Consider the following 144,179-nt stretch of genomic DNA (forward strand, 5'->3'; position numbering starts at 1 on the left):
CGTGGGTGTACACTATAATACGTTAGATCTCTGCGATTTGGGCGGAATAAATGGTAATTAGTTGCCGTCCGTGGCTTCTCGATTCGTGGTTCGGGAGGGGGAGGGTTCGGGTTCACTGGCTCCACGTGGAGCGGTCATTCACAACGCTCGGTTGTCCATCCCACCTCCTGAGCGAGTTCTCATGAGTTACGGTCTCCGCCTACAGTGGGCGGAATCTGGCTGACGGTGGTGATGCAGAGGAACAACTTTGACTTCACATTGAGGTGGTTGAGCCAGACAATTGCGAGATAATAATCTGGCGGTACAGTCAGAAACATGCGTTTAGATTATTTAGATTAATCTTGATTTGAAGCTTTCGTGACTGCAGGAATCCATACTTTTTGGTTCTTTCGGTAAAGTCACGTATAGGTAGAAACTTAAAATTAAATAAAATATATCACGACGTTTCGATCGCAACACAAGCGGTCGTCCTCAGACGGAAAAAAGTATTATTTAGATTACTTTGCTGATGTGAATGTCCACAGGATAGGCCACTTCGTTGAGCTGCCATTTGTGGCCAGGCCGCTTCTGAAAAAGAAGCTAATAACTCCGTGTGTTTTACCGCGTAAGATAAAACTAATAATTTAGATTTACTTGAATATTTACGTGATTTGTTTACCTTTCCGATACTTTGCACCCCTGTCGTGTTTTGGTATTCTGTGTTGCTGTAACGTTTTCACTTGTCCCTATTGGATACCTGTGAAAATGAGCTTTATAGCTCATCGGATTCCTCCAGCACAGTAAAAATATTGATTCTGAAAAAGCCGCCATGCACGTGAATCGCGGCCCCCGTTGCCAACCTCTGTCCCTTCGTTATCTATGTCTGCGTCTCTCTCCTACCCTAACCCCGTGCCACAACCACCCATCCTGTCCCTCGTCATCCACACCCACCCTCAAACTCCCCTATCCACCACCCCTCTGCCCGCCCGCAAACTCACCAAACACCACGATTCCTCACCCCAGCCGCCGCGTGAGCAAACAAGACCAAGGACTCCGCCCTTCCACCGCGGAGAAACTGGGAAGCAACCACCGTAACCACTACAATTACTACCACAACCATTGATAGACCGAGCGATAAGGAAGGTAAAGGGAGGGGGGGTTGAAAGGTTACGGAGTCTGCCTTGAGTGAAATACTGCAGGGGAAAGAGTGAGTGAGTCGGTTAGTGAATTTGTGAGGTTTAGATTTAGTAGGGGGGGAGGAGAAGGTGTAGCAGGTCGTAGGATAGAGTGAGTGAGTTGGTTAGTGAATTTGTGAGGTTTAGGTTTAGTAGGGAGAGGAGGAGGAGGTGTAACAGGTTGTGGGAGAGAGTGAGTGAGTTGGTTAGTGAATTTGTGAGGTTTAGGTTTAGTAGGGAGAGGAGGAGGAGGTGTAACAGGTTGTGGGAGAGAGTGAGTGAGTTGGTTAGTGAATTTGTGAGGTTTAGGTTTAGTAGGGGGAGGAGGAGGAGGTGTAACAGGTCGTGGGAGAGAGAGAGTGAGTTGGTTAGTGAATTTGTGAGGTTTAGGTTTAGTAGGGGGAGGTGTAACAGGTCGTGGGAGAGACTGCCGGAGTGCGTAACGAAGCCCTCGTCTCCGCCGTCGCTGCTGCTGCTGCCGCCGTCGTCGTGATGAGGTGGTCAGTCGTCGTGGTGAGGTGGTCAGTCGTCGCTGTTGTTTTCCTGTGTCCCTTGGGGAATAGCGCCGAGGCAAAAAAGAAGGTAACCGTGCACACGTCAGCACAATCAACACACTGCACATGATTTGAAGCTTTCGTGACTGCAAGGATTCATATTCTTAGGTTTTTTCCGGTAAAGTCACCTACGTGTCACCTACGTGACTTTACCGAAAGTCACCTACGTGACTTTACCGAAAAAACCTAAGAACACACTGCACATGGATGTATGGACTTTGTTGAACATCTTTCGCACCGGACGTGGCCAACCGTGCTAATCGGAGGTGCGGGGGAAGGACAACAAACTAAACACACAAAAAGCAATTTTAAAGAAATTATTTTCAATATAGATGATTTAAAAGTGCATAGCTCCAGTGGCATCCTAATATTGGAAGGAAGAGCGTTCCAGACGCCCGCAGAAGGGCATCACCATCATCAGCAGCGACAGAAGCAATACTGCGAACAACAGCATCGTCAGAACTATAATCATTATCTCGACTATCCATAACAATAATCATCTAGAATAACCATTATCAATCAGAAGAAACCGCATCATGAATTACAGAAACGTAATTTTTTTCGTGAGTTTCAGAAGCAACAGCAGCACTGCATCATCGTCAGTGGCATGACCCATTATTGGCCGTAGCAGCACCCCGTCAATAACATCAGGAACATCGCAATGGTCATCGCAATATTTATCCAGGAAAGCTTAACCGAGACTTGTTTTTTTCCGGATGGCGATGCTGCATCGTCGGGTATTTTTTGCCTGTTCCGTTCATAAAGTGGTGCGTAGCTTCATGTGAGAGGAAACGGGGGGAAACGTGGAGAAAACCCCGCCACGTTGCGTACTCGGCACTGCCAACCACGGGGCCACCTCCAGCCCCATGCCGACAACACCTGGCAAACCCTGGTGGTAGTCACCCATCAAATTACTCACCAGGCACAATACTGTTTGGCTTTCACAATCAGACAATGTCGCGCTCATTAGAGATCGAGTCATGTAGCCGTAGCCAATCCATTTAAAATGTGATCGTATTTAATACTACTGGAGTTGATTAGAGTACTGTTATGAGATGTCAGCATTTAAATAATATCTTGGTGGAGTGGTGGGGAGTGGAGCGGTGGCGCTGCGGTTAGCGCATTGTACTATGAACATAGCGACCTGAGTTCGCTTCCTGGCAATGGCTGGCATCGGTCGCGAGCAATATCTAAACCGGTTCTTTGTCCATCCACTTCAGCAACTCGCACTGAGCGGCGTGGTGAAGTATGGTCAAACGCCCACCATGACTGACAGGGCGTGATGGTTTGACAAAAGAGCCCAGATGAACAAAATCATGAATAAAAAACAAATAAGTAGGCTGGGAGATAATATAGTCTCATCATGGAGTTGGTTTGATATGCTATCATCAATTCAGCCAAAACGAACGGGAACATGTTCGCGCATTTGTAATGCACCTCTGGTACCAGTGGCCAGCCGAGCTATATACTGTTTTGGCATTGGCCATCATGTGTAGTCCCCGTTGCTGATCATGCGGATTGGTGGTAATAATGATGATACTTTTTCTACTTGTGATTTTTTAACTTCACTCAAACTGCAAATCGTAAATAATCATTGCAGAAGCATCATGAACACAATAGGTGCTCGCCAACTGCGGCAGCGAGCCAGTGCCCGGAGTCTAACTGGGATGGGTGTGTGTGTGTGAACAGGACAAGGAGAACAAGAATGAAGGAAGGAGACGGCAAAGACAAAGGGGTGAGACCCGTGCCATGGGGTCATGAAGTCATTGGGGCAGGGGTCATCTGTGAGACTCTGGGGTCACTGGATTCATTTGAGCACCTGCAGACACCTAGGGTCAGAGTTACTGTTGCTTCTGCATCTTCATCAGCCATACAACAGAAGAAGTAGTGTGCATGTGTCAGTGTGTGTATGTGTAAATGTGTGTGTAATTGTGCAAGTGTGTGCGCGTGTAAGTGCGTGCATGTGTGTCAGGGTGTGTCTTTGTCTTCGTGTGCCAGTCTGTGTGGGGGACAGTAGTGCAGCAGTGAGTGCGCTGCACTCTTGAACCAGGTGGTCCGAGTTCGATTCACGGCCACCAACAACAGTGACTTATCTGAATTTGTCCTGGGCCTTCCCTAGGTCGACTCAGCCTCAAATGAGAACCTGATGCGGTGTGTAGACATCACCACTTGGGAGACAAAAGCGGGTGGGTGTGGTGCTGGCTACCCACCCCCTCATGTGACCGTGCCAGGCTTCATGGGTGCTCGCTAACCTCATTTTCCCCAAAAGTCTGTGAAGGCTATACGGGGGATCTCTGTCTTGTTGTGTCAGTCTGTGAGCGAGTGTGCCGGCGTGTGTCCCCGCAGTGTTCGTGTCGGGTGGAACGGCTCGCCATGGCGCTCGTTGCCACTTTCCATTCTCGCACAAAGGAGTCGACTACCAGGAGTGCGTGCCAGACGGGCAGGGAAAAACCTGGTGTGAACTCACACAGACGCACTCAGAGACACTCCACACGCACACCCCGACACACTCACACCCCGACACGCTCACACACTCTGTGATACACTCGCACCCTTCCACGCTCACAGCGGCTTTAATAGATGCTCGCTAACACTTTAATAGATGCTCGCTAACAACAACAACCGCCATTCGCCACTAAGTGGCTAACGCACACAGACGCACTCACAAACACTCCACACGCATACCTCGAAGCACGCACACCCCAACACGCTCACTCATACACTCCGTGACACACTCACACCCTCCCATGCTCACAGCGGCTTTAATAGATGCTCGCTAACAGCGGTCGCCTTAAACATTCTGTGTGATCTACATGAGGGATTTTTGTCATTTTCCGTGTGCGTGTATAGGTGTGCAACGACACATGAACTGGACAAAGATGGGAAATGGGGTTACTGCCCGACAGAAGAGTGTAACGCACATGCGCACAATCACGCACACAGTGAAACATCATCATGGTCACACACAAACACAGTTGTATGGAAGTACAACAAAATCCATGTGCTGCTATGTGGCGATGACGCTACTGGAACCCTCGTGCCAGGCTAGGTTTTGTGGTCGGTCACAGGAGAGACATCTGTGGTATAGGTCAACTGACTGAGAGAACTGGCAGATGCACCACCGATGCTACCCACTGTGCCACCTTGCTGTGTTTTAGCCTCCCAGCGCCCTGCTCATTGTTTTGAGCGTCGCTCCTCTGCCCTCTCTCCACTGTTATTAAAGGGCGACTACCTTCAACTGCCCAGTAGCATCCATCACAAGCCTCCTCCGTAGATGCTGATCTTGACACTGCTGGTACCGATCATTATAGATCCACTCAGCTGCAAATCCTCACCGAATAGATCAGTGCATCAGCCAATCTCTTATCTAGCCTGTCATAAACCTGTTTAGCCTCCTCTATTTGGCCAAACAGAAGCTGCTTGGGCATTCGGTGGCTGGCCATGCAGGCCACATGAACCAATCGACACAATTTCACCTGTTGCTGGAGTTCATTGATGGTACTGTTTTGAGGTGTCGTGGTGTGGTTTTTGGTGTAGTGCTAGCGCAGTGGTCCTCAACCGGGGGAACGCGGATCCCTATGGGTATGTGGCAATGTCCCAGGGGGTACGTGAGATGATTTATAAACGTGTGAAATTATATCATGCAGAGGAGTCATTGGTGAATAATCGAGTATGAATCTACCACTAAAATGTAAATCCGGATGGTAAATTAAAACGATGTAAAATACCTAAACTCATTGATCTTAAACAATGTGGTTTCCAAGATTATCCAGCCATTGCGAACAAATGACATCATGCATGCAGAGCGTCCGTTGATTTTATTTTAATTCGCTTGCAGTTATGGACAATTGGTTCAAATATCGATGTTCATTATTCCTACATTCATTTCTCAGAACCACGTTGGGCCAGGCAAAGGGGTGCTCGGTGGAAACAAAATTCAACAAGGGGTACAGTCGCCAAAAAAAGGGTTGAGAAACCCCTGTGCTAGAGGACTGTATTTGTTGTGGCAGCGGTGGTCACAGTGTAATGATTGTTGTTGATGTGGTCATAGAGGACCAACTCGTGGGCTTCGAGCATCGTGCCCAACAAACGCACGCCCACTGCCAAACTGCCCGTCTTCCGCAGAAGCAATGGCCAGCGCTTAACCGGATCTGCACAAACCACGAAAAAAAATGCGGATACCTAATGGACAAGTGGAAATCAAAGGCTCTGTCTACTGTGTGCAACTGTGACTAAAACTGCAACCGTGGACTGTAGAACTTCGCACTGCCCCAAATATAAGTTGAAGGCGGTGTATCTGCGGTTCACTGACTTTCAGACAAAGCAATTGATTGGCTACATCACTTACAACCTCGAATGGTTGTTATTCATAGGCCATACGAGAGAAGAATAAAGACCTGTGATCATTCTGGTGGTGGAGTTGTTATGGATGAGTCACTGTGGTTGTGTAGAGGTCTGTCATTTTTTTGTCGTGTAGTTGTAGAGGATTGTTGTTATTGTGTTTTTGTTGCAAGCAGTGATCGAGTACAATTTGGATGAAGAGGAGCCTGTGTCCAATGAATCCGATGCCAACTCCGAGCAAAACTACGACTACTGGAACATCAATGACCGAATCGGTGAGGTCATAGGGCCAGGGGATCACGAGGAAAAGGGTCACAGAACGATGGGTCATGGGAAAACAAGATCACATAGGGTTACACTCCTATTAAAACGTAATAATTTCAACTTGTAATGCACACAGAGATAAAGACTAAGAGGTGCGAGTAACCACAGATAAGCACCAACAGTGTTATTGGTCAATTAATGAGTGTTTACATGTGGATAAAATCCAGAGCGCTTAAGGAATATCCATGTGTGCGATGGGGAAACACTATATCCCATACAGACGATAACAGGTGGAGTTCACATTTTTGCTGTATTATATGTTCGTGGCAAGCCAGTGTATGGCACTTCGACGCAACATATGTATGATTGACCAACCCTCGCCTCCACAGCATTGAATAATGGGCGTACGCCACCATCGTCCAACTACCAATGTAAAGGAAATGTGTGCCCTCGAAATAATGTGAGTGGACATTCCATGTTCCGTGTATGTGTGTGTGCAGACCCATGCAACATGAACCCATGCCAAAACGGTGCCAAGTGCAATGCCGTGGGCTCTCGGTTCACGTGCAAATGTCACCCACCGTTCCATGGGACTTTTTGCGAGAAAGGTGACACGCACACCCACAGAGCGCACTGCTCACCACGACACTACCACATAGCGCAGCACAACAACCCCAACACACCACCCCACACACCGCGACACATCCACAAAAACGCCGCAACAGCGTAACACGCACACACCGCCCCACACAGCACCCTAACATGCCCAGGCCACGCACCACAACACACCCACATAGCATAACACAAAACACACCACACAACTTACACGACCATAACACACGCGTACACATCTGTAACACACAAAGCGCACTCCACACCACTCCACAAAAAAGCCAGGAGGAGCCTTTTTGGCCGAGGTGTCAAGGGCAGAAAAACCCTTTCCCGTTCTGATTTACGAACGGAATCAGAATATAAAAGGCCACGTGGGAGGGCATGTAGCATAGTTTAGCGCCAGATATCAGTGTGGTTATGTCCCTACAGTTATCTGCGGCGAGTACAGAACAACTTCTTTAAAAACAGCAGCGCTACGCCTCTCTAAATCAAATTAATGCGATTCGTTCTCGGAACGGGAAAGGGTAAAGAGAGACCGGATCCTCTCGGCTGAGGCCAGTCAAGACACGTGCTTCTAACACGTGTACAATCGCTGAAAGGCATATCATATTTTATTAATTACTCCACAGCCAAACAAGCGGCTTTGACGACTGTATTTTTGAAATGCATACCGGTCAAACCATACGGTTTACCTGCATTCTTGTACAGGGAAATTGAGTTTTCAGGTCCATACGGCAGTACAGCCGTTTTAATACGGGCATAAAAAAGTGTCAGTGTTTCTCCCTTGTGATGGGACTTTGTAGGATGAACGTTGAGATTTACAACGGCACAGGATGACCGATAAGGCCTGAACTGGTCTGTAATAAGGTAGAGGACACAGACAAGGGGTTGACAGTTGTATGAAAATGCAATACGGATAGAAAAAAAGCGCGCGCCAATCGACACACGCTGCAAATGCTGCCAGAGCTCGGGCTCCCACCGTTCACTCACCGACTGGCTGGCCGCGGCACGTGCGCCTGATTGGGGAAACACAGGGGGGGGACAAAGGGTGGTGGTCTTCAGGACAATTGGCGGAGAGGATTTTGAGTGAAAGGACCGCCAAAACTCAAAAGAGGGAAAAGTGGTGTCGTTCCGAGGGCGGTTCGGGTCACTGGGATAGAATTGGTGGTTAACGTGGGAACGGTTAGGAAGGGTCGAGGAGGACCCTGAAGGGGATACGAGGGATGGGTGCCTCAGTGCACGCTCCCTACGACTGCATGTGTCTTCTGCGTTGGCGAACAAATCAGGCCACGGTGAACGTACGCATCGTACTTGACTCCTCTGCGCACGTAAGCCGAGTTCAATCACAACACGGTGATACAAGAGACAAGGCCGCGGGTCCCACGTGTGTGTCGGTGCACGTCCTACGCCTGGAACACGCTCTGGCAGTAAAGGAGCCTCCCATGTCCCTGCCCTCCCTGCGTTTCTCCCGCGTGCCTCTCAGTGTGGGACCCTTGCCGTAACGTACGGTGCCGGAATGGTGGAGTGTGTCTCGTGTCTCCCTCGTCCCTGAACACCTTCACCTGCGACTGCATCCACCCCTTCTCCGGGCGTCGCTGTGAGACAGGTGAGGGTGACACGTGGCATCGACGAGGCGTGCGCGCACGTGTGCGTCAGAGATGTGGTTGGGGGGGATGTAGCGGTTAGCGCGCTGCGCTACGAAACCCGATGACCCGAGTTCAATTCCTGCTCACGACCAACACACCGGTGGCGGTTATCTGAACTGGTCCTGGGCCTCCCCCCTAGGTCAAATGAGTACTTGGCGTGGTCGGATGTGGGTGATGGCCAACCACCCGCTCGTGTACCGTGCCGGCCTTTGTAGGTGCTCGCTAACAGTACTTACCCGAAGTCTGATAAAGCTTTGTCTTTCTAGGGATGGCACCCATTTTTAGGTGAATCTTACAAAATGTGAAAACTGGCATAGCTACGAAAATTTCAGACAATCCAGGAAAGAAAAACTATCTTGGATTGATCCAAAACTGCGATGCCACGGGAAGTGAAACTTGCTTCTGTGACGACTTGCCTCCATCGTGGGGCGGCAGGGTCGCGCAGTGGTAACACTCGTGCCTCGCAGCAAAGAGGGCCTCGAGTTCGACGCACAACTCGGATGCCTTTCTGTGTGGACTGTGTTCTCACCCTGTTCTGCATGGGTTTCCTCCGGTTTCTCGCATAGCTATCAATACAACTGGTATTTGGGCAAACATCCCAATGCCGACTTAATTACCTGAGAAATTGCTCAATTGCGATTACACGTAGCAACATCGCCCCCGACTGCAAACACATGGCAGGACCCTCCTGAAAAGGGCATTGAGACTCGGTGAGGAATTTCCTGGCCAAACGATAAACGATCAGAATAATAATAACCTGACGTCTTTTAGATGACCGGTGATGTACGTATAAAAATGGCTTAGAGTAAAAATATCGTTTTTTAACATTTCGTAAAAAATTCTAATTCGTTATATATAAACATTTAAACAATACCATTTAAATGCCAATGAAAGTCGTTGTGTATGCACTAAACTCAATGTTTCCCATGATATTACGGTAATTCCAAAACCATCCCAATTAATATTTGTGTGAAAACTGTTTTCAGTCTGCGAATGAATAACTTTTAAGGTAAATGATCGCCCTGTTTTCCTCACCTAGGAGTCGTCAAATCTAGATTTGAAGCAGCCAATATTTTGTTATGTATATTGAACTTTCGCACCGTATGTAGCCAATCGTGCTCATCGGAGGTGCGAGGGAAAGACAACAAACTAAAGACAAAGCAGGAAAGAAATTCGTTTTCAATCTCGATTCAGTGCATAGCCCCAGTGCCTGCCTAATATCGGAAGGGTGTCCTAGACGGCCGCAGAAGCGCATCTGAAAGCGTGCGGCGATGCAGTGATCGTCTTTGTTCGATCGCTAGCCAAAAGCCGCTGCTGTGAGGATGACCGGAGTTTGCATAATGATTTATGCTCCTTGACGAGATCAGCAAGGTATTGTGGTTCATTTGTGGCAAGCACTTTGTGATGTAATGAATGTGATTTTATAATGTATTCGTTCAGCAACCGAAATACTGAATGTATGATATTATATACTAATTAATATGCCACGTTCGACAGTGGGGCCAGTGTGCGCCGTGAACCCGTGCGAGAACGGGGGGCAGTGCTCGGCAGAGGTGGACAGCGACCAGAAGTTCACCTGCAGCTGCCCCCCAGGGTTCACCGGACCCTGGTGCCAGATCAGTACGCTCACCCCAAACGCCGACTCGCCACGACCACTCACTACAACTCACCTGTCCAGTCACCCCAACACACAAAATTCGCTCGCACCCAAAACACAACACTCGCTTAGCCCAACACTCACTCACGTATACGCTCAGAACCACAACACAACCCTCGCCTGCAACAATTCACCTCGAATCTCTTCTGTCCCGCCACAGACGAGCGCGCGAGTGTGTATGTGTGTGTGGAGGGAGGAGCGGTAACTCCCCACGTGTTGTGGGGGCAGATGACAGGGACTGCGTGGAGGGAGCCGGCGCGTCTTACCGGGGCCCCGCGTCGCTCACATTGTCCGGCCGCCGCTGCCTGCGCTGGGACACGGCGGAGCTGCTCAAGGAGCCGTATAGTGCCCACCGCCCAGAGGCCGAGCAGTGGGGGGTCGGCGAGCACAACTACTGCAGGTGTCGCAAAACCGCGGCGACGAACCCGCGCGCGCACTTCCCAACTTAACACGCGATACGGAAAAGTCCCACGCGGAGAGCCCGAGCAGACTTTTGGGGGCGAGCGGGTGGTCAATACCACGCTCGGCCGCCTTTGTCTCCCAAGTGACGATGTTTACACATCGCACCAGGTACTAATTTGAGACTGAGTTGACCTAGGGGAGGCCCTGGACTGGTTCAGACAATAGTGAGCAGGAATCTAACTCGGGTCACTGGGTTCCGAGCACAGCGCACTAACCACTACCACCTACACAACCACTGCCGGTGCATGAACGCGACCACTATCACACCACCTTCTACGATTACAACCGCTCTACAACCGCACCATCACATGCACATCCGCTGTCGGTGAGGCAAATACACTACTAGTAACGAATTTGCATGTTCTGTTCACATGACAAACCTTACTCATTCGCTGTGTCGGGTGGCGGCGGGTTTAACAATATATTTTATATGTACGCGATATAATCCAAAAAGAACCTAGACTATTGATTATACGAATCGTTGGTAGTGACAAAACTATGTCCCTGTGGCACACCACAGCCACCACCATCACAAAAATGGGTGTAGAGTCAAGTAAATGAATGTATGGGGAGAGACAAAGGAATGGGAATGGAAAGTGATGCCGGGACGGAAGTCGCCAAGGTGGACAAAGACGAGCAGCGGGAAGGAGCACCGGCGAACAGGAATTGGAAGGAGAGGAAGAATGACCAGTTCAAGATGTCAGGGAGGGGAGGTAAAGTAAGGAGAGGGACAGAGAGGAGCAGAAAATAAAATGCAGTTGCACATTGCAGTGTGCGCTTCCACAGAGGGGTTGGGGAGAGGGCAGGGATTTCAGAGATGGGGTGGCCACACAAATCACATGATTTTTTGGGGCTTGAGCTGATATATAGATGTTGGTAGTGATGATGATAATAACGCCTGCTGACGATTACGACATTTAAAGTGACGTTGGCAGTCATGAGTCAGGATTACAGTGACGTCGGGAGTGATGTTGGCATTGTTTTAAAATGGTGATTGTGCAGGAACCCAGATGGAGACACGAAGCCTTGGTGCTACACCTTCAATGACCGTGGAGTCAAGGCCTGGGAATACTGTCAGCTGCCTGTGTGTGCTGATAAAGGTGTGAACACGACCCCAACCATAGCATTCTCAATGTCCTAAACGGCCACATCTCAAATGCTTCGATCGTTCGGATCGTTTCTTCTTTTCCAGCCTCACATGACGACGGTCCCACCCACCACATGGGGGATTGTCGGTGCAGTTTTGAAAAATGTTTTTACTCCAACTCAATGCGAGCCCGGGACACAGCACTGATCACAAAAAAAATGGGGGGGGGGGGGGGGGGCTACGGCAGAGTTTGATGAAGAGGGGTGGATTGGGCTCGTGCGAGCCGTGAGCCGCTCACGTTTGTCGCGTCTCTCCCTGTATATTGCCGCTCTCTCCTTCCAGTCCAGGAAAAGCCACAGCAACAGAGACCCAGGCCTAAACCACAGCCTCAACCACAACCACCTCAACCACAACCTCAACCACAGCCTCAGCCTGGAACAGAGTTCAGCACATGTGGATTGCCTGAAGTTCAGGTGTGGACATTGATCGTGCACCCAGAAACACGAGGGTACGTTTAAAAAAGAAAAAATTGGTGTTTTTATCCTCAAATCCATCCCGATGGTGCTTTCGGCGTTTGTCACAAGATGTAATATCCATTCGGATCTCTATGGCGGAGCAGTGCAACTGTTTGTTGCGATAATCGCAAGCAGAAGCACATATCACAGAGCTACCTCCGAAATAACTGTGCTTAACCCCATCCACACGGAACAAGACTCGACACATTTGTAAATAACACTGCCCTAAAAATATATATACAATTGGCGACGCTTTGGGCAATGCCCCTTCTTCATAGCACATAGGTCAGAGAGATGTTATTAAAGAGCGGCACTTTCTCACCTTCTCGACCAGAGTAATGTTCACCGCATGAGTGTCAAAACATCTAAGCCATGGCAGCTCGGCATTCTTACTCCTGGGGCGTCCAACCACCTCAACAAGTACACATGTACCAAGTGTACCCAGAGGCACAAGTCCAGTACACGATCACGTATCAGACTCGTTGGGGACCGAGGTATGGGCAGATGTGTGATGAGGTCGGTTAATCTGCGAAGTCTGGTGTCCTCATTATTCCAAAGACCAGATATTGTTCTATAAGAGACAAGAGATGTTTGCAGACAGGCTCCGCGATTGTGGAATTCCCTTCTTCAGTCCATTATGGAATCTGAATCTATTACACTTTTTAAATAACGTCTTAAAACTCAACTGTTTTCACAGGCTTTCTCCACAACTCAAGCTTTAACGTAAAGCGCTGAGGCCTTGCGCGAATTCCTCTCTAGAAAACTGTTTATTTTCAATATACAATTCCAGTTACACCAATGATTGTGCACCAATACTGCTGAACGTGGACGGTTAATGGGTCAGGGCAGCTTCGCGACAGGTCGGACGTGCGACGTTCCACTGCACACGTTTCACCACGCTGCCCCCCCCCCATCAACTCAAACCCCCAACAGTCGTTCATGGGCCGGATCGTGGGGGGGCAAAACGCGCGGCTCGGCTCGCACCCCTGGCAGGCGTCGCTGCAGATACGGCAGCGATTCTTCCTGAGCAACGCCGTCTCCACCGTGCACATGTGCGGAGGGACGCTCGTCGCACCGTGCTGGGTGGCCACCGCCGCCCACTGCATCGGCACCACGTGCGTAACTCGCGAAGCACAGATCCACGAGCACACACGCACGGATCCACAAATGTATCGTGTTGACGATGGTGGCGGTGGTGTTGTTGTGCTCGTATTTATGTTGTGGTGGTGGAGCAGCAAGACAGAGAATTTCCGGGTGAAGCTGGGTGTGGGGCGCTTGGATCGAGAAGCGGCTGGCTCCGAGCAGGGCTTCGATGTGGAGCAAATCATTGTGCACGAAGGGTGGGGGAAGGGACAGTACGAGCATGACAACGACTTGGGTAATCTCTATGACCATCACATCATCTCTTCGTCATTATTATCACATCACCATCACCATGACCATCATCACATCACCACATTACCGTTATTATATCACCATAACCATCACCATAAAATCACCATCATACACCCATCCCGACACCTACTCTCACCATCATCACCACAAGAATACTGCAACACGACTGCCACGGTTAGCAACATAGTCAATTATATCAAGACAGCTATGGATGCATTCAACCTCCATCAACTTCTGTATTAACAGCACCTCTGATAAGCACGGTTTGCTACGTACAGTGCGATAGAAGTTCAACACACATACATAAATACCACCTCCATGACCATCACATTCATCAACATCGCTACCTCCATCAGCCACTCCATAAGTATTTCCAACATCACCAAGTCCATCAGCATCATGCATCTTCTCACGTCTCACTGCATTGTAATACATCTCTCTTTGCCCCCCCCTCTCCCCATAACCCCTCTCGAATCTTCCTGTGCACCCCCCCCCCCCCCGTCTCCTCATATCCACCTGAGTTTCCCCACGCCCCTGTACCGTACCTCCCCCACCACCCCCAACGTCTCCCCCCCACTCCCCGTGTCCCCAGCGCTGATGAAGCTACGAAAGGTCGGGGGTCACTGCGCGCAGGAGTCGCGCTACGTGCGCACCGCGTGCCTCCCTCAACAGGGGGAGGCGCTGCCCGCCGACTACAACTGCGACATCTCGGGCTGGGGGGCCACGAGCTTCAAGGGAGGTGCGTGCGCACGACGGGAACAAACGCAGCTCTGGGCCAGCGGGCCTTCGACACTTCGCGTGGCCCCAACGTGCACCTGGCCCCAACGTGCACCTGGCTAGCCTTGGCGCATGTTTTGTTGGTTTTCGTATGTAGCGGGCTCGCAGGAGCTGCTGGAGGCGCAGGTGAAGGTGATCGCCACCCCGCGCTGTAACGCGCGCCAGGCCTACAACGGCGGCATCACCGCCAACATGCTGTGCGCCGGCAACTTCGAGCGGGGCGGCGTTGACACGTGCCAGGTGAGATGTGAGCCGACGGGTGGCGTGCGGTGCGTGATGCGTGCGATGTGCGAACCCGTGGGGTGCATTGCGTTGGTGTGAGATGCGTAACACGCGATGAGTTCGATGGATGAACCCGCAGTGGTGTGTGGCGGGAGGTAAGCAATGCAACGCATTGATGTGCATGCGATGTAGCAACCCGTAGTGCATGTGGCACATATGAAACATGCTGTGCATGCAATGTGCGGTATATGTATGTTGAGCTTTTTCGCACCGTACGTAGCCAAACGTTCTAATGGGGGGGGGGGGGGGGGAAGGACAACAACCTAAACACTAAATGCAGTGATGTGAGACGTACGAGTGATTAACCTATGGTGCGATGTGTGGACTCGTGGCGTGCGTGCGTGCAGGGCGATTCGGGGGGCCCACTGGTATGTGCGCGCCCTGGGGGTGCCGAGGGGGCGCCGCCCATTCACGTGCTGCACGGCGTGGTGAGCTTCGGCGAGGGGTGTGCCCAGCAGTACAAACCCGGGGTGTACACACGTGTGTCGCGCTACGTGACTTGGATTCAAAGCAAAATCCGCTAGGCGCACACGCACCGTTATACACAAAGCACACACACATGCTCACGCATACAACACAGCGGTCACAACGGCCACTATTCACCACTATATAACGGTGATGTCGCAACAGCGCTTGTGCCAGGCTCCGTGCACTTTGAGGTATGTAGCCTGGCAGCTGTACACACCAACGCTCACAACACACATCCATCCATGCACATTCCACTCTGGCATATACAGGCGCGCGCGCACACACACACACGTCGGTGCACAAACCGGTACAAACCAGTCCAGAACACATGCTGACACACACACCAACAATGCTCACACAGCAATCTAGAAAATGACGCGAAAACATAAATTAATCTGTTACAAGACTCGTCTCTATTGGTGCAGCGGTGACGTCTTGCTGACAGGTCACATGCTGTATCCAACTTGCAAATTATACGGATTTTAATTCAAGTGATGTTCCATAGGGGCTAGAAAGCTACAATTTGGCACACATAATCAAGTCTATGCTTATAGATATATAAATATGAAGCCAAAATACGTGGAAGTTCACTGCACGAACTCATCGGCCAGGGTCAGCCTAAAATTCTACGTTGTTTTAATGAATCTCAACTAAATATTTACAAATATATTATTGCGAGTATATACGTTGAAGCGTAGTGCAGAACAATGGATTTGTATGCACTACCGGCTGCTGACATAATCCTGCAGCATCCGACAGCACCTGTCTGATGCTTGGCGATCACTCATCCAACCACTATCCAGGTTCAATCCTACTAAGCATCTGAGATCTGACAAGACAGAGCGCATTGCACGTGCGTTTGATCATAGGTCACACACAGCTATATCTGAACGCAAACACACCTTAATGCGTCAACAGACATACACCTGAGAATACACACACGCGCACCAAACGCTTATATATGTGGTTCGTTACAAAAATCCTGAACTAAAAATAACATGATCTTGCCAATGTCTAATTTTACATTTACCATTTGTGACACAGTATAAACCGTACAATTATCGCAGACTGATTTTTAACTTTTAATTAAAAAACATTAACATTTCTTCCGCCGACCGTCCCCTTTTGTTTAACCAAATGTGTGCTTTGTCATTGTGTATAGACTGAAGCCACTGAACAAACCCACCCCATAACACGACCCTGTTGAGTCCACACACACACACGCGCGCGCATAACAGCTGCACACAGTAAGGCAGCCCGTTTTCTACGCCACCAGCTGCATGGCTAGTCCCCTCATTAGAGCTCATTGAGTAAGGTAGCTCGGCTATTCTCCATGGCAATTATTTAGAGCTTTGATCATTAATAGGGTCCATCAGTGGTGGTTATAGTTCTCACTCAATATGGCAGCCGTTTAGATTATTTTAGAGATCAGCGATTCATGTAACTCATATTTTGCAACTGTTCAGCGTTTTCACCATTATTAGATATGAGTGACAGTATAATGTTTATACTCATGGCAACTATTCAAAAGTGTAACGTTATTAAGAGATAATCAGTGATTAATACAACTCTCATACTCTGCGATGTAGTACTATGAATATTTGAAGACAACTGCTCAGTAAGTTTCACAATTATTCTGAATCACTTCTAAAAGTAGAGCCCTTACGCTAAACACATCGCAAATGTTTTGCTATATTTCTCTTACTATGGCTCATCAGTGCAGTGCAGCTCTGCTATCCTATTTCCATGAGGCTTATTTTGGCTGTTAGGCAGACACCCTTTGTTCCCGAGTGGCCTATACACAGAGAATGGCACAGACTCTTTTAAGACTTGAAATAAATCCAACTGACAACCTTCAGGTGAATAACAATGCCCATCAGCAGCAAACAAAATAAATAACAAGTGCAGGCTAAGCCAATCATCTCGCAAATTACATCTTAGCCCTGTGGCATTATTGGGGGGTGGGCAGGGAATCCCACAATGCCATTCCTTGCAAACGAAGTAACGTGAGCACATGTGCAAGTCTACCCTGGCATGGCAAAGCTCAGCGGGGTGGGGTAACAATGGTGCGATGGGGCAAGACACGCCAGCATGATGACATCATTGCACCGGTACGATTACCGATGGGGACATCGTGATTTTACCCAGAGCCCCCCCCCCCCCCAGCAGTCAACAGCGACACGGTCCATGGAGAGAGAGACATCTCGCAAGTCCCGTCTAGTTGCGGCGTGAGCTCCGACGGCGAGGAGAAGCCGTATACGTAGTGCTCATTGTATAGTCCACCAGAAGAGAGGATTGTAAAGTTTGGTTTAGCAGCAATTACCCCGACTCCCATGATCGTTTGCAACAATTTGGCTCACGCTTCGCGCAGCCTCAATACAAAAATAAAAATGCAGCATTAAAATCCTGGCCATAGGGACCGGATAATTATAAAATAAAAATATAAGACTATAAATTACTTTGGCCTTCATCGGTGTAAAAATAAACGTCTTCACAAGTCGGTTTTTTTCTTTACACAAATTAGGCTTCCTGGTGAGACGAGATCAGGTGTGTGCCCAAGACGTCGAGACGGAGGGAGCACGCGGGTTCCGTCTCCACGCGGACGCCTTCGCGGATCGTCGTTGCGTCACTCACACACACTCGGGACTCCCGTGTGAACTTTTGCCCCTTGCACCACTCTAAAAGTGGCAAACCGTTAAGAGATAATTCTGCTTGAGGGGTCCTTACCCTTTGCCTATGACCCAATCATCCGGTCCCACAAGGTCACAGAAGCTAAGCAGGCTTCTGTGAAGATGGCGCTTGGATGAGTCACTGTGATGTGCACACGGTGTTGTCACGGGGCTTGTCAGGCTACGAGGGGGAATGCAGCAACATCCATTGTTGCACTGCACTGACAAACTCGCGTATCTATGCTCCTCATCTTCACCAATCTATACTGACCAGTGTTGTTAAGTATGGTCAAATAATCTCCACAACTTGCCCGGTATGGAGAGGCCCTTATCCAGCACATAAGAGTTATGAATGTACAAAGTGTTCAATGCAACCAGCTCCTGCGATATCGCCCTGATCCCTGACCCACATCCTCCCTTCAATTAAAACACACCCTAGATCGTTTACCCAGACCCTCTCTTTTTCAAAAGATCCCTTTTGTTCAGATCCCTTTTTGCAGGTTTCCTGACGCTCGTACTCTGGTTACTCAAACTTACAAGAACTCAGTACTTCCCAAGTTTAAAGCCAAACACTCCTGGGACCCCACAGTCCCGATCCCTCACCCAAGTCACCCCACAGGGACTCAGTCCTGATCCCCGTACCAGTCCCAGCTTGGTACAGACCTTGAGGAATTAACTTCCAGCTCACACTATAGGTATTTACCACTGCCTGGCCACAGGCTCTCAAACACTGTCTACAGGTGCTGCCTGTATTGAGGCTGTGTCCCGATTAATATATTGCTCAGATGTGTGTACTGCACAGTGTAAATGGACAAGTACGAAGTGCTGTGGGAGAGGCAGACATACACGTAAGAGAAATGTTCAGATAGCTAAGAGGCATGTGCGCATACATACACACATATGCAGACATGTGCTCCCTCACATCATAAACAAATATATCCCGTACAGTCTTATAGACTGTACGGGCAAGTGCTGTTATAGCAAGCACCTAGCAAGGCCAACATGAGAATGTGGTGTGGCCAAGACCACACCTGGCCGGACAGTAAGACGCACACATGGGGGTGGGGACAGGCAGACAGACGCATGTCCTGGTAGACGGACAGACAGAGTAACACCAGTCACACACACACACACAAAGGAGACGGTCACAAACGCATCCTCAACAGCGCCGCCGGTCACGGCGCTTTCTTCGTAAACTTGGGATTTCTGTCGAGCGTCATGCGGCCCGGGCTGACCGGGTCCCGCGTGCTCCGTGCTTCTACGTCGTCATCCTCATCATCCTCCTCGTTGTTCAGAAGTGCGTGGCGAGATGTGCTGTGCTGCGACAGGTCCAGGTTCATCACACCACCACCGCCGCCACTGGCATCGCTGTTCACATTCAGCAGGAAGATCCCGATGACGACCGTGCCGAAACCGCTCAGCATGGCCAGCACGTCCACGGCCCCAACGCCGCGCCACTCTGCATACAACATGCGTGTCACACATGCGCGTCACAAATGTGCAAGACGCACGCGGTACAGGCAGTGTCGCACGTGTGGTACCATGCAAGGTACAGGAGTCGCACGCTCACATTGCACGAGACTCGTGCGGGAGATGCGATGCGGGCGTCATTCACGCGGTACGTGTGGGGCACGCGTGAATTAGGTGCCGCACACGTGGCAGGCAGTCATTCATACGACACACACGTGGCACACTCACGGTGCACCGCAATATATACACACGGTACACGTGCCGCACGGCATACATGAAATATGCGTGGTACACACACCACCCCGTGGCACACACACCACACACACGGCACATGTGCCTGGGTGTCGCACCCTGGAAGAGGATGGCGGAGCAGATGACGACACAGGAGGTGAAGGCGACATAGTAGACGGGGGTCACGACGTGCGTGCTGAATGTGTCCAGCGCCTGCACACCAACAAACAACATCAACAGCATTATCTAGCAACTTAATATCATCTACAATAGTGCTTCCAAACTGTGGTTGGTGGACCAGTGGGGGATAACTGCAAGGCTGTGGGAAGTCATTCGCCAAACTGTTGCAAGTGAGATTTCTTTCGCAAAATACCTTTTTACTATATGTAGTTGTGGGCCCAGAAAGATCGGGAACCATTGATTCACACCAACATTACAACTATCTGCATTAGCATCACCATAATCAACATCATCATCATCTCTACGTCAACACCATCATAACATGCATGCAGTACCTGCACAAACATCTTAATCTTCATCACCATCATTACCAACATTAAATTAATTTAAATTAAAAGATCACTCCAACATATGTGCTAATTAAATATGTCCAGCACCTAGCACCTACACCGTCACCAATACCATCGCCGCCACCATAAAAATCATCTCTTTACCAAAATCAAAACCATTGTCGATCTGGGTGCAGTGATGGTTGGGATTGTGTTGATGGTGGTAATGGCAGCGATGATCGTGGTGATGCTGTCACCTTGTTGAGGTAGTTGATCTGGGTGGTGATGCAGGCGATCAGAGAGATGAGGAGGCACCACGTGAGGGGCTGTGTGAACACGGACTTCCCCATGAAGAGCTCTATAGACAGCAGCACATGCCCATACACAATCATACATACACACATTACACACAGACACACACATATATATATAAAAACGGGGTGGAGCAGTGGGACAATGGTTAGTGCCTTGCGGTATTAACCCAAAGACTCAAGGTTTTATTCACGGGTGATATATGCACCAGTCCCGGATGCCCCTCCTCACCCACCCCACCCACCCCACCCACCCCACCCACCCCCCGTCTCACCAAACCGACAAGGTGTGGGCAGGCCTTAACCTAGCAGCGGATCGACAAAAGGGCCGTTTATTATACCGCTGTACATAACCCAATGTTACTTCACTACTACGCAGTGTCTGTGTGTTCTACCAACGTGTTATACCACTATGTGATTACACAACTCTACAGCTGTGTGTTTTTCTAATGTGGGGGCCACGGTGGCAAGATGTGAACTACCTCGCCAAGTAATATAGGAAGTTGTGGGTTCGATTCCGACCAGAACATCTGTTTGCATGTTCTCCCCATGGTCGCATGGATATTTTTCCGGGTCCTCCGGTTTTTCCCTCCACATTCAGAAACATGCGTTTAGAGTAATTGCCTGCTACAAATTTCCACATAAGCCAGTTCGTTAAACTATCATTTGTGGCCAGGTCGCTTTTGAAAAAGAGCTAGTGGGCCTTAGCTGGTTTAGTAAAAATAGTTTAATAGTTCAAACAAATATATAGTGTTATGCCCCTATTATATATACGACTGTGTTATTGCACTACGCTGTGGCTGTGTAGTACAACGCTACGTTGGTGCGCTACACTTGCGCCTCCGCGTTTGCGCCCCACGATGTGGTGCCGCCCTCACCCTTGAGCACGAGCGAGAGCCCCTTGACGGAGGCGACGGACAGCGAGCCCACGGTGGAACAGATGAGGACGTAGACGAGGACGCTGCTGTTGCCGAAGCGGGGCACGGCGATGACGGCGAGGGCCACGGCGATGCACACCACCAGCACCGCGTACGTGATGAACGCTAATCACGGCAGCATCAACCACAGCATCATCATTAATATCAAACAGCATCGAAATCGGTGTTCCTCGTTATATGTACCGCAGGCTTAAAGTGTCCCTCGGAGACCCAAGGAGTGGCTGCCTCGCACATACACCATGCCTTTCGTATTTATTTAACATTTATACAGTATCCCCTTTTATATTCCTCTTTTCACTAGCTCAACTGTCAACTTCAAGTGGTTATTGTCGGCAATTTTTTGTACTTAATGCAACCGATCAAATGAAACTAAACTACAACCCTACTCTTCTTATTGATAAGCAGAAGTGCTTACAAATAAGAAGTACGTCACAACCCAGATGACGCTGTCGAGCGTTTATGCAGTACAGCAAGTCCTTAAGGCGTGATGTTCACACAACGCATTCTTTCATTCGGAACACTTTTAGCATAATACAGAACACGCTTGTTATAACGCGGGATGCACCCTGTTATAACGTGGAATGCGCGGTTTCTGAGCAGTTAACGACAAACCACTTTCTTGAGCTGCACGGCTGAGCAATATGGTACAGTACGCGGAATGATACAGTATGCGGTGACATAAACTCAGCGATTTGTTCCGCCATTATGCTGTGTGCATACATAATATCTCACCAAACTTAATCGTTTCATCATTTGTGGGGAAACTGTTTTCGCTTAATGCAGTACTTTTCAGGAACACATATACCACATTAAATGAGGAATTACTATTTCTTAATTGGAACGACTGCAGTTCTGATTAAGCAGGAGACTGCTTAAACATTTTTACATGGAACGTTTCTTAATTCGTAAAAAAACCCAACAATAGTTCAAACTGAGGAGGATGCACACCCTTCAACTGAAGTTATCGAGATTGATCCCTGCCAACATATAAGTGAGTCTCCAATGCTTTCAGAAGGCAGTTTGAGGCAGACCGCAGGCCTTCAACCTACACAAGACCGAAAAAATGTGTGATGACAAAAAAATATCAGTCCCTTGCAACTATCGGACTCAACAGCTACAAGGCGATGTAAGGCTCTTGGTACGGATGTTTCCGAGGCTCTAATTACTAAGGGTACGTTTAAAAAAAAATGGATGGGGTAGCTATATGTGGTCCGATAAAATCGAGTTTCTGATGTGGTGGCCCTCCACAATATTTGTGGGGAACACCGACCTAAATCTTCACTGGCAACAGCAACAACGCACACCATCGCCCCCTATCGTGAAAAATTGGCAGGACCCTCGGTGAAGCTTTCCTGGTTAAATGAAAGCATCATAACGATGGTGTTGACGTGGGAGCCGGGTACCTGGGTCCTGCAAGTGAATCAACATCTCATTGAGCGAGGCCACCTCGACGTCCTGTGGCGCGTGGACGACCATCACCACTGCCCCGAGCACACTCAGCAGGCAGCCCAGCCGACCCAGGTGCTCCAGCCTCTCCCCCAGCACACACCAAGCCAGCACCGCCCTGCATGCCATACCATTTCAGCCACACCACTATACAACCAACTACTTAACAGTAGCACACAACACACCAGCACCGCCCTGCATGCCACACCATTTCAGCCACACCACTATACAACCAACTACTTAACAGTAGCACACAACACACCAGCACCGCCCTGTATATTACACCATTTCAGCCACACCACTATACAACCAACTACTTAACAGTAGCACACAACACACCAGCACCGCCCTGCATGCCACACCATTTCAGCCACACCACTATACAACCAACTACTTAACAGTAGCACACAACACACCAGCACCGCCCTGCATGCCACACCATTTCAGCCACACCACTATACAACCAACTACTTAACAGTAGCACACAACACACCAGCACCGCCCTGCATGCCACACCATTTCAGCCACACCACTATACAACCAACTACTTAACAGTAGCACACAACACACCAGCACCGCCCTGTATATTACACCATTTCAGCCACACTGCTATACAACCAACTACTTAACAGTAGCACACACCAAGCCAGCACCGCCCTGCATGCCACACCATTTCAGCCACACCGCTATACAACCAACTACTTAACAGTAGCACACAACACACCAGCACCGCCCTGTATATTACACCATTTCAGCCACACTGCTATACAACCAACTACTTAACAGTAGCACACAACACACCAGCAACGCCCTGTATATTACATCATTTCAACCACACCGCTATACAACCAACTACTTAACAGTAGCACACAACACACCAGCAACGCCCTGTATATTACATCATTTCAACTACACCGCTATACAACCAACTGCTTACAGTAGCACACAACACACCAGCAACGCCCTGTATATTACACCATTCCTGCCACACACGCTATACAACCAACTACTTAACAGTAGCACACACCAAGCCAGCACCGCCCTGCATGCCACACCATTTCAACCACCCCGCTATACAACCAACTACTTAACAGTAGCACACAACACACCAGCAACGCCCTGCATGACACACCAATTCAGCCACACCAATTCAGCCACACCACTATACAACCAACTACTTAACAGTAGCACACAACACACCAGCACCACCCTGCATGACACACCATTTCAGCAACACCACTATACAACCAACCACTTAACAGTAGCACACAACACACCAGCACCGCCCTGTATATTACACCATTTCAGCCACACTGCTATACAACCAACTACTTAACAGTAGCACACAACACACCAGCAACGCCCTGTATATTACATCATTTCAACCACACCGCTATACAACCAACTACTTAACAGTAGCACACAACACACCAGCAACGCCCTGTATATTACATCATTTCAACTACACCGCTATACAACCAACTGCTTAACAGTAGCACACAACACACCAGCAACGCCCTGTATATTACACCATTACTGCCACACCGCTATACAACCAACAGCTGCGAAAGAAGTTCAACATAATACAACCTAACGCCAGCACACACGACACTAGCACCGCCCTGCAGCCACACCATTTCTGCCAGACCGCTATACAAACAACAACCTAACACCAGCACACATCAAACAATCATCTCCCTGCACGCCACTCCATGCCACCACCACAATCGCCACCATTATATGTAAGAGCACAACACACCAACACTAGACTCCATACTGCAGCACACCTGCCACGACACCACCACACCACCTCATGGAGGAGGAATGCAAGGGGGGGGGGGGGTGGAGAGAGATGCTAGATCAAGCAGTGTAGGGAGGAGTGGGTGAAGATATGGGAGAATGCGTTGGAGGTTGAGGAGAAGCGGACAAAGTGGAAGAAATGGAGGGATGTGTGTGTGTTGCCTCGCACCTCCGATTAACACTGTTGGATACGTACGGTGCGAAAGAAGTTCTACATACATACAAGTGGATGAGGTAGTGGAAGGTTGAGACGAATAGAAATTAGGAATTGGATGAGGTGGCAGGCAGGTGTGCCGGGAGGTGACGAGGTGTGGTTCTCACGTGACGAGGATGCTCAGGGCGCCCAGCGGAGTGACGAGCGAAGCCGGTGCAAACGCGTAGGCGGCGAAGTTGGCCGCCTCACCCACCGCCACTGCAGCCAGACACAGGACGTGCGGCCGTTACACTCCGCTGGGGAAAGTGCGGCTAGCGAGTGGCTTCTAAGGCCAGCATGACGCACAATGGGGTGGGTGGTCTGCCCGGTAAAAACATGCCCCACCGCCTTCGTGTCCCCAACGCTAATATTTAACCCACACCATGTACTAATTTAAGGCCGAGTCGACTTAGGGGAGGGCCTAGGAGTGGTTCAGATATTTCGCCACCGATGTCGGCCTTGGTTGGGAGTCAAATTCGGGAGACGGGGATCATGGCGCAGCTCATCAACCACTGCGCCATCGCTCCCCCAACATGCAGGGGCACCCGGGGACACCCATAGAGATAAATACAAGGATACGCGAAGGCACGGAGATACGGAAACACATGTAGGGTCAAAGAGACACGCGGGGAGATGCGCTTAGGAACACACACAAAACTACACATGGGACGTTCACGGAGACACAGGCACACATGCGACATACAAGAGAGAACCGCTAGACGCTCACAAAGCTAAACACACGTACACCTGAACACACCACGCATATATAAACCAGAAAACACAAACACATATACCATACTCAAGAGACAAGCACGGACCACACACATCAGAACTCTCACATACACACAAACGATGCACACAGAATACGCGAGAACACACACGATGCTAAAGATAGAAACACAAAGACATCCACAGGAGATGAACGTGGACAGACAGAGGCCCAACATCGGACACGCGTGATATTACAATGATACACACAAGACACACAAAACACATGCATCAAAACATGGGTACATGGAGACAGACACACACACATGATGTATCCAGAGATTCATACAGGCACACAGACATTATAAAGTACAGAGGCACAGAGACACACACACACGCACGCATGTACAGGCTTGTTCGTGTAAACACCAACACTAGCCGGCGACTTCATATTTGTGTTATTATTATTTGCAGATTTTATTCCTATTAGTGGGTGGAAAATGCACATTCTTATGGAGATGTGGCCTCACTTGTTATAAGCCCTGCCCACCAGAGCCACTCCTTTAGGTAGGCATGACCTCCGTCACCTAGGAGACAGAATGCGTCAATTGCAACACACACAAAAACTCAAGATCTCTATCTTAAATCAATTCTGTGCGTTGTATATCACATGGAACACGTTTACCGACCATGACACGTGTGCAGCGTGTTTAACAACTTAATTTTCATGCCAACAGAGAGATTGGTAAACACGGAAAGAATGGCCCATCGCGAGGACTGGAGTTTAGGAAGCCCTGCGATGAGGAAGATGCCGTAAGTTACACATAAGATGAATAGGAATGAAAAGAAGAGCAATATGCCCAAGTGGCCAGATGGCTCAAGGGTCAGAGTGTTGAGCCGGCACCTGTGTTTGAACATGGGCAGCTGCCACTGATTAAACAGAGCTGTGAACGTCTATCAAACACATGAGGGCCAACAATCTTGGTGTACTTGTACATCAAACTTAACCCTTAAGTCCCATGTCAAACGAACTGTGAGAACCTCTTTTTTCCACCTGAGAATCATATCCTGGCTCCGTCACATCCTAAACACCGCAGACACTGAAAGACAGATCCACGCATTTGTTTTTTCCCGCTTTGACTGCGATGCCCTGCCTTTTGGAACCCCAAGAAATCTCCTAAACAGGCTGCAGCAAGTTCAAAATGCGGCCACCAGGGTGCCAACTGATACACCCTTGAAGGAGCACATCACATCTGTGCTCCTGTCCCTTCACTGGCTGCCTGTCCATACCGGTATTGATTTTAAGATTCTCTTACTGGTATTCAAGGCGTTAAATGGACTTTCTCCTCCCTACATTCATGACCTCCTTTAGCCATATATTCCATCAAGACTATTAAGATCCTCGGATTGTGCATTGCTCACTGTCCCACGGCTTCACACTTGGGGGTGGCGGTGCCTTTTGTAATTGCGGCACCAAAACTCTGCAACTCGTTGCCCTTCGAGGTCAGGACTTCCAAGACACTGCAAATCTCGACTAAAAACAGATCTGTTTAAAATCGCTTTCTCTCTTTAGTTATTTTCAAACGTCTTTGTTACATCACCTTTCCTTGGTTGATGTTAACTATTTCCGCCTTTTCATGCATAGCACCCTGAGAACGAGTGTTTAAATGCACTTTATATATTTAAATAATTATTATTACTGTGAAGTATCATGAGTTGATTAGTCTCAGCCCAGCCACCAATGACTACAAAAATGAATGATCACATTCAATTTGGCTCAATTCATCTTTGAGAATCTAAAAATATGAGTTTGGCTGTGATGTATTGAATATTAGTCGATGTGCCAAGTCAGGTGGTGGAGTGCTGCCCACTCATGTGAGTGGACTAGTGTCAATTGGAAGGATCTCTGAGATAGCTCTGCTAGATCTGCTTCTGGGGGCCAATAAATAATACAAAGAGTTTCACAGCTCTGACAGTTCCAGATGGATTTGTCACCTTACGACACAACGCCGATACAACAATGGGAAAAAAAAAGTTGTAAAGAGACGAAACATTCGGCGAAGAATAAGATACAAAACTATATAAAAAAAATTTGAATACAAGTTAAAACGAATAGGCAAGAGAACAAGAAACGTAAGAGAGGAAGGGAAAAAGGAGAGGACAGTAACCTTGATAAAAATGGAGAGCACTATCCAACATTCACAACCACGTCACAGTCTGACAATCTCTCACGTGGCAGCCAATGGCAAAGCGCCTTACTGACCGGCGCGTGTAGAGCCAGCACGAGCCAATCGCATGAGGCCTTTCTTCTTGAGGATGAAGCTGACACCGATGAAGATGGTGGAGGCGAGTGCCAGGCCCAAGCCCAGGAACGCGGAGTTGTGGGGCCTCATGTGGCCGGGGGTCATGGCCATGGTAGGGATAGCAGTTGAGCTCCAGTTGCTGGTTCCATTGTTGGCGGAGCAGATGAACTGGAGACCTGATGACGAGCATAGTACAGCCAAAGGAGGCCCTAGAGACACATGGTGAGGATGGGGGGTGGGGGGGAAATTAAGATACAAATGAGATACACATGGGAATGCATTAGCCGAGCATAGGCAAGCACATACACTTTTCTACCTCTTCCTTATCATCTCACTCTATACACCACTACAAGCAATCTCCCACCGCTCCAATCTTCTCACCAACACCTCTTCGCATGCTCTCCTACCTCTCCGTCTCATTTCACACTACTCCCAGCAACCAAGGCCTTCTTTTTAAGGCCTCAGCCAACCTTCGCTTAGTGAGAGGTCACTCATTCTCCTCTGCTGCCCGAAAGGTCTGGAACTCCCTTCCCCCAGCACCCGTACCATCAACCCCCTGCCCCTGTTCAAGTCCAGGCTCAAGACCCTCCTTTATTGTCTTCTGCCTGTGACTCACCGAGCCGCTTCGATAAAACAAATACGCCCACCAATTTCTGTGCGGCATTTTTGAGATGCTGTTGGATTAGAAAGCAGATTGTATTATGTTGTATTGAGGTGGATGCCTTGTGACTCGTCGGTCCTGCCCTGGCTGCTCCAACACAGCGAGGCACATTGCAGTCGAGTACAGGTTCACAGGGAGAAGCAATAGCATTCAAAAAGTGCACAGAAAATCGCAACGACACACCTGATCTAAAATGAGATTTATATATAGTGCCTTATTACAAAATTCTTGACAACAATTATAAAATTGTACGTAAGATGACAGTGGTTGAATTAAAGAGTGGGGTTATTAAAAGTGGTGGTGTAGTCATGATGACAGTTAGGAGGACAGGTGGGAGTGGTTAAGGAGGGGTTCTGGGTAGGCCTGGTCATAGCTGGGGGGGGGGGGGGTGTGGAACATTCTCAATAAAGCAATTTGTACGATGCGCGAGGGAGAAGAGATGGATTTTATGGGAGGAACGGAAGCCGGTCAGTTAAAACGACATTTACCCAGGAAAGCATCTGAAGACCTTGTGGGATGTTTGACCAATTAAGCGGCAGTGGAAAGCTGGATTCAACGGTAATAGATAGCCAGGCTCCATCAACCCACCCCCGCCAGCTTCCTCCACTCCTGCACACCTCTACCAAAGGGCACATGCCCATCCATTGTATAGCATTTAAATGTGTTTAGCCATCGAGGACAGAGCCGTCCTGAGTGTACGGCAAATCTGGGCGAACCGCCCCGGACTCCGCGCTTTGGAGGGGGTCCCCACAGCAGGCGTTGCCCGTGCCCTCCATCGAAGGGTTTTCTAGACCTGCATCGAGGGGTTTTATAGACACATATATACATAAGACGTGTAGAGCAGCCGCTTATTACGTTGATTCTGCGTGTGGGAGGAAACTGGAATGAGCATAAAAGCCAATGTAAGGAAGAAGATTCGAAAAAGAAGATTACCCTACAACATTTTCCTCCAAATTATGTCAGCAGCCTTTTTGGTGACGGTTCAGATATCGTGTGTACACAGGCAACCCAGGTTGTAAGCCTCATAGAACAGAGCACATCGTTTGAACACTGACAAATAAACACATTCAATGAGACATGAAGAAAGCCAACGTGACAATACATTGATACACAGGCAATGACGCAAAGACGGGCCCCACATGTACACACAATGAAACTCATACACAGAATGACATACACCGACACACACGCAACACATTAATATACACACACAATTACATACTTGATATACACTTGACACCCACTAACACGTACCCTACCATAACAAACACACACAAAGAATAACAAAGAAAAACAAAGACAAAGATAAATATCCCCCATATAGCCTTAACAGACTGTAGGGGCAAGTGCTGTTAGCAAGCACCTATGAAGGCCGGAATGGTACACAAGGGGGTGGGAGGCCAGCACCACGCCCGACCGCCTTTGTCTCCCCAGTGGCGATGTTTACACACCACACCAAGTACTCATTTTAGGCTGAGTCAACCTAGGGGAGGCCCGGGACTGGTACAAATAATCGTCACTGGTCTTGGCCATGAGCGGGAATCGAACCCGTTCCGCCGGGTTTATAGCGCGCTACACTATCGCCCCCCACAAAGAACAACACGCACAATAACATACACAAGCGCACAAAGACACACACACACATTTACACGTGACATTATGACGTGACAACGGACTTTGGACTCCGTGCCTCCCAGAGATATCACATGGGCCAAATGCAAATACCAAAGTACGCCCCCCCCCCCCGCTCTTCCCAACACCTGCACGACGTCACTTTGTCACACCACGCTCACCCTGAGTCACCACGCTCACCTGAGTCACCAAACTCATCCGCAATGTGTACTGTGCAGCTCTGTGTCAATCGAATGCTAGGTAAGGGCCCCCACACGCAGCGTGGGGTCATGGGATGTTTCCAACTATACTTCACCGTTCTGGTCAGTGCAGGTTGGTGAGAGCAGGGAACGTAAATGTGACCGCTTAAATGTACGATACAACAATGGATCTTCCTTCGCTACCTTCTGCTGCCCAGTACATACCCCACCACAACATGCCCCATCAGCCTATAAAACACCTATCATGCATGTTAACATAAAAATGCACATTTTCTTTTGGGACCGTGTTATTTCTGACTGTGATGAGTTTCTTTGTTCATTGTGCTTGTACACAACTGCCAACGCAGCACCACCAAATAATTTGTCATGCACTGTCCAGGCTCAATTCTGCTTAGCGATTGAGATCTGACAAGATCGGGTGCATTCTGGGCGATATGCTCATGGGGAATCGCTGCAGTCATCACTACAAGGCCATGCACCACATCGAGCCAAACTTATCGCAACACCGAATCCCACACACCACATTACCACTCTCACAAGAACACGGCGCACGCACACGGCAATCGCAATGGACACCACCCGATTGGACACCTGCGAAAAAGAGCGTCATAGCTCATTGGATTCCATCAGTCTGAATAAAAATAAAGATTCTGACCATTCAACACAATCACTATAGAACCACACACACACACGTTAACGAACCCACCACACTCGCCGCCATATCACACCACAAAATCTTAAGAGGGACTTTTTTTATGCTGTGTTAACCTATGTTATGACCCAGGCCAGGTTAAGTGGCTGGGATGATAGAAGTGCAGTCAATACGCACTACACACCAGCACAGATCACTCGCAACGTCTCAATGAGTCAAGACCGCAGAGACATTTTTAGGAGGTGCTGCCTTGGATGTTTGGCCAATTCTATGATTATGAATGTCCTGTGTAGAAAGAAACCTGAGTACCCAGGAACAAAACAACGACACGTGTGAGTAGATAACACAAAAAATGCATCCTACGCATGTCAATATACTGTACTGTGTATACGTGCAGGTGTTGTGATGTACACAGATGTTTAAAGGGATTGAGTGCGCATGTTAAACACATAAATTGCACAAATAGAGAAAGGGCACAAAGGCACACTACCGACATCAACTCAAACGCACCGCACATTCACACCAACATCCCCCATACAGCCTTAGCAGACGTTAGAGACAAGTGACGTTACCTATGAAGGCAGGCACCGCACACGAACGGGTGGTGTGGCCAGCACCATGCCCGGCCACCTTGTTCTCCCCAGTGCTGATGTTTACACACCGCACCAGGTACTCATTTAAGGTTGAGTCGACCTTGGGGAAGCCCAGGACTGGTTCAGAAAATCGTCACTGGTGTCTGTCGTGAGCGGGAATGGAATTCGGGTTGCTGGGTTAGGATGGCAGTCTATCCCTAGGACAGCCACTGCCGACTTCTCCACAAAATGGTACTCGTGTGTTTAGTCCCCAGAAGGATCATCGGCTGAGTCTACCAGCAACCAGGATTTGAACTTGCAACTTTCCGATTGTAAGCGACTTGGTCGACCATTTACGGTACAAAGAGGTGGTGGCTATGGACGCCTGTAACCTAGCATTGTGGAGGTGAGGGTTGGTGGGTCACACAATTGTTGTGAAACTCCCTTATTCTGGCTCGCCAGGAGAAGGCAGTACAGCAAGTGGACAAGTCGCCATCTGTTTCCATCTGTACGGGGATTGAGTGTTGCCCCCTCGCACGCGTGGGGTTTCTCCGACACGTATAAACACATATTCATTGGCTGAAAACATCTTAAAATAAAAACCCAGTGTGCCTCTCCTGGCTAAACAGGTCAATTATTACTTAACTGATCATTATTATAAAGAACACGTTAATTAATTACTTTCCAATTATGTTATTGTATGTATGGATAACTTATTTCGCACAGTGCTAGCCAATGGTGCTAATCGGAGGTGCGGGGGAAGGAAAACAAACGAAACACAAAAAGCAGTTCTAATTATTACGGCTGAACCACCGGACCGGCTTGACACGCACACACTTGCACGCAATCTTATCTACGCATGCACAGGCTCGCACTTGCACACACGCTACAGCCACGCATGCGCCCACAAAAGCACGCACATGTATGTACAGAACACACATGTGGGTTGATACACAATCCTAATACACTCCTACAATCTCCACAAGGGGTGAGGAACCTTTTTTTTTGCCACGAGCTATTTGGATATTTATAACAACATTCGCGGGCCATACAAAATTATCAACTTAAAAATTCGCCTTTTATATTTGGTCAAACATTTAATTAACTCGCCACTAATGCGATGGCTGGAACTGCTTCTCTTTGGTGAGGCGTGGTGATGTTAGCTGGTATTGATGATGTTGCTACTCGCAACTGCTTTTCCAGGTTTGCTCCTAGATTTATTGAATTTCGAGTCCCGCCTGCGGTTGCCTTGGCAGGTCCAGACCAAATGATTTCACGGGCCTCATACGGCCCACAGGCCGGACGTTCCCCACCCCTGATCTACACTTACACAGTCAATCAGACGATCACTTATGTGCACACATTCACACTTACACTCACACGTATAGGCACACACAGGATTGTACTCGCATAACATTCATACAGACTCAGATTGATCACCGACTTTCACACATTTAGGCACACATACACACAGTATGACGAGATGAGATAGATGGTTGGAGCAAGTGCTGCTAATGAACACCCATTACGGTCGGCATGGTACGCGAGAGCGCGGTGTCGTCATCACCACGCCTGACCACAATTCTCTCCCCATTGTCTGATGTTTCCACATCGCACCCATTACTCATTTAAGGTTGAGTCGACTGAGGGGAGTGCCAGGACTGGTTTATATCACATGCCACTGACGTTAGCTGTGTCTGCGGGTCAAACTAAGGTCGTTTGTAGTGCAGTGGACTAATCACTGCACCACCACTTCCACAAAGACAAAAATCCTACATATAGCCTTTAACAGACTGTTGGGGCAAGTGCTGTTAGCGAGCACCTATTAAGGCTGGCCACGGCACATAAGGGAGCGGATGGGTGGCTAGCACCACGTCCGGTCGTCTTTGTCTCCCGAGTGGCGATGTCTGCACACCGCACCAGGTAGTAATTTGAGGCTGAGTCGACCTGGGGGATGCCCAGAACTGGTTGAGTTAACAGTCACTGGTGTTGGTCGTGTGCGGGAACCGAACTCGGGTTGCCGGATGCAGGACAGCACGCTAACCAGTGAACCATCGCCCCCCACACATAGCCAAACCTTGAATCTGACAACCAAATTAGCCCTTTACCCATCCACTGCTGAATGGCAATCTTCCCACGCCTTTTGATCATGGGGTATTGTGGCCACACTTCACCGTGCTGGTCAGATACTCTTCAGATTTCGCTCACCAATGTTCGCCATGACCAGGAATACAGCTCAGGTTTACCAGCTTTAAAGACAAACGCCAATTATTAAAATGATATGAATACAAAAAAGTATGGCTTTTAATCAGCATGTTCTCGACGCCAACTGCTCTCATCAGTGGCAAGTGATATCTTAACTAGTTCAAGCCCCCTACCATGACAAACTCGCACTGACCAGAGTGGTGAAGTATGGTCAACAGCCCTCAAGAACAACGCTGTATGAGGATTAAACTTGTCAACCGAGCCAATGTCCTACATAAGAATGTGAAATTTCCACCAACATTTCAGGGCCAACAAAAATGATCTGCACTCAAGGCCCATAAACTTAGGTCACATTCCTCTGTCCATCCTTAGGGCATTTAGGCTCCAATAACACTACACTTATCAATACTGGCTCATTACTGCAGCAATATAGTCTTACAAAGACAAAGCTCCTCTGTATACCCTTAACAGACTGTTTGAGCAAGTGTTGTTCGCGAGAACCTATGAAGGCTGGCACAGCACATGAGGGGGTGGCTGGCCCCATGCCCAGCCACCTTTGTCTCCCCAGTGCCGATGTTTACACACTGCACGAGGTAACTCATTTAAGGCTGAGGCGACCTAGGGGAGGCCCACTAGCTCGTAGCGAAGTGCACCAACCACTACACTGCCACTCTCCATCTTACAAACAGACAATAATAAAAAGATAAAAATAAATCGGACCACCAAAAATCAAGCAGAATGCACCTGATCTCATCATATCAAGGAAGCGAAGCAGCATTTAAGCCTGGAAAGTGATTGGATGGGTGACCGTGTATTAAACAGGTTCTTATAGTCTGCGAGGAGATGTTGCCGACAGCATAAGGCGGTGAAGCTAAATATGTGATGTGTACTTCTATGCTCCCCGCTTTCACTATCGCCATCTCGCGCTGACCAGTGTGAAGAAGTATGGTGATATAACTCCCATGACCCACAGCTAATGGGGAGGCCCTCATCCAGCAATGGATTAACATATACATAATTGGACCCCCAAAAATGCCATCCAGAGGGTTGATTGGTTTCACTCATAGGGCCGGATCAGGTTCACTTAAGTCCCATGGTAAATACTTTGAAATACACAATCCCCAACATCTGAGAACCAAGTACTGTACTGTAATTTGCCTCCACAGTGAAGTACAACGCGAAAGCTGACAGACAAATTCCAGCTACCTGGTGGCTGAAATTTGGCTTCTATCAGCTTGGATGATTGTAGTTGTGACAGTGATGCTTGTGATGATAGGTGGTGGTAGTGATGATGGTGGTAATGGTGATGATGGTGGTAATGGTGATGATATGTATAGGTCATGGTGATGACGGTGGTCGTAGCCCCACGCCGGTAATCTAGTGCACAGGAGGTGGGGTTTGTGTCGAGCTCATCTTGAGGCTGTGAGACTCCCACCTTCAACGACTGCCAAAGTGGTTAGTTTGGGATAGTTCTACACAGCAAGCACACAAATTACCCACAAGTACAGATTTAAGTTGTGCAGTTTTTTTTCTGGCACACAAAAAGTTGAACAAATAACTGAACAAGTATCCAAAGTAGGACCAATCTGACAAAGTCTGAGAATTCTGCGAGAGTTCGATATTAATATAAAGTATCTCCAAGCTCAATTGATGTTATGTTTGTGACCACACGTCTGTCTTGGTGACGCTGAACCACTGGTGGTGGACATTCCATATTCCTTTGGTGGCACAAGTCTACCCAAATACCAACCACTCTATATTTAGATACTTCCACCAATTTTCCGAGCTTGGCAAGTGACTAACTAAATGAGGGCGTGGGTGTGTGTGCATGTGTCAAGGGGCAGTATTATCACCCAAACACAGTGTGTTTAGCTGTTTATACCACACACACAAGGCAACGGGGGCGATTCAATTATTTACTATTGTGCAACCCTAAGCACAAAGAATGCCACGCGACAAAGACGTACGGAGAGCCTTCACAGACTGTAGGAGCAAGTGATGTAAGCGAGCACCTATGAAGGTCGGCTAGGCACAGCAGGGAGAGGGTGAGTAGCACCACGCCCAGCCACCTTTGTATCCCCGTTTACACATCACACCAGGTATTCATTTGATTCAACTTAGGGGAGGCCCAGGACTGGTTCCGATAATCGTCACTGGTGTTGACCGTGAGTGGGAATCGAACTCGGGTCACCCAGTTCGTCGTGCAGCATGCTAACCACTGCGCCACCGCTCCCCACGTGTCTGTCTACAATCATGCACACACTCTCATACGCACACCTACACACTCAGATTTACAGGAATTACACTCATCTACATTCATACAAATACGTATTAACACTCATCTAGGCCGATAAACTCAAACACTCATGTGCACACACCTATACACAAACGCCTATGCTAGCACTCACCTACATTCACAGTCACATCTACATCAAAACTTTGCTCTCACCGACACTCAAACACGATATAATAAAGCACGTATACTTACCAATACACATGTATATTGTTGCACAACAGGCGAACACACGCACACCTATACCTTAGCACATGTAGACAAACTTACGCAATTATTAACTTTAACCGATACGCCTACATACAAACACTATCTATATACATCCCTATACAATATCACGAAGACACACCGATACAATACTGTATTACCAAGACACACCTGCATACAACGATTTATCAATACACATATATAGCTATACAATAATTAATTATATAGCAAGATACACCTCGTTACACACACCAATGTATTAAAACACACCTATATACACACCGACACAATATTACTAAGATACAGCTGTGCTCTCCTACGCCAGGACAATTACAAACACACCTGTATAAATATGGACCTTTCTATTACCTTACTTGTATATACATACACACACACACATCCGTTTGTAACTCGCACACTCATTATAGGGCCTCCCCTAAATACACCGCTCATCCATTCTAGATTTGAAGCTTTCGTGACTGCAAGGATTCATACACTCTTAGGTTATTTCGGTAAAGTCACGTAGGTAAAAATGAAAAATAAATGATAATAAAAATGAAAATAAATAATAAAATACAGCTCATCCATACCATCAATAAACACACAATACTGTTTTTTTCAGGAAAATCAAGGAGGTAAAAAATTTAAATAAATTAATTCACGACGTTTCGGGCGCAACACAAGCGTCCTTAATTTTAAATGTTTTACCAACGTGACTTTACCGAAAAACCAAAGAGTATGAATCCTTGCAGTCACGAAAACTTCAAATCTAGAATTAAACACGCAATCTTTGCCTACACACTAACCACACACACAACACATAAAGCTCTCATACATTATGCACTCACCTAGGAAACGCGCCTGTTCACACACCCGTCATACACTCCTTACACACACGTAGATTTACACTTACACACACGTAGATTTACACTTACGCACACACTCTCAGTGTACACATTAACTCGCATATACCTTACTGCCGCAAACGTTATACATTATCCCCCTCCTGTGACCTTTAACATACTCTTGGGGCAAGTGCTGTTAGCGAGCACCTCGGAAGGAACGGGACAGCTTAACGCACATCCTACACCAAGACAAACTCACACGCCCCATACAAACTCATTGTACCAGCTCAACCACACACTATTATACACTCACACACCAACCTGCTCACTTGCAAACTCAGCAAACACTCACAATCTCACCTGTGCCGCACACCAAAGTCGCCGCTCCGCATGTCTCATCCATCCCAACTCGGGCACAGCAGAAAAATTACCAAACACACGAAATTATATCTGAACCAAAACTCTTTGACGAAAATTAATCGGAGCAGTTTTCACGACACCAAAAAAATAAATATGTAAACCGAAGCAAATGCACGACCTATCCACACCACGGCACGGAACGCGGAATCCGACGCGAGCCTTGGACAACCACGGAATGATCAACAAACAAGATCAATGCGAGCAAAATACACGTGGCCTGTGGCCCCACCTGGGCGTGACGTCACCGCACTCATGACGGAGCTCCGCCCCCCCCAATCCCCCCCACCCAACCCGTTCCCCCCCGCATCCCCCCACCCAACCCTTCCCCCACCCAACCCTTCCCCCTCCCCCGCATCCCTCCACCCAACCCCCCCCCCGCATCCCCCACCTAACCCCCCCGCCCCCCCCACCCAACCCGTCCCCCCCCGCATCCCCCCCCCGGCCCCCCACCCAACCCCCCCGCATCCCCCCACCCAACCCTTCCCCCACCCAACCCTTCCCCCTCCCCCGCATCCCTCCACCCAACCCCCCCCCGCCCCCCCCCGCATCCCCCACCTAACCCCCCCGCCCCCCCCACCCAACCCGTCCCCCCCCGCATCCCCCCCCCGGCCCCCCACCCAACCCCCCCGCATCCCCCCACCCAACCCTTCCCCCACCCAACCCTTCCCCCTCCCCCGCATCCCTCCACCCAACCCCCCCCCGCCCCCCCCCGCATCCCCCACCTAACCCCCCCGCCCCCCCCACCCAACCCGTCCCCCCCCGCATCCCCCCCCCGGCCCCCCACCCAACCCCCCCGCATCCCCCCACCCAACCCGTCCCCCCCCGCCCCCCCACCGCATCCCTCCACCCAACCCCCCCCCGTCCCCCCGGGCTCAACCCCCCAACCTCAACCCGCCCCGCCCCCCAAGCAGCGCTGACGTCTTCCGGAAGGGGAAGAAGTTTCCGGTAGAAGTCGAACAAACAAACAACAGCCCCCACTCCACACCCCCCACCGACTTTGTTGTTGTTGTTGACAGCTCGCGCGCCACTTCCGGAAGATGATCGGTCGAGGTTGATCCAGGAGACGTGCCCACGTTTATAGAGTTAAGTGTTCTGGGTGCATAACAAGCTGTCGATTTAATTAATTCCCTCGGCAGAGAATTCGCCTTAAGCTTCGAGAGTCACCTATTTCCACGTTATTTACAAAATTAATCCGCAAAACATCATTTAAACGCAACGCAATCTCTGCAGCAATTTAACGAATGCCTCTTCATACCCACCGATTTAACATACCGCAGTTCATGACTATCCAAAGAGTCAATATTTATAAATACTCACATGCTGTGCAAAGCTACCATAATGCACAGCCGACGATGCGGCAATGTGCCTCGTCCCTCGTTGAATGCCCCTCATTTGGGTCACGATCTTCACCGCAAAGGACACTTCAGAACGCGTCGCGATTGAATTCGTCAAAGTAACAACATTGAGACGGCCTCTCTAAAATGTACCAGCCTCTCAGGGCCACTCGATCTTCATCATTGACTTGCTCATTTATCTGCCCCAGCAGCTGCCCCAGCAGACCCACACCTCTCTATTCTAGGCCTCGACACAGAGGCATTGGGTCTCTGTGTGTCTATGTTGTGTGTCTCTCTCTGTGTGTCTGTGTCTCTGTGTCTTGTGTTGTCTCTGTGTGTGTGTCTCTCTCTGTGTGTCTGTGTCTTGTGTTGTCTCTCTGTGTTTATGTTGTGTGTCTCTCTCTGTGTCTCTGTGTTATCTCTCTGTGTGTCTGTGTCTCTCTCTGTGTTATCTCTTTCTGTGTGTCTATGTTGTCTCTCTTTCTGTGCGTCTCTGTGTCGTGTTGTCTCTCTCTGTGTCGATGTGTGTTGTCTCTCTGTGTCTCTCTCTCTCTGTGTTATCTCTCTCTGTCTATGTTGTGTCTATCTCTGTATCTCTGTGTTATCTCTCTCTGTGTGTGTCTCTCTCTCTGTGTCTCTGTGTGTCTCTCTCTGCTTGTGTGTCTGTCTGTGTGTCTCTCTCTGTGTCTGTGTTGTCTCTCTGTGTGTCTACGTTGTGTGTCTCTCTGTGAGTGTTTGTGTTATCTCTCTCTGTCTTATCTCTCTCTGTGTCTCTCTCTGTGTGTCTGTGTTGTGTGACTCTCTCTGTGTGAATCTCTGTGTGTGTCTCTCTCTGCTTGTGTGTCTGTCTGTGTGTCTCTCTGTGTCTGTGTTGTCTCTATGTGTGTCTACGTTGTGTGTCTCTCTGTGTGTGTTTGTGTTATCTCTCTCTGTCTTATCTCTCTCTGTGTCTCTCTTGTGTCTCTCTCTGTGTCTCTCTGTGTGTCTGTGTTGTGACTCTCTCTGTGTGAATCTCTCTGTGTGTCTGTCTGTGTGAGTCTCTCTCTGCTTGTGTGTCTGTCTGTGTGTGTCTCCGTGTCCGTGTTTTGTCTCTCTCTCAAATTGAGTTGTACCTGATGACGGTTGCTTGTGTTGCAATCGAAACGTCGTACTCCATTATTTAATGTATTTTTTTTTGCCTCCGAAACGTCGTGATTTTTTATTTTTATGTTTTACTTACGTGACTTAACCGAAAAAACCTAAGAATATTAATGTATTTTCTTTCTACTTTCTCCGCCACTTTACCCTTCGCTTCAAGTGGCCCCAAGTCTTCCTCTTCCGGAAGAGGCCTTCTTCTGGAAGGGCGACTCCGTTTTGTTGGTAGCGTCTTCCTCTTCCGGTAGAGATCTTCTTCTGGAAGGGACGAGTGTGTTTTGTTGGTAGCGTCTTCCTCTTCCGGTAGAGAACTTCTTCTGGAAGGGAACGAGTGTGTTTTGTTGGTAGCGTCTTCCTCTTCCGGAAGAGCAGAGACGATTGCTCGCTCAAAGAGCTGAGCAACTGATTATTTGGTTCTTTCGGTTAAGTCACGTCTAAAGATAAAATAATAAATTAAATTAAATAATAGCATACGACGTTTCTATTGCAACACAAGCAATCATCATCAGGTATAATGAAATAGCGACATAAAATCTAACCAGAAAACTATAGACAGACATTAGCAGACAGATATCAGCTGAGCAACTCACAAAACACGCAGCAGATTCTTCTTACAAAGGGATATGAATGCTAAAAAAAATGAAGCCTCATCAAACACCCACCGTCATATGTGCACAAATATCACTGCAGTAATAGGAACTTACAACACATCTTCCCCTACCGGCAAACGTTTGTTGTTAAAAAAAAAATCACCACTGCATCTTCCGGTAGGCGTCTTTCTCCTCACACGCTGCGATTCTCTCCGCCGTCTCCTCCTCGTGCATCACTTCTCAGCCCGCGATTGAATGCCTCGCAGTTGGGATAGCGAACGGGCTGAGAGAGCAGAGGGAGATGGTGGGTCGTTGTGTTTATATGCACCTCGGCGCACGGGGATCTCCGTGTAGCTGCGATGGCCGAGTGGTTAAGGCGTTGGACTTGAAATCCAATGGGGTCTCCCCGCGCAGGTTCGAGCCCTGCTCGCAGCGAATATTTTTATTTGTGAAAATTCAACTGCAGTACCAACAAACCGTCCATTTAATTCGTCCTCTGTCATATGTCGTGTATAAATTGAGAAGCAATATGTGCGTAAATTCATACCGCTGTGGCGAGATCTTAACTACCTCGCCTGGGCTATCAGATGGTGTTCGGTTTCGGTCCAGACCCTGACTCATGTAATTTTGGAGTTTGAGTGTCTCTCTCTGGATTTTTCTCCGTTCCTCCGGTTCTGCCTTCCACATGATCAGCCACTTTGTTGAGCTATTATTTGTGGCCCTGCCGTTTCTGAAAAAGATATATATCTCAGTGGGCCTCACCAGATAAAATAAAACATAGTTTTAAAGCCAGGATTGACTGGGCAACAGTTTTTGGATGTATCAAAAGGGAAGGTGTGGTTTGGACAATGTTAATTGATGCCTCCGCCCAAAGACATTTAACCGTCTCATACAATGGCACAGCGAAGTTGGCATGAGCCCTGTGGGTGAAGGGAATGAAATGAGACCCTGTCCTGTTCGTAGCCCGGCGCTTGGGTCCCAAGGGCCACTGTGCAGTTCCACCGCTTGCACAATCGATAGTGGCACTTAATGTTTGGTCTTTGTACTTAGATGCAGTAACTGCTGTCACGAGATCCTCTTATCTCAGGAATACGATCTTTTGCACACGTCAGTGCCATTCACACACGGTCACAAACACACACGGTCACACACACACGCATGTTAACGTGTTTGTGCAAATGAAGTGGCAGCAAGGATGTCTCGATTTAAAGCTTTCGTGACTGCAGGGATTCGTCTTCTTGGTTCTTTCGGTAAAGTCACGTAAAGGGAAATAATAAAATAAATAAATAATGTTGCCCCTTTTGTTATGTTTTATTTCCATTACTTTATTATTTCCCTTCTACGTGACTTTACCGAAAGAACCAAGAAGAGCAAACATGTCCTTATGGGGAGAAAACAGGGTAATTGTGCCACTGAGCCTCTTGGAACCTCTGGCAGTCCTGGCTGCAAGGGGTGTGATCGTCAGGGCTTTAAGATGGTGTTTGGGTAATTTAAGGTATGTTACTGACATAATTATACAGGTCTCCATTATGTATTCTGGGTATTGTTTATTTATGGGTTTCATACAATTCACGTTATGGCAGTAATCAATGGTGATGCGACTTGGTATTTTTATGGAAACAAGTCGCCCTCACCAGTGTTCACGCTGGGTGCGGGATTGGTGAATCATAATCTTTATTCATCCTGCAGAAATCCGATGAGCTATGAAGCTCTTTTTCACAGATTTCCAGTCGGAGCGGGTCAGAAAGTTACAACAGGAAACAATACCAAACAAACGAATGGAGTGCAACGTTTTGAAAAGGTAAGTGGGTGGGTGGTCACGTTGTTTGCTCTGTGCAATGTTTGAGGATTGCGCTATGGCGATTGGCAATGTTTGAGAGAACAAACTTTGTTGAGAGGTTTCCTGTTAAGGCGGGCTTGTTATAGACACATGATAACTTTAGAGGTCGGTGCCGCCTCCTTGACACATCTCGTCAAACACTGCCTTCAACATTGTACCGACCCCCTCTGCAGTCGAAGGGGTGAGTCTCACTGCACTCCTAATGCTGTTTGTACTGCCATTCACTATTCTGTACAAATTGTACTTCCCAACTATGCAAGCTGGGAACCTGTCTTAAATGAGTCATCATATTCCACCAACCCCATCTCCAAAGAGATGGAGCATTGTGCCACCACATGGTGGCAATAGAAAAGAACAATATTTCTAGTTATGAAACTTTTTTGTGGTATTTTTCAAAAAATTGCAAATACTGACACATATGATATCAATGGAGCCAGAATGATTTTTAGTTCATGGGACAATGATTAGCATGATTATGTCTCTGTGTGTTCTCTCTCTGCTTGTGTGTCTGTGTTTTGTCCTCTCAAATTTAGCAATCTTTGGAAGAACGTGATAAACCAGGTGGGATGTTGGCTGTTGTGTTGGCCGACTGTTTGGTTGTGTTGCATTGTATTTCTGAATTTACTATGCTTTTTTAATTAATTCGTGCCTGATGGTGGTTGCTTGTGTTGCAGTCTAAACGTCGTATTCTATTATTATTCAATTTATTTTCTTTCTACGTGACTTTACCAAAAGATCCAGAGTAATTCCTGCAGTCACGAAAGCTTCGAATCTAAATTTAAAAGAATAAATAAAATAAAATTTATTTTGTAAATGTTATTTTACTATTTTAAAATGTTAAACTTGTTCTTGTGGGTTTTTTGCTTATATAATTTCCAATTTCTATTTCTATTATTTAAAAATGTTATTGTATTATATTTTCTTTTTTGTTTTCTATATACGTGACTTTACCGAAAGAACCAAGAATATGAATTCCTGCAGTCACGAAAATTTTCAGTCTAAATTTTATTTGTCACTACTACAGCACACCACTGTTGGAGAGAAAATCCACAACATTTACATTCTGAGTACGACGTTTCACTAGTAATTCCAACTAGCATCATCAGGCGGGCAGGCATTTTGTGGAGAAATTCTCCTGCTTCGTTCCTTAGAGGGATAGATGTGATAACGACACTTGAGAGGCTTTCACGTGCAAAAAGGGGGAATTAATGACTGCGTATAAATTACCGCTTGGATTGCACATTATGCATGCACATTGTTCTTGGACCTCCTACCATTGACGTATAGGCATGCATTTAAACAATGTATTATTTGATTATTCGCTTACAAGAAGCACTAAGCCTGTAGCTATCCGAAAGGTTAAACAAAATTTATTTATCTCAATTTCAATAGAATCTCTAATTATTCTTGGCCAGTAGTTTGCACAGAACTTCAATATTATCAAAATCACGCGTGTTCTGCCACTGCCAACAGTATTCGGGAGTATTTAATATTCATTTGGTGTTCCTTTAGTCTCATACTGATCATTCGTCCTGTCTGCCCAACATAGCATTTGCCACAAAAGCAATTAATCTGGTACACACCTATTGATAGCTTCGGTAATACATCTTTGGTACCAGATATAAAATCTTGACTCAAAGCTTTCGTGACTGCAGGAGTTCATATTCTTTAGTAGTTATTTCGGTAAAGTCACGCAGAACAACAAAAAAATTTGTTCTAAGTAATTTTACCGAAAGACCCAGAGAATACCAGGTATTTGCCAAATCTGACTCGGATGTTTTGTTTTTCCAAAAATCGGGCTAGTTTATCAGTTACTCCCCCAATGTATGGTATTTTAATAGTTTGAATTACTTGGTCAGTTTCAACACTCGTGTCATTTGATTTGGCTTCGGCATTAAGTGCCCTGTTGATTTGTGTATCATTGCAACCGTTCAATTGCAGCGCTTCTTTAACATGTTTAATTTCACTTCTTAGACTATCACCATCTGACACTTTCGTAGCACGATGATCATTTTGATGAAATGATTCCTGTGCGGGGCGATGGTGTGACTGCATTCAGATAGGCGTCAGTGTGCGTTTTTTTTTTTCGGTAAACACTGTGTTATTTTACCAGATTTAATTGAAGCCAACTTTTCCGAATGATGGGAGTCTTTCTACTTCTATACCTTTGAAAAAAACCGTGAACATTTATTACACATACATTAATTTTAAATGTCAACATTTTATTCTTACCATCCTTACAATAATCACCAAAAATCAATTCTTCCAGTGTAAGAGTAAGAAAACTCAAAACACAACTGCATGCTAATTTCGTGAAGCTTGTTTTAAGTTAAATTCCTACCACGGTCCTGGTCGGACAGAATTGCATTAAATGCTCGCTACCTTAGGTTTTTCAACCTCCTCAACCAAACCGAGGAGACTTTCCAAAGATTAAAATTGTCTTCCTGCTCAAATGAGTGTTGGCCTATGCTCATCGCCATTGACAGTCTCGAGCCAGCTGGTGGAAATTCCACATTCCTCTGACAGGGACCAGTATCTGCATAGGGAAACCAGAGCTGACTTCAATTCAAGAGCAACTCACTCATTGTTTCGACCCTACAGAGGTGTTAATATATGGGTCCAATTGACCACGGAAGGGAATTCGCTACCTTTGGGTTTTGAGGTGTCGCTCGGTCACGCGATCAGACAGCCACAATCAAAACTGCATTGTAGTGAGCAATTTGTATAGTCATACAGTACTGTATAGCAAAAACAAAACGTATTTAAGACTAACACCAATGAATTAAATTGTAGAGGGGAGAGGGGGAACACATGAATCAGGCACAGAGCTTGTTTTTTCTTCATGAAACCCTTAGCATTTCACAAACCCATAACCCTCTTTACAGATCCCCGGATGCTTGTTCTCCCACAGCGGTCCATAAACCGTCAAACTGAGAACCCCTGAGTTACCCAACCGCCCATCATCTGTAACATTGCGCAAGCAGCCTTTAAAATCCGCTTCCCCTCACCAACCCTGTCTTAAGAGAGTGGTCCAAAGGCGCACGCTTATCACAGCTATTCGGCCTCGATAAAGAATGCATGGACAATGCCGGTGATGCCACCACACCACCACACCTTACCATTACTTCCTTCCGTCTGCCAGATTGTGGGAACACATGGGCCTGGGGATACCTCTGTATGATTTTAATGTCAAGGAAAATAGGCTTCGGCATTTTAGAGGCCACACTTTGAAAGTGATGGACACACACGTGGGCCTGTGTACAGCAATATCAAGGGAAGGGTCCAGCCCACGTAAAACTTTAACCTCGATGGCTACACCGGCAGTGATTCAGCGGGCTGCTGCAGAAAAGCATGGGCACGAATACACACGCGTCTGTGAATGTGCACGCTGGAAAGACACACGTGTATTTGTGAATGCACGAACACAAACGAACGTGCATTAGTGAACTAATAAGCACAAAGACACATGCGTTTGTGAACACACAAGTACAGACACACGTACACATCTTGGGGTACACGTGCAGGAACACTGACGGATCGCACGTGCACATACAAGTGTGTGCAGCATGCACACACACACACAAAATAGCTTAGTGTGTTCGTAGCAGTGACTTAAATAGCTGGGAATGGGGTTTGGTCCTGGGTGATTAATCAGAAGGCAGGGTCTGGAGCTAGGGTGCATGAGGTTCAAGGGATGCAGGGGGTGATGACTGGACTTCTGTGCGGGATGAGCATCTTGGTGTCTATGTGCAAGGTGTGAGCAATAGAGAGTTGCTGCTGCAAGGTGTGTTGCTGCGGCCAAGAGGCCTTCTGTGAGCGATGTGTGGGTTTAGGCATTTGGGTGTACGTAGTGTATGGGGGGGATGTAGGGATATTGACTGTGGTGTGGAGCATCTAAGTGCATCTAGCTATGTGTTGTGTGAGTGTGCTTATACTGGTAGTCTTTGCATGTCTCTGGGTATATGGTTTTAAGTGTCATGGCGCATGGTATGTGAGGAGCTGGGTTTACGAGTGTGTATATGGGTTGTATGTGTATCCATGTGTGCATGATTGTGTATGGGTTTATACGTGTAGCGATGTGTATGTGTATATATGGTGTGTAAATGCATGTGTAAGGAACATTTTGGGGGGAGCAGGCGAGGCAACTGCCTTTTGCACCCTCCCCCCCCCCCCCAGGTGAACCTCTGGTATATAGTTTGTGCAGCGGTGTATGGTCTGTGCGGTATACTAGTGTATATGATGTGTCCATGTTTGTGCACCGAATTCTTACATGGTACATGTGAATGTGGTTTGTGCATATATATGTATGTCTATATGAAATTTTGATCGTGTGCTTCTGGATGCTATACAGAAGCAGACAATGCCGAGCCTTGAACTTGCTTATTCCGATTGAGGAAGGTAGTATCGTGTAGTAAGGTGTTACAACCCACTGGCAAAACTAGATAAGCACAACCGAGACCAGCAGTTCATGCTTCTGTAGCACATCGCACGCTGTATAATTTATCTAATTCCGCATCTACATCGACTTTCATGTATAGTACAAATACACACATACGACGTATGATGTAACAATGTGAATAGTTGCATGGTGCATGTGTGTATGCATTTGTGCATTTATCTGCACGCAGGATATGGATATAATTAGGCATTTTGAAAATGCAATTATTCATATATTAAGATTTTTCAACTCACGCTGCATGTATCGAACCGTGCATATAAGAATCTATTATTTACGATTTGGACAAATTATGTGCTAGGCTAATGGAGTGTGCAAGACTGTACAGACAAGATGGAATAAATGAGAAAAAATGAAAATAAGATGGTAAAAATTACATAGAATCGATTCTTGAATCGAATCCCACCCCGAATGGTGACAATTATGAATTACTGGAGGATGTATCTTTGTATATGGCGTCTGTCTGTTGTGTGTATCTACGTGTATACAGTGTCTATTTATGTAATTATATTATATGGTGTGTACATGATTTATCTACGTGTACATGTGTGTGAACGTGTGAATTTGGTGTATGTGCATATGTGTATCTCATACGTGTCAACCCATACGGTTTACCTGAATTCTTGTACAGGGGGAGTTTTCAGGCCCATATGGCGTGCAGCCGTTTCAATATGGGCAAACATGTTTTTGTCTATTTGTTTGTGTTTCTCCCTTGTGATGGGACTTTGTAGAATGAACATTGATACTTATAAGGGCACGGGGTGACCAATCAAGTCTGAATTGGTCTGAAATAAGGCAGGTACTCATAAGGGGTTGACAGGTATGGACTATCTACAGCATATGTACATATAAAGTGTGTGTGGATATGTTTGTATATGTATGTGTATTAATGCATGAACCGATATTTGTATGTATGTCGGGAGCGGTAGTGTAGTGATTAGCGCACTGCGCTACGAGTTCGATTCCCGCTCGTGGCCAACACCAGTGATGATGATCTGAACAGGTCCTGGGCCTCTCCTAGGTGGACTCACTCAAATGAGTACCTGGTGCGGTGTGTAAAAACATTGCCACTGGGGAGACAAAAGCGGTCAGGCGTGGTGTTAGCCACGCACCCCCTCGTGTACTGTGCTGGCCTTCATAGGTGCTGTTAAGGTTACACAGGGGATCTTTGTCTGTGTATGTCTTTGTATGTATGTGTGTATATTGTCTGTATTACGTGTGTATCATGTATGTGGATATGGTGTGTGTGTGTATATGTTGCACGTATATGGTGTATGCATGTGTGTGTATAAAGTGTATGTGTGTGTATATCGTGTGTGTGTGTTTGTGTGCGCAGAGCGGGGGCTGCTCTAGGGCTGCTCTAGGGCTGCACGGGCGGAGCGAGGCGGCTGACGAAGCCGATGATTCTCTGAGATGCCGAGCGTAGCACCGCCGGGCACGACGGGTTCGCTGTTGCAGACTCCACTGCCATTCGCAGCTCAGAAAACAACACGCTGCATACACACACACACAACACACACGCGCGCGCGGAAACATGGCACACACAGTCACGCCACGGCGTTTGGTACACACGCATGGTAACACGACACACTTAGTAACGCTGCACGCTGGGTAAGCACACAGTACACACGAAATACAATACATGCGGTAACACAATACATGTGAAGGGTTCCAAGACTGGTTGATATTTCATTCGTCTTTTGACGTTAGCCGTGGCCAGAAATTAAAATAAGATCGACGGGCTCATTGCGCAGCGCACTAACCACTGTGCCACCAGATGTTGACACCAGTGGTCCCACAGCATGACAGTACCATATGATGAGACAACACAAAATAACAAAACACATCGCTACATGTAAAAAACAACAGAACATCCATGTTAACACCAAATATTTGATCAAGTGATAAAAACCAGTTTAACACGTAGGCTTTCGCGACCAATGTTATTCATAATCAACGTTTTTTGGGTTTAGATCGCGTTTATTTATAAATGTGTCATAACCCTCCACCACCCGACACGGCCAATCAGTAAAAATGTGTCACGTTGACAAAGACAAATAGTTCACTGCTTTAGCCCACCGGTGTGTTGCTATAGCAAATTTGTACATGGAAAACTTTGAAACCAGAGCACTTGCCTCGAGCACATTAAAACCATCCTTTTGGTTTAGATATGTGGATGACACTTTGGTTGTCTGGCCACATGGTAAAGATACACTTAACGATTTTCTAAATCATCTCAATGCACAAAACCCGGCCATTCAGTTCACCATGGAAATGGAGGTGAATAACACACTCCCGTTCTGTATATTTTACTTGGGCATGGCCCAAACGGTAAAATAACACACAGCGTTTACAGAAAGCCAACGCACACTGATGCCTATCTGAATGCAGATTCGCATCATCATCCAGCTCAGAAATCCTCTCTTATCAAGACGCTCATACATCGGGCTAAAACAGTGTCAGATGGTGAAAGTCTAGTGAGAGAGATTAAACATGTTAAAGAAGCACTAAGACAGAATGGCTACAATAATGCTCAAATTAACAGAGCACTAAAAGCCAAATCACGATCGCAAAGCAACACTGCTGAAAGCGATCAGATTATTAAAACAATAAAAATACCATTTATCTCAGGAGTAACTGATAAATTAGCCCGTGTTTTGCAAAAGCAAAACATTAGAGTAAGATTTGGTACAGTACACAAAATTCAACAACTAGTAACGTGCACTAAAGACGAATTACCTAAATTATCAACAGAAGGTGTATATCGGATTAATTGTGTATGTGGCAGATGCTATATTGGACAGACAGGGCGTAACGTTAGTGTAAGACTAAAAGAACACCAGAGAAATATGAAACTATCACAAACACAACTGTCGGCAGTAGCAGAACATGCATGCCAACAGGGACACTCAATTGATTTTGACAACGTGGAAGTGTTGTGTAAAACTAGTTACTACTGGCAAAGACTAATTAGAGAATCGATTGAAATTGAGAGAAACAGAAATAACTTTAATCGCTCAGACAGCTACAGGCTTAGTGCGGCCTGGAAGCGTATTATTAAATAAGATACATTACAATTACTTATAAGGGAAACAACCACTAACTGATTACTAATGTAGCATAATCACAAAACAAAAAAAAACATTCCAAATGATTACTAATCTACAACTCGCATCGTAACAATAGCCTGATTACTAATCTAGTATATAATTACAATCACTCCCCCCTTGAATCTTTGCACCTGATGAGTTGATGAGTTAATGATGACGTCACCCTGCTGCTGCTCTATATAAGAACGGGAGACAGCAGAGCCTCACCATTCTGGCGAATTGCCCGATGATGCTGGTTGCAATTACCAGCGAAACGTCGTACTCAAATTGTAAATGTTGTGGCTTCAACACACCGGTGGGCTAAAGCAGTGAACTATTTGTCTTTGTCAACGTGACACATTTTTACTGATTGGCCGTGTCGGGTGGTGGAGGGTTACGACACATTTATAAATAAACGCGATCTAAACCCAAAAACGTTGATTATGATAAAAACCATTATGCACAATATTCAAACACAAAATAAAAACAACACCATTACGCACGTGGTAATGCATCACACAAGACAATACACAACAACACACACTGCTTAACGCACATAACTTGGGGCACAAGGCCTGGGGAAAACAACCACGCACACTGCAAAACAATGCACAATGTAACTTCATACTCTGCACACACACAACCCCTCTCTCTTCACTGCTGCTGCCACCCTCCCCCCACACCGTCACACTTTCTCTCACGTTCCCCCTCTCATACCGGCAGTACGGGTTGCGCCGGGATGCGTATCGCAGGGTCAGGAAGCGGTAGTAGAAGAAGGGCAGGAACAGGCTGCAGTGGCCGCTGCACCCGGAAACACAAAGATGCGGCTCCATTAGAATGTGCGCAGCACCATTATAAAGCACACAGCGCCGGAAGAGCTGCATAGATGTTTTTTTTATGTTGGTAAAGTGCCAAAAGGTATGCACAGGTCAGCCCAAAATCGCCACCCCCATTCGTCAGAACTCCTCTCTAAATTCTCTTGTCAGTCATTACGTGGTGGCCGACGATGAGGATGAGCGAACTTCTAAGTCCTCTTTTATGACGTCAATGAGTTATTTCAATAAGGAGCACAAATGTTTTACGAGTCGTTTTTCTGAACGATATTTCAGCTTTAAATAATACCACCAAACTTCTGCAGAAAATCACCCAGCATAGCACGCCAGGGCACCGGTATTAGGCCCCCACAGCAGTTTTATGTAGTGTTATGATTTCGAGTCACAATTAAATTCAATAATTTATATTTTTAGATTGTGAATGTAGTGCCATGAGTGCTGGAGGGGTAACACGCATTAATTCATCATCAGCCATGATCTAGCAAATGATGGATTTATGGCCCATTCCCTCATGACCTTGTGATTCCATTATTCATCTCGCTCTTGTGCATGAGCTGATCTCGCCATTCTATTTCCGCTGCCACTCTCTCATTAGCCTTGACTCACAGCCACCGTTCCTTCTAGAGACGTATCCCGTCCAAGCACACTATATTTTCAAGAGTGAATATTTTTAACTTTAAAATCGATTCCTACGCTTACAATACATGCAACAAATCGTGAAGATTTGGATTCACATATGGACATTACCAACATTTCGGACATAAATTTTATTGTACATTAGTATAATTACAGTGGATTATTATTGGGCAGGATTTGTTAACTAATTACAACAATAATTCACGCAAATATTTTTCCACCTTTCTTGATATGGGAGAAATTGTTATAAAGTACCACATTGTCAGATGTACTCCGATGAACTGACTTTTTCATTCATGGTGGAATGGTAATGGTGCATTCAGTTTTGTGTTTTGGTCAAACCACTACTTTACTCCACAAATAATCCATATTTTCTAAAACTATAGATAACTACCTGAAGAATTACACCACCATATGTATAATTATGATGATTCTGAAATTTTGGAATATGAATTTGCCCAATTTGTGGAACTGCCCATATGTAACATTTAATTTGTTCATGAAGACACTGCACCTACTGAGAAACCTAAACGGACTGCAATGGTAAAAACAATTGAATAAAATCGTGACCCCCAAATCATAATTAATCAAATTGCAGGGGTGGGAAGAGCAGTGAATTGTTCGATACTTCATCATGGGACCTCCTTTACCAGTACCAAAATATGAGAATAGGTTTTCCTTTTTTTTCTGGCAACAAACAGGTGTTAAGATGTTAAAACACCAAACTGAAACCTTTTACAAGGAATCATGTCTACATTAATCTTAATTTGAAGCTTTCGTGACTGCAGGAATCCATACTCTTGTGTTGCGCCCGAAACGTCGTGATTTATTTTATTTTATACCTACGTGACTTTACCGAAAGAACCAAAGAGTATGTCTGCATTAACCACAATACTTGTGTCAGAATGTTTGCATTCTCCCATATCAAGAAAGGTGTGGTCAGAATGTTTGCATTCTAACCACAAGTATTGTGGTTAATGCAGACATGATTCCTTGTAAAAGGTTTCAGTTTGGTGTTTTAACACCTGTTTGTTGCCAGAACAAAGGGGAAAACCTATTCTCATTGTTCGATGCTCTTTTACAATAATAACCGCAGCCCCCCTCCCCACTACCTGAAGAGCATAAGTAGCGTGGCAGGCATGAGGAAGATCTCATTGCACGCCACCAGCTTCAGGATGTTCTGCTGCTGCGCAGACACCCGTGTCAGGAAGGAGCGAACAAGTGGCATCGAGCCAGGGCCCAGGATCTGCGATGGGACACAGAAAGACACGTGGGGACCCGCGGACACACGGGAATAAGCGAGGTCATTAGAGGACACGTATGCAAGGATATGTGTGGACATACAGGTGGGATACACAGGATTTACGGTCAATCACAGACTCAAGGGATGACAAAACACCGGAACACAGGGAAATGGAGACAAGGACACAAACACTGATGGGAGATGTGTTATCATAAAGGTGTGATCAGATTCAGGTGCATGTAGAGGCGTATACACATATTCACCAGTTTAGACATGAACAGATGTATGTGGATGTTTGTAGGTGTGTGTGTACGAGTGTTCAGGTGTGTGCATGTGTGTAGGTATTCATGCGTGTGCGTAGGTGCGTGTGGTGTGTGCGCAGGCATGTGCATCCGTGTCCAGGTTTAGGCGAATGCTCACGTTAAGCACTTTGAAGCTGTGCGCCGTTGCATGCAGCAGCGAAAACAGGAACACGGGAAGCAAACTCACTGCAGCGCCGTCAAGGAATATCGTCAACAACACGACCAACATTATCAGCACTATTGTCAAGATAGTCACAATTACTACCACCAGGTCTATCACCATCGCCGACATCACCAGCACCACATGCCGACATCCCTTCAGTGTATGCATGGCCACCGCTAGACCTAGGGTTGGACTAGATTTATTGTAAGGGTGAAGCTGAGGTTATGGTTTGTGCAAGATCAAGGTCAAGGAAAAGATTTGGGTTGATAGGTGCAGTGTTAAGAGTGCTAAGGTAGACCATGTCAGTGTTAAGGTTTGCCTATGTGTTGGCATTAGGGTATGGACTATGGCCGATTCGTGAAAACCTTTAATAGATTTTGGTGGATGTTGATGTTAAAGTGAGTGTTAATGAGTCAAGACTTGGCTTCAGGATATTTGTGATGCGACACAATAATATTCACATAAGGATATGATATAGTGCCCTATAGGGCGCGGCTTATAGGGCGCTATATGAAAAACATATCATCAGTTTAAGAGGTCGTGTTATCATTGGAGGTAGCGTTAAGAGTTGGGGCCAGTGATGGGTTGAGAATACTGGCGATAGGTTGAGTTAGTGGTCATGTTCGGGTTACTGTTAGGATTAGATATTTGGGACTAGGTCAAGGATACTTGTCATGGGCCATGTTAGTGTACGGGTTACGATTGAGATTAGGCGCTATGACTGGCTCAAGGATACTGGTGATGGGCTGGGCGTTGACAAAGATGAGCGAGTATAGCAGGTAGTGGCACGAATCCTCAAGCAGCGCCTGGCTTAGAAAGACGCGGCTCAGTGACGGGTGTGGCAGCCGCTGATGTAGGCGCAGTGCGCTTGTGAGCGCCGAGAAGAGCAGCGCTCGCTGGAACCATGCACTCGCCTGGCCCGTCCTAGAGAACGCACGCATTCAGGTACGCACACGTGAGTACACATAAAGGAAACATAGGCAAGTACATGGATGCATTGACACATGTCGGTATACGCACAGATATGAACATTTGAGTTCACACACGAGTATGCACATGCGGATGCCTAAACCGGTCCCAGCCACCCGGGGATGGCTGAGATTCGTTGGCTCTGCTCTGGCTTTCCCGGCTGTCCTAAGGTTTTTTTTTTATTGCTGCTGTGCCCCTGATGCTTCTTACGAGGCTGTGCCGTGGGGTGTTAATCTCTTCTAGCTGTTAAGTTTCTATGTTGAGCTCCCTATCTACCTAATGTATCAATATTTTTACTGATGTAAAGCGTCTTGAGATGCAATTTCATTTAGAAGCTACGAACATTTAATTTGTCGATGTTGTTGAACATAGACATACTGGACACATGGGCTCGCACACTCGGGTACACTTGTGGGAACACACACTGGTGTGCATTTATGAGTTCCCCCAACGGTATGCACATGTGAGTAGACACTAGAAAACATGGAAATTCAGAGGCAAGTACATATTTGAGTAAACACAAAGATATGCCTAGTGTGAATACACAAACCTGAATATATATACACACACGAGTACACTTCCCCCAAACTACAAGTTTACAGGCTTCCCATACTCACCCCAGCAGAGGGATGAAGAAGAGGATGGACGACACGACGGTGGACAACCTGGATACCCACATGGCTGACTCTACCTTGTTTGACAGTAGGAATTGCTGGGAAGGCAGAGATGGGCAGGGAGGAACATAGACAAGTAGGAGAGGACGATAATTTAATTACAATCTCAATTACACACCACTATCATTATCATCAACACCACCATTACCAATATCTAAAATGCAAGCACTGCCATCAGGAACACCATGAGTTACATTGCCATCATCACCACCACAGTCATCGTTACCGCAATCATCACTACCACTGCAACCACTTACATCAGTAGCATCATTTTGAATTGTATTGCGATCATTATCACCAGAATCAATACCAATATCAGTAGCAACATTGTCCTAACAAGCACCAGCATTGTGGAACGGTGTATTGCAAGTGAGGCATTATTATTAAGGAAGGTCCTAGTAATTACCATTGTAAGTGTGATGCGTGTAGCTGTCATTGAAAATAGATCTTGGCACATAGCTCATCAATGGCTGCAACTGGGAACCAAGACAGTCCTGCATACACCTTGTACTGTCGAGTAGGGATGGTTGACATTGGGGTCCCCTAGGCTTGACTGTTGTCGGGTAATGTAATGGTTGAGTTTCAATGTGATGTAAGATGCTTTAAGGTCCTGAGCATTTAAGAATCATAATCAGAATATGTATTTATACTGGAGGAATCTGATGAGCTATAAATAGCTTTTTCACGGATGTCCAATAGGCCAGTAGGGGCATGTCAGAACGTTACAACAGCAAACAATACAAAAAACACGATAGGAGTGCAAAGTATAGGTAAAGTAAACAATTCACAAAAAAGTATACAAATAAAACAACAATTTTTAAAAATCTAACCAGGTAAAGCCCACTGAGCAATTAACTTATTTTTCTAGAAGCGACCCAGCCACAAATGATATCTCTATAAATACAAATCATTCTCCATTACCCCCTAGTTGTCCATCGCCGTGTGGATGACACAGACACGTGGAGGGGGAGACACTCACAGCCACGGTTGGTGCCGCTGCTGCTGCTGCTCCTCCTCCACCTGCTTCTGCTCCTCCTCCACCTGCTCCTGCTCCACCAGGGGGGCCCTCAGTGTGATCGCCCCCGGCGTTCCTGGTGTCTTCTGTCTCCGCCATGTTAATTTGGTTCACCTGCACACAAAAGACAAAGAACCCCCCCCCTATAGCCTTAACAGACTGTTTGGGCACGAGGCGGTGGGTGGCCAGCACCACGCCGGCCGCCTTCCTCTCCCCAGTGGTGATGTTTACCACACACTGCTACCAGGTATTATTTGAGTTTGAGTCGACCTAGGGGAGGCCCAGGACCGGTTCAGATAATCGTCACTGGGTGTTGGTTCGCTGGGTTCGGAGCGCAGCGCGCTACTCAACCGCTCACCTGCACACACAACACACGAAGACAAATTTAAATATTCTGCATGCAACCTTGGGGCAAGCGTTGTTCATGAGCACACCGTACTAGGCATTAAAGGCCGAGTTGACCTTTGGGAGGTCTAGGACGAGTTCAGATCATCACCACTGATGATGGTCGTGGCCGGGAATCAAACTCAGCTGGCAAGTTTGCAGTGCAGTGCACTAACCACAACACTACCGCACACAGGCGTTAAACCAAATTTACCACACTACTGTACGCTGGACCGTGTCTTATCTCAGATCAGAAGGGTTGAGCTGAGACAATAGGCTGCAGGGTTTCGTGGTGGGAAGCATGTGGCAGTGCAGAATACTCAATTGTTTCACTGTACTTAGCCCTAATTTCTATGCTTCCTGCCTTCAACTCGCACTGACCAGCGGCCCCAATCCACAACAAAAAAGGTTGTGGGTGTGACATTGAATTAAACGTGCGTAATATTTTTAACAGTCTTCTGTTAAGTCACAGAACCAGAGCTTTCACAATATTAAAGATTAGAGATCGAAACATGACCGACCAGATGGCTCGATCTCGAGTGAGCGGCTCGCAATCATCGCAAGGCTGAGAAGTTCAAATCCTGGCTGGAGGATGGCTCAGTCCATCATCTCTCCCGGGGTCGATACAATGAGTACCACTGTTTTCGGTAAGTAAGCAGTGGTTGTCCTATTAAAGAATATAAACTCGCCCCGGCCATAGCAATCTAGAACTTTCACGACGGCTCAGGGCTGTAAACCGTCTCAATTTTACACGAAAATCATTGCGATTGACCGCATCCATAGACCTCTACATGTCAATAATACTGCCTAAAAAAAAGAAAAGTATAACAGACGACGTTTCGGACAATGTCCCTTCATCTGTGCTTGGCTCGGTCTGGATATTTAAATCCCCGACGTGGGCTCTGGTTCTCCCGAGGCCTTCACATTCAATGGATTTCAAAAGGATAAAGCCCCAAAAAAGAAAAACATCGCATCACCAGCCAGCACTGGCAATTAAACACATCCAAAACAGAAACCACGCGACTATGCGAATTACATATAAACCCATTCTGCGGTGTCTGTAACGATGTTTTGTTTATAAGCCAACACAGAGAGACGGGGGGGGGGGGGGGGTCTTTCCTAGAAACCGCAACCGGAGGCCTGCCGCAGGCCTCGGGCCGAGTGGACGGGGGTGGCCGTGGGGAAGGATGACCGAGCAACTTGCAAACCCTCACTTCAAACCACACAATCACAATTATTATTAATAAAACAAACTCTCTCTCACCAGACGGAGGCGATTACCGACCAAATAAATCTCTCTCACGCACAAAGCAACGCTACACAGCTTAAATAACCATGCAGTGTTCTTGGTTATTTCGGTAAAGTCACGTAGAAGGGAAATAATAAAATAGATATTTTAATTGTTTAATATTTTTATTATTTTATTACTTCCCTTCTACGTGACTTTACCGAAAGAACCAAGAAGATGAATGCGTGCAGTCACGAAAGCTTTAAATCAAAATGTAATCTCGCAGTGTTCGTATGTTCGTCTCGTGGGGGCAAGGCGTCAAAGAGGGCCCACGAGGGCCTCATGGGGCCACTGCCACCGCCACCGCCGCATTGAAGTCGCCCGCTAGGAACGGGCTCGAAACGTCGGACACGAACGGCACCGATAGAGAGAGAAGAATCTCACCGGCCTCCTCGGAGTTTCTCCCCAAGAGCTGCTGCTGCGGACGAGGAGTAGGAGGGTGGCGATGTGGATGTGTGGAGGGGGAGGAGGAGGGCCACGCTTTGACCGACGTCAGGGGGCGCTCGTGGGGCGGCCTCCAACCCACCGGGCGAATCGATTAAAGAACTCAGAGATCGATCACGAACTCACTCGTTCAGTCGTTTCTTCATTGAAGCGATTTGTATCCCGATGATCTGTTTATTGGCGATCGATATACGCCGATTGTGTTCGACGCGTGCACTCGTTTGTTTGTACACAGGACAAAAAACACATTTCAGAATTTCAGATTTTTTTACGTCCAGTGGGAATGGGGACTGCAGGAAACACGAGATGGGGATGGTTTCGTTTTATTTTGTATTTGTTTGGGTGATTTGTTGACCTATCCTGTACTTTGCACTCCTATCTTATTTTTGTAATTTGTTGTAACGTTCTTACCCGCTCCTACTGGACATCGGTGACAAAACAATTGCTTTATAGCTCATCGGATTCCCCCAGTATGAATACCTGCGCCGAGTCTGATTCTGAACTTATAATAACACAGATGGCTTGCAAACTAAAATTGGGCTCAGAATTGTTTCGGGGACGTCGATTCTGCGTCATCACGCGATTACGTAACCACGCATGAAGACAGGGACGTCGCTCCGTGCGTGATGACGTCGCCCCGTGCGTGATGACGTTAACGCGTGCGTGATGCCGTCACCGCGTGCGCGATGACGTCGTCGCGTGCGCAATGACGTCGCGGCGTGCGCGATGACGTGCCGCGTGCGTGATGACATCACGGCCCGTTTATCCTCCCCCTCCCGCCTTCAGACCGGACCGCGCTCCGCCACCCGGACTCGCTTCGTTTTTCCTTCTTTCCTAAATTTGTTGTTGTTGCTTGTTTGTTTGTCACCTGCGAGCAATGGTGAGCTTTCTTTTGGGGAGGCGAAGGGAAGGGCGCGATGACAGAGGGGTCGATAATAGTAGGGGAGGCATAAGATGGACAGAAGCGCCGATTCATTGGCGCTCAGTCGAGAGCCTGCGGGAGCAGGCCGCAGATGGCGTGGTGGTTGCTGCGCTGGTGGCGGTGTTGTTATTGTTGGTCGTCGTGGAGGCGATTGTGATGGCTGTGACTTGAGGTGGCGATGACAGTAGTGGTGATGTTAATATGGTGGTACCGATGTTGATTGTTGCAGTGAAACGTCTTCGTAATTGTGTCACTCACGACGACGCGTTGTGAACGTTGGAGCGCATTGGCAAGACAAGTGGTGTTGGTTTCGGCCGAGTGATGATGATGACGAGGGTGGTGGTGGTGATGTCGCCCAACAGAACGTCGCGGGCCTTCGTGCTTTGTCCCGGGATACTGAGGCGTTGGAGGCGCACGTGGAGGCGGGGATCTACGGTGCTCACGACACCCTGCGCGAGGGGTACGTTTCCAGCGCGAGGGGGGGGGGGCTGTCATGAGAACAGTAGGGATGATGAACGGTGACTGGGAATAATGGTTAATGATGGTTGACGGTGGGAAGTGATCAACGTCTCACGAGGTACGAGGGCGTCGTGGGCTGTAGCGTTGCTATAAATCACTTGAGTGGCAAATACATGTTCAGACTTTTAAGTATTACATGGAACATCTGCTGGTTTCCAATATAACGTTGCCTTGGCCCCTGATACTGAGAGATATACAAGTTTATTGATGGAAACTTTGTTTGCACCGTTATTGAATACACATTTCCCAAATTGACCGAATGCAAAACCAATGCCACGAGTGTTGCAGAACTATCACCGTGCACGCAACCGTACTGCCTGTCGCACAATCACATCTCTACCATTGTATACAAATACAATAGTGTGTGATGCCTGTGTGGGTTATGGATGTATTGCTTGTGCAGTGGCTGTAGCGTGTGAAGTTTCGTACACCTGTTTACTGGCTGTGATTACGAGTGTTTAATAACAGCAGTGGCTTTCATTGGGTGGGTGGTGGTTTGATCGAATGGTAGGTATGCCTTGGTTGTGTTAACTACTTGTTGGAAGCGAGATTGAGTGGTGGCCACACGATTATATAATTGCTGACCTATATACTTGAATAGCAGCTGTGTCATTGTTGATATAGTGGCTATGCTTTTGTTCGTTCAGATTTACGAGCGTGCGAAACAACATTACTGCTGCGCATCCCTTAGAAGCCTCCGAAAAGCAAGTACGTAACCTTCCTACTCACCCTGCCTTGGTGGCGTAGCTATTGAGTGAGCGGGCAATGCAATTTAACTGAATCCCATAAGCTGGAAGGGCCGAGGCACCAGCACGGTTGGCTACATACGGTGCGAAGAAAGCTCAATATACGCAGTGGTTTTTTAATGAGCTAAAGATTCACGAATCACAGTATCCCGGAATGGAGCTACAGGGTTAGTGCTTATTGTAATGCAAACTTGCTACATTTTTATTGACTTGACAAGAACACATTTTAACGTAAGTAGCGATCACTCAAAATAATCAATTATCTTAAAGTGAAATAATGCTTTAAGAATGCATTTGAAATACATTAAATGACGAGTACTCTGGAATTCAATGCCATTTGCTCTTGCAACTAATTTGTAAAATTCGCTGCGGATTTTTGTAAGGTCTCAATTGAATGTAAAGATTGATTTTGGAGGACAAGGGGGATGTCAAGATTTAGTTATTTTTTTTCGCCAATCGCAGCGCTTGTGTCAATGCCCCTAAATACCCCCCACGACCCCTGTCCTCTCACCCCAGTATGACCTGCAAGAGCAGCAGCTGTCACTGCAGACGCTACGACGGATTCAGGGTCTGCATGCACCACTGCGTCTGCAAATGGAAATGAGAGCTACCTCACAGGTGGGTTATGGGTGAGAACGGCTACGTGAGGAACACAAGAGAGGGACGTCTCGGCAATGACGCCTCCATTCTTCCAATCTAGAGGTGGAGTTTGTGGATCATGCACACATGACCCTGCCTACTAGAAGGGCAGTGCGGTGTTTCCTTAAGGTGGCAGTACAGCAAGTATGTTTTGGAAGATTATATATACAGTCTTGATTTGAAGCTTTCGTGACTGCAGGAATCCATACTCTTTGGTTCTTTCGGTAAAGTCACGTAGGTAGAAATAAAATTAATCATGACGTTTCGATCGCAACACAAGCGGTCGTCATCAGGCAAAGGAGTCAGCCTCTAAAGGCAACCCGTTTATAAAGGTTTGGGGATGGTCATAGCCCAAGTGTATCAACAGCACCAGGAGCATGGGCAGTGCACGAGTGCCAATGCAGCAACAATGCCAATGCAGTGGGCGAGAGAGCTGCCGTGGCAAGAGGTTATATAGGTAAGAAAGAGGGGGGGAGGAGCAAGGGGGGAGAGGGAGAGGTGTGGGGTAGGGGGGCGCTGCATGAGCGCTAGGGGGAGAGAGGACGTGAAGCTGGGGGGGGGGGGAGTGGGTGGGGCTGGAAGTGGGAGGCTGGGAACGCTGGAGATGCGGAAATTAACTTTACAGAAAGAACCAAAGAGTATATATACAGTATAGCATTTTAGTGTGCTCCACTTATCTATGCGTGGTTTTATTATGAATGCAAAATCACGCAACATTGCTCAAACATCTCAATACGGTACCCTTCCAGAAAGTCTTAACCCATTGGCATTTTCCTGCATGAATTACAAGACGTGTAAATATGAGCATGGGGTGATGGAATGGAAGAAGTGTGTGCCTGTGTCAGATGTGGGTGTTCGAGTTGCAAAATCAGATGGGATGCATTGACAGGGAGGAAACTTGCTTTGTTCTGAGTGGATTAGCCCATGCATATGCTTTGTTACCAGGTAATCTGGTTAGTTATATTTTTAATCGGAGTCACTCAGTTGTACAGTTCAGTGGTATGATGACTTAACTATTTTTAATGGGATGACCAACTTGAGTTACATGGGCTGGCACATGGACACTCGGTATTTGTATAATAGCGCTTTAAAAATGAATTTAACTTGTGTGAATGCAGGTGCAAAGATTGCCCTGCCTTCAGAGCTCTCGGGTTGCCTTGGACACCATCAGGGGTTTCGATGACTATTTGGGCTTCGAGCATGTTCTGAATGGTACGTATATTAACCCATGCTGCAGTGTGTGCAAACACAATTATTGCATGCAGGAAACCCTGAGTGTCTACTTGGTACTAAATTGTGTTTGGTTTCTCCTTTGTACCTAAACTCAAATGTGTACGTCTGATTTGTGCAGTAATTTCGATTTTTTTTATGTTAGCTATCATGTGTATGTGGGAAAAATATATATGCGCATGGTGCTGTATGTGATGCCGGACTTTTCACCCGCACCCAAAGATCGAATATCACAAATAATGCAATCCTTAACAATAGCGCTCATCTTATTGAGATTCTCCATCTGAATACCTGACCCCTTCCCTCCACACTGCCCACTCAGCAACTAAGGAAGGCATTCAATTTAAGCTCCCAAGTCGGCCTCATTTTCCTTAGCCGTCCCATCTGGAAATTCCTTACTCCTGCTATCTGTGCTGTTGACTGCCTGCAGAATTCCAGGCTTAAAACCTGTTTAAAATCTCTACGTACGTTGAACTTCTTTCACACCGTACATAGGCAACCATGCTAATCGGAGGTGTGATTGCCTTTATCAAAAATATTATTCTCACTTCCTGTTATTCATCAAGATGTAGTTGCATTTAGATGCTATATATATAGCCGAATTATATTGTGATGGTGGTTTAACTGTGCTTGTGCGCTTATGATGGTGTTTGTACTTGTGTACATGCAGACCCAGAATATGCGGAGGCAATGGGGGAGCCGCATGTGATGATGGAGAAGCAGCTGGGCCTGCTGTAGGAGTCATCGTGGGGAAGCGAAAACATCCAATTGTGCACACCCACTTGTACGTACACAAGTGTACACATCTCCTCAAGAGCACACATCCACCCATACCTATGCTCACAGATCAATTTGTTTTCACGTGTGCACATGCGATTAAAAGTGTTGTACACATGTGCATCTTGCTTGACCAAAGCTTTTCTTGTGATCTCTCCGTTCTGCGCCCCACCATGCCGTAGTTCGATTCAGAGCTTCTAATGTAAGCAAAAACCTAAGTGTATTAAACTGGAGTTAATGGAGAGATGAAGTGGCGTAACCACGTGTAAAGATGTCGCCACAAGAATTGCCTTGCAAAGTTTGTCTGCCACTAAAGCAAATTATTGCAACAAATGCAAGCGGCTTCATTGTAGAGCTAAAATATTTCATACTTTTTTACATACGGATGAGATAAGTGTTTCAAAACAGATCTTACCCCCCACCTCGATGTAAGTGTGATTCCCAACCATCAAACTTTAGTGTGCAGTGAATTGGTTTCAAAAGTGGGAGTAGTGAAAAGGTGGACCATGAGGATCAGTTGAAACACTGGAAGATGATAATTTCCTTCATGCATTTATTAGACTGGTTTCAGGTTCAAAGTTGGAGTCTCAAACGGCAGTGATGTATTCGTTTCACATGAAAAGCACGCGTTTCTAATGTCTACTCTTTCGTGTTAAATAAATGTCAACAAACCACCAGAAATGCCTGATCTCGAAGCAAAGCAGGTTTAAGTTACTGTACTTGTGTAAGAGTGGCTATTGTACATGGCCACATGAGGCCTACCAGAGCACTGCATATTAGCCACACTATTTTGGTAAAGTATTTCAACCTACAAAACACTTGAATTATACTCAGGCCTCTTGCAATGACAAGTGACAGGTTTGTGTTAATGTGTGGCCTGCCAAAGGTATTTTAAAATACTAAATGGGCCTCGTACAAGACAATGTTTCCCACCCTAACATATAGTGTCTTGTTTTAACGCACCTCAGACTCGCGTCAGCTAAAACAGTGCACGGAGTTGCAAACCAGTAAGTTGGAAGCAAAAGTTCGTAAATTCTTAAAATGTGACATCCCACCGAGCAGAGAACGATAAAACAGGTTAACGGACATTACAGAATTAGGAGCATTACCTCCTTAGGCGTAGGAATTTAGCTCGCATGCGTTTGTTCCCACCCAAAAAAATGGCAAAACATCTCCATGGAGAACCCCCTGAAAACGTCTTGTGACTCTGTGAAGCATTCCTACACAAATGACATGTTTATTCCTAAAACAGCATGTTAAAAGTCTTAATATCCCAGAAGCAGCAAATAGTGACCTGACTCTACCACAACAATAAATAAATGTGCAGCTTAAAACAAGACTGCCACTAAAGCATGCCCTTGTCACTACATCTGATTACACAGCATATTGCAAGTGCCAGTTGAGGCCGGGACAGTGCGTGCATGGCAGCAGGAAGGCCAGCACCACACATGCCCATCTTTGTCCCCCACCCCAAATCCTGGCGATTAACAGCAGCACCACATCCACATAAGGTGCTCATATCTAAACTCGCAAATACACGGTTGCATGCACAGGAACAGTGGATGATGCCACTCTCGCCTTGCTCTACAAATCATGGGGGTGACCCTTGCTACGAGATGTTGTTAATCCCCCCAGGCGAGTTGATCACGTCAAAGTCAATCTCGATTTTCTTCATCTTGGGGGACAGCTGCCTGCGAGGGAGACATGGGTTTGTGTGAGAACATTTATGCGCGACACACTGCTCATTTGAAGGATGAGGGTTTTTTTTAAGCCACATGGATCATTGGGGTTATTTGATCATATTTCAATCTTGACTTGAAGCATTAGTGATTGCAGGAATCCATACTCTGGTTCTTTCGGTAAAGTCACGTAGATATAAAATTAATAGATCACGACGTTTCGATCGCAACACAAGGGACCATCTTCAGGTGAGAGAAAGCTACTGAAACAAAGTCTTATATAGGCCTGATCATATCATTTCACCATGGTGGTCAGTGCGAGCTGGTGAAGGTGGGGAGCATGGACATTGGCATAGTGCAGTACAACAAAGGATATTGCAGTACTACCCTCCGCTGACAACGTAGCCCCACAGCATCCTAAAACACCCGCATGGAGGTCACCAATAAAAGCATTATCTCGGCTCATCCTTGCTTATATTCCAAGATATGACGAGATGGGGGTGTATTCCAAGTAATTTTCTTATCACAGGCAGGGCTTGTTCGAAACGTTACCCTTCTGTATTTTACACTACAAAATTAAATTTTCCATGTTTAAATGAAAATGGGGCTGTGTTATTTTTGAGAATCCCTCATTCCTATGCCGGGGACAATTTAACAAGGAGACGATTCATACTGATTTCGCACACATTGGTGATACTGATGTTCATGAAACAATGAGGCATGGAGATGATTAAGGCCTGCATTGATCTCCATCCTTGATCTGAATGTGAACCTGATGGCGGTACCCCAGGGGACCATAGTACCCCGGCTCTCGTATAATGTCCGTGATGCAGTCAGTTTTAGTCTGTCGATGGTCGGCGATGCGGCAGTCGACTCATCTCGACGAGCTGTACACGATGCACTACGGTGCATACGAGCGTTCAGGGTTTCAGCGCAATCGTCCTCGCTGCGTTTCAACATCACGGAGAAGCACTGATTTAGGATTGTTTGGTACCCCAGTTGCAGAGTTAAGTACACCCCTGGAAAAAATTGTGTCCCAGAAATAAAATATTTAAGTGCATCATTGATGCACAAATCTACAGGGCATTAAAACATTGATACCGGTGTGCTGTACTAGTGACGAATTGGCATGTTCTGTTTACATGACAACCCTTACTAGTTGGCTGTATCGATTGGTGGCAGGTTTTAACGACTTTTATATATTTACGCGATCTAAGCCACTTCGTTGAGCTATAATTTGTGGACAGGTCGCTTCTGAAGAACTATATAGCTCAGTGGGCATTACCTGGTAAAATAAAATTTTGTTTAGTTTCGAAAACGTTGGAGGTGAAGAGAGGTCCTCACTTGTAATTAACCCCAGCCATGCTGAGCAGCGTGCGCGATGCCTTCATCTCTGGACGGTCGTGGTACTTGTCCGATAGGTACACGACCTCACGGATACCTGCACAGTCACACAATATTCCAAGTAAACAGATGTATTGAATCGGTTATTGATTCTTACACTCAAGATACGTTAAATAAATCGTCCATGAGAACAGATTACGTGATTTATGCAAATACATAAAATTGAGCAAACAAATGTAGAAAGGACGCAAAAAAATGTGTGATTATTAAATATACACCATTTTATAACAATGCTCCATGTGCCAAAAACAGAGGGATGAGGATGATGATGGCTTGCATTGATGTTAGCACCTTGTGCTACCAACTAACCTGGCGACCCGAGCTTAATTCTCAGCTAAAGCTCAAACCAGTTATGAGTGATATCTGAACTGGTCCTGGGACTCCCCTAGGTCGCCTCGGCTTTAAATGAGTGCCAGGTGCCATGTGTAAATATCAGCACTGGGCAAACAAAGGTTGGCCACACCACTACATAATGTGCCTTGCTGGCCTTAACAGATACTCAATAACAGCACTTGCCCAAACAGTATGAACGTCTGCCTATACAGGGGATATTCAGTAACCAATTCTTATATTATCTGTACATTATGGAAAAACTCACAAAATTGGATATAGCCTTTGAACAAATGAAAGTCATAAAAAGTGCCTATTGCACACACTAATTAGCCCATTGGATTGGTCCTCCCAACATGTCTTTAATGTCACGTGACACCACCACAATCATCTTTGTGTTGCGAATCAACAAACTCACAAAAGGTCTAAAAGATACAAAAAGAAATGTATGTATGTATGTGTGCCAGTGCACGCATGTATTATGTGTTTCTGCTGATACATGTGGGGAGTGGTCGGTGCACTGTGCTACAAACCCAGCGACCTTAGTTCGATTCTTACTCCAACACCGGTGACGATAATTTAAATCAGTCCTAGACCTCCCCTCAATCGAACTCAGGCTACCCAAATTCTATTCTCGGTCACAGCTATATCACAGTTGAGAGTGAGCCTCCTCTTGATCGACTTGGCCTTAAATTAGTACCTGGTGCGGTGTGTAAACACCTCCACTGGGGAGACAAAGGCGGTCGGGCACGGTGCTGGCCACACACCCCCTCATGTACAATGCCGGCCTTAATAGGTGTTCACTATAAGGGAGATATTCGACTGATGCGTGTCTGCACATACATCTGTGCGGGTGTGTCTTCATATGGGTATATGTGTTCATGTACGTAGGTGCATGCATAGTGTGTCCACACATGCATACGCATGGGCGTGTGTGCCTGACCACTCTGGATGATGAGCTTGGCGCACTCGTTGCAGGGGAAGAGCGCCACGTATATAATGCAGCCTCGGACATCTGAACTGTTCTTGTTCAAGATGGCGTTGAGCTCCGCGTGGCAGACTGCTCCCACACACGCGTGCGATGGTATGCGAGAGACGCGGACGGGACACGCGTACATGAGCACAGACACACACGGAACACGACAAGCACGGCACATGTGAACACAGGATGGCAGAGGCCACACAGGTGGGATATACACGTATGGGACACAGTATACTGGCAACCAAAGGGACTGAGATGTGGCGACACGGGTTTTGTATCGCTAGTTAACAACGTAGATTTCTGTTTTGTTTTAAGTGGAGGATTACCACAGCACAAACCACAAAGTGTCTGGCTGAGCATGTGATTAGCGAGCGGGCAGGTGTCTGAAAAGTGACTTAGTTTATGCATGGATGTCCGAGTGACAGAGTCTTGGGAGTAACTGAGTTGGTGTCTTTTGAAAGGTTGGATATGTATCCACTTGGTGACTGTGGAAGCCTGGACAGCAGCTACATGGGTCTTCCCTGAGTGACTGGGTGTATGTCTTCGTGCGTGGCTTGGCAGGCAGTCACACACCGTATGGGTACTTGGTGTCGATCCAGTCGGGTGCAGTGCGAACCCAGGGCAGGCAGTCGTCGCTACAGCCATTGGGCATCCCGTTATAGCCGATGCCAACAATCTTGTTTTCTGGACTTACGATGCACGCTCCCACCTGCACATGTGCAAACGCACGGAAATGTAATGCAGCCTGGCTCCAGTGAGATTTCATTCACGGTCATATATGTTTATGTGAAAACTTGCACATGCGCGCACACACAATGAAGTTACAAATGCACATGTACAGCCCTATTGTTAATTCACGGATAGATGAGGGCCTCCCCATGCAGTGTCAGTCACCATAGATTATTTTACCATACTTGACCGTGCTGGTCAGTGTGGGTTGCTGAAGACGTGCGAGCATTTCAGTAAAATTACAAGTACTAGCGGCACAGCGATGGTGCAGCGGGTAAGCGCACTGAGTTACAAACCTGTTAACCCGAGTTCAATTCCCAGCCAGAGCTAACGTAGATGGTGAGTGATATCTGAACAAGTCCTTGGCTGCCACTTCACCAAGCCGCAATGACCAACGTGTTAAAATAGTATGGTCAAATAATGCCTGCAACTGACGTGGCGCTGGGAGACCTTGGTCCAGCATTGGAATGACAAAAGTAAGCAAATTAGTACGTATATTATCGCTTTATAAGTATTCCACTGTTTGCTAACCGCTCTTGCCTGGGAGTGGGGGTCCTTGCTGCGTTGTGCTGACAGGAAAGCGACTGCCATAAAGTACTCAGGCCACTCCAGGTACCCTTCCCTCTTCTTCAGAGAACTCCTGAGACACGGGAAGATGGGGAACGTTAACAAGCAGTTTAAACTAAATAATGTTTTATTTCACCAGGTAAGGCCCACTGAGCTATATGGCCCCATTTCAGAAGCAACCCGGCCACAAATGATAGCTCAACAGAGTGGCTAAAGTGAAAATTTAAAGCAACCAAAATCAGTGGCGGCTCGTGATATTTCCACTAGGTGTGGCTGTTGAGTGACCTCTACAAATATGGTGTTCTAATTAAGAAAAACCTCGTTATGTTATTGGTCTTACCGTGAAAGTGATATAACTGTCTTATCTACCAACGATAGGCATTTATAAACAACTAGCAGAAGTACCCGGCGTTGCCCGGGTGAAAAATATATTTCTTAATAACCTTACATATATACACAGATGGGCTGCTACCCCTGCCCCCCCCAGCCACGATCTCCTCGGCCGCTGTGCAGTAGTATGTACGGCCTATAGTGTGGTGGGGTGTCGAGGCCTAGTACCGTGCAGAGCCTCCGGCCTCGCCTAAATTTCCCAGCCGGCTGAGGCTGGGTACGGGTGTCGTTCCCCCCCCCCCCCCCCGCGCTACAATTATACTGTGTAATCGCTATAATTTTATAATCTACCGACCCTATAATAGTAATTGCACACATTGTGGTGGGGGGGGAGTGAAGAGGACGTGAAACTTTGATGAATTTACCTCAGAGTCGCGTGTTAATGCGTGCGTCTATTTTTAACGGGAATTAAAAATGGCGTCCACCCCGCGGCGAATGCGTCGCTACCTGTTGCCAGGGGCAACCGCCGGACCAATCGTGTCTCGCAAATCCCTGACATTTCGTCCAATGAAAGTGCGTATGGTCCGATACACAGACACACACACAGACAGACCGACAGACAGACAGATTTGCGATTTTATATATATAGATATGAAACAAAACAATAAAGCACTCGAATGCTGTCCCCATGACCCTCAAGTCCATACGACACAAACCCTGTGACACTACCAAAATCCTAAAGAACAATTAAATATCAGCCGACACGGCTTAACAAATCCTTTCAAATGGAATATGTAGGAGTGACTCCACATTGTTCGTTGCGAATTCTTCATTTGCTGCACCTGCTGCCATCACCATTGCTGTTGTGTTCTCCTAGAGACTTAGACCTAGAGCGTGTAGGCTGTGACCTGCTATATTTGCACAGTGCCACCTAGCGTTGTGACATCGTCATTACAGCAATGGGCTAAAATGCGAGAGGCTCATCTCAACGGAAGATACCTCTCACTCGGACGCCTTCACAGCCGCCTCGAGGCACGGTGTTGCAGCAGTTTCTAATATGAACTTAAAATGTAATCTTCATTAGGAAATTCACATTGAAAGAATAATTATATATATATTTTTAAACACAACAAAATATTTGATAGAAAAGTATTTTTTTATTTGAAAAATGTTTAATCTGCAGCTGCTCGTTGGGACGACGCCCCAACGCCCCTAGCGGACGAAGCGCGCCTGACCAAAACACTCTAAAGCGGTTAATCTGTCCCGCACCTCCGTTTAGCACGACTGGCTACGTACGGTGCGAAAGAAGTTCAATATACTCCTGTATATGCATACAAAGCCCCCCACCTCGCCAATTTTACAGCAAACTTCCCAGTCCCCCGTTCATGTAGACAACTTAAGGAATCCAGCAGTGGACTGAACATGACGAACGATGACTACGATTGTAATTACTTCATTTTCAAATAAATAAAACCGTAAACTGTGTTCGTGTACGGTAAATACTTCACACGCTCCAATGAGTTAAGCCGACCTTGAGCAATGTGGATGTTCGTACCGCGTTATTGTTATGTTGCGTTAACTTTGTTGTTACTGTTAATCGTTAATATTGTTATAATGAGCCATGGTCTATCCACTGCTGTCATCTCCACTGCTGTCGAGCGTGACATTATCTCATCGCCCGCTCCATCTCCACACTGGACATCATCTGGAGATGTTCTCTCTCTCGTTTTTTATTAATAAAGACAACTTGTCCACTTTAAATCCTTAACGTCTCATCCAGGCCCACACGAATTGATGTAGATCGTCGCGTTTCTCTTAGCGTGCCTGCTGTTAAGTTGTTTAGATGTTTTTTTTGTATAGTAATTGCCAAACTATCACTATTATCATTCATATAAAACATATACGGAACATATACTTTTATATACGAACATACGTTTAATGGGGTAAGCCCCTTACGTCTCACCCGCAGTCATCTCGTCCCGGCTCCACTTTGTCCATCGCCAATCGCAGTTAAACAATCAACAACTAAAACTCCTGCAACTACAACGGCTAGAGCAACTTCTTCTTCTAACTTGCCGGCAAAAACGACTGATAGTCCGCGTGTTTTAACGCGAACGTAGAGAGTGAAGCTGCGATTCGCGCGGGAAAGGCGAGGAACAAATGGTTTCCCGCCAAAATCAAATCCCATGTCCGGGTCACGCGGACCAATCAGAGGCGCTGCGGTGAAAACGAAAAAACCAAAATGTAAACAACAAAATATCTATATTTTTTAACTAAATAAACACGCAAAGTTTTTTTTAACATCCGTCTCTTCACTTAAAAAAATTTCTATATACAAATATTTTTTATTCAACCCGTACGCCAGACTAAGATCAGCAGCATTAACTCTATGCTAGTGTAACAAGTTGTGATTATGTGTGTCTGTTCAAAATGTTGAGCGTACTTCCCGACATGCAACAAACTGTAAATTTGCCATGTAGGTACTTTCAGACTGTACACCATGCAAAAATTATAAAAATACACTTTTTTGTGGGGGGGGGGGGCTCAATAATGCATTGATTTTTGGCACGTCAAGTGAGCTGTGACGTCACATCTGTCATGTGACCCGCGCACGTGTTAGCGTAACGCGTAGTGGAGCGGGTAGCGCTACGCTGCGCTACGAACCCGGCGACCCGAGTTCGATTCCCGCTCACGGCCACCACCGGTGACGATTATTTTAACCGGTCCTGGGTCTCCCCTAGGTCGACTCAGCCTCACACGAGTAACTGGTGTGGTGTGTGAACATCGCCACTGGGGAGACAAAGGCGGCCGGGCGTGTTGAATCCAAGTCCCGGGTAGTAAAGCTAGTATTTAATAATTGAAGCGACGGGAACAGGCAGGGTCACGTAAGGACAGCACGGGACTTAAGTGGTCGTGAATAGTAATTGAAGCGACAGGGACAGACAGGGCCAAATGAGGTGAGAGAGTTCGGGGAAAAGGGGTGACAGCACAGAGCGTGGCTCTGGACCGCTTGTGGGGATCTGATCATCCGAAGTTGGACCGCCGTCATCAGGAGTGGATCGTCCTCCCCGTCTGGGAGCGGGTGGTCGACTTATTGTCTAGAACAGGGGTCCCCAACCCAACCAGGCTGGTTGAAGCCCCCCCCCCCCCCCACACATACAACTCGTCCACCACATCAGCCTCCGGTTCTGGTCAAGTGCTAGAATGTTCAAAATGTGTGCGCACGTTCTGAAAGCCACTTATGCTGCACGTGGGATGAGTTTTGGCACGAGAGGTCTCCTTCTCGACCGATGGACGACGCACAGGACAGACCGTCTCAACCACGATGGTGCACAGTTACTAAATCTCTTGAGGCCATTGAAAACGTGGCGATGTTTTTATCAATTTCTAAATTCCACGAAGGCTTATTTCGAATCTTCTATAAGGAAAAACAACCATGTATCTTTGAAATCCTATATACTTAAAATTAAGATCACATTTAAGACGTGAAGTGAAATATGGGAAAATAAGCCATTTATTTGGAATGTAAAACTTGAGCATTGGTTTATTGAAGTTGACAATACGTTGAATGGTTTACACTGACTTGGTGCTTTGTAGTTGTCAGGAAAATGCAGCGGTTTCATTTCCTATTGGCTTTCTTGCCTCATTTATAACATTACATATATTGTCCTTCACACGTGTTGTCTTGCACCTCAGTTATTTGAGCCTTTTTGTAATATTTTCATGAGTTCCATAAGAATTTCATACATTTTGAACTTTTCACAACGTACTTAGCCAACCGTGCTAATCTGCTGATACTGTACACTGAATTTGAAAATTGGCCCAGTTTGCTTGTTGAGCCAATGCTTCTGAGATTATCCAAACCCAGGTTGTGCAAGTGCACAATCGCAATCAAGATCAGCAACACCAGTGGATATGTACACACTGCCAAGCATGGAAGTCTTGCCCTGCACTGCCACCATCACTCCAGTCCACATTGGATGTTTCAACAGCCACCCATACTTGCTGGGGCAACAACTACAACAGAGCAGGTAACCACTATCATGGGGATTCACCGAAGCTCTGCCACCTACTCTACAATATCAAGGGTCAGGACACCATCTGCTCTGGCAAATGCCAAATGTGCTACACATCAGAGCCACTCCTGATCACCACAATGGACATCAGCGATGGGTAGCATGAAAGCTGCATGGCTTGTGACATCCACAAACTGATAAGAGCCGACGCAGGAATAACCTGGTTTCATCCTGCGTGGAATGGGCATTTGCCACACAAAAGAACCTCGCTGAGTGGGAAGTCAATCTCCTCTGCTGCCCCAGTATTCTGGAACTCCCTCGTAAACGTCCATACTGTCGACACTCTGCCCCTTCCAGGCTCAAGTCCAGGATAAAATCCAGGCTCAAGGCTTTATTTTTTTAAATCCATTCCTCACGGACCCCGTTCTTTAAAGGTCTGATTTCTCAAGGTCATATGAGGGAGTGCAATGAACAGTCTCATTGTAATGCATGATGCCCAAATAACCCATTATACCAGCACTGCAGACAAGACTCATGTTATACATTTTTTATTGTTTTTATTTGATTATGTTGGAGTCTGTTGGTACATTTTTCTGTATGCAAGGGAGACTGGTGATAGCCTCATTACAAAATGAGCAGTTAACAGTGTACTGCATTTGTTTTGCGGAATGTGTTTATGTGAACTGATACACAATGAATTTATAAACACCAGTGAGTGTGAAGTGTGAAAGTATGTGTGCGAGTGTGGATCCACAAACAATATAACTGTCATAATTTTGGGTCTTTCGGTAAAGTCACGTAGATAGAAAAATAATATAAAAAATCACGTTTCGTTCGCAACACAAGCAATCGTCTTCAGGTGAAAAATACAGCAAGCGAACTTCTGAGGCAGGAGAAATTTCGTGGCAGAGCTGCTGCAGACAGAGGTTATATAGGTTTGAGATGGGTGCAACCCAAAGGTAAGTGGGCGGGGCTAGAGATGGAATTTGCATGTAAGTGTAAGATCGGAGAGCCTGATAAACCTAGAGAAACAATGATCAGCCACGGTAACCTACTGGCTATCAACAAAGAATACCTCGGCTGATCATTGTTTTAACGCTGTGGGCACACGTGAAATTGATTTCTCCAAGACGAAGGTACTCTGCAAACCTACTGGCTATCAACAAATATTTGTTCATGAAGCCATCCAGATATATAAACACAATTTCAACCGAGATGGGTACAAACTGAGCAATCATTGGATGTTAACCAGGTAAAGTCATAACTGGCTGTGATGCTTCCATCCTACCTGCCGATGTTAGCAGTTATTTCCGACTCTCGGAGTTACATTACCTTGGTAAATGTCTTTACATTAACAAGCTAAATGTCTCACTAACATAGCCGCTGCTCCCGTTTACTCGATGTGGTGGTGGCTCTCGTTGTTTAATAGGCTGAATGTTTCAGTGGCACGGCCACCGTTGCGGTGGTTCTCTTGCGTTGACATGCTGGTCTCTCAGTGCAGCGGCCAACGCCGCAGCTTATTGTTGCCCACGAGGTGGCGTTGTGCCCGGTTCCCTGACCTTGACATGCCAATATTCTCATTAACACAGCCACTGCTGCGGGAGCTGTCTCCCATTGACATGCTAATCTCTAGGTTTATCAGGCTCACCGATCTTACACTTGCATGCAAATTACATCTCTAGCCCCACCCACTTACCTTTGGGTTGCACTCATCTCAAACCTATATAACCTCTTGCTGCAGCAGCTCTGCCGCTATATTTCACCTGCCTCAGCAGTTTGCCTGCTGTATTTTTTCACCTGAAGACGATTGCTCGTGTTGCGATCGAAACGTCGTGATTTCTTTTTCTATCTACGTGACTTTACCGAAACACCCAAGAGTATGAATTCCTGCAGTCACGAAAGCTTTAAGTCAAATTACAACTGTCATTGTACAGGATTGTATGCAGGTGTGTGCGTATGTATCTTCGTGTGTTTATACAAGCCAGAATATGAAATGACAAAGAAATAATGTCTGCACATTTAAACAATACGAGCAATGAACTACATTACTGTTTGAAAGCACAAGTCAATCAAATCCAGACGGGACCACAGGGGCTGCAGGAGCTGAGGCAAACCAAAGACAGGCACGGACACCCCGGGCAGCTACTAGAGGGCCTCAGTCGATGTCGGAGCTCCTCAGTATTTAGGTCGCTTGACGTCAACCCTGCAAAGACACAGGTATGAGTGTTATGAGCAGACACGTGTGCATTTGCGCCCGTTTGTGTATGTGTCTTTGTCAATGCTTTTTATGTGTCTGCATATGTGATTGCATGGTGCTCACCCATCAGCAGCCATGTTTTTGCGTTTCTCGATGATCTGAAATGCAAACGAGTAGCACTGTCACTGATATTCACAAACGAATGACTCGCCTTGTATTTGCCAACACACGATACACTCAAGCATCAAACACGACAATCACCAGCCGCCACAAAGAACAAACATCCCCTGTACAGTCTTTAACACACTGTTGGGGCAGGTGCTTTTATTTAGCGAGTGACTATCATGGCCGGAATAGTGCGCACAAGGGGGTGAAGTGGCCTTCACCATGTGCGTCAAACTTTTTCTCTCCCACTACCGTGTTCACACAGCACGAGATACTCATTTAAGTTCTGAGTAAACCTAGAGAAGGCCCGGATCCGTTTATATATCACTCGCCACTGATTCAAACTTAGGTTTTTGGCTTCACAGCACAGTGCACTAATCACTGTGCAAACGCTCCCTCCAGCAGCCAATGCACATGCCAACACACAATCATCGTGTTCCAACTATTAAGGATTCATGTGACATTTACGTCACTGGCCAGCCAAAACACACGTGTATAATACACTCCATCTCTATTCACTCACACACATATACTTCTGTATTCTATGCCACCAGCCAAGAAGCACACCCAACATTCACCTCATTCACTCACCTTACAAGTATCCATGTTCTACACACACTCGCCTTACCAAAACATACCCCACATAGACCGCACACACAAAAGCAAAGACAAGGCTGGCATGGCCTTAAAGAAACCCATATACGCACACACGTCCACTCAGAATAACTCACAGCACTGATTTTCTTCCACTGTCGATCGAGCTCTGCCTTTTCATTCCCCTCCTTGTGGCGCCGAGTCTTGCGCCCCTCCGCCATCTTGATACCGTACTGGAATGCAGCTCTAGGGGGTGGGAGTGCACAGAGGACGTATTGTGTCAAAATGTGTGCGTGCGAGTGGCCGAGTGATTAGTGCATCGCGTTACAAACGTGTCGACCCGAGTTTGATTCCTGGCTACGGCTAACAGCAGCTAGCATACAGAATCAGTCCCAAGCATCTCCTAGGTTAACTCAGCATAAAAATAGTACTGTGTGGTGTAAACATCAGCACTAGAGTTAAAGGCAACTGGGCATGGTGCTGGTCACACCACTCCCTATTGTGCTATGCTGACTTTAATAGGTGCTCGCAAAAAGCACTTGTCCCCAACAGTCTCTGAAAAGCCTATAGTGGGGTATTTGTGTCTGTATGTGAGTCCACACCAACTGGTGTATGTGCGAGTTCCATATGACTGCATGAGTGAGAGCAAGACTTTATGAAAATGTAACGGACCAGTTTGAGCTCATGTGAGTCTTTGTGAGTGTGGCCAAATGCGTGTTAATCTATAATTTCTGAGTGTGCCTGAGGATCAGCTGTCACAGATCTTCCTAAGGGCTCTGTTGTTGATACTTGGCTCCGGTTTAATTGTCCTGGGCCATGCTGCGGTGTTACTGCCTCCTCTCTTCCAAGTTTTCTTCTCCCCTATCTTAAATGTGGGTTGTTTTATTATGAAAAGCATCTTGGAGATATAATTTAACATTTATTTTATAGTTGTTGAGTTTACGTGAAAGTCTGTGTTTTTGAGTGAGTCAGTATTTCTGAAAAGTGTACACCGTTTTTGTTAGTGACAGTGGCCAAGTATGTGTGCGAGTCTGCATGCACGTCTGTGTTTGGATGAATCTGTGCGATTGAGGCAACATTGTCAACTTGTGCAAATCTGAGAAACGTTTTAAGTGTGCTAGTTTGGGTGAGAATAAGTCTGTACAAGTCCAAACCTTGGGCGAGTAAGTCTGTCCAAGCGCGTCTGTGTACGAGTGTGATCCTGTGAACGAGTAGGCGTGTGTGTGAATGATTGTGTCCAAGTGATGCAGAGTGTGCGCAAGTGAATACTTGGGTAGGGCCTCCTTGTTGCTCATGTAGTCGCTGTACTCCTCTTGAGTCTCAAAGTCCCAGCGTCCCAGAGGACCCTTCTTGTTTCCCTGAAACACATACACACACAGGCTTATGTGTCGAGCATCAGTAGCTTTGTCTGAGCATCAACCAAGATCTAGCCACTGCTATATGAAAAGATCCCCAGCCATCGCCATTTCTCACAATCCCGCCATGTAATGTTCCATCCTGCATCTGCAAAGGACCTGCTTTTATTACACCAACTTCCAGGTGGACACCCGCTCAAGCAAGCATGTTCCCTTGTTTGGTTGTCACAGGCATTATTCACGACCACCAACCATCATCTCATCCAGCAATTTGTCCTGCTTATCCTCACTTACCTATTCTGAACAGTCAATGTCTACAACCTTCATATGTTCTATAATCCAGGTCTTTCCTGTCCTGTCTCAGCATAATTCCAAGCATGTACCTCTCCTTTTTTGTACAATTTTCAGTTATTGTTCCATTTTCTTCGTCAATGTTTGTGATCTATTTTATAGCAGACAATGAATACTTGTTTGCGTGTATGAAAGTATACCTGGTCCATCTTGCTGTAGTCGACCTCATCATCGCTGTCCACCCCAACATCCTCCATCAACCTGACAGCAGACAAGTACAACAAACATGTCCATGCACCGAACTGTAATAACTACGTCATTGACTGCAAGGCAGTGGTGGTGTCAAAAGTTTGACTCTGCCATGTGTTGTTTACTCAAGAGGCCACTTTAAGTCAAGGCTCATGGAGGAGATGACCGGGGTGGCTCAGAGGTTAGGCCACAGAGCTGACACTGATGAGATCCTGAGTTCAAAAACAGGAAGCTGGCTGCGATTAAAACAGGTTCCCATGGTGTGAAACTGGTCACCAATGACTGAAAAAAATATCTTAAATTTGGCTGTTCCCTCATTTTAGCTAAATTCCACTGCCATTCGACAAACAGTACTCTTATAAAGAAGAGAGGGGGGGAAAGTGCTGCTGTGTTTGGACAAAGCCAATGGCTCAGTAAGATGCATCATTCACAAACCTCCTCTACTCAAAAGCCAATCTTGACACTGCTTGTACCAGTCATTGACAAGCGCACTCAGATGATCCTGTACCACATCAGCCCATCTTTTTTCTATCTCATGTCATGTCTATTTGCCCACCCCTTATCTGGCCAAGCTGAATCTGTAACATTGTTCGGCCCACACCACATGCACGAGGGGCCACACAACAACCCCCAGTTAGCATGAAGTGGCAGTGACACCGCCAGGGCGCTTGTGCCAGGTTAGGTGCACTTTGAGGTCACAAAACATGTTCGATGGTTCGCTGGCAGGTCACATAACAGAACCAGGTGTTAATGATGTTATGTGTTACCTGTGCTCTCCAGTGTTACCTAAGATCTGTCAGGGTCCCTGATCATCTGTTCATGATCATTAAGGATGTGCAAACATGGACGTGCGCACTCACGAGTTGGGGTAGCACTCGGCGTAGCTGTTCGAGGTGCCCAGGAAGTCGCCTCCCGTGCGCCCGGAATCGTGTCGCTTGTCGGGCGTGAGGTCGCTTGCGGGTTAAGGAGCCTCGCACACGCTTGTTCACTCCGGTCAGGCTCACTCAGCCAAAGCGGACGCTAAATTACATAATTATATTCATATTCTCAAGCCAGAGATCATTAGATGCTTAACATTGCACAAATATCCATACTTTTTTCCATTCAGGAGCGTCACACACTCACAAGCAGACACATTCACATCAACCATACTTGCACTGTTGCATGCATGCGTGACACTGGTGTTGCATGGATGAGTTTCGGCACACTCCCTTGTGGTGTGACGCATATGTGTGAACAGTGTGCGAGTGCTGGGTGAGTGTGTGTGAACTGTGCGTGTGTATGAACTGTGTGAGTAATCGATGAGGAAAGGATATGCTGTAGGCTCGGTGCCCGCAGCTGGTGCCCAGGTGGAGCCTGCAAACTTTTCATTTATCGACTGGATCAGCTCTTTGGCCGGGAGAATCACTGCATGAAAAAAAACAAATGGCATATGAACCCCATTGCACAGTATGAGCACTACCACAGCGTTTAAACCATATTATCAGCTTCATGAACTCCACACATCAGCATAAACCACATTGCGCAGATATCGTATTAACCAAACAAAATTTATCAACCAAAACACCGTTATAAATTTTTTTTGTGTTTCTCCTAATTTTATCCCAACTGTGCTATCACAGTCTAATATTGGAACGCGTGTAGAGCAGTGCGACCCTTCTTGTTAGAGAGCAGCCCACAGAAGTGGATATCACAGACCTACCTCTGAGATCCCTTCAAGTGACTTATAGTCCACGCACAGTACGGGGCCGAAATTTCCCACCCACCCTACGACAGGAAGTAATGTTCACCGGAAAAGTCAAATTTATATATATTTTTTTATTTCTCACAGCTGAAAATTTTCCACATTAAATGTAGACCATAAACTCACTAAACTTGAAAACCCAATTTAATCACACGCTACCTGGATTTGAACCAAAAAATCTCAGTGGCAACCTCGATATTATACCATTTACCCACACCACCCGTATGCACCACAGCAAACTACTTATGAGCACCAGGATACGCAACCATCAAACATATGCAACAAAATGCAAGCACATGAAAAGTATTAACTTCACCAAAGTGGACGAATCATACGTAACTGCTAATGTTCAAATGGTCCACAGGAAATGCTCAATTACAAATCCAGATTGTATCCACACATTGGATTGTATACACCATGCAGACCAAAATGGCCCGTGCACACATACAGCACACGGGCAATCACTCTCACGCAGGCTCACCTTTTTCAGAAGTTGAAGGCTGCACGCACACAAGCAAACACACAGAAGAATTACACAATCAACTTAAATATCATTATCATTGTTTAATCATATTTTATTACAATAATTAACGAATTGATTAAATGAATAAAGCGCTCACTGGCTCATTAATTTTACCGAGGAGCAATGATGCAGGTGCGCCCCAAACGATGAAAGTGCTGTGTAAAAATAATAATGTCCATTATGCAGGAGAGCCTCACTGAGTCACTCTTTTCAGGAGGGTTCTGCATTGGGATATTTGGCCGATTCCATTCATGAGGATTTGACACGTGGGCAGAAACCAGACCACCGTGAGAAAACCTATGTGTACAAGAAAGCACTCAAAGCTCCTCACAGATGGATTCAAACATCCATTTCCTCTTCTACATTGGATTGCCCACCTTGTAGCCCAGCAGATTCAGGACTTTCACACATCTCACATAGGACAGGGATCCTTTAATAAGCGTGACTCACAAGAAAAATGTGGTCCACGAAATATTTGAGTGTGCCTCAAAGATGAAACTGGCGAAATGAACGGGAAATACACAAGAGACTGATATGAGAGAATCATGGACAAAGGTACAGATCAGTAGTCCCATTTATAGGAGTTGCATCACTACACCGATGTGCTGCTGTAATGCCTGTGCTCGTGACAAGATGTGACTTGATAATGTCATGTAGCCTGACAAGCACGGGACAATTTCATCAACCTCAGGCCGAATTTCAGTATAGTCACCTCCTCATCCTGCGATGGCTTCTCAAAGTAGCTTGCACGTGCCACGGCTTTCCGTTCATTCTCGATCTCCCTCTCCTTCTTCTCCCGCTCTCTCTCCCTCTCCTTCTCTCGCTCCCGCTCACGCTCCCTCCCTCCAGGCTTGGCGGCTGTGGTCACGTACTCTCCAACATCATCAAAGATCCTGGTGGTGAGACGTTGCAGCCATGAGGGAAGACAGCATTCGTATTACTTCCCGCCCCAACAGTATAGCAAAGTTATATGGCTGATTCTGTTTTTGTGGATTGGTGTATGGACATTTGTGTGTGCGTGTGCATGCTTGCGACACTCACGTCAAGTCGGCCTCAGGCAGCTTCTTCTCATCCACGACCACCTTGCCTGTGCACCGGCACGCCATTCCACAATCACCATGAGACAACCAAGGCTTTCCTGTCGAAGCCTCCAGTCAGCCTTTTGCACAGTTGAGTCTTCTGCTACTCCGAGTTAGGAACATCCTTGCTCCCAGCCATTTGTACTATTCCTGTTCAAGTCCAGGGTCAGTTTCCTTTACCAATGACTGAGTGATTGTCTATAAGATAAATGACCTGGACAGCATCTTGAGATGTACTGTATCGTATGTGTTCCATGCTCAAATACCCCCGTGCCCTACGAATCCCCATGTGCCATATACGTAATAGCTAAGATGCAAGGATCTTAGCTGAACCAATTTAGTACATAGCTTATAATTGTATCACTTTTAGAAAAGGTCGCAAGTAACTAAATTGTGTGTGTTAATGCATTTGAATGTCATATTTGGTCATTGGTAAGGAAAAGTTTCCCAGTAATAGCCGAATCAATTTATCACTGTTCTTCCTGTACCCAACCACCACACCCCTCGTGCCCACCTCTCTCCTTCTTCTTGAGCTTGCGGGGCCTTGTGCCTTGACGCAGGTAGGACAGGATCTGCGTGAGTTTGTTGATGACGATGTCGTTGGTGGTCAGGGTCGTGTGAGACTGCATAGAAGGGGAAATATGCAGGCAACCTTAAGGCATTTGAGTGGCATTAGGCAAAAGCTGTGTTTCACAGGAGAAGAGTTCTGCACCAGATAAAAGTTCTGTATTGCACAAGACGAGTGTTTTGTAAAACTATAAACATTATACAATATTTTTTTATTGTACCAGGTAAGACCCACTGAGCTATATAGGTATTTTTCAGAAGCGACCTGGCCACAAATACTAGCCCAACGAATTGGCTTATCATGTGGAAATGCATAGCAGCCGAATACTCTTTAATGCATGTTTCTAAATATGGCCGGAAAAACCAGAGGACCAAGAGAAAAATCCACACGACCACGGGGCGAACAGGCAAACTCAAAATATAAAGGCGTCAAGGTTGGGATCGAACCCACGACCTCCTGCGAGGTAGTTAACATCTCATTACCGCGGCGCCCCCGTACTGATGAACAAATATTTTTTCATGGTAATTATACTATTTATTTTTTGCATGAACGCCTTAGTAAGTTTCAGGACTCCGGGAGAGCGGGCGACCCGGCCGCTCCTCACCTCCAGCGTGGGACAGTCGGCCTTGCTGCGGATGAGAGTGGTGGGGATGTCCGTGTCAGCGTAGTCATCCTCCAGGTCCACTACGTACGCCATGCGCCCAGGCAGGAACAGCTCGTTCCTCTCGGGCGGCTTGTGCCGGAACAGGACGCGGAACACGTTCCGTCCTGAGCAACGTTGTGGTGTCACAATCGTGGAATAAAATGATTAATTATTTCACATTTCATGGCAATGACTTGGCATTAAAAAGCTGATGAGCCCAGGATCATTCCAGGTGATTTGGTCTTAAGCAACATTAACAGCAGCAGCAACATCATCAGTAGAAACAGCTTCATCATCATCAACAGGAGCATCGAACGTAGCCTAACCAGCACAATGGAGAAAGGCACTTATCTAGCATTGGAATGACAAATGGTTGTGCATTATTATTATTTTCATTGCACTCATGACATATCTATACAATAGATAATGTAAGGATGTATTATTTTTTGAGTTATAATAACTGTACATGTGAATGTTACTGAAAATAACTGTATATGTGAACGTAAATAATCTCAGTCAAGGGGGTTCGTCATTACAAGTTTATATGGATTGAAGAACCGAGGCATTTTCAAGTGCCCCATCCTCACATGCCCCCATATATCCTTGTTTCACATAATCCACAGTCCCGTGTCTCACGCCCCCGTACTATGATGGGTTATGTTAACAGGCTACCATTGAGACAGGGGGGTTATCATCTTGATGAGATCTTGATTTGCTGAAGAACTCACCCAGGCGAGTCCGAAATTCAATCTTATTTTCGGGGTCTTCCTCCTGCCTGTGAACAATTCACCAATGCCATTAACATGACAATCACTTTTACCATTTCATACCATTACCAATAGATATCAGAACTACTATTACCAGGTAATAGGTTCACACACTACTGTATAAATCACACGGTGTTGCGTGATGATCACCTTTTCCTCTCTGGAATCTTCTCCAAGGCATCCTCGTCATCTCTTTCCTTGCTTGTAATCTCGGCACGCACCTTACAATCATACGGACGCATACATGCGGACACACGCACGTGAGCACATATACACACACACAAATGCAGGAACACATACGCACTCGCCTGCACGCAGAAAGCACTAACCCGTGCATCCAAAGAGATGCAAAGTAACACAAAAATGCCTGCTGTGAGCTTGGATAGACTTGTGACAGAACTGCAATTTTTTTAAAACACAGCATTGGGTGGAAGATAAAGGACACAGTACAGACAGCATAAGAAAAATAGCAGAGGACATAGGGCATATAATTAGGTACTTAAAGATGCGTCAAATAAATTAACCCAAGATGCACGTACCCAACTGCGCATTTAACAATTAATAGGTTTAGGCAAATTATATGCTCAAAGTGAACGAGTCATATATGAGCGAGTACAAACAAGATGGACAATGCAATTGACTAAATGTGACAAAAAAATAACTAATCTTGGCATCCAATCATGACCCCGAATTAGGACAACTGAACAAATCGCAGGGGAGGGTAAATAATTTGTTCATCTCAAGGAACAGGGAATTGGGGGGAAAAGGTCAGAGGCCAGGAGGGCAGAGAATAAAGTGAAAATATCAGAACACATGCGATATAGGGGGCAGGTGGGGGGGCATGAGTCAAGGAGCAGAACAATCAAACCAAGATTGAAAGGGTTGGGGCAGGTCCCACCTTCTGCAGCAGAGCGAAGTCGAGCCCCTTCACCAAGTGGGTGTGCTCCATGTCACCTCCCAAGAACTTGGACTCCTGGATGAGTTGCCGACGCTTCTCGGCCGCGGACTTATCTCTGGAGAAGGTGCGACACCGGTGACATGCATGCGAGCCAATGCCACTACATCGTGGTGTCTGAGTGTTTGTATATGGGTGCAAGTGTATGCTATACAGAGTTGTGTATAAACATTTCTTTGTATATATATCACCATTGGCCATGATCTATCCAATTCTGGATGAAGGCCTCTCCAAGCCATCACCATCTCTCACGGTCTTGCGTTGCCACACTATCCAGCGCCTGCACATGAGCCAATCTCATTGCTCCATCTCCACAGTGGAGATCCTCTCAGGTGAAACCAGCGTGCAAGTTAAAAACATGGCTCAGTGTATTCCGTCTTCCAACCGAATAACCCGCCCATGGATAATTAATTGGAGTTAACCCAATGTCTGTCTGCATGTGGTTGTGAATTGGCAATCACACTCAACATCGAGTAGCAAGTTGACAGAGTTTGGAGCACAGGCTTGAATTTGCCAGTTATCTCAATCAGCCAAACCAGAACACCCGTTATTTCTCATCACCTCTGTCCAGATACCCTTAAGAAACTTCACACGGCCTGAAAGTACATCTAGCTTGCACAAGAGTTGTGGTGATGCCGCCGTCAATTAGTGGCGAATGGCAGTTGTTGCATATATATGTTTGTACGTGTATATATCGGGGCACGTGTGTGATCGTGCGTGCTGTACGCCTCGGCGCTGGGTCCCACAGCGCGGTAGTTGGCTGTTGTGGAAATGGTGTCGGTCTCCTCGTAGTCCTTGTTGAGGCCGTCGCGGCGCTCGCGCGCGCGGTCCCGGTATTTCTCCGCAAGCTCCCGCTCACGCTCCTGCTCCTGCAGTTTGAGCTTCGCATAGTAACTGCACAGGGACAAAAACACCATAATCAGCATCAGCATAAATAGCAGCAACTCGAACAACTTTAACATCAAAAACAGTACAACCATCTGTATCGTTTACTAAATGTTCATCTGCACCACTACTATCATTAACAGATCAACACAATTAATATCACAGACATGAAAACAATCGATGACAGCACCATCAGCACAGGCCTCAAAGCCACATTTTTAAAATCTCAGCAGCATTGACATCATCAATGTAATAACCATTACCATCACCAATATCATTATTATCATAATCACAGTTAATGATGCATAATTTTCAACAACATCCCACAATCATCACGACCATCACCAAAATCTACCAACACTCTCATTATCATTGCACCAACCTTTTTTTCTTCCTCCTACGAGCAGCTGGATCTTCATCCTCGTTGTACTCACGGGGCATCCTGCAAGTATGCGTACACACGCACACAAGAGCCACAGGGCACATGCGTTAACACGTATATGTGTACTAACCTGACTTCTCAGTGGCGTGTTCTGATTTGCACGTGTGAAAACTCACCCTTGTGTGCATACCCACTCGTGTTTGTGAGTTAACTCAGGTATGTGTAATCAGTCATATATGTAGGTGTACTCTTCTGGGTGTATAGAGATACATTTATGTATATATGTGCTTCCGTACGTGTATACTCACTCATGTGTGCGTGCCCGTGCGGTGGGGGGCGCCGAGGACGGCGCAGTCCGCGGGGTCATGAGGAGTCGTCGAAAGTCATCATTGGTGAGTCGAGACGCACTGAGAGAACACGGAGACATTCCCAATTTAAACAGTGCCATTCCCATTGGAAACACAATCCCAATGAAATGGTAATAAAACCCCATAATACACAGTAATGCATGCAACAGCATTGAAACATTCCCAACAGTAGTTCCAGGTGTAGAACGTTGAGATTTATGATGTACTCGTATAAGTAGTTGATGTGTAGGTGTACCAGGGGCATGGGTAGATGGTTGAAATGTAGGTCTAAAGTGTTGGCGTGTGGTAGTTTAGAGTTGTTTAGTTTTTGGTGTAGGAGATAAAGGTGGTGGTGCAGGAGTTCGATGTGTAGTAAGTTATGTGCAGTAGGTTGGGGTGCAGTACGTCTCAGTGGAGTCTTTTGGAATACTGTCATGGCTTTGTAGTTTGGGCTGTGGTTAAGTATAGGTGTAGGAAGTTGAGGTGTTGCAATTAGTATGACTGTAGGTGTAGGAGATGTTGTAGTTTCAGGTAAAATTTACGGTGTATGGTTATGCAGATATAACATCAACGTGTGTGCATGCGATTGGGTAGGATGTTGCGACTGCTCACTTGAAATCGTCAATGTCGTCCACATCAATGCCATCAGGAGCCAGGGGGTTTGAGAAAGCCTCGTCTGCTCACGCACACCAACACAAACATCCAGTGACTCATTTTAAGGTCGAGTCGATTTCAGCAAGGCCCACTGTCAGTTTAGATATTAGATATTGATGTTAGCCGTAGCTTGGAATCGAACTCAGGTGACCGGGTTGGTAGCACACGTTCGCTAACCACTACAACACCACTGCTCACACATATGAACGCTTAAATATATACAAACACGCACGTACACATTGGAACATCAATTGTCGGCCACTTCTTGCCTACTCCCAATCTCGCTGACACGATGCCGGTGCAATTCTCATCCGCATCACATCAACATCCTCGGGTTACAATTGGCTCGAAGAACTGGACGTTAAGACTGATCCATAACAAACACATAACATAGTAATAGGTTTTTACCCTTTCAACTGGTACAAAAACTGACACCTTTATACAAGGCATCATGTTTGCAATAACCACAACACAAGCAGTCAAAATGCAAACAAAAAGAAACAACTCTGATGATGATAATGCTATGCATTGTCCTTGAAGTTGATTGGCCCACACCTGAGACAGCTTTTCTTAGAGCCTAGTCTCCATTGGTGTTGGACCAGATGAGGTCTCATAGTGTAAAAACATAACAGTGCCTTATTATGGCTCCCATTAGTATGGCTGAGTCTCAGGCATGAACATGAAAACCGACACACTATAACTGTCTGTCTCGACGAGCCTCAGGCATTACCACTGAACCATAAGAATGATGTAGTCTACTAAAAACATTATTAACCAGCACCTCCGATTAGCACGGTAGGCTACGTACGGTGCGAAAGAAGTTCAACGATAACGGTGCCTTAAGTCTGGCGGCACCACCAGCCTCGGACATTCACACCGAGTCCTAAGAATGCTTGAGTCTGACTCAACGATCCCCAGCTATTAACTACAAGTGCTTTAGTCTGATGTGGGTCAGAAGGCGATGCAAGTGGAAGGGAAGAGTTCAAGAGGGAGGCAGAAGAGAAGATGGGGGGGGGGGGGGGCGATGTGGTTCGATCGGAAACGGTGGCCCGAGCAGCGGATAGAGATGGCGCAGGACAGGGCAGCGTGGGGAAGGTTGGCATAAACAGCGGGACCCCACGTGAGTGGGTCAAACGCGTGGAGGAAGAAGTGCTGCTTTAGTCTGGCTCCACGAGCTCTTCGACGTGAACACTGAAGCCTGCGGGACCCGAAGGGAAGGCCCTCGGCTGGGCCTCGAGCGACGACGCGAACGCATTTCCCGCGAGAACGAACTCACGCTCGGCTGCCTTGGACGACATGTCTCGCGGATCGTCGCAAACGTTCTTAGGAAGCGGAAGAAAACAACAAAAACAGAAACAACGAAGGCGAAATTTCACTAAAGACACAATAAGTGGAGTGCCGCTTGAACCCTCGGCGAAGTCAACCGCGCGCAGCTATCACGGGGGTCAGACTAGTGGGACGATTTCAAAATGAGAAGCGCCCCCAGGGCGCAATTAGATAGGAAGAGGCGAGGGGGTCCCCAGATTCCCCTTTTATATTTTGCCCCGAGGGCGTGAGTGTATCACACTGTCCGTGGACGGGAAGCGAGTGGTTTGTTTTGAACGCTTGGAGCAAAAAGGCGATTTGTGAATGTCGTCGTCGAACTTCTTTCGCACCGTACGTAGCCGACCGCGATAGTAGGAGGTGCGGACTGGGGTGGGGGTTCGGAAGCACAACAAACTAAACAGTTACAAAGAAATTAGTTATCGATTGAGACGACTTAGAAGAGAAAACCGAACATCTTAAGAACGCGTGTGTTCAGTGGAGCTTTGTATGCTTGAGCGACTTGAAAACGTATGAGAGATAAGATATATCGAAGTGTATTGCTACAGGACACTGCATCTAATCCCGACCCAAAGAGTGACCAACATCGAAGACAAATGTTGCACATAGAAGAAGACCTGATGCAGGCAGTTATGATAATGAAACTGGCACTATTTGAACAGATGTAGGATGAATTTCGATTTAAAGCTTTCGTGACTGCAGGGATTCATCTTCTTCGTTCTTTCGGTAAAGTCACGTAGAAGGGAAGTAATAAAATAATAAAAATAAAACATAATAAAATAATTCTCACGACGTTTCGGCCACAACGCAAGTAGTCGCCTCGACAGACCTGGTTTCACCTGAAGACGGCTACTTGCGTTGTGGCCGAAACGTCGTGAGAATTATTTTATTATGTTTTATTTGTATTATTTTATTACTTCCCTTCTACGTGACTTTACCGAAAGAACCAAGAAGATGTAGGATGAACAACAGATACATTAAAAGTGTGTTGTTGGGAAAAATGGAAGGAACAGGAAGAGCTTAGAGAGAATGAGATTAGTGCTGGAAAGATGTGCACTCCTTGAGCATATTGGCACATGACAGAGCAAAGTGGAAACAAATGACAATGTGCAATGGACACCTATGGGCTATCTGCCCATGGATCGTGATGTTGATGCTGTCTTCGCGTCACGGCTCATCTATATTTGATCTATATAGAGTACACTATGCACATACACAAATGTGCTTACATTTGTACCAGCATTCCCTCTCCATGATATTTCACCCGGGGCTGAGCACTTTGTTGGAGTTATTGGGAGTTCAAAACAAGCGATGTTTCAGGCAAAATGCAGTTTCGGGTGATCACGGTCCCCCGGGTGCTGATTGACAGGTCGCAATTGGTGAAACAACGCTTCATGCTGACGAAATTCCGATTTGGGCCGCGAATAAGCCATTGCATTTTGTTGTTACCAGGAATGAACAATTTGGATGTTTTAATTTTGGACGTTGTGGCGATAATTCCGTTGGCCGTTGGGAGTATTGCCCCCAAGCGTAGATGACTTTTAATTGTGGATGAATACAGGAATCGTGTGGAAATAGCAGTCTAAAATCCAAATTTCACCGCAAATAATTAGAATCCATCAAAAATTCATCGTCGCGATTCTCCCCCCCCATCCCAGAAGAATATTTAGGGTAAAATAACACGACAGTGCATACATTTTACTTTTTATTTCAAAACTTTTGACCGTCATTACTGCGTCAACTCAACATAACCAGTATTAACATCACTACAATAGTCAGCAACATGTTTATCGTCACGTCTCGTCTCGGTTTAGACAATGTATCCGAGCTCGCTATGAACACCATAGGAATACCTAGATAACGACAAAGTAATGCCTATATCTGCACGACTGCTGCATGCATGTCTATAAACATGTGTTTGTATAAGTGGGGTTAGTAGTAATTCTTATAAGTGCACTGCACATTAATCCTCTCTACCAAGTTTGATTCCTGGCCACGATGCACAACATCAGCGGCAAGTGGTATCCAAACTTGGTCTGGGCTTGCCCTAAGTCAACTCAGTGGTAACCGAGTCGCTTGTGTGGTGTGGTCATCACCAGCACCGGTTGTGCATGGCTCAGGCAACATCACTCCTCACTTGCAGTGCATTTCTTAATATGTGCTCACTAACAGCACTCCCACTCAGTCTATATTTAAATCTAAACTGGGCATTAAAAAACATAAGTATGAGTTACGAAAAACAACCAATCATTAATGTCATTGAAAATAAGGCCTTAAATGTGTTGTAGCCGACTTGCTCTGTGAGGAATAGACATTAAGTGTGCAAGAGTCTAACAGAATAGGGCAGGGTTTCTCGAAACTCAGTCTTTGAGACCCCCCACGGTCAGCCTTTCCACATTTATCTATCTTCTCAGTTCAAATGGAAGTAGTTACACCCTACATTCATCGGACGATTGCTAAATACAGCCCATGTGATGTATGGAACATTTCATTAAGGCTCTCTACAGGTCACAAATTTCCTCAGCCCAATTAAAATCAGCACTTTCTACGTCATATGGAACGCATTTAGCAATCATCAGCCTCGCGCAGTGTGTATACTTTAATTGTATTCGAAGGCAGAATACTGGAGAATATATAAATCTCGATAAAGTATTACGAGACCACAAGGCAATGGTCGACAGTGAATCGTATCTGGATTCCTTGGCATGAGACTGAGGCGGTCCGAGCCAAACAATAAAACACGCCGTAAATGCCTGTCCATTACACGCATTTCTAGTAAATACAGAGCGGCATACACTCATTATCTCCCAAAGCCATCAACTGGATTTAAAATTTGGATTTCGAATTGTTTGCTACACAAACCGTATCCGTACAAAGAAGAATTCTTGAAAGTGTGAAGAGTCAGACGCATTCTAGAGATTAATGTGAAGTTTCACAAAGGCTGGTTGTGGCTGTTTAAGGCTCTTCTGTTTATTGGGATGTTTAAGGCTGTTACAGTCAAAAGATCTGTACAATAGGCGTTTACCTGCATATATTTACGAAAGTACAGTAAAGCGCAAATCTGGGTGTGCTCTGCTCATGGGCTTGTTTGTGGAAGACAGCCTGTGTGTCAGTGGAGAGCAGTAGCGTGGTGTATAAATGTGTCGTTAAACCCGCCACCACCCGACACAGCCAATAAGGTTTGTCACGTAAACAGAACATGCCAGGTAACTCATGTGTTTAGAGGATATCTATATTTTAGAGGTCAGGAGCATGTGTGTATTTGGTACAAAGGTTTCTGTGTTTGGGACACATATGTATGTTAGGGTCAGGGAGCTGTGTGTATTAGAATCAGTGGCATGTGTTTTAGGGGGCTTGCTGTTTATTGGGATGACCTGTATATTCCGATCAGGGTTTCCTGTGTATTATTATTGGGGGGAGAGGGGGGTTGTGAAGGTGGACCTCTGTGTATGAGGATCAGAGGAGCCCGTGTGCGCGTTAGGGGGCGGGGTTCCCTGTGGGTCCTGGGGCCCGGCTGTGGCTCCAAGCCCTCTGTGTGTCCTGCAGAGCGCGTGTTCTGCGATCGTCGAGCTCCACGTAGTGCACACGATCCTCCAGCGCCCGGGTACTCGCCTGCAGGTGGAGATAGGGGGACGGGACATGGGGATTGACACAATTACCCAGAGTGTACTCGAACTCGGCTCTTGCACGTGAATATACAGAACAAACTAGGAAGGGCAATGGACAAAGGTGCGCTCATAAACAGCAGGATAGCATGACATACAACATGGTTTGCATGCATATCATGTGACCACCACATTGCTGTACATAACTCTCAGGCTTTGTTCAACCCCCAGCTAAAGAGCTGAACGTGTAGCCATATTATTGTTTAGACCTCCTACTCAAAAAGATGTGGCTGTCATCAGCGAGCAGTGAAACAACGACACATATCCACATTATTTGGGTCTTTCGGTAAAGTGACGTAGATAGGTTCAAAGAAAATAACAAAATAACAAAAAACTACGACATTTCGATCGCAACACAAGCGGTCATCATCAGGAAAAGGGGGGTTAGCTTCTAAAGACAACTGTTTATAAAGGTTTGAAATGGGCATAGCCCAAAATGTCAGCAGCCAATGTTAATGTCAGTGGTGGGCGGCGACTGCGGTGGTTGGTGGGTTTTCCACCAATCAAAGGGCTGGCAGGTAAAAATTAGCATGTTAATGTGAGATCGCCGATCATCCTCTACGGCGAGCGCGCCGAGGTGGCGATGTTAATGTGAGAGATTAGCATGTTAATGTGAGAGATTAGCATGTTAATGTGAGAGATGAGCATGTTAATGGGAGAGATTAGCATGTTAATGTGAGAGATTAGCATGTTAATGGCAGATCGCCAAGCATCCTCCATGACTAACGCACCGCTCCCACTCAGTGCAATATCCGTGCATGGCGTAAAAAAATTCTAAAGATGTTCATGAATACGACTTTTTCACGTACAGTAATGTGTCCTTAATCTCATGTATATTCACTTACTTTTAAAGTGCAGTAAAGCACAGTGGAGATAGGGGGGGGGGGCATGACATGGAGGTAGGTTAGTGGACACAGACATGGATGAGCACGAGGGACGTGGGATTACAAGCGAGAGACAGGTGACTGCCACCAATTCCAATAAAAAAACATAGACTGCGCAGGTGCTATTAGCAAGCGCCAATAAAGGGCCACGACAAGGGATGAGGTTCAATTATGGTGAGAGTAGGGGGGTCAAGATTGTAATTCGTGTGAAGAGTCAAAGATAGGGTGAGGGTTAGTGTTACAGTCAAGGTCAGGGCTAGCGTTGTACCGTGCTCGGTGCAGTATCCGATCTTCCCAGGTCGAGATCCAGATATTGCAGGTTGTGTTCCTTCTATAGTGACACACAACCACAGACATATATGACCACACATGCAATGAGCAGTGCTGAGAGTAAGCTGTAAACAAGTGTACAAATAAAGCAGTGTTGTGCAGAAGGCGCAGGATGTGTATTGTAAGTGGCGTCAGTATTAAAGGGTGTGGAGTTTTTATGCAATGCGCGAGAGGATGTGTGGTATGTCAGGTATGGCACAGGCAGTGTAGCTACAGTGTTGTGTGCATGGTAGTCCTGGCATGAGGCGTTTCAGATGGCAGGGAGGTGATGTATGCATTCTACATTATATATTTTAAGAAGTTTATGTCAACTAAACTATTTTTATTTTACCAGGTATAAGGCTCACGGAGCTATATAGCTCTTTTTCAAAATCGACCTGGCCACAAATAATAGCTCAACGAAGTGGCTTATCACGTGAAAATGTATAGCAGCCAAACTCTAAAAGCATGTTTCTAAATGTGGAGGGAAAAACTCGAGGACCCGGAGAAAAATCCACGCGACCACAGGGGGAACATGCAAACTCCAAATATACAGGTGTCAGGGTCGGAATCAAACCCACAACCTCCTGTATACCAGGTGAGGTAGTTATGTGGTGGGTAGCACAGGAGCGGTGCCACGGTCTTGGATCTGGGTTCCATTTCCAGCCATGACATATATTAGTGGTGACATCTGAACCGGTTATGTGCTTCCCATAGATTAAATGAGAGGCTGGGCGTGATACTGGCCACAGCATCACTCCGTGCGCATTGCAGGCCTTAAGCGCTTGTTGACATCACTTGCCCCAACACTCTGTAGGCTATCCGGGGGATTATTGTCTTTGTGGTGGGTGGTATGCAGCGTAAGTGAATGTTTGTGATGATGTATGCGATGCAGTTAGCCTCACCGGGGGCTGCATGGCCACGTAGCTCTCATCCTCTTCATCATCGTGAGAGTCGGAGCTGGAGGCGGAACTATGTATGGATGGAGGGCGTGGCTGCGGCGGCCCAGCCAATCGGAGCGAGCTAGACAAGCACACGTTATTATAATCAGGTACGTGTATGAAAATGACACGAGAGGGGTCGGGGTAGAAACCTGTTCAAGTGTGTTTCCACTGGTGTGTGAATGTAACCCTGTGTATGTGAGTGTATCTAAGTGTGTGCAACAGCGTCTGTGTGCACATGTGAGCGAACATATTTGTGCGTACCTGTGAATGTGCATCCCCATGTACGTGTGTATGGCAGTCTCCTTTATTTAACCAGCAGATGATAAAAAGAATTGGGCCACGTGAAACATTGCCTCTTTGCAAGGGTGATATGGACTACATCAAGATATTTTAAGTACACAATATTTGAAGAATATTTCAATATTACAAATCTTGACTAAAACCTATAATAATTTAATAAATATCTGATTAATGCCAAGTAAGAAGGTGAATTGCACCCAACATGTTTAAGTCAACAGGCAAGTGATTGTTTCGGGAAAGGAACGTAACTAGGCAAGTAGGTTTGTGATGACCCATGTGTGAGTGGTTGTCTGTATATGTGTGTCCTTGTGGTGCTGGCATGGTGCTGGCCACAACAGCCCCTTATGTGACGTGTCGCCTATACGAGGGGTCTGTCTTTGTGTCCATGTGAATATACCTGTGTGCGTATCTATGTATGTGTTTATTCACGGCCTGGCACAAGCGTCGTGGTGACGTCACCGCCACTTAGTGGCGAATGGCGGTTGTTGTTATTCACGTGCATATACCTGTGTGTACCCATTGTGTACGTGTCATTTGTGTGTCCCTGCTAGAGTATGTGTGTACCTGTGTGAACGCACTTACCCAGGGCGTGTGAAAGTCTTGGTGATGGGGGAGGGTTCTGGTGGGGGGAGATCTCCATTTGCACCAATCCCGGATTGGAGTGCGAGGGGGGGTGGCCTCCGGCCTGTGGGCACCAAATAAGCACATGTGCATATACATGTCACATGTACACACGTACCCATGTATGTATGTATGTATGCTGAACTTCTTTTGCACCATATGTAGCCAACTGTATACACTTTACGCTTACTCGCCTTCCTGGAATTGTTTCACTCGTGTGGGGCCTGCTTTTCTGATCCTCTTTCTCCACTCAACCCATTCTTGGGCCATCGTTTCCATCTCCACTCCAGTGTCCTTTGTATTCTGATTCCCCACTTGGAACCATCTCTTTCTCGGCCTGTCTCTTGGTGTCCGCCCTGGTGCTTCCACGTTCATCACCTTTCTTCCGACGGGGGGTTTCCTCTCTTCTATCAGTAAACTTTCTTTCAGCTTGTCCAGGCTAGTCTAAGCTGGGTACCACTCTAGTTTCTTAATTTCTGACTTGATACCGATACATTTCTGATGTATACTATACAATTACATAAGCATACTTCTTCAGCACCGTAGTCGTGGGGTTACATTAACAGATTGACATGCTAATCTCTAGCAATACAATGGCCGAGGTATATCTGGCTCTGCGATCTTACATTTACTTGCAAATTCCATCTCTAGCCCCGCCCACTTACCCTTGGGTTATGCCCACCTCAAACCTATATAACCTCTGGCTGCAGTAGCTCTCTCGCTATATTTCTCCTGCCTCAGCAGTCCGTCTGCTGTATTTTTTCACCTGAAGACGATTGCTCGTGTTGCGATCGAAACGTCGTGATTTTTTATTATTATCTATCTACATGACTTTACCGAAAGACCCAAAGAGTATGAATTCCTGCAGTCACGAAAGCTTTAAGTGAAGATATAATTACATAAGCGCTAACATTTCTCCAAGTATAACCTTTATAGACTGTTGGGGAAATGTTTTTAGCAAGCACCTTTCAAGGCGACCACAGTGTGCAGTGTGGTGTGGTCAGCTCATTCTCACAGTCCCTCACCTGACCGGTTGGGCTTTAGTTCCCTGTTGACTGGCGGTCCCTCCTGGAGTGTCTGTGGAGTTCGTGGCGTGCGGGGCGAGTGTGGCGAGCGCGGCGATTGGAGGGCACGTGGCGTGCGCGGCGATTGGAGGGCGCGCGGTGTGCGTGGCGACCCGCCCTCCAGTGTGCTGGGGTTGCTTCTAAACCCAACGTGGGCCGGCGGGGGCACGACCCCTCCGAGCGCAGCCCCGCGCGTCCCCACGCTGCTCGCTCGCATGGCCCCTGTCCTCCGTCCCCCAGGACCCCCTCCGGCCCCATCTAGTCCAACCTCCGTTCCGGGCTTCGTAGCAGTAGCTGATGTAGGTCCAAACACGGAGCCAGATCCGGCAGGCAGCGGAGACCAGCGTCCACTCATCTCCGTGGTGACGGAGCGTGAGTGGGAGCGACTGCTGATCTCGACATAATGCCCGCCGGTCTCCATGGTGACAGAGCGTGATGAGGACCGGCTGCTAGTATCCAGGGTGACAGATCGCCCACAGGTCTCCATAGTGACGGAGCGTGATGGGGACCGACTGCTGGTCTCCATGGCTACATAATTCTCCGGAGGGCTCAGGTCATGGCGGTTCTTGGGTCCGGGCTAAATGTGCGCACGTGCGCACACGCACACACACACAAGAAGGCCACAATTATCTTTACAGAACATTGGAACAAGTGCCGTTCATGATTACCTATTCAGGCTGTCATGGTCCACGAGTACGTGGTGTCAGCAAATATTGGTTCCCCGAAATGTTTTTTCCCCCAGGAACAAATAATTGTTCAATATTTGTAACCTCAGGGGGACAAATATTTGTTCCCACCACTGAACATTAATTTGGGCTTGGTTTAAGTGCTACTTTACTTTTGGTCCATTGCAAAGTACATACATATAGAGAAACTGTTTAAAAAATTATTTAGGAAACTCGTCAGAAAATTAAAGTTTGAGCTGAAAATGCATGGATATAGAGCTAAATACAAAGACAGATTTACCCTGTAACAAAAACACTAAAGTGGTACAAATATTTTGAAGGAGAACCAATATTAATTCCTGAGAAGGGACCATTCTCTGACATTGACATCATCTCTCTGTGGCTGATGTTGACATATTGGCATTGACATAGGAGAGACCACAGCCCAGGTCTAGATTCCAATGATGGACACTGTAGCCAGGAATCAAACCCTGTTCACCAGGATTGCGGCACACTGCTCTCACACACACCACTTCACCACACACAGAAATGCACGTGTACGGCTGTGCACGTGTCATTATGTGGGGAATGGTTACACACTGTTTAGCGCACTGAGTTCCGTGTGATTTATAGCCACAGCTAATATCCGTGGTGAGTGTTATCAAAATGTATCCTGGGCCTCCCTTCGTTTGACCGAGCCTTCAGTACCCGGTGTGGTGTGTGAGTACCTGGTGTGGTTTGTATGAAACACATAAGCCCTGAGAATAACAAGGTGGCCAGGATTGTTGCTGGCCACAACCATCCACTCTTGTGCTATACCGGCTTTAAACAGGTGCTCGCTAAACAGCAATTGTCCCAACAGCCTGTGTAGGCTACACGGGAATCTTTGTTGTAAGTGTGTGTGTAGTCATTATGACGTGGCTTTACCTTCGGACTGTCCCAGCCCTTCGGCACATCGTAACACTCGAACCCCACCTCTTCTTCTGCCTCATCTGTGGGGGCACACACATCTGTGAGCAAAAATAATGACACCCATGCATTTATGCACGGTGTGTGTGTGTCTGTGACTGCAAGTATACCCTTTGAATCACGGGATTCAGAATTTGTCCAAAGCTTTCCACAGAAGCCTGACGCCACCTACATGAACACACACACACAATAATTATTATTTTAATTTGTATGGCATCATCAACATTAATGCTGCCACAATCACCATCCCCATGTAAGATAAAGTTTGTATGCCTTGGCAGCCCCCTCATTCAGTATTTTCTCCAGATGAACACCAGGCCATGCAGAGAGATGCCTTTGAATGCTGCCGCAACTCCATATGCACCTGGTGCTCTGCCTTCCGTCACTTATTGCACAAAATCAGATGACTATTGTGGACATTATACCAGCCTTCCATCCATCCATCATCTCCAATGACCCAGTGAGCAAACAATCATCCTGAATGCCTCTCGGTAGAAGTTCCCACCAACCGTCCCTTGTTCAACCAACCTGTGGTGTGGGTGGGAGAGGTCCTTGAGATAAACGGCCGGTTGCACAATGCCACAACGCCTGAACATCTGCCAGGTCATTTTCATCAACCTATGAAAATGAGGTGAGCCCCGGCGGTTGATAATTTCCACTCCAGTAGCTATGCTTGAATGGATGGGGACCTAATTTTCCTGAGACTGCCCCCTGATAAGGGCGCAGGGTGTTCTGAATTTCCCTCTGAGCTACAGTGTATGCATCCTGTCTCTATGCTGGTGCACCACCTAGGTGTGTTCCCCAACCCCACCCGCTTGCAGCCAAACTTCAAGACCGGATGAAAGGCGCCAAGTCCTCCCACCAGGTAGATGGTCATTTAAGCTGAAGGTGTGACAGCTGCACAAGGCCTATCCATTGTCGATAAGAACAAGGGGGTACAGGGTAAAGAATGAAGGGCTGAAAAATTGGTGTAACAGCGGCATTTACATTGGCAGTGATGAGAAAAAAGTGAGGAAGGTGGAGTCCTTCCCTCTTATAGGAGCAGGTGGAGGAGAGGCAGCCTTCCAGGAGAGTATACCTGTACCCACTACCACCATCAACATAACCAACATCACCAGCGTTAGCTCCATCACCTGGCAAGGAGGAGGTGGGATGTCGTAGCACTGAAAGGAGAGCCGTGATGACGATGTCACTTCCTGTGAGCTCCCTGTCTTTGGGGATGACATAGCTTCTTGGTCAGGATCGGACCGCGATGGGGGTGGAGATGTCCCTTCAGGCTGTGATGTAACTTCCTGGGTGGGAGATGGCAGTGATGATGGCACGTCCTGGGTGGGGCTGGCTGGTGATGTCGCTGCCGGGTTATAGCGGCGCGGCACGGAGTAGAGTTGATCGGGAACATCACTTTGCCTGAAAAATGAAAACATCACAATTGTCACGAACCTCACCACCCTCATCAAGATCATTATTATCGGTGTCATCTCCAGCAACATCTCCACCACAAAATCTCAAGAATGTTCCCATCTCGATTTCCTTCATCGCCAAAAGCACCAGTGTCATCTCAACCACCACCTTCGTGAATGTTATAGCGCCTACCTTCCTCTCCCCTCTCATCTCGCGTTACTTTCCTCCACATGTTCTCTGTTCCAGCTGCCAAGGTCTTCTGTCAAAGCATCCAGTCAATCTGGGAGGTCACTCATCCTTCATTGCTGCCAATGCAGTCTGGAACTCCCTCCCTTTGGCCATCCACATGGCTAACTCCCAATCCAGGCTGGCTTAAGATTTTGCTGTTCCCCTCTAATATGACCAACCATTTCCATCAATCTACGTTTTCTCTTTCCCTTGTATCATAATAAAACTCATAATGCATCTATTTTTTCTTGTAAAGCGTTTGTAGATGCGGTTGCATTTAGATGCATTACAATTCAAAATGTATCTCCAAAACCACTATCAATCACCACCATCTATTTCATCACCTCCACCTTCACACAACTATCAACACTACAATCATCACCAACATCATCAATACTACAACCACCATACAATTATTACCACTTCCATCACCATAACCGCCATCAACAATACCACAATCATCACCACTGTCACCACTTCCACTAACACCAAAGATCATCTGTATAGCCTGGAACAGACTGTTGGGGCAAGTGCTGTTAGCGAGCACCTATTAAGGCCGGCACGGCACACGAGGGGATGGGTGGCCACCACCACGTCCGACCGCCTTTGTCTCCCGGGTGACGATGTTTACACACCACACCGGTTACTCATTTGAGGCTGAGTCGAAGTAGGGGAGACCCAGGAATGATTCGGATAATCGTCACTGGTGGTGGCTGTGAGCGGGAATCGAACCCAGGTTGCCAGATTCGTAACGCAGCGCGCGAACCGCTACACAACCGATCCCCACAACCATCATACGTGCACTTTGAGGCCATGTGAAGTGTCGAACGCCCGCTGGCAGGAGGTCACGGGGCAGACCCAAGTGCCATGGGTTGACTGAGACGACTGGCCCGATACACCACCTGTGCCCCCGACTGTGCCAACCATCAACACCACCATCACCACAACTCTCCACTGCCACCACCGCCATCACCCCACCCCCAACCGCATTGCTTACAGATTGTCAGGGATCCGGCTCTCACAGTCGTACAGACACAGGTAGCCATTTGGCTCCTCGTTGCCCAAGCGATGCCCGTTGACCCTGCCTCCCCCAGGTCCCATTGACCGGTGGAGTGGGGGCGTGGCCTCAGGCTGCGCCACCGTTGGCTGCAAGGAGATGGGGGGCGTGGCCTCGGCAAGGTGTGGCGGCTGGGAGGGTGGGGCCTGGGGTCCGGCGTCCGATTGGCCGGTTTGGTTTCCAGCCTCCAGTTCGTTCCCTGTACAGGGAGAGAGACACACACATACTCGTGAAGCACAACGTAACATTTCAAATCAAACAACCCCCAGTTTAACACGTAGGATTTCACGACCAAAATCATCCATAATATAGATTTTTTTGGGGTTAGATTGCGTGAATATATAAATGTGCCGTTAAACCCGCCACCACTCGACAAAGCCAATTAGTAAGGTTTGTCACGTAAACAGAACAGAACAACCCCAGCTTGGCCGGAACAATCCCGGTGTCAAAAAATGCATTCCGGCGTTTCCACATGCATAGGGTGGGACTACTAGAGTAGTGGGCAGGGTTGGTTATCGGAGGAGTGGGCCAGGACGTAATGAGCAGAAAGCAGGCAGGGCCGATATCATGAAGAGACCACTCACTGTGAGGGTTGTGCTAGATATAGTGGGCTTTGCGATTGAAGAGTGAACAGGGTTGATGGAGGAAAGAGTTGCCAGCTTACCATGTGTCCCCGTTTAGCATCCTAAAAACGCGGTACCCTTGCCCAAAGCTAACAAAGACATAAGGCTCACCAAGGATTGAGGGATTCCAACATCAACAATTTTAAATAGCATCTCAGGATGCTTTACAAATGAAATTATCAGTGTAGAAAGTGGAGTGTGGGGGTGGAGGTCAGGGCACAGAAGCGGGGGAAAGAGAGATTGACACTGGGGCACAGCCAAATGCAAAAGCAACTGGGGCCCTGCACAAATATCAATAGGCCCCAGAGGGAGGGAGCCGGGACAGGAATATGAGCATCAACGAGTCTTGGGGCGTCTTCATGAGGGCAATTCTAGAGCCCCTCACGCGTAGAAGTGGACAAGCATGATGCTTGTCATCCCACCCCATTGCGTGCCATTTTAGCTTTAATGCACAATTACTAACAGCACTCGCTCTGGAAGTTTGTCCACCAGGTTAACAGATGCATATTTGACAAGTCCACGCTCAGGCCATTTCCTTTATTTCACAGCCTCTCTATGAAATGAATGCCCAGTTTCTGTACAGCATTCTGGGATGTGGGCGCAATTACACCCTATATAAATCCACATAGTACAGTATTCCCACCCATAGGTGTGCACTTGTGTATGCTGGGTCGTCCAGTATAAGTGCAAATACTATGCACAAAAGTTGATTTGTAGATGGCAAAAAGTACTCATGTGACGATAAGCTCGGTCATGCCAGCATCCTTTTCATGCTACATAACGTCACCATACTTTGTGCACCATGCACAACAGCATTGAGGCCACTACGATTTAAAATTGTCACTGTACAATTTTCGGTAGCAGTAGGACAATGAAATAACTGTACACTGGTTTAAACCTTGTTACGAATCATCAGTACAGTACAGCCATCATTCTCTGTTCAGTTTCTCATCATTCATATGGTGTTGGGATACTCTTCTGTTGAAGGGAATTGTGAAAAACACTACTCAGCATTTGACAACTGCTGTCCTCAAGCAACAACAAAAGGTGGGGGGAGAGGCAATGTTAACAACAATGAACAGAATATCTGGAAGATAATAAAAAGCACAGTGAGGAGCTGTGGCCAGGGGCGGAGGGGGGCAGTGGGTTAGAGTTGGGTTGGAATCTAACCACTCCTGTCTGTCAACCCAGACTAACCAAGTTTCCTCCGCCAGCCCTCACCCAATGGACTTGGCCGCAATGCATCATTCCGAGTGTATGTCTGTGTGTGTCTATGACGACCTGAAATCTTTCCTAGTGTATCAACTCGGAGAATCTAAGCAGTGCGAGCCTATAAAGTACCTGGATGGGTGACGACCATGCAAAAAGCAGGTGTTCATAGGGCTTGCGGGGCACCATGTTGATCCATTTTTAAACTGTACTCCTATGATTTTAGGTCTATGTTCTCTGCTTTCACTAACCCGCATTCACCAGCATGGTGAAGTATGATCAAATAACCCCCACCAACAGGCAGAAGTGCAGAATGACCTTCATTCAGCAGGGGATTGAAAAAAGGACCGTACATATACACATATATACATATGCATATGTATGCATATGTATATATGTATACACTATGTATATATGCATATATATATATATACATGATGACACTACGATTAGGACAGTAGGCTATGAGTCTGGAGACCTGGTGTTAATTTCCGACCGTGGACAGCAGTGTTTCAACCTATCATATTTCCTCCCGAGGTTTACTCAGTCTTAAATGAGTACCTGAGGCAGTGAGGAAACCTTGCCACTGGGGAGATGAAGGTGGTTGGGTGTGGTGCTGACCAAATTACCCCCCTGTGTGCCGTTTCAGATTTTAAATAGGTGCTCACTAACAGCACTTTCCCAGTGGTCTAAATGGCTATAAAGGGGCTCTTTATGTTTGTATTGATGTGTGCTAGAGTTTGCATGCATCTATCAATAACTTGAGCCTTGTTAATCCACAGCACCTGGATCTGTCCAGTGAGTTTGTACCAACGAGTAAAAATATATCTAGCCTGGCACGAGTGCTGTGATGAAAATTCCATCATCTACATGGGGAACAGCAGTTATTGACTGCGCGCGTGCACCGGTATGCATTTGGGTATACAAAGAGTGTGTGAGTGTACATGCATAAGTGGGGAGCAGTGATGCAGTGGTCAGTGCACTGCACTACAAACTTGGCCATCAGTCAGAATCTCGGCTTCAGCTAATATCGGTGCCAAATGTTTTTTTGCCGGTATTAGCCCTCCGTGAGGTTGACTCAGCCTTAAAGGAGTACCCAGTGCGGTGTGTAAACAACAGCATGGGAGAGATAAAGTCAATCAGTAGTGTGCTGGATACACCACCACAGCATTTTTTCCCCAACAGCCTAAAGATAATAAGAATTTAGACTTGTAATACGTAGTTTTTGCTCGTTCTCAAAGACCGAGAACAACTCAGCGGCACAAGGAACCACAGACAAGCGATAAGGTAGCCAGGCGGCACCAACAATGCTCCATGGTTCTCTATATATCAAGATGTTTTCGGCCAATTAATGAGAGTTCCTACACAAAAGGAGGAAACCACAGTTCCCGGAGAAAATCCACACATGCGAGGGAGGAACCACTCTATCCCCATATGGATGGAAACAGATGGAGATGAATCCACTTGCTGTACTGCCATTTCCCTTCAAGCCAGGGTATGGCAACTTTGATGCTCACGGGAAGTGAGTTTCACGATATTGGTGTGTTCTCCCAACCCTCCTCTTCAGTGCTGGATTACAGGCGTGCACTATTACCGCCCCGCCCGGCTACAGGAAGATCTTTGTCTTTGTACATGTGAAGTACCGGTGAGGACGCTTGACACCGAGGTGGAGGCACACGTGTATTTATTTTACAGTACAACAGTGGGCATATAACACTCGAGGGGGTATCGGCCCCCTCACCCGTATAACTGGGAATACACCCCTAGCTATCCCTGTCCTACCCCCGAGTCCTCCACTAACGGGCTAGGGGAGGCTATCTGGCCCGACACTGGTAAGTCGGGCCCGGTACCCGGAGTCCCAGACCAGCTCTTACAAGAGCACCGGCTCTGGCTTTCGGGACCACGCCGCTGGCTCAGTCCTGTTCGGCCCTGATAAGGACATCGAACTAGGGGAGTCCAGGGCTCTATCTAAGACGTCTTCAGTCTTCTCTGGTTAGCTTTTAACTCTACTCCCGAGCCCTTTGATACATCCCCTTTTATACCCAACCCCTCCCTGAGGGGTGGGGCCCCGGGGGATCATAACGTTCGAACCAGCGCCCCCCAGGGTGCCTGGCTCGGACGTCGTAGAGGGCACCTCCCCGTGCACTTACGTAGCCCCGCCCACTGTGTTTGTTTGCCATAGACTGCCATGCATAACGGCTCTCTCTCTAACACCCCTACACATGTGTAAGTGCGCGTGCAAAGCTGAAGTTAACCGATGCAACCTTCCTGCACTTAACTTTGCTTTGTGCAAATATCGCGCAACATCCTAGGTTAAACACTGGGTGAATGTTTATGTATGATAAAGTAGAGGCCAAGGCTCATCCCTGCCCTCCCCTCTTGCCTTGGCAAGCTGGCCCGACCAAGAGCCTTACAGGGAATTTATGCAAAGAAAGGTGCTTACTCAGCTACATATACAAATCTTAAAAAAACGACTAATTAATCTATAAATTGATGTTTTAACTTGATTAAATCATAAAGACAAGTTACATATCTTGGTAACAGTGTTCTCAATACATATATCTACACTGTTATGCATAAAAAGTCGGCCATGTTGAAATTAGCATTGCCATGATGGCCACATGACCATATCCAGCCAAATCGGTGCTTGATGCATTCGCAACAAGAAAACAATTTCAAAATCCCAATGAAACTTTCTCCAGTGTTGCAGCCTTTGTTAAGGGAGCAACACAGATAACAACACTTTTGCAAGCAACATTAATCATCAATCCCATCAACAGTCGTAGGGCCTCCTTGGCTGTCAACTCTCTCCACTTTTGTCTGCCCTTAGTAGACTTTGGGTAATCCTCTCCAATGTTATTGCAGGTAAAATGCATAGTTGAACTTTAGTTGCAGTGCATGCATACATGCATGTGTGTGTGTGCGTGCGCACCCTGTGCAGTTTCATTGAAGCCGCAGAGGGAGCAGAGCGCACGGACCCAGGCCACCATCTCCTCCTCGTTCTCGGCCACCAGGTAGAAGGTGCGTGCTTCCGTGCGTACGTCAAACACAAAGCTGCCCTTAGCGCCATCCTGCACACACACACACAATGTTGTGAGTGCGTGCCGTGTGCAATTGTGAATACATGGGTGCGTGCATCCTTCCCCCCCTAGGCCTCACACTCCCAGAGTACCTGTGACCTCCTCTGCGTCTCACACGCTCTTATGCCCCCCTCTCTCCACGTCCACTTGATTCCTCATGACGTCTCTACCTCTCACACTCCTGTCTCCCCCAGAACACCCCATTACGCCTCCCCGTGCTGTCCACGACCCCTGTAACCCTTTTTGCTCCCCAGACCTCCAGTGCCCCCGCTCCACCTTGCTGAAGGCGAGGCCAGAGTCGACCTGCAGGCAGGCGGAGAGGGGGATGGTACGGATCGGCTTGCGTGCGCGGTCATTGCGGAAATACAGCAGCTCCTCCTGGCGCAGTACGAACCAGCGGCGCCGCCACGCCTGGCTCGGGGACATGGGGGTGATACAGGGGACACATGATGGGACATGGGGGAGGGACGGATGGGGAGACACGGTGGGGTGGCATGGGGGGGGGCACAGACAGGGGGGGGGGGCACAGGCAGGGGGGATGTGGTGGGGACATAGGGGACAAGATGGGAATTCGAGGGGGGGGTCAATACAGGGGACGACATGGAGGGGATGCAGAGGGGACACAGGGGGGGGGGACATGGTGGGGGGGGGGGGCACAGAGGGGGGGTACAGGCAGACAGACACAGGAAGACGCAGATAAACACGGGTTCATGGGAAGATAGAAGGGACAAGCAAACACAGGGGTAGGGGGAGGACACCGGGAGACATGGAGGGAGGCGGCAGTGAATGCGGGCACACGACAAGGCATTCAGATATACCATACATATGCAGAACTCAGATCCACTGCCATGGAGAATTATCGATAACAAATTGAAAAGACCTCTGGTCGTCTCGCACTGTCAAAGTTAAATATATTTTAGTTTGTTGCTCCAGCGGCTATCCCAAGTTAAGATTATCCATTCAAACTTGTTAAAAAGAACGTGAGATAGGTTTATACCTTCTGAATCTCATCAACAGCCATGGTTATACACATTTATGATATGTACAAATGTAAATATATGCACATGATCACAAGCACAATTAAACACACTTTTACATAAACACCTACTTGCACGCGTTACATGTATCACACACCAACATACACAGATAAGCACAAACAAGCACACACATGCAAGAACATGAAGACAAAGCTCCCCTTATAGCCTTATCACACTTTGGGCGGAAATTGCTGCTATTGGACACCTATGAAGGTCAGCACAGCACACGAGGGATGGGTGGCCAGCACCATGCCGAGCCACCTTTGTGTCGTACCAATTTTTACATACAGCACCGGGTAGATATTTGAGGCTGAGTCGACCTAGGGGAGGCCCAGGACCGTTTCGAATAATTGCCACCGGTCTTGGGCGTGAGCTGGAATCGAACTCGGGTTGCCGGTTTGTAGCTCAGCGCGATAACCATTGCACCACCAAGAACACACACACATACACTTGTACACACTCACATCCATAAACACATACATACTTGTACACAATAGCCTCCATACACACATGTACACGCTCGCATCCATGCACACACACACACACACTTGTACGAAAACTCTCATCCATGCACACGCACTATAGATTTCTCACTAAGCTGCCTCAACCGAAATAAATTATTCAGAGAGCAGAGCGGCTTAATTTACACGCGTGCACACACACTCACATCCGTGCTTGCACGCATCCACAATCATACACTTCAATGCACACAAAAACCACATCAGAACACGCACACACAAATGCATATGTTCACGCAAACACAAAAACACAACACGTGCATTCGCATTTTTTATAAACGCAAATACACAATACATACGCACACACAATGCAACCCTTATTCAGAGCTTCAGAGCTAAAACGCTAATCGGTGGTGATGTCAGCATTGCACTTCTGCCAAATTTTGTACAAAACAAGGCCACATGTAGTGATGGAGCCTTGCTGACATGGGGGGGGGGGTATAGGACAGACCCAGGCAAAATGGGCAGACAGATAGAATCCAAGCCAAATGTGTTCCCGTGCCCCCTGCCACTGTCACTCGATATCTTTTAACTGCGCAACCGCTCTGCCCGATCTTGTGAACGTTGCTCCTCTGCCTACTTTTGTTGCTGGAGGGTGGTTGCCACCATCCACCCAGTATCATCCTTCACGAGCCTCCTCCACACACACAGGCCGGTCTTGACATTGCTGATACTCGTGTCGGTAAAGCCATTCTGCTCCAGGTCCCCCTATCCCACTTCCTGCCCTCTATTCTCTAACCAATATAGGGCCTGTTTAGCTCACTTTATCCAGCAAATCAGAAGCTGCTCGGGCATGCGGTGGCTGGGATATGGGCTACATGACCCAGCCATACAATTTGTACCTGCAGGAGTCAACCAGAAACCCTTATGTTTCACACATGGTCAGACATGGATAGACCCAAGGACGGAGCAAAGGCCAGCCTGTGGAAAACTTGGCAAAAGCACAGCTGTTAATATACACAAGGAACCACGTCGCACATATCTCGTACCAAAGATCCCCCGAATAGCCTTTATAGGCTGTTCGGGCAAGTGCTGTTAGTGGGCACCTATTAAGGCCAGCATGGCTTACGAGTTATTGATGTGGCCAGCAACACGACCAGCTGCCTTTATTTCTACAGTGCCGATGCTTATGCACTGCACCGGATACTTATTATAAGCCGAGTCAATTAAGGGGCAGCTCAGGACCGGTTCAGATATTTGCCAATGTTGTTGGCCATAACGATGAGCGCGCACACAGGCATAAATCACCAACATGTCATCTACGCCTACTGCCAAGACGCATGCACAATGGACTCAACAGCCACGGAACAAAAAGTTACTGTCATAAATGTCAAGCGTCTCCACAGTCTGTTGAGCATTGAACTGTACCCGCTTTGGCAGTTCCGAGCCACTGGTGAAAACTTCACATTCCTATTACCCCTGACAGGGATGGTGATGATGCTGACGATGGTTATGATGATGATCCTGGTGATAACTGTGATAACAATGAAGATCATGATAATGATCATGATGATGACCGTGACGATGATCGATAATGGTTACGATGTTGATGGGAAGGAATAAACCTGTCTGAAATTTGAACTCGCAACCTTAAGATCGTGAAATGAGTACATAATAATCATATTTTTTATTTATATAGCATCTAAATGCAACTGCATCTCCTAAATAATAAACATCGATAATGACTACGAGAACACATCTAATAAGTATAGGCAATTGGTAGTCACTAATGTAAATATAAATATTTTGGACAGGCTAGAAAGCTACAATTTGGCATAAGTATAGTAGAGGTTATAGTTATAGCTAGAAAAATCTGAAACTGAGAATTTTCTAATTTGGACACCCACAATCAGGGTTGCGATTTCCGCATGGAAAATGCGGAAGGAGGGTTCAAATTTTCCCGCATTTTTGCTAAAGTCAACCGCAAACGGTGGAAAGACAACTCCTATGACCGCGCGCTTTTAACAACACGTTAATGCGTTCTATTGGAAAGGATACATCATGTACATGTGCTCGTAATCACGGCTCCGCATTTGAATAAAGTATGTGGTTCTTGTGCGGAAATGCGGAAATCATATATTCATTCCAATCAGTAACTCAAAGCCCTACGTGATGCTGGGCCTTGCATGTATCCTTTCCAATAGAACGCATTAACGTGTTGTTAAAAGCGCGCGGTCATAGGAGTAGTCTTTCCACCGTTTGCGGTTGACTTTAGCAAAAATGCGGGAAAATTTGAACCCTCCTTCCGCATTTTCCATGCGGAAATCGCAACCCTGCCCACAATATTTGGCCCAGATATTGACCGATTTGAATCATAGGGAATCATCAGCCTAAAGTTATCTATTTCCCTACGTTAAGTGCTAGACTCTTACAAACATAAGAACTCCATTACCATCATCATAAAATAAAACCACTTCTTTTAGAGTGTGATGCTAAAACTGACAGAATGCGAACAAGGTTCACTACCAGTCACTAGTGCATTTGACTGTTAATGTACAGGTTCGACACAATGTGTTTACGGTTACTAATAACCATGCAGATTCCCCCAGCTATGGATTCGAGGGGCTTGTGCTGTTAGAATTCACCTATAAGGCCCCACGATTCCCTTATATACTAGCAATCACCTATCAGGCCCCATTATTCCCTTACATTTAATTTAGATAAAAATGTACAGCCCTTTGTTCAATCTCCATGTTGTCAGCCATCGGGGTTGTTTGACCACATTTCACCACGCTGGTCAGTTAAGGATTGTTGAGAACGTAGAGGTGCCCAATACTGGTTCAGATATAATTAACAATTGATGACAGCCATGGACAGGAATTGGATTCAGGTCCAAAGAGGAGTGTGCTAACCACTGCACCACCACTCCCCTAACACATTCCAATACTTTGCAACACACATGCACATACTTGAAAGCTGACCCCTAAGGCAAGCACAAACACTTCTTTACACACCCCAACGCACACCTGCTAGATACACCTACATAAATTGAATTATACGTCGTATAGCCTATACAGGTTGTTGTGGCAAGCACTGTTAGCAAGCACCTATGAAGGCAGGCACATCACATAAGCTGATGTAGCCAGGACCACGCCTGCCCCCCTTTGTCTTCCCAGTGATGATGTTTACACAATGCATCATGGCTGAATTATCCTAGAGAGGGCACGTTCAAAATCTCACCACTGATGTTGGCCGTGAGCAAAAATCGAACTCAGGTCACCGGGTTCATTGAAGTGTACTAACTACTGCACTACCGCTTCCTTACAGTCACACACACCTACATCCATACATCAGCCACCATTTACCACTAAGTCGTGGCGACGTCAACTCAGCACTTGTGTCAGACTAGGTGCACTGAGGCCACCTGAAGTGTCCAAGGCTCACAGGTAAGTCATGAAACAACCCCAGTTGTTATAGGTTCACTGTCTGGCAGATGCACCTTCTGCATTCCCCACTGTACCAACTTGTATGCGTTTCATCTGCCCAGTGCTGTACCCCCTGTTGTGAGCGTTGTTCCTCCCTCGTTGTCGCTGGAGGACAGCTGCCTCTATCCAGTTGTGTCCTTTATGAGCCTCCTCCACAGTGGCCAACCTTGACACTGCTGGTACGTCATCGGCAAGTCAACACCTCTCCAGGTCCTCCTGCATCACCATAATCTCAACGCTTCTCTAGCCTGTGCCATGCTGTTTTACTCGGAATATTCAGCTAAACAAAAGCAGCTTGGGTATGTGGTGGATGGGCATGTGGGTTACATGACCCAGCCTCGCCTGCCGGAGGCTCACTCATGAGAGAATGTCAAGATCTTCCGAGGATATGTGAGATACTCGCACAATACAGTCTCGATAAACCCTCGATGGATTGTAGGCACGCCAACCTGCATTTTTTTAAAGCCACATTTAGCAAGTGTTAAGGAGTGATTGTGTGAAGTAAGACGTGAGCATTCATGATGAGGACACTGCCCATGTGTGAAAAGTCTGCCCCCTCTACCACCACCCAATTACTCAAGAAGAGATGAGGGGGTGGAGTGCCCGATTACATATATGATGTACTATTGTACCCAGAGGCACTGTGTTTTGTTTTGGTTAGGCGTAAGCTACAGATAGGTTCAGCAGCACTGTACTCCAACACCTTTTCAGAAGAGCAATTACCAAGTCATCAGCATGCATACTATCGTGGTTGCTCATTAGGAGACATTCCTAAACCTCACAAGGACATTGTTGAACATTTTTTTTTAAACTATTGTTTTATTTTACCAGGGAAGGCCCACCGAGCTATATCGCTTTTTTTTCAGAAGCGACCTGGCCACAAATGATAGCCCAAAGAAGTTACGTATCACGTGCAAATTTATAGCAGGCAAATACTCTAAAGGCACGTTTATAAATGTGGAGGGGAAAACCGGAGGACCAGGATAAAAATCCACGCGACCACGGGGAGAACATGCAAACTCCAAATATACAGGCGTCAGGGTCAGGATCTCACCACCCACGACCTCCTGTATACCAGGCGAGGTAGTTAACATCTCACCACCGTGGCGCCAATTGTATCAGTATCAGATTTGAACTCCTCTGGTACAGCAATGGCCATTTTCGGTGTTGGCCCCAGATGATATTCCTGTTGTCGTACTCCAAAGGTCAACAGGGAAAGACTCCCGGACTTCTGGCCACGCAGCTTCACCGGTCCTGCCCGTCACCACCATGAAGGTCCTTAATGATCATGAACAGAAAAGGGTTCAGAGACCCCATAATCACGGAGAACAAGCCAAGAAGCCCTAGCCTCCACAAACACATTCACTCCAAACCCTTACGCACACTCACCTTTGCACATAGATAAACACAATCGCATCAACACCGTATCAACTTACACAAGCCTCTCACACACATACAACGAGTACACTGTACTGCTAACACTTATGCCACATGTCAGCCCCTTCCACAAAGACAAAAATCCCCCCTATAGCCTGTAACAGACTGTTGGGGTAAGCGCTGTTAGCGAGCACCTATGAAGGCCGGCACGGCACACGAGGGGGTGGGTGGCCAACACCACGCCCGGCCGCCTTTGTCTCCCCAGTGGCGATGTTTACACACCGCATCAGGTACTCGTTTGAGGCTGAGTTGACCTTGGGGAGGCCCAGGGACCGGTTCAGATAATCATCACTGGTGTTGGCCGTGAGTGGGAATCGAACCTGGATGGCCAAGTTCATAGCGCAGTGTGCTAACCGCGACACCACCGCTCCCCACACATTTATACTCACACCATTACACACACTACACACACCCTTAAACACCATTACACACACACACGACTCACACACACCCTTATATACACACACACTACTCACTCACACCATTACACACACACTACACACTCACACCATTACACACACACACTACTCACACACACCATTACACACACACACCATTACACACACACACTACACACTCACACCATTACACACACACACTACACTCTCACACACACCCTTACCAAACTCTACACACACTACTCACACCCTTACCAAACCCTACACACACACACACTACTCACACACACCATTACACATACACACCACACACACACACACTAAACACTCACACCATTACACACACACTACACACTCACACCATTACACACACACACTACACACCATTACACACACACTACACACCATTACACACACACACTACACACTCACACCATTACACACACACACTACACACACTACTCACACTCTTACCAAACCCTATACACACACACAACCTTACCAAACCCTACACACACATACACGATGCACAGTGTCCAAATCCTTATACACTTGCAGTATGAAGCCTATGCTGTGATGTAAACAACCATAACAAGTGCTCACATATGTAGTGAACAGTAATCCCTTACACTAATCTTACACACCAACACATAGGCTACCTTTGTACACACTACCCTCACACACCTACATACGCACACTCACGGACTATACAATATACTGTGGTATAAATAACACCCTTACTCAAAGAAATAGATCCCCCGCCTGTAACAGACTGTTGGGGAAAGTGATGTTAGTGAACACCTATGAAGGCCGCCTTTGTCTTCCCAGTACTGTACTAATTTGAGGTCGAATCGACTTAGGAGTGACCCAGGGCCGGTTCAGAACACCCCGACACACACACCCTCACACACGAACACCCTCACACCTAACACCCTCATGCACCTAACACCCTCATGCATCCTCACACACACACCCCCACACCCTCACACCCACACACCCTCACACTCACACACCCTCACACACCTCACACACACCCTCACACACACACCCTCACACACACACCCTCACACACACACCCTCACACACACACCCTCACACACACACCCTCACACACCCACACACACACCCTCACACACACACCCTCACACACACACCCTCACACACACACCCTCACACACACACCCTCACACACACACCCTCACACACACACCCTCACACACACCCACACACACACCCTCACACCCTCTCACACACACCCTCACACACACAACCCACACACACAACTCTCACACACACACACCCTCACCACACACACATACCATCACACTCACACACCCTCACACACCCTCACACTCACACACCTCACACACACACGCCCTCACACTCACACGCCCTCACACTCACACACCCTCACACACACACGCCCTCACACTCACACACCCTCACACACACAGACCCTCACACTCACACACCCTCACACACTCACACCCTCACACACCCTCACACACTCACACACCCTCACACTCACACACCCTCACACACTCACACCCTCACACACTCACACACCCTCACACAAAGATAAAGACAAAGATCCCCCGTATAGCCTGAACAGACTGTAGGGGCAAGTGCTGTTAGCGAGCACCTATGAAGGCCGGAACGGTACACGAGGGGGTGGGTGGCCAGCACCACGCCCGACCGCCTTTGTCTCCCTAGTGGCGATGTTTACACACCGCACCAGGTACTCATTTAAGGCTGAGTCGACCTAGGGGAGGCCCAGGACCGGTTCAGATAATCGTCACTGGTGTTAGCCGTGAGCGGGAATCGAACCCTCACACTCACACACCCTCACACACTCACTCACACACACAGACCCTCACACTCACACACCCTCACACACTCACACCCTCACACACTCACACACCCTCACACACACTCACACCCTCACACACTCACACCCTCACACACTCACACCCTCACACACTCACACCCTCACACACTCACACACCCTCACATACTCTCGCATCGAGGCACTCACAAATGGCCGGCGTAACTTCCTCTCGGGGGGAGACTTGATGAGCCACCCGCAGCACACCACGCCGCCGTCTCTCTCCATCTCCGGCGCTTCCCTCTCCCCCCTCTGTATCTCCCTCCCTCTGTATCTCCCTCCCCCTGTATCTCCCCCTCTGTATCTCCCCCTGTATCTCCCAACCTCTCTCCCTCACGGCCCCCCTTGGGGGACCCGGCTTGGGGGTCCGGGACTCTGGAGGCCCGGGAGGAAGTCTCCCTCCATGAGCAGAGAGACACACACAGGGAGGGGAAGGCGGCGGAGAGGGAGGAGAGATGGAGATGAGGGGAGGGGGAGGAGAGATGGAGATGAGGGGAGGGGGGAGATGAAGGTGAGGGGAGGGGAAGGAGGAGGAGAGATGGAGGGGAGGGGGGAGATGGAGGTGAGGGGAGGGGAAGGAGGAGGAGAGATGGAGGGGAGGGGGGAGAGATGGAGATGAGGGGGAGATGGAGGTGAGGGGAGGGGAAGGAGGAGGAGAGATGGAGGGGAGGGGAGGGGGGAGAGATGGAGATGAGGGGGGCGATGGAGGTGAGGGGAGGGGAAGGAGGAGGAGAGATGGAGGGTAGGGGGGAGGAGAGATGGAGGGGAGGGGAGGGGGGAGAAATGGAGATGAGGGGGAGATGGAGGTGAGGGGAGGGGAAGGAGGGGGAGAGATGGAGGGGAGGGGGGAGGAGAGATGGAGGGGAGGGGGGATGAGAGATGGAGGTGGAGGGGAGGGGGAGGAGAGATGGAGAGGAGGGGAGGGGGAGGAGAGATGGAGATGAGGGGAGGGGAAGGAGGAGGAGAGATGGAGGGGAGGAGAGGGGGGAGAGATGGAGATGAGGGGAGGGGGGAGAGATGGAGATGAGGGGAGGGGGGAGATGGAGGTGAGGGGAGGGGGGGAGATGGAGATGAGGGGAGGGGGGGGGATGGAGATGAGGGGAGGGGCTGAGAGATGGAGATGAGGGGAGGGGGGGAGAGATGGAGATGAGGGGGGGGGGGAGATGGAGATGAGGGAGGGGGAGATGGAGGTGAGGGGAGAGGGAGGAGATATGGAGGTGAGGGGAGGGGGAGAGATGGAGATGGGGGAGGGGAAGGAGGAGGAAAGATGGAGGGGAGGGGGGAGGAGAGATGGAGGGGAGGGGGAGGAGATATGGAGGGGAGGGGAGGGGGAGAGATGGAGATGAGGGGAGGGGGGGAGATGGAGATGAGGGGAGGGGGGGAGATGGAGATGAGGGGAGGGGGGGGGGAGATGGAGATGAGGGGAGGGGGGAGATGGAGGTGAGGGGAGGGGGGGAGATGGAGATGAGGGGAGGGGGGGAGATGGAGATGAGGGGAGGGGGAGAGATGGAGATGAGGGGAGGGGGGGGAGATGGAGATGAGGGGAGGGGGGAGATGGAGGTGAGGGAAGGGGGAGAGATGGAGATGGGGGAGGGGAAGGAGGAGGAAAGATGGAGGGGAGGGGGGAGGAGAGATGGAGGGGAGGGGGAGGAGATATGGAGGGGAGGGGAGGGGGAGAGATGGAGATGAGGGGAGGGGGGGAGATGGAGATGAGGGGAGGGGGGGGGGAGATGGAGATGAGGGGAGGGGGGAGATGGAGGTGAGGGGAGGGGGGGAGATGGAGATGAGGGGAGGGGGGGAGATGGAGATGAGGGGAGGGGGAGAGATGGAGATGAGGGGAGGGGGGGGAGATGGAGATGAGGGGAGGGGGGAGATGGAGGTGAGGGGAGAGGGAGGAGATATGGAGGTGAGGGGAGGGGGAGAGATGGAGATGGGGGAGGGGAAGGAGGAGGAAAGATGGAGGGGAGGGGGGAGGAGAGATGGAGGGGAGGGGGAGGAGATATGGAGGTGAGGGGAGGGGAAGAGATGGAGATGAGGGGAGGGGAAGGAGGAGGAGAGATGGAGGGGAGGGGGGAGGAGAGATGGAGGGGAGGGGAGGGGGAGGAGAGATGGAGGGGAGGGGGAGAGATGGAGATGAGGGGAGGGGGGGAGATGGAGATGAGGGGAGGGGGGGAGATGGAGATGAGGGGAGGGGGGGAGATGGAGATGAGGGGAGGGGGGAGATGGAGGTGAGGGGAGAGGGAGGAGATATGGAGGTGAAGGGAGGGGGAGAGATGGAGATGAGGGGAGGGGAAGGAGGAGGATAGATGGAGGGGAGGGGGGAGGAGAGATGGAGGGGAGGGGAGGGGGAGGAGAGATGGAGGGGAGAGGGAGAGATGGAGATGAGGGGAGGGGGAAGATGGAGGTGAGGGGAGGGGGGAGATGGAGATGAGGGGAGGGGGGGGGAGATGGAGATGAGGGGAGGGGGAGAGATGGAGATGAGGGGAGGGGGGGGGAGATGGAGATGAGGGAGGGGGGAGATGGAGATGAGGGGAGGGGGGAGATGGAGGTGAGGGGAGAGGGAGGAGATATGGAGGTGAGGGGAGGGGGAGAGATGGAGGTGGGGGGAGGGGGTGGAGGAGGAGCGAAGCGGTAAACGGGAGAGATGGGAGGAGAGATGTGGATAGCGAGGCGAGGGAAACGAGGCTGGATGGCTGAGATGGGGAGGGGACGGGCAGGAGAGAGGGAAGAGCGAGACGAGAGGAAATACTAAAAAGGGGTGGGGGGGGGGATAAACCATGTAAGGGAGAGAGGAGGTATGGAGGGGGGAGTGGCGGAGAGATGAGAGAGTATGGAAGGATAGTGTGACAGATGTGCAGAGGAGGGAGAGGTTTCAGAAGCTTGACGAACAGAGGGAGGGCAGGAGACATCAATGCCGGATCGAGTGTTCACGAAGAGATGAAGTGAGTGACTGAAGGAGTCGCCAGGTAGTGGGGGGGGGGGCTAGAGATGGTAAACCAGGGGAATCGAGAGGCTCGAAACGGAACTCGGCGAGAGGAAGAGCTACGACAGGGGGGGGGAGGAAATGAGTCTGCGAAGAAAGAGAGAAGCGGGGACACGAGCGGATATCCAAGAGGGAGTTTTGTTTCGGACGTGAGAGACCGCGACAGCCACAGCAGAGAAGCACAGAGGTAGAGCCAGGGAGGGAGAAGAGAGAGAGAGAGATTGGAGGCAGGGGATCAGATGAGAAAGAGAGACGGAGAGCATTGAGATAGGAGTGCGAGACAGAAACAGATGGGAGAAGAGCGAAGTGACACACAACACACAGCGGCATGGAGACAGTAAGAGAGAAGCCGCTGATAACAGTAAACACAGCGCACACTCAGATAGGGAAACACACGGGAAGAGGCACCCCGACACAGACAAGACAAATGCACACGGACACAAACGCACAGAGACACGTAAGCTTGGCAACACGATTGCATGCAACCGAATCGCCCGCATGTGGACGTCTCTGCAACCGATTGCGTGCCCGTTATTCCATCGCGTACCGCACACACACACGGCAAACTATGACTGGTTGGTGGTCACCATACTCGTCGGTTTTTTTCGGTAAAGTCACGTAGGTGAAATATAAATAATAAAAATTAATAATAATAAATAATATAAAAAATTATAGAAATAAAATAATAAATCACGACGTTTCGGAGGCAACACAAGCTTCCGCCTTCAGGTGGAACCATCACAGCACAATTGCTGTATCTTGATATAAATTTTTATATTATTTTATTATTATTTATTATTGATTTTTTACCTACGTGACTTTACCTTGCAGTCACGAAAACTTCAAATCTGGTGGTCACCAATTCTGCGAATGAGCGGTCTAATTTCCTTACCGCGCAATCACGCGCTCAGATGCGGACAAAGCAGTCGCGGGCGATCGTGTTGCCCGGTTTCGAGAACGAAGATTTGGTTGCGCGACTGTGTCGCTCAGGTGTGGTTCCGGATTCAGACTAACTCATCACAATACCAGTCCTCCGGTTTCTCCCCCTCCACATTCAGAGTGTCTGCTATGAATGTCCACACGGCGACGAAGCCACTTCGTCGGGCTATCATTTGTGATGGCCGGGTCGGCCTCTGAAAAGGAGCTACCACCTGTGTCAAATAATAAAAAAAAGTGTCGTTCGAGTTTATACCCGTAGCGTTGGGGTGAAGCTGAAGGGTTGCTGATCACCTCCAACTCCAACAAACCTTTTTTTTCTATTTTTCTTTCGACCTCTTAACGTGCGTTTTGTTTGCCAGGGAACCGATGCCGTTGTTTGACGAACGGCGATTCAAGAGCCTCTTAGCTCACAGGGGACTTCAAAAACAGGACCCTGCGGGGTGGGCTGGTATGAACGAATAACCAAAGAATATTAACAATGTATTATTACACTTGTTTAGCCAGGAAAGCCCCACGGAGTCAAAAGGTTTTTGTAGGGTCCTGCCAAGTGTTTGCAGTAGGGGGCGATGTTGCTACACCTAATCGGACGATACGAAGGGAGAGATTGAGGCCTAGTTCTAGGCTTAAGGCCTAGCTGTAGGCTTTAGGGTGCTGTGAGTTAATGTTTAATTTAAATGTTTTAATGATTTATGTAAAAGCTTTAAATTTAAATGTTTCTATTTAAAAACATGAGGGAATGTAACATTGTTAAACATTAACTCCCTTTCACACACGCGGGGGTACGATACGAAGGGAGAGTTTCAGGCCTAGTTCTAGGCTTTAGGCCTAGCTGTAGGCTTTACGCCGCCGTGAGTTAATTTTTAATTGAAATGTTTTAATTATTAATGTAAAAGCTTTAAATTTAAATGTTTCTATTTAAAAACATGAGGGAATGTAACATTGTTAAACATTAACTCCCTTTCACACACGCGGGGGTACGATACGAAGGGAGAGTTTCAGGCCTAGTTCTAGGCTTTAGGCCTAGTTGTAGGCTTTAGGGCGCTGTGAGTTTTTTTTTTTAATTTCAAAGTTTTAATTAAACTATCTCAGGGAATTATAAGGGAATGTTACACGTGTTTAGCCAGGAAAGCCTCATTAATTTAAATGTTTTAATTAAAAGCTATCTGAGGGAATTATAAGGGAATGTTACACTTGTTTAGCCAGGATAGCGTCACTGAGTCTAAAGGTTTTTGTAAGGTCATGCCAAGTGTTTGCAGTAGGGGGCGATGTTGCTACACGGACGGACGGACGGACAAACGGACTGACGATATAATCTATTGGTGTCTGGTCCACTTCGTTCCTACCAGTATTAACTAAACAATGTAAAACTGAAGACGAGCGGCGCGTTTGCCTCCAAAGTTCGCACCAAATGTCGCTCTTGCTCCGCCGCTGCTGTTCCTCTAGTAGTAATGAGGAGCGAGCTGCATGTGCACGTGGTGATGATCCGAACCGTGTGCGGCTCGTGGTGACTTGCAGCACGGAATGCACAACTTAGACCAATTAATACTCTTTGGTTCTTTTGGTAAAGTCACGCAGGTAGAAAAAAAATAGATCACGACGTTTCGATCGCAACACCGGCAATCGTCATTAGGTGGGACAACCACAGCAAGAAAAAATTGTGGTTGTCCCACCTGATGACGATTGCTTGTGTTGCGATCGAAACGTCGTGATCTATTATTTTTGTACCTGCGTGACTTTACTGAAAGAACCAAAGAGTATGGATTCCTGCAGTCACGAAAGCTTCAAATCAAGATTAGACCAATTAAGGCTAAAAATTAACCGATGGGCGTCGCAGCTTTTTTGACACGCTCGACGAATATCGAAACCAGGTGAATCGAAGCAATTGATAAGGGTAGGTGGAGGCGAAAAGCTAAGAGGCGACGGATAGGAGAAAGAAGGATGGTCGTCTCTGTCAGCGACGTAAGTGTGGGGTTTAGGCGACGCAAATCAGGGTAGTTGTGTTCGTAAAGTGACGACGTATTTGCCAAACGACGTTAAAGTGGGAGACGTAAATTTGGGTATTTCTGTACAGAAAAGGAAAATGGGGGGTGGGGAGGGATACCGTTTTTGGATCATCTGCTTTAATCGATACCGTTAGGCGATGAAACATCGATCTGACGCGTACACTGTAGTGGCATCCACCTTTCAATTCACCAAGTTGGATTACGTCGCTGGCAAGTGCAAAGAAAACAGTTTAAATCTCAGAAATATTTCCGCCAGTGAAATGCAGTAATCTCGAGGTGGCCAAGGTGGCTTAGAGGGGGTCAGAGCGCTGAGCTTGGCACCGCTAAGATCCTGGGTTAGAGTCCGGTCAGCTGCCTGCGATTAAAGCGGTACAGGGAGTTGATGAAATCAGCTCGGTCACCATTGCATGGCTGCACAAGTGAAACTGTCACGGCCAAGTTGGTTCTGCACTGAATTAAAAAACAAATATGGGACACCAATAATACCGTTTGATGTATTGAATGGTGTCCCATCGTTTTATGTGGAGTGTTCTTGCAAATAGTCATCTGTCACTCCAGCAGCATGTTTAATAACTCCAACTCTGCTGATAAGACCCAGAAGGTATAAACCGGTCCAGAGGTTGCTTGTTTAACAAAATGCTAGTTGATAATATTAATCTGGAAATAAATAGGCTGACCATTTTTTTGTATGTGGAGACAGAATAAAGTCGTGATTATATTTGCATTTATACATTACATAAGATTAAAGTGTTCATCCTACAGTTGTCTTATATAATGCATGGGTTAAGCAAAATGAAATAGAGGAACTTCCCTGTCAATAAGGAGAAGATCTCGTTCTTTTGGCAGAAATGGTAATTTTCCTTGAACTAACGTTTTCAAAGTGTACCCAGTAACGCGCGTATACGGACAAAGTCTACTCTTCACTTGCAATTGCCTTTCACACAAATTCTTGTTGACATTAGCGCTATGGTCAACCTCTATTTTATTTAAATGTAATGCTTCTGTACCTTAGTGTTGTTATTTCTGCTGTGATCAATCCGGAGGTGATCTGCCTGAAGCAATTTATGTTGCAAGGAATTAAATATTTAGCTTTGATTTAAAATGTTTGCAATATCGTGATGGTGATTTTATTTTTCTTCTGATTGCTCTTTACTTCATTGCTGGACATTGTTTTGTTTGTTTTGCTTTTGTTATTTTGGTGACCCAGATCACGCTTAAAAATGACACTCGTCCTGGTATCTTGTGCTCACACATGGTTAAATAAACTTGAAACTTGAACGAAGGTGTAGGTAAACACCTTTACAATGTGTACCCATACACCGGTGTATTATACATATTTACAAAGTGTACCCAGAAACATGTGTCCAGTAAACGCTCATAAAGTGCACACAGAGACACGCATACACATTTGAAAAATGTAGCCAAAAAAACACGTGTAAACTTTTAAGTGTACTGTACAGAGACACATGCATTTGCAAAATGCACGCAGAAACGCAGGCACATGCATATTTGTGGAATTTCCATAACTGTCTCATCATGGTCCACAACAAAAATGAGTGAGGAGATGCTTTTACATGTGTGTATGTTAGCATGTGTTGAGGTGTGTAAATAAATGTACGTGTAAATTTACGTGAACCCAAAAACCTCTTATGGATAATACACACATTTTACACACCTCGACACATTTACACGCTCTTACCCAAAAATCGCATGGATATTGGTCGCGAAAGCCTACGTGTTAAACTGTGTATATTACGCGGCGGTGTGTGTCACCCTATATCTCTAAGCTCGCATCAGACTAGAGCAGTGTTCTTCACTAGTTTTCAGTGGCAGGGGAGGGGAAGGCAATTCCGCCGATAAGACGTCAGTATGAGGGCCGCCACAAATTTGAAACCATTGGAGGTCGACAGCACGGTTTGGGGTGATATCACTCGTCGTGTATTGCCGGGGGCTGCACGTCAGGGGCCGCACTAAAGGCCACCAGGGGCCGTCAGTGGCCCGCGTGCCTTGCAATGAGGAACACTGGACAAGAGCCCCTGTTTGCCACTGTGGTGGTAGATGTGAGTGAGCCTTGACGGGCATAGACGATGGCTTTCTCTGGTAGGCGGGGATGCGATGGCTGGGTCATGCCTAGCCACAGCGTACCCAAGCAGCTTTTTTTTTCTTGGATCTAGGGGCTATACGGACACAGCGTGGACTTGCTGATGTGGCACAGAAGGCTGAGTGGACTTGCTAATGTGGCACAGAAGGACTTGGGAGGCGAGTGGACTTTCCAGCGGTGTCAAAATCGGCCTCCGTGGAGGAGGCTCGTGAATGACGCTCCTGGACACGCCATCCAGCAGCAGAGGAGAGTAGAGGTAATGCTTACAACCACGAGCAGAGCGCCGGACGGATAAACACGCGGCAAGGTATCAACAACAGTGTGGAGCACACGCGGTGCATCTGGCAGACATCTCCGGTCAGTCAACCAATAAGGGGCCGTCCATAAATGACGTCACGCACCTAGGGGGGGGGGGGGTCAGACATTTGTGACGATGTGTGACGAGAGGGGGGGGGGGGGAGAAATGTGACGTCACATCAAAATGCGCAACTTTAAATATACATATATAGACAACACGTTCTACTTATCTTCTTGGTTCTTTCGGTAAAGTCACGTAGAAGGGAAGTAATAAAATAATAAAAATAAAACATAATAAAATAATTCTCACGACGTTTCGGCCACAACGCAAGCAGCCGAGAATTATTTTATTATGTTTTATTTTTATTATTTTATTACTTCCCTTCTACGTGACTTTACCGAAAGAACCAAGAAGATGAATCCCTGCAGTCACGAAAGCTTTAAAACGTTCTACTTAATTAAATAGACTTTTTGATAAATGTTTTCTCCTACAACATCAGAGTACAGCGCCACATTAAATACACACGACGATGACAATAGTTTAAAGCGATTTGAAGCATGTTTTATTTCAAAATGGAAATATGGTTTTGGGGGGGGGCAGAGCTTTGTGACGTCATATTTGAGGGGGGGGGGGTCTGACTTTTTGACGCCGTGTGACGAGGGGGGGGGGGTCAAAAATCGTCCAAAATCGCGTGACGTCATTTATGGACGGCCCCTTACTCCCCAGGGGAGGGTGGGGGTCCCGTACGCTCCTCGCCTGGCTGAAGCGCCGTGGTGACGATACCGTCCTCTGGTGGCGATTGGCGATTATTCACTTCATTCAGCGATGGGCGACTCTCCCCGGGGTCAAGTGACGCTCCAGGATGGTCGTCTCAGAGCAGTGTTCTTCACTGATTTTCAGAGGCGGGGTGGGGACGGCGGGCACACTTTCGCCGATGAGACATCAGTGCGAGAGCCGCCGCAACATTTGAAACCGTTGGGGGTAATGACAGCACGATGGGAGTGTTTTTCGCTTTTGTGTATTTTCGGAGGGCGCACGAAACTAAGAAAGGTCAGCAGGGGCCGGCCAATGTTATTCTGCGGGCCTTGCACTGAAGACCACTGCCTCTCATCGGGTGACTTCAATGTCCGTGTGGGTTGTACGGACGCTATCCCTTGGGCAGACGTGATTGGAAGGCATGAGTGAGATTAGCTCAACAATAATGGCAGGAGGCTGCCAAGATGTTTGTGCAGCCAACGGGGTTGTAAAATACAAAAGTATAATCTGTAAGTTACGGGAAAACAGCAGAATAACAGTGCAGGATAAACATCCATACATTTACAAACACTCAGCCTTTGTGCATAATGAAAATAAACCCAGCAGTTCCTGAACTGCATTGTGGTCCTCGTCTTGCGTCACTAACAAAATAAATGTTAACAATTGTGAACGACTGACAGGCAGCAAGAGGCTGTCCATAAATGACGTCACGTACCTAGGGGGGGGCGGGTCAGACATTTGTGACGATGTGTGACGAGGGGGGGGGGGGTGAGAAATGTAACGTCACATAAAAATGCGCAAATGTAAATAAATATAGAATTCTTCTTGGTTCTTTCGGTAAAGTCACGTAGAAGGGAAGTAATAAAATAATAAAAATAAAACATAATAAAACAATTCTCACGACGTTTCGGCCACAACGCAAGCAGCCGTCCTCAGGTGAAAACCAGGTCCGTCGAGGCGACAGAGTCTGAATGAAACAGCACACGAGCTTGGAGCATATATATAAGCTGGGCGCATTGACAAAGGAATTTGCATATCAAAAGGAATTTAGCATATTTATGGGAAATGCAGGAATGTGATTAGTACTGCATATGCATGTGCATTATGCAGGATTAACAGCATCAAAGGGAGCTGCAGTTACTGCTGCTGCAGCAGTTGCTGCTGCTGCTGCAGTTTCTGCTGCTGCTGCAGTTGCTGCTGCTGCTGCTGCAGTTGCTGCTGCTGCTGCACTTGCTGCTGCTGCTGCACTTGCTGCTGCTGCTGCAGTTGCTGCCTTATCCATTTTAATATAACACTATGTATTATTCTACCCACCCTAATGTGTATCATACTGCTATATGTTTACTGTACAATTACGACACCATACATTACTCTGCACACTGCACCATGCCAGTGAGTGGAACGCGGTCTGAAAGTCACCGTAAACGTGAACACAATCAGTTAAGATCCGAAATGGTTTATTACGTCCTTCCAATGATTGCTAAGCCAGAATCCATCTTCTCGGTTGAAATTGTCTCTGTGTTTGTATATGTGGATCGCCTCATGAACGAATCTCTCATGATAGCCAGATGGCTTGCAGAGAACCTCTGTCTTGGAGAAGTCAATGTCATGTGAGCCCACTGAATTGTAACAGTGATCTGCCACGGCTGAGGTGTTTGTCCTACCGTGTTTCAGGTCTGCCTTATGTTCACGGATGCGGTCCGAGACATGTCGTTTGGTTTCTCCAATGTAACTGCTACCACAGAGGAAACTTAGTTTGTAGACGCCAGGGTACTGTATGTCTGGAACCACATCTTTTACAGACGGGACCAGATCACGGATTTTATGTACTGTGTTGAATCGGACCTGGATCTTGTGTTTAATCAGGATTTTGGAGATCTTTTTTGTGACCCCAGCAATGTAGGGTAAGGTGATGGTCTTGAAAGGCTCCTCAACAGGATCCTTCTTGATGGTTGGAGTGATGGCTTTGCGGATTGTGTAGTCGGAGTAACCATTAGCCTTAAGAGCTTGGCGTACGTGTTTGAGTTCACTGGAAATGTGTTCATGGTCGGAGATGCATTGGGCTCTATGATATAGAGTCTTGATGAGGGAATTCTTCTGGGATGGATGGTGGTGGGAATCCGGTTTTAGATAAGCATCCGTGTGGGTGGCTTTCCTGTAGACAGAGTGGCTCATTGAACCATCAGGTCTCCTTTTGATTAGGACATCCAAAAAGGGTAGCTTGCCATCATTTTCGACTTCCATGGTGAATCTGATGGCTGGGTGTATGGAATTGATGTGGTCGAGAAATTGGTCTAGAGCAGGCCGGCCATGTGGCCAGATGACAAAAGTGTCGTCTACGTACCTCTTCCATAAGGTCGGGCGTAGAGTGGCAGTCTGGATGGCGTCCGTCTCAAATTTCTCCATGAAGATGTTGGCTACCACCGGAGATAGGGGGGAGCCCATTGGCGTGCCCTCAATTTGCTTGTAGAAGGTTCCATTCCAGGTGAAGTATGTATTGGTTAAGCAGTGTCTCACCAGGGGGGGTACCCCAGCATTCAGTCCTTGATGAACCAAGTCTTCAATGATTGTGATGGTGTCAGGTACAGGCACCTTGGTGAACAAGGAAACCACATCAAAACTGACAAGCAGGTCGTCTGGGGACAGGGCAATCCCCTTGATTGTCGATACCAGGTCAGTAGAGTTTAGTACTGCAGAGGTGGTTTTTCCAGTGAAAGGCCGTAGGATTTCGGACAAAAAACGAGCCAGTTTGTAAGTGGGGGAGTTGATAGTAGAGACAATGGGACGAAGAGGTGTATCTTCTTTATGTATCTTTGGCAAGCCGTACCATCTTGGTGGCCTGGCTGCAGAAGGTTTCAACGAGAACTGTTTGGTCTGATCAATGAATACGGTTGAAGCAGAAATGATGTTGTTGGTTTTGGAGACGAGGCTGTTGGTGGGGTCTCTTTTTATTTTTGTATAGCTGCCATCGTTGAGTAGTTCTTGAATTTTGTTGTTGTATTCTATTTTGTCCATGATGACAGTGGCATTGCCTTTGTCGGCTGAGAGGATGACAATGTCATCCCTCTTTTTTAATTGAGCTATTTCAAAACGTTCATCTTTGCTGATGTTGCTAGCTGGCATCTTAGCGTTTTTGAGGGTTACAGAGATTTCAGATCTTGCTACGTCTGCAGCGATGTGACTCAAGCCCTTGAGAGCTACATCTACTCGAGCAATTATATCATTAACTGGTATGTGTCTAGGTGTGACTGCAAAGTTTAGTCCTTTAGCTAAAACGGATTTCAAACCTTCAGAAATAGGACTGTTACTGCGATTAATTACGACTTTGTTAACATCTAGCTTTTCAATGTGTGGGTCCGGTTTCTTGTTTGAGAGGCGGTTGAATTTGGCAATCAAGTTGTCCTTACATTTAGTCGACATAGCGGCAGCTGAAGAGGCAGTCATTTTTTCCACATGTTCCCAATCCGATGTGGACATTGTACCACTCAAAGATAAGTGTGATTTGTAGAGTGTCTTGTCTAACTGATCTAGTTCGGTGCGCGTAAGTCTGATTTTCTCTGAGATAAGAGCTAAACTAGTTCTAGACAGAATTCGTTTCGCATTAGAAGAAGTTACACAGCAGATGTTAGTGTAAATGCGTTTGGTATTACCTTAGAGTCGCGGCATCTCTTCAGAAAGGTGAGAGACTCGATTAGCTGAGCCTTCTTATCCCGGAGCTTGTTGAAGTATCTCAAAGTTATGTGGAAACCCTCCCCGTAGAGGCGGTTAAATTTCGATTTAAAGCTTTCGTGACTGCAGGGATTCATCTTCTTGGTTCTTTATTTCTGTCATCATGGACAAAATAGAATACAACAACACAATTCAAGAACTACTCAACGATGGCAGCTATACAAAAATAAAAAGAGACCCCACCAACAGCCTCGTCTCCAAAACCAACAACATCATTTCTGCTTCAACCGTATTCATTGATCAGACCAAACAGTTCTCGTTGAAACCTTCTGCAGCCAGGCCACCAAGATGGTACGGCTTGCCAAAGATACATAAAGAAGATACACCTCTTCGTCCCATTGTCTCTACTATCAACTCCCCCACTTACAAACTGGCTCGTTTTTTGTCCGAAATCCTACGGCCTTTCACTGGAAAAACCACCTCTGCAGTACTAAACTCTACTGACCTGGTATCGACAATCAAGGGGATTGCCCTGTCCCCAGACGACCTGCTTGTCAGTTTTGATGTGGTTTCCTTGTTCACCAAGGTGCCTGTACCTGACACCATCACAATCATTGAAGACTTGGTTCATCAAGGACTGAATGCTGGGGTACCCCCCCTGGTGAGACACTGCTTAACCAATACATACTTCACCTGGAATGGAACCTTCTACAAGCAAATTGAGGGCACCCCAATGGGCTCCCCCCTATCTCCGGTGGTAGCCAACATCTTCATGGAGAAATTTGAGACGGACGCCATCCAGACTGCCACTCTACGCCCGACCTTATGGAAGAGGTACGTAGACGACACTTTTGTCATCTGGCCACATGGCCGGCCTGCTCTAGACCAATTTCTCGACCACATCAATTCCATACACCCAGCCATCAGATTCACCATGGAAGTCGAAAATGATGGCAAGCTACCCTTTTTGGATGTCCTAATCAAAAGGAGACCTGATGGTTCAATGAGCCACTCTGTCTACAGGAAAGCCACCCACACGGATGCTTATCTAAAACCGGATTCCCACCATCATCCATCCCAGAAGAATTCCCTCATCAAGACTCTATATCATAGAGCCCAATGCATCTCCGACCACGAACACATTTCCAGTGAACTCAAACACGTACGCCAAGCTCTTAAGGCTAATGGTTACTCCGACTACACAATCCGCAAAGCCATCACTCCAACCATCAAGAAGGATCCTGTTGAGGAGCCTTTCAAGACCATCACCTTACCCTACATTGCTGGGGTCACAAAAAAGATCTCCAAAATCCTGATTAAACACAAGATCCAGGTCCGATTCAACACAGTACATAAAATCCGTGATCTGGTCCCGTCTGTAAAAGATGTGGTTCCAGACATACAGTACCCTGGCGTCTACAAACTAAGTTGCCTCTGTGGTAGCAGTTACATTGGAGAAACCAAACGACATGTCTCGGACCGCATCCGTGAACATAAGGCAGACCTGAAACACGGTAGGACAAACACCTCAGCCGTGGCAGATCACTGTTACAATTCAGTGGGCTCACATGACATTGACTTCTCCAAGACAGAGGTTCTCTGCAAGCCATCTGGCTATCATGAGAGATTCGTTCATGAGGCGATCCACATATACAAACACAGAGACAATTTCAACCGAGAAGATGGATTCTGGCTTAGCAATCATTGGAAGGACATAATAAACCATTTCGGATCTTAACTGATTGTGTTCACGTTTACGGTGACTTTCAGACCGCGTTCCACTCACTGGCATGGTGCAGTGTGCAGAGTAATGTATGGTGTCGTAATTGTACAGTAAACATATAGCAGTATGATACACATTAGGGTGGGTAGAATAATACATAGTGTTATATTAAAATGGATAAGGCAGCAACTGCAGCAGCAGCAGCAAGTGCAGCAGCAGCAGCAAGTGCAGCAGCAGCAGCAAGTGCAGCAGCAGCAGCAACTGCAGCAGCAGCAGCAACTGCAGCAGCAGCAGAAACTGCAGCAGCAGCAACTGCTGCAGCAGCAGTAACTGCAGCTCCCTTTGATGCTGTTAATCCTGCATAATGCACATGCATATGCAGTACTAATCACATTCCTGCATTTCCCATAAATATGCTAAATTCCTTTTGATATGCAAATTCCTTTGTCAATGCGCCCAGCTTATATATATGCTCCAAGCTCGTGTGCTGTTTCATTCAGACTCTGTCGCCTCGACGGACCTGGTTTTCACCTGAGGACGGCTGCTTGCGTTGTGGCCGAAACGTCGTGAGAATTGTTTTATTATGTTTTACTTTTATTATTTTATTACTTCCCTTCTACGTGACTTTACCGAAAGAACCAAGAAGATGAATCCCTGCAGTCACGAAAGCTTTAAATCGAAAAATATAGAATTGTTATAACAACACTAATTGTTATAACAACACTCATACAACATCAGAGTGCAGCGCCACATTAAATACGCACGACAATGACAATAGTTTAAAGCGATTTGAAGCATGTTTCATTTTCAAAATCGAATTATGGTTTTGGGGGGGGGGGGGCAGAGCTTTGTGACGTCATATTTGAGGGGGGTCTGACTTTTTGTGACGCCGTGTGACGAGGGGGGGGGGGGGTAAAAAATCGTCCAAAATCGCGTGACGTCATTTATGGACGGCCCCCAAGTACACAGGAGTCACCAATACTCTCTGCTGCAAAGTATGCTTCTGGGAACCATACATGTGGAGTCCCAATTAGCCACACTTTGGTTCCCATTAGCCACACTAATTGGGTACGAGCAAGGCATATATTGTTTTCGGAACACTGTGTTTAGAATGTTGGCACGTTCACTAACTTTGGTCACCGCAAAGTTTTCCTGCAGTGCGAGAGGTGACTGCGGTGGATGTCAATGTGGCCCAGCCAAGGGCCCAACTACCTATTTCAACTGGGGGTATGCAAGATACGACTCACTTTTACTGAAATAGCTTCGCAAGTTTTTTTTTTTAATATGTTTACAATAATGTGTAAGCTATATATATTATTTTAGTTGCACCGTGTATTGGGTTTAGAGGAAGACAGTCTCACGGTTACAGTATTAATAAAAAATATTTTGATGTACAGTGCTCACAATTAAGTTCTACATGCATCTTGATTTCATGTCGGTGCATCGGTCTAGGATTTTCTCAAAGGGGGTGGGATCACGCAACTTTATTCTCTGGATATGATAGCCAGATGCGTTAATCTGGCTCGGTCCATGGTAGACCACATGTAATTTTTAATTCATATTTTTCTAAAAATATTTTTTTCTCAAAATGAATTACTTATCTGTTAATTCGGGGACCCCTTGTGGCCGCCCTCGCTGGGTAGGTGGGACGCGATGTCCGCCCCTTCCGTTCCCTCCTCTACCGCATCGATCGGCTCCCGGGGACGTAGCCAAATTGCTGGCTCACCGCTGCACGGAGTTAACCCACACTCAGCCGTGTACACCACAGCCAACGCTAACGCGCGTGCTGCGTCGTTAGCGCGCGCGCGGCCACGCCATGATGGCGTGGAGGAGGCCGTGATGGCGAGGAGGATGCCGTGATACTCACTCATCTTACACTGACTCACTCACACATCATACACTCACTCACTCACACATCATACACTCACTCATCTTACACTGACTCACTCACACATCATACACTGACTCACTCACACATCATACACTCACTCATCTTACACTGACTCACTCACACATCATACACTGACTCACTCACACATCATACACTCACACATCTTACACTGACTCACTCACACATCATACACTGACTCACTCACACATCATACACTGACTCACTCACACATCATACACTGACTCACTCACACATCATACACTCACTCATCTTACACTGACTCACTCACACATCATACACTGACTCACTCACACATCATACACTGACTCACTCACACATCATACACTGACTCACTCACACATCATACACTCACTCATCTTACACTGACTCACTCACACATCATACACTGACTCACTCACACATCATACACTCACTCATCTTACACTGACTCACTCACACATCATACACTGACTCACTCACTCATCATACACTCACTCACTCATCATACGCTGACTCACTCACACATCATACACTCACACAACCACTGACCCATTCACTCATCATACACTGATTCACTCATCATACACTCACTCATAATACGCTGACTCACTCACACATCATACACTCACTCACAATACCACTGACTCACTCACACATCATACACTGGGAGTGTCATGCTGACAGATATGGCTGCAAGTTTGGTCGTACATGTTATGTATATCGTTTATTGTTAAATTGTAATCAAAGTTCCTATGATTACTGTTGTTACATTGTATTTTATAGCTTTATTTTGGTGATTTCGAAAACATATGGTTCAGCCATGTTTCTTGCGGAAGTGCGGAGTTGGCCTGATAACTTGAATCTAAATTGTCTGATGGTTGTTATTGTTTGTCTTGCATCACACTGGGATTTTTGCACACAGCGTTGTAATACAGTGTTTTTTTCTGGAAGATTTGCTGGTTTATCCAGGATGTGTCTGTTGCGCGTCATCGCTTTAACATGTTCTCTGTTCATATTTTATTTGTTGCGGTTGTACCCGACTCAAGAGCCGCATGGCTCACAGGGCTATACCAAATAAATTAAACTTGAAACGCAGGGCCACGAACGCGCTCGCACCTGCGGGCGATGATCTCCTAGCACGTGCGCACACGCGCTGCGGCTCCGCGTTCACTCTCGCAGCGCATTTTCCCACGCAGACGCTCCACACACAAATCACAGACACCACACCGATACTCTGTGCTAACCTTTATTCGCGGCGCAAATACACACTCCCTGGGGGAATATTTTGCGAGAAGAGCCTAGCCTACTGCTGCCTAAGTGCCCAGTCACTCAAACATCCTACCACGTACCTCGAAGCTGTACTCACGGCGAGAGTCGGGGGGAGAAGGGGGCTGTCCATAAATGACGTCACGCGATTTTGGGTGATTTTTTTACCCCCCCTCCCCCCTCGTCACACGGCGTCACAAAAAGTCAGACCCCCCCTCAAATATGACGTAATAAAGCTCCCCCCCCCCAAGAAATATAAAACATCCTTCAAATCGCTTAAAACTATTGTCATTGTAGTGCGTATTTAATGTGGCGCTGCACTCTGATGTTGTAGGAGAAAACATTTATTAAAAAGTAGGCGTTGGAAACTAAAACTGCAGATGTTCAGAATATTATATTGAAATTCTCTTATAATTATAAAATATTTAAAGTAATTATTACTATAAAAAGACTTGAAACGTTGTAGTAGAACGAAGCAAAATGGAGAGTACAATTATAACAATCACATATTCATTCCATAGAATAAAAAACCTTGGTAGAATCATTCAAATAAAAATTTTTCATAACAATCATTCAAAAAATGTACAAAATGTATGCTTGTCCATTCTCCCATGAAGAAGCAAAATGCTCCTTCATGGAATAAATAAAAGGTGACCTTAATACATTTTAATAATCAAATAGTTAATAATGAAAATTTATCAAAATTAGTGTTTTTATAACAATTCTATTGTTTATATTTATTTTAAGTTGCACATTTTGAGGTGACGTCACATTTCTCAAACCCCCCCCGCCCCCCCTCGTCACACATCGTCACAAATGTCTGACCCCCCTCCCCCCCCTAGGTGTGTGACGTCATTAATGGACGGCCCCAAGGACGAGAGAAAACTTCACCAATCACTGCCTCGTAGCAGCACTAGCTGGCATCACACAGATGCTGCGAGCGGCTCGAAGAGGCAGGACGGCAGGTCTTGGTGGCCCAGAGGTTGAAAATAAGGGACCGAAAATGGTCCCGGGCTCCTCTTTTTATTCCCTTAACTTCAAAGGCCCGGGGTGGCGTTGTACCACGCGGCCGATTGTGCGCTTACCTGTAATCGTTGCTTCACTTGCACCTTTTCCTGCATGGCCTATTCCCCTAACTTCAAAGGCCCGGGGTGGCATTGTACCACGCGGCCGATCGTATGCCTACCTGTGGTTTCCGCCCCCTGTTACCGTGTCCTCCGTCGAATGCCGCGGTGGCGGCGCTGATCACCTATTGTCTCTCGTTGCCCTTTGTCTGGAAGGGCGCCTGGCTGGCGAACACACACCCTGCGAGTGTGTATTCGGTATGGGGGGGCCGAGATGGGGGCGGCAGTGGCGCTGCGATTCTCCTGGCCTCATGCTCTTCTTGCATAATATTCCACCCTTTAGTCCCTCCCGATGTCGTGAATAGCTCATTGCGGCTGGCCCAGTGAACCTTTTGCACCCATACAATTTTCAGCCAACTCAGGGGCACCGCAATGTGATCTGTCCTGCGGGGGTCGGCCAGTCTCCTGGCGCCGGGAAACCGTGGGATTTTCCTCGTAGGGACTCTTTGGATGAAAACCCGTTGTGCCAGGCGATCCCCCGCCAGGACACTACGTGTGTGCGCTGCATGTCGGTGCTCAGTGTGTGTGCTCAGCGTGGGGCCACGGGGGAGTCGCGGCGCTGGCAGAGTTGCTCTGCAGCCGTGGCACCACACATACCCCCCTAGCTGCGCCCCTGGTTGCGAGACTCCTTTCCCGTGGGCACTGAGCTACAGAAATACCCAGGCTCGCCAGCACAATGAAGTTACGGTACAGCAAAGTGTGGACTGATATCATCTGTTCCTTCTGTACGAAATAGAATGTTGCCCCCTCACATCCTCCTTGCCATGAGCTGTATCTTTCGATTTAAAGCTTTCGTGACTGCAGGGATTCATCTTCTTGGTTCTTTCGGTAAAGTCACGTAGAATGAAAATAATAAAATAATAAAATAAAACATAATAGAGTAATATAAGAAAATAAAATAATAATATTATATTATTATTTTCCTTCTACGTGACTTTACCGAAAGAACCAAGAAGACGAGCTGTATCGCCTGAGTACTCCGATTCAGCCCTACCCAGCTCAGCTTCTATCTTAACATGTTACACTTATCTGTTGACTTTGGCCTCCTTGTGGCCGACTGGGCCTCTACACATCGCATACGCTGCATACCCCATCATTGCGCCCCTGGACCCAGCAGAGGTATTTGAGAGCAAAGGTTCGTCATCCGTGTTATGCTACAAGGAATGCGCTGATGTAGGCACAGGAGGATTTGGAGCTGAGTGGACTTTCCGACGACTGGTCCGAGCGGTATCTGCAGAGTGGCTCATGAAAGATGCCACGAGGCAGTCGAGCAACATTGGAAGACGGAGGAGGATTTCTCACAACAATGAGCAAAGAGCGCTGGGCAGCTACAACAAAGCAAGTTGGCACAGTGAAGAACAGTCATGTCCAATAGAGAATCCCATAATACATGGGTGTCTCCTATGATCTATTGTGAACAAGCCTTCAACACTGCACATGCCTTTAAAGTGCACCTAGCTTGGCACATGTACTGTGATGATATCACCACCATCTATTGTTGAGTGACAGCTGTTGTGTGACCTGAGTGTGTTTGTTTCAGTCGTGCCGTCCCAGCTGATTGTTGATTCAGCATTGTATTGATCGTGTCTCTGTTGACAAATCCACTACCCACTCACCCACCCACGCACCCAGGCACCCACCCCTCACCCACACACTCATGTATCACATCAACTCGGACATCCACTCACATCACCCTCACACTGACCCACCTATTCACATTTACTTACGTATTAATCCACTCACCCACTAACCCAACAACAGCCTCCATTCACCAATTGGTAGCCGTTACGTCCCCACAGCGCGTGTGCCAGGCTAGATGCACTTAGAGACCACGTGAAGCGTAGAAGCCTCGCTGCTGGGGCAGACCCAAGTGTTATAGGTTTAGAATGGGGAACCTTTTTCTGGCAAGGGCCATTTTGATTTTATAACATCATTCGCGGGCCATACAAATCATCAACTGAAAAATGAGCATGTTATATTTGGTCAAACATTTTATTAACTCACCCCTAATGTGATGGCTGGAACAGACCAAATGATTTCGCGGGCCTTATACGGCCCGAGGGCCGGATGTCCCCCACCTCTTTAGATGATCACTCACCCAACCACTCATGATCACTCACCCAACCACTCATGCATTCACACATCCACTCAGACATGAAGGCCGACACGGCACACGAGGGGCTTGGGTGGCCAGAACCACGCCCGGTCACCTTTGCCTCCCTCGTGACAGTGTTTACATATCTCGATTTAAAGCTTTCGTGACTGCAGGGATTCATCTTCTTGGTTCTTTCGGTAAAGTCACGTAGAAGGGAAGTAATAAAATAATAAAAATAAAACATAATAAAACAATTCTCACGACGTTTCGGCCACAACGCAAGCAGCCGTCCTCAGGTGAAAACCAGGTCCGTCGAGGCGACAGAGTCTGAATGAAACAGCACACGAGCTTGGAGCATATATATAAGCTGGGCGCATTGACAAAGGAATTTGCATATCAAAAGGAATTTAGCATATTTATGGGAAATGCAGGAATGTGATTAGTACTGCATATGCATGTGCATTATGCAGGATTAACAGCATCAAAGGGAGCTGCAGTTACTGCTGCTGCAGCAGTTGCTGCTGCTGCTGCAGTTTCTGCTGCTGCTGCAGTTACTGCTGCTGCTGCACTTGCTGCTGCTGCTGCACTTGCTGCTGCTGCTGCACTTGCTGCTGCTGCTGCACTTGCTGCTGCTGCTGCACTTGCTGCTGCTGCTGCTGCACTTGCTGCTGCTGCAGTTGCTGCCTTATCCATTTTAATATAACACTATGTATTATTCTACCCACCCTCATGTGTATCATACTGCTATATGTTTACTGTACAATTACGACACCATACATTACTCTGCACACTGCACCATGCCAGTGAGTGGAACGTGGTCTGAAAGTCACCGTAAACGTGAACACAATCAGTTAAGATCCGAAATGGTTTATTACGTCCTTCCAATGATTGCTAAGCCAGAATCCATCTTCTCGGTTGAAATTGTCTCTGTGTTTGTATATGTGGATCGCCTCATGAACGAATCTCTCATGATAGCCAGATGGCTTGCAGAGAACCTCTGTCTTGGAGAAGTCAATGTCATGTGAGCCCACTGAATTGTAACAGTGATCTGCCACGGCTGAGGTGTTTGTCCTACCGTGTTTCAGGTCTGCCTTATGTTCACGGATGCGGTCCGAGACATGTCGTTTGGTTTCTCCAATGTAACTGCTACCACAGAGGCAACTTAGTTTGTAGACGCCAGGGTACTGTATGTCTGGAACCACATCTTTTACAGACGGGACCAGATCACGGATTTTATGTACTGTGTTGAATCGGACCTGGATCTTGTGTTTAATCAGGATTTTGGAGATCTTTTTTGTGACCCCAGCAATGTAGGGTAAGGTGATGGTCTTGAAAGGCTCCTCAACAGGATCCTTCTTGATGGTTGGAGTGATGGCTTTGCGGATTGTGTAGTCGGAGTAACCATTAGCCTTAAGAGCTTGGCGTACGTGTTTGAGTTCACTGGAAATGTGTTCATGGTCGGAGATGCATTGGGCTCTATGATATAGAGTCTTGATGAGGGAATTCTTCTGGGATGGATGGTGGTGGGAATCCGGTTTTAGATAAGCATCCGTGTGGGTGGCTTTCCTGTAGACAGAGTGGCTCATTGAACCATCAGGTCTCCTTTTGATTAGGACATCCAAAAAGGGTAGCTTGCCATCATTTTCGACTTCCATGGTGAATCTGATGGCTGGGTGTATGGAATTGATGTGGTCGAGAAATTGGTCTAGAGCAGGCCGGCCATGTGGCCAGATGACAAAAGTGTCGTCTACGTACCTCTTCCATAAGGTCGGGCGTAGAGTGGCAGTCTGGATGGCGTCCGTCTCAAATTTCTCCATGAAGATGTTGGCTACAACCGGAGATAGGGGAGAGCCCATTGGGGTGCCCTCAATTTGCTTGTAGAAGGTTCCATTCCAGGTGAAGTATGTATTGGTTAAGCAGTGTCTCACCAGGGGGGGTACCCCAGCATTCAGTCCTTGATGAACCAAGTCTTCAATGATTGCGATGGTGTTAGGCACAGGCACCTTGGTGAACAAGGAAACCACATCAAAACTGACAAGCAGGTCGTCTGGGGACAGGGCAATCCCCTTGATTGTCGATACCAGGTCAGTAGAGTTTAGTACTGCAGAGGTGGTTTTTCCAGTGAAAGGCCGTAGGATTTCGGACAAAAAACGAGCCAGTTTGTAAGTGGGGGAGTTGATAGTAGAGACAATGGGACGAAGAGGTGTATCTTCTTTATGTATCTTTGGCAAGCCGTACAATCTTGGTGGCCTGGCTGCAGAAGGTTTCAACGAGAACTGTTTGGTCTGATCAATTAATACGGTTGAAGCAGAAATGATGTTGTTGGTTTTGGAGACGAGGCTGTTGGTGGGGTCTCTTTTTATTTTTGTATAGCTGCCATCGTTGAGTAGTTCTTGAATTTTGTTGTTGTATTCTATTTTGTCCATGATGACAGAAAGAAAGAACCAAGAAGATGAATCCCTGCAGTCACGAAAGCTTTAAATCGAAATTTAACCGCCTCTACGGGGAGGGTTTCCACATAACTTTGAGATCCTTCAACAAGCTCCGGGATAAGAAGGCTCAGCTAATCGAGTTCTCTCACCTTTCTGAAGAGATGCCGCGACTCTAAGGTAATACCAAACGCATTTACACTAACATCTGCTGTGTAACTTCTTCTAATGCGAAACGAATTCTGTCTAGAACTAGTTTAGCTCTTATCTCAGAGAAAATCAGACTTACGCGCACCGAACTAGATCAGTTAGACAAGAAACCAAACGACATGTCTCGGACCGCATCCGTGAACATAAGGCAGACCTGAAACACGGTAGGACAAACACCTCAGCCGTGGCAGATCACTGTTACAATTCAGTGGGCTCACATGACATTGACTTCTCCAAGACAGAGGTTCTCTGCAAGCCATCTGGCTATCATGAGAGATTCGTTCATGAGGCGATCCACATATACAAACACAGAGACAATTTCAACCGAGAAGATGGATTCTGGCTTAGCAATCATTGGAAGGACGTAATAAACCATTTCGGATCTTAACTGATTGTGTTCACGTTTACGGTGACTTTCAGACCACGTTCCACTCACTGGCATGGTGCAGTGTGCAGAGTAATGTATGGTGTCGTAATTGTACAGTAAACATATAGCAGTATGATACACATTAGGGTGGGTAGAATAATACATAGTGTTATATTAAAATGGATAAGGCAGCAACTGCAGCAGCAGCAAGTGCAGCAGCAGCAGCAAGTGCAGCAGCAGCAGCAGCAAGTGCAGCAGCAGCAGCAAGTGCAGCAGCAGCAGCAAGTGCAGCAGCAGCAGCAAGTGCAGCAGCAGCAGCAAGTGCAGCAGCAGCAGAAACTGCAGCAGCAGCAGCAACTGCTGCAGCAGCAGTAACTGCAGGTCCCTTTGATGCTGTTAATCCTGCATAATGCACATGCATATGCAGTACTAATCACATTCCTGCATTTCCCATAAATATGCTAAATTCCTTTTGATATGCAAATTCCTTTGTCAATGCGCCCAGCTTATATATATGCTCCAAGCTCGTGTGCTGTTTCATTCAGACTCTGTCGCCTCGACGGACCTGGTTTTCACCTGAGGACGGCTGCTTGCGTTGTGGCCGAAACGTCGTGAGAATTGTTTTATTATGTTTTATTTTTATTATTTTATTACTTCCCTTCTACGTGACTTTACCGAAAGAACCAAGAAGATGAGTGTTTACATATTGCAGCAGGTACTCATTTGAGTCGACCTATAGGGGCAGCCCAGGACCGGTTCAGAAAATCGTCACTGGTGTTGTTGTCCGTGAGCGGGACTCGAACTTGGATCGCGGGTGCGCTAACCATTACGCCACCACTCTCCAGAATCATCTCCCACTCAATCACCCACCCTCGCACCATGTTCCTGTCACTTCTAATCTGGGAACTCACTGTGACCATCTGGGAATGGATGACTCAGCACCCATGGCTTCCGGGAAAAATCACAGTTACAGGAAGATACAATTTTGTTTGTCTTATATAAACACACGTGGCTTGTTAAACGATAACCAGTTGAACCGGTAACCGTTTCCAGAATCGATTTACCGGGTCCGGATGCCAGATATCGGGTCAGTGATCGTTTGCAGTGGATTTTTAGTAACGATTGCATCGATTGACGAACGTACAAATGGCACGGCGGCAACCTAAGCCACCGCGTTTTTACAATTGCCATCGTTTCTCAGTTATATGGGCGGTAAGGCGGTAACCGTTTTTTTTACCGGTTTTTCATGCGGTTACTGGTCATGGGGGGGGGGGGGGGACTATCTTAACAACGCTATGACATACCCAGGTTGGATATCCAAGACAAAGCCATTGAAGTGGTATGGTCAGACGCACCTTCACAGCACTTCGGTGACATCCCCACCACGCGTGTCATTCCCATACATTTTAACGCAGCAATGTAGTGACATCACTCGGAAGTTGTAATGGTGCGCCAGTCTATAATTTACATTTTGACTGCAAATTTGTCTTTTTTTCCACAAAAGTGTATCCCAATTGTGCCTTTTGGCATAATTTTACGAAATATCCATTCGGATCTCCTGTTGATCAGCCGTGCACGCCACTTCGTGTTAGAGAGCGAGCAGCCCGTGAACGCGGAGACTATAGAGCTAAGATAAAACTATTTAAGCTACAGGGTGCTTCAAAAAATGTTAACACTTATATGAGACTCATTTTTTATAGAAAAAGAATGGCTAATACACTGTAACATCATAACAAATGTATGGTAATAGCTTCAAAAAGTCAAAGAATCTCCACGTGTTTTCCATCATTGTCAACACGTGCCGGGAATCTTCTCCAGGTGGTCTCCAGAGCCCGGAGGCACATTTCTCGTGGTATTATTGCAAATTCTCCGAAGTGTTAACGTTTTTTTGAAGCACCCTGTATTTTTTATTTTACCAGGTAAAGCCCACTTAGCTATGTAGCTTTTTTTCAGAAGCGATCTAGCCACAAATGATAGCGGAACGAAGTGACTTATCATGTGGAAATTAATAGCAACCAAATACTCTCAACGCATGTTGAAAGGAAGAACATGCAAACTCCAAATATACAGCAGGCGTCTGGGTCTGGATCGAACGCAGGACATCCTGCACACCAGGAGAGGGGGTTAACGTCTCGCCACCGTGGTGATCTACCTCTGAGTCTTTCAAATAGTCAACACAGCAGCAGCGAGGCTGCATTTACCCACCCTCTCTGCCACTGAGAGTAATGCTTATTGCATGACGGTAAAGCGTATCTGTTTAAATCTCACAGAGCCGGAATATATCTAAATTATAAGTGAATGACTAAATTAAAAATGTGATTTTTTTATGTGCAGCCATTGATGACCGGGCTGAAACCATCAACTCATACCTGAGAAGCCGGTTCAATCACAGGCGGCTGCCTGGATTCGAACCCGGGTTCTCGATTAGTGAGTGCTTCCAGCTCATCTCTCCGACCTCTCAGAGCCACCCGGCCACTTCGGCCATAATTTGATGGTGTATATATTTTGTCTCTTTCGTTATCAAAGCTACAAACTATTATCAAACAGCCACTGGACACAGCATTGGTAGACATTTCCAGAGCTCCCAGCCAGTTGTGAAAATTTCAAATTTTTATGGAGGGGGCCAGTTTACCAAATAGAACCAACCGGGTATGTGTATTACATGTGTCGTGCAGGGACTTCGGAGACGAGGTTTTGTAGAGGCACCTTTTATTAACACACGACCTCGCCTGCACACACTCTGGAGTCGCTAGCCTATGAGATAACACTAGCCGTCTAGCATCGACGGCACTGACGGAGACAGCTAAGAGGCTATCTAGCAGCGCAATGTCTAAGACGGCAGCGACGATGGCGACGAGACGACAGCAACGACGAGACGATCCAATCCCAAACCGGCAGCTTCGAGCTCCCGCTCTCGGCCCCTTTTATCCTACCAGCGTAGCCTGGCTCCGCCCTGGCCGTGCCTCCCTTTCCGAACCTATTAGCAGGTTCTAGGAGCTTCCAGATGGGGTCCTCCATGACCCTTGCCCCAGTTCCTCCGCCCTGCCGACACACACACCGTGTATATGCTCACCGGCGAGTGTAGTGTTTGTATACAGCTGGTCACCAGCCGGCGCTATTACACTGCACGTGCATTAGGTGCCGGTGGTGATGATGGTGGTAGTGACGATGGTGGCAATAAATAAGTGTTAAGTTACGAATTTTGGAGTCTGTTAGTCTCCGGATATGGAGTACCATTTGTGTTGGGGGGTTCAATAGTAATCAGTTGTTTTACGTCTATAATATGACAGCAATAAAGTACAAACCCGTTATCTATCCACTGCTTCCATTTGTCTTCTTAGTTTTTCCTCCTGTTGGCCAATGGAACATTCAGATTTATTTATTGCCATAATGTCCAGCGCCTTGAGCACCTCGTATAAAGACGTTTTATAAACGTAATGTATTATTCACTGTTGAATGATGTCCTCACCAGGGCCATGTCGGCTATGAGAGGTTATTTAGCCATACTTCACCACGCTGGTCAGCGTGAGTTGAAGGGGGAAGCGAAGGACCGATTCAGACAAGATAATCGCCACTGATGTTAGCCGGGGCCGGGAATATTTATTAGATTGCCAAATTTATAGCAGAGCACGGAACCACAGTGCCGCCACTCCACTCCGTGTTGTCTATCAGTACTCAATTACCATGAGCACTCATGTATGGGCGTTTGGGATCTTTGAATGTTGGTATGGTGTGTGAGTACACTTTATAAATCGAGGTCGACTCAGTCTCAAATGAGTACCTGGTTTTGTGTGTGAAAAACATCGCCACTGGGGAGACAAAGGCGTTCGGGCGTGATGTTGGTCATCCACCTGCTCGTGTGCCGTTCCGGCCTTCATAGATGCTCGCTAAGAGCACTTGCCCCAACAACCTGTTACGGCTACGTGGGAGATCTTCGTCGTTTGGGTGCAGCGATGGCGCTACGAATCCAAGTTAGAGTCCTACCCACGGCACACATCCGTGACGGCTATCTGAATCGGTTCTGGGAATATTCAGTCCTGGGTACACAGATCAACTCAACCCGACACGAGTCCCTGGAATAAAGTCGTCGCATCGAACAACGGGGGGGGGGGGGGGGTGTACCAAGACCTGTCTGGGGCGTTGTTCCGACCACACCCTGCCACCCCCCCACCCCTCTCGTGTTCCGCTGTGTCGGCCTTCTTTGATGCTCGCGAACACAACAGGCCTGTGAAGTTGAGTGGCTTGGAATGTGTGGGCCCCCAATGTGTGTGTGCGCACGTGCGTGTGGGCACGCGCGTGTGTGTGTTGTGTGCGCACCCCTATTTGATCAGAACGGCCGTTTGATGTCGGAGGATATCAGGGTCATCACTTTTATCTGAGAGCAACTGGCGCAACTGTGAGCACAGCACATCGACGCGCACACAGTCTCGCGCACGCGGGCATACAAAGATCCCCCGAATAGCCTTTAACATACTCTTACGCCAAGTGCTGCTGTGCTGTTAGCGAGCACCTATTAAGGCCGGCACGGCACGACGAGACGGTGGGTGGGTGGATAACGCTACCCCAGTGGCGATGTTTAACACACCGCACCAGGTACTCTCGTTAAGGCTGAGTCGACCTAGGGGAGGCCCAGGATCGGTTCAGATATTCGTCGCTGATGTTGCCTGTGAGTGGGAACCACTCCCCATGTACGTGCACATACCTGGCCACGCATGCGGCACACGTGCAGCACTAAACAGTCACACGAACGAAAAAACAAATATCCCTTTCGGTTAGCCTTTAACAGACTGAAGGTCGGAGTGGCGCACGAGCGGGTGGGTAGCCAACACCACGCGCGGTCGCCTTTGTCTTCTCAGTGCCGATGTTTAGACACCGCACCAGGCACTCATTTAAGGCCAAGTCGATCTCGGGGAGGCCCACGGCAGGTTCAGATATCACTCCCAACTGTGATATAGCTGTGGCCCGGAATAGAATTTGGGTGACCTGAGTTCGATTCCTCGCTACCGCTCCCGTATGCACGGCCTATTGGTACAGGACACACATTCAACAATAGCCGATTTAGATGTGTCCGAAGTACGATCTATCAGCTACTGGACGACAGCCTCCCCAGAAAAGTCGCCATCTCTCATGGCCCTGCCATGATCCATGTCGCTCCCGCACATGAACTGATTTAATTTGTCCACCTGTCGGTTGAGATCACTCATTTGGCTGCCCCTCCAGTTCTTAGTCTCGACCCCATCGGCTCTTTAGCAACCTGCCCTGCCCCAAGCAGGATAGGTCAAACAACTTGGAAGTTCTGAACGGGACGTGGCAGGTAAGCGCTGGGGATATCACTGTCAGGGTTTGTGCGCGCGCAAAATGCATTGGTTACATCAAAACACACTAAGGGGCAATTGCCCCTTGTGCTATGAATTACAGCAAAATACGAGAAGAGAACTCACTGAAACAACTTCATATGCAACAGACCACAAGTGACAGAGACATGCACTGGATTGGCTCATTGAGAAGAGTGACCGAGGGGAAAACCTCAATGTATGTTGAACTTCTTTCGCACCGTACGTAGCCAACCGTGCAAATCGGAGGTGCGGGGGAAGGACAACAAACTAAACACAAAAAAGCAGTTTTAAGAAAATGAGTTTCCAATCTAAATCCAGATGGAGGTGGTGACCATGATGCTGTGAGAGTGTCCAACGACGGACGTGCTGACTGTGTAACAACGAGAAGACCAAATGAAGGAGCTGTATATACTGCGTACAACCTAGAGACACAGGTGGCGGCGGCGGTGGTCATACGACTCAAAGAGCGGTCCTCAAGAGCTCGGTGTTATCAACCGTGCAACCAGCCGCGCGATCTGGCAACACGAAGGAGGCGATGACCGTGGGATTGTGTTGTCAGCATGGGGCAGAGAGACGGTTCGGCAAAGTCCACCAAATAACCCCGCACAGATGAAGCGTGGGGAAGTATGGTCAAATATAATGCCCACGACTAGCACGGCGTGGGGAGGAGGCCCTCATCCGGCAGTGAGAAGATGCATCATCGTGGTGATGACCACGATGATGCATCATCTCGAGAACCGTTCACAATTCACACAAACAAACACACACGCGATGTACGTCACACGATGCTCCTGGCCCAACTTTATCAGTGACGTCACGCAAGTGCCCACGCTTTGCCCCACCGCCTCGGCCGGAGTTGTCACCGCCCTCCCCCTCCCGCCCAAACACAGCCCTTTAAATCTGGGCACATCAGGGGTCTCGAAGCCAGACTCAGCCACATCACCACCACCACTACCACCCGACTTCGAGTTCAGAGTCGAGTGAAGAGGAACATCGCTGACTGACACAGTTAATCAAACTGTGGTTCGTGGCTGTGTGCGTGTGTATAGTGCACACGGGGTACTGAATTTGTCTGTTATACATCGACACAGGCAGACGAGGCAAGAAAGATACAAACATGGGCAGGACCGGGACGCGCATCTTCCTCGCCTTCTTGTCCGCGCTTGCGTGCTCCCTGCAGGTGCACGCGCAGGTGAGTTGACACGTGCGCACACACACGCGCGTACGGGGCACACATACGTACACACAGGTGAAGCAGGTTTGTCGCCGGAACACTGACACACGGACACAATATTCGTAAGGACGGTTTCATTCCAAGCTTTACCTTTCACCCTTTCCCGGACTGTAAGGCATTTCCTTATGTTAGAGGGATGTCACTGACATCACAAAATGCATCACCTCGTTTAGCACGTTAACTCATAACTTCATCTATATAGGGACGTCTCCAACCACACCGACTGTCATCCAGGACTCTTATCGCCTCATCCTCTAGAGCAGAGGTGGGAAACCTATTTTCTGCCATGGGCCATTTGGATATTTATACATAATTCGCGGGCCATACACAATTATCAACTTAAAAATGATCATGTTATATTTGGTCAAACATTTAATTAACTCACCCCTAATGTGCTGGCTGGAACTGCTTCTCTTTGGTGAGGCATGTGATGTTAGCTGGTATTGATGATGTTGCTACTCGCAACTGCTTTTCCAGGTTTGCTCCTAGATTTATTGAATTTCGAGTCCCGCCTGCGGTTGCCTTGGCAGGGCCAGACCAAATGATTTTGCAGGCCTTGTACGGCCCGCGGG

The 144,179-nt window shown here is 47.2% G+C and overlaps 8 protein-coding genes and 1 non-coding gene across 14 annotated transcripts in view; 4 read left to right on the forward strand and 5 right to left on the reverse strand.

Annotated features, from left to right (window-relative positions):
• The first annotated feature begins 961 nt into the window (after positions 1–961).
• On the forward strand, positions 962–16,319 carry LOC133347646 (hyaluronan-binding protein 2-like). The gene is made up of 16 exons (XM_061560102.1): positions 962–1,736; positions 3,398–3,443; positions 4,055–4,163; positions 4,559–4,620; positions 6,226–6,324; positions 6,814–6,921; positions 8,409–8,531; positions 10,069–10,191; positions 10,457–10,628; positions 11,693–11,790; positions 12,120–12,250; positions 13,226–13,407; positions 13,528–13,670; positions 14,280–14,426; positions 14,562–14,704; positions 15,094–16,319. Exons 1-16 carry the CDS (start codon positions 1,647–1,649, stop codon positions 15,268–15,270), a joined length of 1,953 nt encoding a protein of 650 aa, XP_061416086.1. The 5' UTR covers positions 962–1,646; the 3' UTR covers positions 15,271–16,319.
• On the reverse strand, positions 16,148–40,125 carry LOC133347647 (magnesium transporter NIPA2-like). Of its 3 annotated transcripts, XM_061560105.1 has the most exons (10): positions 40,061–40,125; positions 39,926–39,972; positions 27,753–28,001; positions 26,020–26,076; positions 24,910–25,000; positions 22,746–22,906; positions 21,283–21,447; positions 20,351–20,451; positions 19,704–19,797; positions 16,148–19,342 (listed from the first exon to the last, which is right to left on the reverse strand). In XM_061560105.1, the coding sequence occupies exons 3-10, from the start codon at positions 27,901–27,903 to the stop codon at positions 19,059–19,061; spliced, it is 1,104 nt and encodes a 367-aa protein (XP_061416089.1). In that variant the 5' UTR covers positions 27,904–28,001; positions 39,926–39,972; positions 40,061–40,125; the 3' UTR covers positions 16,148–19,058. The 3 variants fall into 3 exon arrangements, with proteins under 3 accessions (XP_061416089.1, XP_061416088.1, XP_061416087.1); XM_061560104.1 differs by having other exon boundaries at positions 39,926–40,120; XM_061560103.1 differs by lacking the exons at positions 39,926–39,972; positions 40,061–40,125 and adding an exon at positions 37,420–37,684.
• Positions 40,126–40,890: 765 nt separating this feature from the next.
• TRNAS-UGA (transfer RNA serine (anticodon UGA)) lies at positions 40,891–40,972 on the forward strand. The gene has a single exon. It is a non-coding gene; the product is annotated as a tRNA-Ser (tRNA).
• A 3,606-nt stretch (positions 40,973–44,578) lies between these two features.
• Positions 44,579–58,450, reverse strand: TMEM33 (transmembrane protein 33). Its single transcript, XM_061560106.1, has 8 exons — positions 57,814–58,450; positions 55,722–55,871; positions 54,686–54,780; positions 53,836–54,023; positions 53,055–53,122; positions 52,504–52,637; positions 50,640–50,723; positions 44,579–48,326 (listed from the first exon to the last, which is right to left on the reverse strand). The coding sequence occupies exons 2-8, from the start codon at positions 55,854–55,856 to the stop codon at positions 48,194–48,196; spliced, it is 837 nt and encodes a 278-aa protein (XP_061416090.1). The 5' UTR covers positions 55,857–55,871; positions 57,814–58,450; the 3' UTR covers positions 44,579–48,193.
• Positions 58,451–58,594: 144 nt separating this feature from the next.
• On the forward strand, positions 58,595–62,833 carry POMP (proteasome maturation protein). Its single transcript, XM_061560111.1, has 6 exons — positions 58,595–58,753; positions 59,158–59,255; positions 59,962–60,022; positions 60,577–60,678; positions 61,818–61,911; positions 62,600–62,833. Exons 1-6 carry the CDS (start codon positions 58,751–58,753, stop codon positions 62,665–62,667), a joined length of 426 nt encoding a protein of 141 aa, XP_061416095.1. The 5' UTR covers positions 58,595–58,750; the 3' UTR covers positions 62,668–62,833.
• A 1,048-nt stretch (positions 62,834–63,881) lies between these two features.
• Positions 63,882–70,899, reverse strand: DCTD (dCMP deaminase). Of its 3 annotated transcripts, none has more exons than XM_061560107.1 (6): positions 70,691–70,899; positions 68,371–68,470; positions 67,675–67,810; positions 67,063–67,179; positions 65,730–65,826; positions 63,882–64,397 (listed from the first exon to the last, which is right to left on the reverse strand). In XM_061560107.1, the coding sequence occupies exons 1-6, from the start codon at positions 70,723–70,725 to the stop codon at positions 64,316–64,318; spliced, it is 567 nt and encodes a 188-aa protein (XP_061416091.1). In that variant the 5' UTR covers positions 70,726–70,899; the 3' UTR covers positions 63,882–64,315. The 3 variants fall into 3 exon arrangements, with proteins under 3 accessions (XP_061416091.1, XP_061416093.1, XP_061416092.1); XM_061560109.1 differs by lacking the exon at positions 70,691–70,899 and adding an exon at positions 70,661–70,681; XM_061560108.1 differs by lacking the exon at positions 70,691–70,899 and adding an exon at positions 69,153–69,230.
• Positions 70,900–73,275: 2,376 nt separating this feature from the next.
• Positions 73,276–87,589, reverse strand: IK (IK cytokine). Its single transcript, XM_061560112.1, has 20 exons — positions 87,418–87,589; positions 86,100–86,163; positions 85,449–85,547; positions 85,141–85,200; positions 84,600–84,767; positions 83,817–83,931; positions 83,069–83,139; positions 82,880–82,926; positions 82,113–82,276; positions 81,455–81,563; positions 80,903–80,948; positions 80,574–80,754; positions 79,820–79,838; positions 78,911–79,001; positions 78,455–78,538; positions 77,546–77,606; positions 76,969–77,057; positions 75,837–75,945; positions 75,064–75,098; positions 73,276–74,946 (listed from the first exon to the last, which is right to left on the reverse strand). The coding sequence occupies exons 1-20, from the start codon at positions 87,437–87,439 to the stop codon at positions 74,919–74,921; spliced, it is 1,662 nt and encodes a 553-aa protein (XP_061416096.1). The 5' UTR covers positions 87,440–87,589; the 3' UTR covers positions 73,276–74,918.
• Positions 87,590–89,156: 1,567 nt separating this feature from the next.
• LOC133347652 (GRB2-associated-binding protein 1-like) lies at positions 89,157–113,609 on the reverse strand. Of its 2 annotated transcripts, none has more exons than XM_061560114.1 (12): positions 113,334–113,609; positions 104,760–104,894; positions 104,336–104,474; positions 99,512–99,770; positions 98,019–98,292; positions 96,996–97,053; positions 96,844–96,908; positions 95,213–95,828; positions 94,149–94,251; positions 93,228–93,345; positions 92,282–92,341; positions 89,157–91,076 (listed from the first exon to the last, which is right to left on the reverse strand). In XM_061560114.1, exons 1-12 carry the CDS (start codon positions 113,409–113,411, stop codon positions 90,942–90,944), a joined length of 2,040 nt encoding a protein of 679 aa, XP_061416098.1. In that variant the 5' UTR covers positions 113,412–113,609; the 3' UTR covers positions 89,157–90,941. The 2 variants fall into 2 exon arrangements, with proteins under 2 accessions (XP_061416098.1, XP_061416097.1); XM_061560113.1 differs by having other exon boundaries at positions 92,282–92,344; positions 113,334–113,605.
• Positions 113,610–143,279: 29,670 nt separating this feature from the next.
• FGG (fibrinogen gamma chain) overlaps positions 143,280–144,179 on the forward strand; it is a 14,528-nt gene continuing 13,628 nt past the window's right edge. Inside the window, exon 1 of the mRNA XM_061560115.1 lies at positions 143,280–143,565. Within this exon, the coding sequence (XP_061416099.1) occupies positions 143,491–143,565 (75 nt within the window). The 5' untranslated portion in view covers positions 143,280–143,490. The remainder of the gene's footprint in view (positions 143,566–144,179) is intronic.

Source organism: Lethenteron reissneri, chromosome 26 (genome assembly GCF_015708825.2).
Source record: "Lethenteron reissneri isolate LAM-NWPU_2019-01 chromosome 26, ASM1570882v1, whole genome shotgun sequence".
Taxonomy (NCBI): domain Eukaryota; kingdom Metazoa; phylum Chordata; class Hyperoartia; order Petromyzontiformes; family Petromyzontidae; genus Lethenteron; species Lethenteron reissneri.

Coding starts and splice junctions, on each gene's coding strand:
- DCTD (XM_061560107.1), bottom strand. CDS start 70,725: ATGGACAAAGTGGAGCCGGGACGAGATGACTGCGG. Junction 65,827..67,062: donor CAAGCTCATCATCCAGAGTG/GTCAGGCACACA, acceptor GTGACTGTGCAG/GTATCCGTGAGGTCGTGTAC. Junction 64,398..65,729: donor ATGGCTGGGGTTAATTACAA/GTGAGGACCTCT, acceptor TCTCCCTCGCAG/GCAGCTGTCCCCCAAGATGA.
- IK (XM_061560112.1), bottom strand. CDS start 87,439: ATGTCGTCCAAGGCAGCCGAGC. Junction 85,201..85,448: donor GCACGGGCACGCACACATGA/GTGAGTATACAC, acceptor GCATACTTGCAG/GATGCCCCGTGAGTACAACG. Junction 81,564..82,112: donor CCGACTGTCCCACGCTGGAG/GTGAGGAGCGGC, acceptor CCTTCTATGCAG/TCTCACACGACCCTGACCAC.
- LOC133347646 (XM_061560102.1), top strand. CDS start 1,647: ATGAGGTGGTCAGTCGTCGTGGTGAGGTGGTCAGTCGTCGCTGTTGTT. Junction 8,532..10,068: donor CGGGCGTCGCTGTGAGACAG/GTGAGGGTGACA, acceptor CACGTTCGACAG/TGGGGCCAGTGTGCGCCGTG. Junction 11,791..12,119: donor GCCTGTGTGTGCTGATAAAG/GTGTGAACACGA, acceptor CTCTCCTTCCAG/TCCAGGAAAAGCCACAGCAA.
- POMP (XM_061560111.1), top strand. Junction 60,679..61,817: donor AAATGAGAGCTACCTCACAG/GTGGGTTATGGG, acceptor GTGTGAATGCAG/GTGCAAAGATTGCCCTGCCT. Junction 61,912..62,599: donor CTTCGAGCATGTTCTGAATG/GTACGTATATTA, acceptor GTGTACATGCAG/ACCCAGAATATGCGGAGGCA.
- LOC133347647 (XM_061560103.1), bottom strand. CDS start 37,462: ATGGATGAGACATGCGGAGCGGCGACTTTGGTGTGCGGCACAG. Junction 25,001..26,019: donor GTGGGCAGGGCTTATAACAA/GTGAGGCCACAT, acceptor GTCTGGCTGCAG/TGGCGGTGGGTGAGGCGGCC. Junction 19,343..19,703: donor CTCCGCCATCCTCTTCCAGG/GTGCGACACCCA, acceptor TGTTGTATGCAG/AGTGGCGCGGCGTTGGGGCC.
- LOC133347652 (XM_061560113.1), bottom strand. CDS start 113,411: ATGGAGAGAGACGGCGGCGTGGTGTGCTGCGGGTGGCTCATCAAGTCT. Junction 96,909..96,995: donor TGAATCCCGTGATTCAAAGG/GTATACTTGCAG, acceptor GTGCCCCCACAG/ATGAGGCAGAAGAAGAGGTG. Junction 94,252..95,212: donor ACTAAAGCCCAACCGGTCAG/GTGAGGGACTGT, acceptor TGGTGCCCACAG/GCCGGAGGCCACCCCCCCTC.
- TMEM33 (XM_061560106.1), bottom strand. CDS start 55,856: ATGGCGGAGACAGAAGACACCAGGAACGCCGGGGGCGATCACACTGAG. Junction 54,781..55,721: donor CAGCGGCACCAACCGTGGCT/GTGAGTGTCTCC, acceptor CTGCCTTCCCAG/CAATTCCTACTGTCAAACAA. Junction 52,638..53,054: donor ACAGCTTCAAAGTGCTTAAC/GTGAGCATTCGC, acceptor GTCCCATCGCAG/ATCCTGGGCCCTGGCTCGAT.